This window comes from Haemaphysalis longicornis, unplaced genomic scaffold (genome assembly GCF_048455015.1).
Source record: "Haemaphysalis longicornis isolate Haplotype H1 unplaced genomic scaffold, Haemaphysalis longicornis Haplotype H1 scaffold_14, whole genome shotgun sequence".
Classification (NCBI taxonomy): Eukaryota; Metazoa; Arthropoda; class Arachnida; order Ixodida; family Ixodidae; genus Haemaphysalis; species Haemaphysalis longicornis.
In genome coordinates, this window is record NW_027526245.1 from 34562476 (window position 1) to 34706654 (window position 144179).

A 144179-nucleotide genomic window follows, 5' to 3' on the forward strand; every position below is an offset into this window, starting at 1 on the left:
ATTAAAAGCGCCCCTTTACCATTTAAAGGAGCCATGAAGAGAAAATACAACTCCGTTTAATTTGAAAGAACTAGGATTCAGTATCTCACTCAGATCCACTACAGCCACAAAAGATGTTTTTACGAAAAAAAGCAAGAAGTTTTTAAGAGCTTTCAAACTTTGCGCCACAGTGACGTGTTATGAGCAAGAATGAGGTCATATGAGCCAACAATAAAACATCATTTTCAGTGCGTTAACTGCACGTTAGCATTCAAGTGATGCAGTCAAATGGAACTATAGGCCTCATTACAGACGTCCAGTCATGTGTCGTCGCGACAGGTGAGTTAGGCGGCCGCCAATCGCACAAACAAGGTTCCGTGACGTCACAGAAAAGTTGCGCGAAATTGGCTAGGGGGTCGCGACTGCTTCACACGTTTTCTTCATATCTCCGTTATTTGTTCGAAGATTGCGATGATATTGGTATCATTGTTATCGGGACTAAGCAGTCTTTCTAATAAGCCCAACTTGTATTTTGTCTTCATGGCTCCTTTAGGTTACCATGTTACCAGTCCATGAGGTTACCAGTTCCCTCGCGATCGCAGTGCACGCCCCACCACTGTATGCTTCCATCTTTCCTGGGATGGGTGCGTATGCAGGCGCAATACAGTGAGAGCTAGGCCCGGGTGTGCAAACCTACATAGCTGGCCCTGCGTGAGAACCGGTGCTGAAGCGTACACGTTCACCTTTCTTCGCCGGGGAGCCACGGGCACCTGCAGGTGTGGACGAGTACTGGTCCTCCACTTCGCCGAGAACTGTCCGAAGCCGCTTCCGCGAAAGCCTGCCGCCCTGGTCACCTCCTGTCCGTTTGCCTGTGGAACTGCATGCCGCGTTAGATGCCTGGGCACGAGACACACACCGACGCTGGTTTTAACACGAAAGTGTTTGATTCCAGGATACACCAAGATTTCGCTGACGTCATATCCGTCACGGAAGTGACGCCTGTACAACTATATATAAGCAAGCGGCCTGTAAAGGGTGCACCCCTGCACACCGGGTCTTCCTGCGGGGAAGCAACCATTCGTACTAAAGAGTGCGTTATACATATGGTTGTCCGTTTTCAGGTTTTATATTTTAACACGACAGCGTTTTATGTCGTGGTACCACAAGATTTCGCTGTCGTCTATACCGTCACGGAAATGACGCCAATACAGCTTTTCCGAAGCGACCCGCCAGCAGGACGCCGCTCGCCAAGAATACCAAGACAGCCGCCGACCCGCAAATCATGCTCAGCTGCAGATTTCGCTGCACGTTTCACTTTCTTGTTTTACCGATTCCTATGCCAGAGGAATCAACCACAGTTTTTTGCCCCGTTTGAGCCCACCTTCGGTGTGGCACGCCCTTATACCAGGGTAACATAGACTGCATAGCTATGCACCTTCTATTTACGGTGCAGAGGCACGCACAATCGAGCGAGCACAACCGGTTACGATTAACAGCTCACACTCGCGGGTCACGCAGCAAGTTCTTCTGGGCTGCTGCAGGTCTTATTCCCGAGAACAATCACATCGGTATCACGGACTGCAACTAATCTAGAAATGAAAAATATTATCCAGAAATATTACCATTTTCGCCGAGGTCTGCAGCCGGTTAAAAGTGTTGGAGTCCTGGTTTCCCTGAGCGTGTTTACATGAAAGCGACAGTAGCGTATCGCATTGGTTCGTCAAGCCGGGCGATAATCGAGGCGTTTGCGTTTACATGCATGCGTACTGGAGACTAGCGCCGCCCTGTGTCATATCTGCGAGTTGTGGGGCGCTTTTCCGGCATTACCAGTTTCCTCCCTGTTCTGTGCCAGTTTCAGGTGGCCGGCAAGTTGCTTGTGTTCGTTTTGGCGTCTATCGCGGCTGAAGCAAAAGCTGCGGGCCTTTCCCCGGTCCACCCGAGCAACTACGACGATCGTTCAGCTAAATGTGTAAATCCCGCACGTCGTTCGCAAGAAATGTATACAGCAGGCAATCGTGAAGCGTTTACTTGCCCTGGGTAACGGTCCGTGCACACGCCGGCCGCGCCTGCCTGCACGGCCCACAAAGCGGCTGGAACCGGCGCAGACCACGGTACCAACAGCTTGTAGTCTCAATCAGCCTGATCGCGAAAAATACGTTCCACATGCGAGAAAGTAGATGCTAGTGTGGTGAAAAATTGTGCTAGGTGTTGTTATCAGCGCTGATTTTAAGAGCAGTGATCAGATATCTGCCGCGATGCTTAGCCTATGCTGAACGGCCGCGGAGGTTCGAGACCCGGCACCGCGGCGCATGGTGCGGCGAGCGGCCGAAAGCTGGCGCTACCTGCGCGGAAGAATCAAGACAGGCCCCGGCAGATGTCTTGGACACCGATCACTTAAACGGCAATTATCGCGGAAATAAAGTTCCACATACGCGAAGCGGGATGGTAATATGGCGAAAAGATGTGTTAAGGATCGCCATCCGCAGTTGTACAGACAGCGGCGATCAAATATCCGCCCCGATGCTAAGCCTAAAGTTCCCAACACCCGAGCCCAGCCGAGAAATGTGATGCGATGCGGTATGGTAATGCGACAAATCCAATACGATACGCTACTGTCGCATCTATATAAACACGCTTCATGTAAACGCGCTTCCTGATTGCAATTATTCCTTTCTCCAGACATTTTCAGATTTTGTGCGGCGAAGAAAGCATCCCATGCTGCGTACGACTTTCCCCTTTCTCCAAACCCAGTGTTCACATGAAAGTTATTAGTAAGCTTTAGAGATCGCACTCACGGAAAGGAAAAGTCTATTCCCATAAAAGTTGGAAGCAAAAGTTTACGGGCCACTGGGCCAGTGAATATTTTCTGTTACGGGCAGACCTCTGGTTGTGTTTGTGGTACCGGTTATTTCCTTCCCGAACAATATTAATAAATTGCGGAAGAGCCCCGGCCAGACACCTTTACACGGGCCCGCAAGCCACTGTGGCTGTATGCAATTATAGCTACCAATTTCATCAAGTACTATATAGGAAATCATTGATTTGATTGATTGTTGGGTTCAACGCACCGACCCAACGCAGGCGACGAGGAGCTCCGTATTAGGGAGCTGGCGGCATGTAGGCTCCCTACTCCGTAATGGAGGGCTCCGTATTACTTTTGACCACCTAGGGATCTTTAATGGGCGCCGAAATCTCGTACGCACGGGTCCTTGGTCTCAGCAGTACAGCCTTGGCCACTGAGCCACCGCGGTGGGTAACGGGAACCTCTTGTTTACTATGCGTACGCTATTTAGTGTACTGAGTGGTAATGATTATTTATAGCCATGACATTGGGCGTTGTTCGCTCAGGAACATAATTATTGCGCAAACGTGTCAGACGAAGAAGTGCGAATTTCTAGGCAACATCTAACAGCACCAAAAGGGTACGAAGACTTGGAAGACATGACAGGACCAGCGCTTGTCCTGTCTAGCTGTTTGTCTTCGAAGTTTTCGTCCAGCTTTGGCACTGTTATGGGTGTGTAGCTTCAAACACGGCCAACAAACATATACTTCTGTAACTACGAACTTGCTCATACACTTGTGTCGGCGTCTTTTTCACTTATTGCTTATCAAGACACATTCTGATTGCATCAGCTTTTTCTGGCCCTTATAACTGCCAATAAAAACCGCCTCTCTTCTGCTTTGAGGGCAAACTCCTTACAGCGATATTACGCATGTTAGCACAGTAGGGAAAAAACTAAGCGATAAGTTACACATGATCCCACAAGGCACTAATTATTTTTAAAAGAGTGCAAGTAGAAATCAACTTCGGGCTACGGCAGCCTTTCGGGGGAGGCAGTGGACGCGAAGATGAAGGCGCAGACGAAGACGTGTTCACATGGAGAAACAGTGCAGACGCCTCTCTGTTCGGGCGCCATCTCTTCGTGGGAACGCCTTCGTCTGCGCTTTCTACCTAATCGGAATTTTTTGCAAACCAAATTTCGAAGGAGGGCATCTTAGAAGCCAGGGTAGTTTGAACGGCGTACCCAAGATTTAGTGTGTGAGGGACCGGCCCCAAAGAAAAGGAGAAGGCGAACGCAGAAAGGGAAGACAAAGTTAAAAAACGAAAACACAACAAATATATTTAAAATTCCAAAAATATATGCAGAATGCACTGGGCGTACCGTAGTTGACTTTCAGATAGGGTCACACATTTTGTAAAGCAAGCTACAATGGCTGAGGTTGAGCAGTTTCGCATGGACCCTGAAGGGCCGTGCTACGCAAGCGCGAGGAGCATTGGATGGGATTGGATTCCATTGGATTAAATTGGATTTTATTTAATTGGATTCAATTGGAGTACGCGTGTGTAGAGAGTTGGGTCTGCACATTCGCCGGTCTGCGCATTCCAGAGGAGTGACGTCACAGCCGCGGCAGACGCACTGGCGCCGGCGCGTGCCCAGCTGTGCGCCTCCGTTGCGCAGTAGCGAAGTCTGACGCTGCGTCGAAGCCGCTTGATAGCCATTTCGCGTGGCTCCTGGAGAGCCGTGCTGCGGGTGCGCGAGGAGCAGTGGCTGGACTGGACTAGATTGGATTGGAAATCCGTCTAGCAGCAGTAAGTATGATAATCAGCTATCATAGACAACCCAACCAGGAATAACCAGCTGAACCTTATAGCTCACGCTACGTATATCAGCTGGCATAGCCGAGCTAAGCCCACGACAGCCGGTCGTGGCTAAGCCACTGCTAATTTTATTCCAACCGAATGTCGCATTCAGATCGTACCTGAGAGGTCGTGGCCGGGTCACGTGGCTCCGCTTGCGCGACCGCTGAAAATGAACAAGGCATTTGGTCGTAACAGAACGGAAACACTGGCCTTGTGGGCCCGGGGCTTTTCTTTTTTTAATTTAACGCTTTGCGGTTTAACGCGCGGAGCCTACACGTGGGCCACGAGGCGCACCGTATAGTGGAGGGCTCCGGATGAACTTTGAGCTCCAGGGGATGTCTGACGTGCGCCGAAATCTCTGCCCACTCGCGTTTTCGCTTTTACCTCCACTGAAAAGCAGCCACCGAGGCGGTAATCGAACAGGCGTCCTTGGGCTGCGCAGGTACGTGCTTTTATCGCCAGGAGCAATGTATTTTCAGTTGTGAAGCAACACAATAATCAGAAATGCTACTGATTTGATTGATTGTAGGGATTTACGCGCCAATGGAACGCAGGCGATGAGGCGCGCCTAGTGGAGGGCTCGGGATTAATTTTGACCATCTGGGGATCTCAAACGTGCGCCGAAATCTCGTACACACGGGAGTTCTTGCTTTTCGCCTCCATCAGAAAAGTGGCCGCCGCGGCCGGGGAATCGAACCGGCGACGTCGTGATTAGCAGCGCAATAGACCCTATGCGAAATTGCTTGGTGATCTAGCAACATTGATGTAAACGAGACCGTCGGCCATATTGGTACGGGGCGCCGATCGGGGAAGTCTCGTATTGTTTACTGTGGAAGAGGCAGGTGACGGTAACGCGGTATGGCTCAAACTGGACGGCGTTTTCTGGCTCCCGACCGCGGATTGTGGACGAAGGACTTGTCTGCGCTGCCGACTGTGTCCGAAGACTCATACAACTCGGGGTGCCGCGCCAAAGACCCATCCGAGCAGCAGCGGAGCAGGGCATGCCGCCTAGCCACCGAGGTGCATTGCTCGCCTTCATCGGTGCGGACAAACACGTGCGCCTCGCAGTAAGTAAATCCTTCTTTGTTTTTTACTTGACGCGAGTTAACCGGTATGAGCATTTGTATGGCACTTTGTTCACCGTTGTTTACCAGGCAAATGCGCAGCGGCGACCCTGTTGCAGTAACTCTGAAAGAGGAAAGCGACAATCGCCAGACCATACCGCTAGTGGGTGGATTAGGTATTTTCAAATGCTGTACATCGAATTTACGGGATGATTGTTGGCGAAGATGTTTATGGAAAGGTTGCGGCCGTTTTCCGTGACGGTCGTCCGCCCGCGCGTTTGCCGCAAAGCAATCGTGCTTTGCGGCGAAGTCAACTACAAAAGCGCAGATACGCCTTGAATTTTCTTTTTTTGTGTTTTCATTATTTATTGCGCATCTTCTGCGCAAAAATCTGTTTGTGTGTCTTTCTTCTCCTTTTTTGGCGGTGGGGGTGGTTGTGTTTGTTTCTAAAGCGCATGTTTTTGGTGTGCACGAATAGATAATACAGTAAAACCTCGTTAGCTCGAACTCACTGAACTAGAAGATTTTTTTTTTAATTCGATGGGTCATCGGTATAGCCCGAATGTTTATCTCGAAAGGTTCTGGAAGTGAGTTCCAGATACTCATATTATTGCTTGCTTAAGTTATGACGAAGACGATTATGCGGGTACTGGTATCATTACCCACGCTGAGGTTTTTAAATGTTAAACTTCCTTTTCTTGAAAAATGCATTAACAAAGCATGCAGAGATACTTGCACGCTCGAACTTGACAAACAATTTTGACATAATGCTGTTTCAGGTGTAGATTATTGCCCTTGCAACAGTGTTAAGGAAGACACAAAATGTGGTCATTTTGAGTCTGTTCCTTGCGGCCACTTCTTTCTGCTCTGTCCCTCTACCATAAACTGTAGCGGACTAGTCCTGTTCTTCACTGAGTGTTATTTACTGATACTCTCTCTGTTCTTGCAGGTTGGGCCTCATCCATGTGCTCGGCAGCTGCTTTCGCTCCCAGAAGAAAAGTGGCCGGCCCTAAGTTGTGTGCCTCACCTTTGAGACGAACAGTGGGGCGATTGGGGGAGGCATCGTGCGAGTGCCCGGCGGGTTGCAGTGGAGCATGGAGTCACATCCTGCTGTAGGGCGTGTTTCCGTCTCCAAAACGCCGTAACACCAAAACTTCCGGTGACGTCCACACAAAAATAAAAAACAAAAAACAAATACGCAGAAGCCGTTTAGGCATTAAGTAGTAATAAGGATACTTATAAAAAGTAAAAAATATTGCTGCGCGTGTAAGCATTTGCATCGAAACGTTTCACGCATTAACGAAAGTGGGGCGGATGCGCCACGAGCGCCTACTAGTGGCACTAGTGGTAGAAAGCACCCGTAAAAAAAAAAAAAAAAAAAAAAAAAACACAATGGCGTTTTCTGATGTGTGCTATTCGTCCCACGAAGTTTGTGTAGGAACTGTACGAATGTAGTACATCATAAGGCTCTAAAGTCGTCTGCGCCGTGTGTGTCTTGCCAAGTCGTCATTTGTGCGTGAGAAAGTCGTGGTGGGCTGTTTTTACTCGTATCGTCGTCACCTATCTCCTGCCGAGAACGTCCCTGGCTTTATTTGTTTCTGGTGTGATGTGTGTCTGTGTAAAATCTCCCTGATGGAATTTGAGTGGCTTTGTTCTACGACAGCAGTGGTGACAAGCTAACAAGGGTTCTTTTTCTGGCTGTGAACATGGGCTCACCCGACGTTAAACGTGAGGCCTACGTAGCTGGTGTTACAACTCACATTCTAGTTCACTCTAATGGACAACGGAAGGTATCCTTTACGGAGTGGTTTCGCAGGTTGCTCTGGGTGGTAGTACAATCGGAGCAACGATGCGTTTTTATCCTGTACACAATCGTCTGAGACTGCGTATCTTACAAACAAAGCACTATGAACGAGCGCGAATATTGTTCAGGTAATCAAATGCGCTGGCGTTATATAGAGTGTTTCATGACTGCTATGGACTATGGTTGTTCGTAAGCATAAGTAGTTATGTCGGCTGTACAGATGCACTGCACTGCACATCGTGTGTGTGTGCGTGCGTGTGTGTGTGTGTGTGTGTGTGTGTGTGTGTGTGTGTGTGTGTGTGTGTGTGTGTGTGTGTGTGTGTACGCATATTACATAGGTGGTGCACATGTTGGCATCTACGGATAATATGGTGGCACCTGGTGCTTCTGCGAGCCACTACATCTTTCCTCCCGGGGAACAAACAATCATTAGACTAGACAGTCCTGTCTGCACAAATCACCAATACGGTCACTGTTTGTGTGCAGAAATCACAATACAGTCACTGTCTGTATGAGCCCTGACAGCTGTCGAATCACTGCACGTAATCTTGGAAGTGCACTGGAGGTCTGCGATTTCTCCTGGGCCGGTCAGGTGGTGGCCCTGGCATTGAGTCCATTTCCTCTACCGGTACACTGCACTCCTCAGTGCCAGAGCCTGGAGCCAGACTTTGTGGCTGCGAACCTTGCGGCTGTGGTGGGCTCGGTGGCACATGTGATGGTACAGCGCGTGAAGACTCAAGTTGATCTGCGGATGAACTCGCAGATTGTGTTTGTGGCGGACCCCCAGGTGCAGTGATCCAAGTCTTCGATGGTGCAGCTGTACTTTGGTAGTCCGTCAACAGGGGCATGTTGTACGTGCAAGAGTTGTCCTTAGTTTCTTGCCCTGGGTGATGCCTCTTTTGGTACCGCTGATAGCTGTGAAGCGTTCCAAGTTAGACCGTCTTCCAGATAGAAGGACCAGCGGCCAATTTTTTTGAGGATTTTTAATAGTGGTCCATAACTTGGAGCCAGGAACTGGCCCAGGAACTGGTTTCTTCACTCGTATGTAGGTGCCAGCTAGGAACTTGGGGACTCTTGCAGCTCGCTGTTGCTCAGCGTATGCCTTACTTTTTCGTTCACACTCTGGGACTTTTTTTCCTAGCGGGCTCATCTCCCGTGAAGGATTTGTGCTGAAGTCAGCTGTCAGCTGACCAATGACGTCCAAAGAAGTTCTCATGTGTCGGCCATGTAGAAGAACGGCCGGGGAGAGACCGGTGGTGCTGCGAGGGGTGGCTCTGTATACTCCCAAGTACTCGGTCACAGTTTCCTTCACTGGACGCTGCTCGAGCAGAGCCAGTTGAATGTATGACTTCAGTATACGATCAAATCTCAACGAGACCACTTGCCTGTGGGTTGTACACCGCAGAAAAGATGTGGTTGATTCACGGTCTTCAAGGAAGGACTCAAATTCCCTTGATGTGAAGTCGACCATGAACAGACACTATTTCAGTAGGGTAACCCTCACGTACGAAGAGTGCTAGAAGCAACTTCGTCACCGTGTGAGTGGTAGCGTCAGTGCAAAAAGCCACTTCTGGCCATTTTGAAAAATAATCAACTACTTAAATGGCAAATCGGTAGTCCCCACGTGCACGCTGAAAAGGAGCAACAACGTCAATAGCTATCTTGTCCCAAGGTTTGTCAGGAAGAGGAATTGGCTGAAGTGGTGTGGGTGAGATCTTGGCACTTTTTTCCGCGTGCTGACAAACGGAACTGCAGATAGCTGTTTAATCATGTTTGACTAACCCTGGCCATCATACTTCTCTTGTAGGCATTGTTTGGTTTTCACGATACGAGGTTGGGATTTGTGAGCCAGCTGGACAAAAGTTGCTGTGAGCTTGACAGGAACTACGATGCGCTTAGTACGGAAGAGCATGCCATCAACTGCTGTCAACTCCTTTTGGACTTCATAGTATGGAGTCAGCTTAGGTGCCTGATTCTTGCGGGGCGGCCACGATGTCTGCACGTAACAGGAAACTTCTCGTAGAGTGTTATCCTCCACTGTCACTTGTCTCAGTTCATCTTGACGTACAGACGTCACCAGAGACACTATTTCTTCAGACTCGCATGGTTTCGTGGTGGGCGGTGACAACTTGTTTGAGTGCTGTGGATGCATTTCGGGGTGTAGCATTTTGGGGCCTTGTGTCAACGTTTTACTTGGTTTGTGTCAATGTTTGGCCACAGTAAGGCAGTGTAATTCTGTGCCCACAATCTGGAGGCCAAAAGCTTGTACGGCATCAATACCCAGAAGTGATGTTCCACTTGGGTAATGTGGAAAGTCACTACAGCTGTTTCCAATTTGTGCACAGTGAGGGCAGGGAACTGTCCACGCACAGGAATTTGTCGACGTGAAAAATCCAGTAATGTTAGTTGCGATTTCTTCAGCTCGGCATGGTCTCTGAACAGGTTTTGAAAGCTTTGTTCTCCCATTATCGATACAGCTGAGTCAGTGTCCACTAAAAATTTTATGATGTGCCGGGGTGATGCCAGAGAAACAGGTTGAACCCCGACATCAAAGTAGACACCCGTACGCTTAATTATCAGTGTGAACAGTAAGAATGTTCATGACACTCTCAGCGTCTTCCTCTGGAACAATTTCGGCGACTCTTCCACACCCGCGACGCAAACTTCGACAGTACTGTTGAAAGTGACCTCGAGGCGGCCACACGTGAAGCAGGTTCAACCGCGGGCTACGGAGGTTGACAGTTGTCAGTTTTGTGTGCTGCAATTTCCACACGCGGCTGTGTTTCTGGAGTACGGGATGACAGCGCCACTACATAGGACACTACAGTAGTATTCTTTACAAGTTATGAAAAAGGAACCAAAGACATTGCTGGATTTGGACCCCGTCATTGCAGAAAGCTGAAAGTATGTGGCCCCGCGGCATTACTTCACGTGTTTTTGATAAATTGATTTTAAAAATCCACTTACACGCAGTGTTTCATTATGCCTGCTACGCTGCTGGTTCGTTGTTCCCGTTGCTAATGAAAGTGGCATCAAAGGGGCCGACAAAGGGTGTACTGATCTCAAATTGCCGTTATTTTGTTGGCAGTGTTGGATTCTGTCTGAAGTGTCGTCAGCTATTAAAGTTATTTTGGAATTGTGCAGTGCATTTCTGAGAAATGAACCCAGCAGTTTATCTTTCCTTTATTTTTCTTCAGAGTTTGTAAAATGACCTTCGTGAGCAATAAAAATGTGCTTTTGAAATTGTGCTTCATAGTGATGGCTGGAGTTTCATGATTACATTTTGGTGCTTGTGCAGTTTAACACTAGAGTATAAATTTTTCCAAAGGAGTTTACAAAGTGTATTGGCAAACAGTCAGGTGTCCAGCGTCCCCTTACAACGATAGAGCCATTATTCTACCAAGTGGGACAATTTTTTCAGAGACTTCCTATAAATATTTAGTTTGTTTAGATTCAACACCTCTTCCATACACTTGGAAGTTATTATTGTTCTAGCAACTATGACGAGTTGGAGGGGCTTTAGAGTGATGTGTCACTGATTTTCAAGCATGCACAGTTGCATCTGATTATGCAGCTGCTGTAAGAATAGAAAATGATGCGGCATATCAGAATAGTTCAGGACCTTAGCGCTTCATGTTGCTGCATTTCAATAATATTCTGGCTGTACAGCTGCAGTAAGAATAGGAACCGGTTGCCCAGCAGGTTGCAATGGTTTGATGTCAGTCCTTCGAGGTGCTAATGTTGCTCCTTTGCAGAGGTGGGCTGTTGCTTCTGACTAAAAGGCTATGGCAAGAATTGCAGACTTATGTAGTACGCTGGAATGGATTCATGTGAGGCCCTCGGGCTGTAAAGCCGCTGCTTCTCAAGCACACCTCGTTTACAGCCATGAAGCCGCGGTGAGAGAACATGCCAGTGCTTGAGACTGTGAAGTTGGTGCTTCTCATGAACACAACAATGTAATTTTTGTATAGGACCCACACCTCCACCATCACCTTTGCGTGCACAGCCTGGACAGCTTTCATGGTGCGGAAAACACTACTCGAACACTGCGCCATGAAATAATTTTCTTTGTGTTGTGCGACGGCTTATGAAGATACAGCATCACTTTCACCTTGTTTTCATGGGGATTGTGCATTTTCGTTTTGCCTTTTAAACTTAATACAGAGGCAGTCTGCAACTGCCTTAAGCACTGGTGTCAGAAAACCCTCTGCAGAAAAGCCTATGAGTCTGGCGGTCAGTGTGTTCCTGGATTACGTGGACACAACTTTTCTGCAGTGCACTGCAGAAACGGAATGTGGCTATGCCTCATCAGCGATGGCTCAGAGGTACTGCACTTGCCTCATATGGGGGAAGTACTGGGTTCGAATCTGCGCACCGCCGGGCACCCACTGGTTTCTTTAATGGGTACAGGTGTCCCTGGTCGAGTGCGGACTTTTGAAAGGATAACTCACGCCTGGAAAGCTGCCTTTACCCTTGCGAGGGGCTTCCGACCTTTGTCAATCTGGTGGGGCCCCGGCCTTCTACAACACCGCATTGCCGAAGGGAGGGAGAGTCTGGCGGCATGTCCTACCACAGGCGGTTACTGAGTAGAGTGTGCAACGTTGCTGTGGAAGTCACCATGTGCATTCATGTGCCTTGGTGGTGCCGGGCACCTATTGAGAAAATAGGTACAAGCCTGGTGCTCGGCCCTTGTTACCACTAGAAGATGCTACTGGCGTGTGACTACACTTGAAAAGTTGACCCAGCTTGTACAGGAATCACCTCTATGCAATGAGGTGGCTGGAAAGTGCAATCTTTTTTTTTTTGGTTTGTGTCCCCACACGATTGATCAAATCAATATAAGAAAAAGGGACTGCTAGCACACATCTTCACCTCAAAAATTGCAATTAATGGGACAAAAAGTCTACGCAAATTGTAGCAAAAACTGGAAAGCGGCAATAAAGTACATAAGTAGTTTACTGAAACACTGGCACTGTCGCCAATTACTGCTGAGCTGGTGGTAGATAGCGGCATTGGAGTTGTAGAGAATAAGTGAAAAAAGTTTTGTCAGTGGCACCTGCATGATTTCGGTGACACAGGTTTTGGGAAATACATTCTCAGATGTAGGCTATAATTTATATTTTAAGCACCTGCAATGCAGCCTACTAGGGAATGGTGCTATGAGATGCCCCGTACCCTACACTGTACCAACAAAGTGACGTGACTCTGGTCTCTGAACCACTGTTAGATGGTACGGTCAATAAACAAAACCGTTCGCGAATGACAGTCAACAGGTGCAGTTTAATTTTAACGCTCTCTTTATCTGCTTTTGCTGCTAACCTTCCAATTTTGACACATACGCGTTCTGGGGAAATAGAAATTTCGAGAAATGTGAGCACGGCCCCTGCAAAAATGGTCCCAACTCAGCGATTATATCACCGTTTGTTAGCTGGCTGAGAAAGGAATCGTGCAATGTACTTTCCGCCCTTGCATTTCAGAAATAAATTACACAGAACTACAACTTTTTCGGAGGCTGTGTTTTTGTTCGTGAACTTGACTAAAAATAGTTACTACAGGTGCAGGATGCGCTCTTTATCAAGCGAAGATAAGGTGACGGGGATTTCGAGAAAGCCCTTGCTTATACCGTTCCGTCTACTCGGAACGCCAAGCAGCTTTCCCGGCTCACAACTCGCATAGAAGGCAGTCTGTGTGCATTTTTACCATACCGCTACCGCTCACTGTTAATTAGTAAATACCCTTAATAATTACATTGATAATTACAGGTTCGGCGACGGGCCTCGGGGCAAGAAACCGCACTGAAATGGTCCATGTGAAAAGCTTGGCATACTGCTGAACAACAATGCGATCACAGCCATCACAACCATTGTCACTCGAGAATGTAAACACAAGCAGCGCGCCATCGCCTCCTGTACGATGATCGCACTCGCCCGCTGTTTATTATTATATTATTATTTTTTTTTTATAACTGCTGCTACCACTAGTAGGCGCTCGTGGCGCATCCGCCCCACTTTCGTTAATGCGTGAAACGTTTTGATGCAAATGCTTACATATGCAGCAATATTTTTACTTTTTATGAGTATCCTTATTACTACTTAATGCATAAACGGCTTCTGCGTATTTGTTTTTTGTTTTTTATTTTTGTGTGACGTCACCGGAAGTTTTGGTGTTGCGGCGTTTTGGAGACGGAAACACGCGCTGTGCACCTACTCGCCCTCTTGCAAGCCGAAGGTTTTAAGAGGCGCCACCAAAGCTTGCGTGCACTGAGCTGCCACAACAGTGGGGACGTCCGAGACAGCAGGGCATCAAGCCAGCGAGTGTCCAAAACATTGACTGGAGAAGCCCGCGATAAAATGGCCCCTCCCTTCCCTCGCCAATGCGTCTGTTCGATGCACGTCGAGTACAGGAGCAATGCGAGCAGCAACAAAGTGCCGTGCAGGTGCTTGGGAGAAAACTTGGTAGCCTTGGGAATGAGTTTTTTGCCCCAGTTGTGCTGGCCTCCCGCTCCTCCCGCCCCCCCTCCCCCCCCCCCCCCCCCCGCCAGTGACAGAAACAAGGACTGGCTTGGCACCCGAAGGGTCACCTATGAGCTACCAGCAAGCATTCAGGAGCACGCAGAGCACGCAGAGGCTGGGCAACGTCGCGTTTACTGGACCGCGACATGCAGGGGTGCGCGAATGCTTCTTTTTGTTCCATTTATATCCACAGTTTGCTATACTGCACGCGCTATAAATCAGCGAAGTAGTTTAATTTACTGGGATTTTCACTGTGGATACAAAAAACGCAAAAGCTCTCAAGCTGATGCGCAGCAGCCTGATGCAACTGTGGCCGTTTTCTTTTTGAATAAAACTTGAAAATTGTCTCAGCTACCTACATCAATGGCCACTATCATTACGTCGGAGGCATGCATGCAGCGTGTGACAAACTAGAGGAGTGAGTGTGTATTTTAGTCGCAAAATATTCGACAGTAAATACATCGTTGCTGGAATGACAATGGGCACCAAGTTAACTTGACGTAACAACAAACCTTTCAGCCCGGAAAATCGGGAACCAAGTGCAAAAGCTCGAATTTTCCACCGTTAGATCATCATAAAACAGCGTTCGCCACTTCTGCAACGACACGCGGCTAAATGCAACGTAAAGAAACCAACAACACACTCCCATACCGTGCGCGCCCGCCACAGAGGAAATTTTCGACGGCGTAGTGCGGCAAGAAAAGTTTGTTTACAGCCCTAGGTAAGATAAAGGCCCGTGTAGGCGCGGTACCATTTAACAATGAAATGAAGCGGGCGGAGAGCCACAGGGACGAGTAAAGAAACAGCCTAATTTTGGCAACATGTGGTACTGTTTTCCCGGTCGAGCGCCGCTCTCAGTCGCGTGAATAGGCGGCGCACGCTGAGGCTTCATTTAGAATACAAAGGCTGGACAAGAGAACTCCAACGCAGCTGTATTTTTCATACGGACAGCGACTACGGAACCCCGCGCTTAGCGAACCAATGACAAATATTCGCTCCAAGCGCACCGCGCCCAGCGTGTCACAAAGGTTGCTCGCGCCGGCACAGTTCGCGTCACAAAGTTCGTTCAAAAGCGTGGAACTTCACGTACCTTTTCTCCATTTGAACCGGTAATTCTGCATTGCGTGCTCTGCGGCACGAAGCAATGCTCCGGCATTGTAGTCCATCACCAAGAGCGGTCAATGCCCGCCTTCTATGTTTTGCTAATTGGTTTCGGTTTCAAACGACCGTACCAAAATGGCGGACCTAGTTACCGGAGTCGACGTGAGATGGCGGGGCGCATTTTGCATAGGGTCTATTGGAGCGTAAACCTGGCGCCTTACTAATCATCTTGAAAGCATACTTGGGTTGGCTCAACGGGCCATGGAACGAACATCTTGGAAGAACTATTTCCAAGAAAACTATCGGTTTTGGTTTTGTTCTCAAATTGTCAGAAGGCTTTAAAGGGTATCCCCATCGGCAGAATCTCGTCGATGAACCAGACAAGAGAAATGCTTCTGCGTTCTCATCATCCTATTAAGAGCTATGTCTCGAAGTACATATTTAATATCATTTTTCTGTGCATGATTGCATGCTGATACGAATTTTTACGTACTCAGGAAGCGTCTACGGTTCCTGATTCAATTGATTGTCTTGATTACGCTTAGGGATGTTTAAAAACCTGCAAAACCGCTTTCTGCGTTTTCCCAACTAAAATTACGACATGTGACGAGGTCCCCCCGACAGTTCTCAATTTCAGGACTTCAAAGGCCTTTGATAACAGACCCACGTGTGTTCCAAAACTGGATGCTGGATAATACGACAAAGCCCTAATAATGAAAATTTTGTAAGCCCAGCAGTTGATTTACCGTTACTGTTTAGTCACAGACAACACTGGCATCGTTTAAGCGTGTCGAACATAATTATGGCAGTGCCACAAACAAAAATCGTCGTCCGAGCGTCTGTGACATATATTTAGGTGGTCACCCTGGCCGTCTGCACGCACCTGTTCTATACACACAGAATATAATAATCACAAGTATACATTTAAGTAACCTTGCGCAGAAACACGATTTGCGAGCTGCACGTACGACTTGGTACCGAGGCGGCTTACCATGCAGGTTGTCCGCCAGTTCATCCCGTTTTGCGTTTGCGTAGCGAAGTTTGTTGTAGCCTTGGGGCTTTCTGCAGTCTTCTTCACGGACATACGGACGTACTTTGTCAAAGTTGGTTTTCGATGTCATTTTCAATACGCAAGCTGTAGTTCAAGCGCAAGACAAGCTGAGTGTACGCCCAATGAAACCGACCGCCCGACCGTTTGAAAAGTGTCGTCTGCTCGTGTTGTTTAAAAACTTACGAGAACCCTTCCAATAAAATTAATCAAAACACATTTAGGGGCTTTTACTAATTATTAGAAAAGTTATTTTGTACTTTTGAGAATGAAAACTTTATTATTATATTATATTATAATTATTAAGAAACTTTAGCAGCGTTGAAGAGGAGATTATTTGAGTCTAGCAACAGCGAAGTACATTTTCTTGTTTGCAGTTTTTCTAACCTTCAAATAAAATAAATCAATTTAGCGGCTTTGTTTAGCTTATATAAATGTTATTTTACTGCTTTGATAATATTAATTTACGATATATTACATTACGATCAATATCTAGCGACTTTAGCGGAAGAGCTTTTGGTCTAGCAACGCTGACGAACACTTTTTTTGTTCTTTTTAGTTTTTTGTTGTTTTGTGCCGTTGTGCCTGCAAATGAAGTTTGCACTTGTTGCATAACGTGTGCCATAAAAGTTTGTGCACGCTGTTTGAACGTTGATATCGCGTACTAACCGTTTCAAGCAGTGGTGTTGCAGCAAGATATCTAATCCTGGAAAACTTTACAACGTCGCATTCGTCGGTCGCCCGCATGTTTTGTGCGACTGCAACGTGCATATCGCAGAGCTTTCTAGGCCAGGTGAGTGTTATCCACGCTTTATCACCGTTCGCTTTAGTGCGATACAGTGGCCACGAAGAGAACACCTGCGTTGTGTCGATCGCCTTTTGTGAGTGCGCAACAATCCAGTTTGTTCGAGGTCTGAGGTAACATGACCAGGCATGTCAAACTTCTGATGCGGGTATCAAATGCGCGGGATGTCAAGTGCGTTTGAGACAAATCGGTTTCTAAAAAGAGAATAGAATAAAAAAGATTTTTCAGAGAAACCCAAGGCTGTTTTTAAAGACGATATACTTTCTTGGGTTACTTAAAGGCAGAAATTTTAGTCTGTCTGTCACTCGATTCACACATCCGGCCGAAGTGAAACAGATGCTGCCCCTGCTACACCAGCGTCCGAATGTCATTCGAACCAAATGTCATTTGACTCAAATGCCAACTTGTGCTGCTACACTAGGTTTTGGAATGCCTTTCGGCTCTAATTACATTCGAGCCAAATGGGCACCGAGATAAGGTGACTAAATGGGGAGGTGCAGTGCTGTTAATTTTTTGGGGGGCAAAGTCGCCAGGACGCTTCCTAAAAGTCGCCAATTGAAGCGAAAAGTCGCTAATCGATGATGATGATTACTTTTTCTGGGATTTTTAGTTTTTGACTAGATAAAACACGTGAAGAGATTTTTTTAAACAATATTTTAAATTACTTTCTGTGGTGGCGAATAAAGTAAACGGTTGGAATACGAAAATACCTTCTAGCGCCGGACTGCGCTGGTCAGTGGCTCAGTTCTGGCCTGGACAAGCAACCCTGGGCGATCCAACAGGCCGAGGAAGCTGCCGCAGCAGCCGTGAGGCTAAGAGGAAGCCGAGCCCAGCAATCTGCCAGGAATCAACAAAGTTTTCTTATTCTTCGCGAAACAGAGGAACGCGTAGTGTGCGTTAACGGTCCGCATGCACGCCACGCTTTGTCCGTTCCATGAAGGTACCGCACTTCCAGCACTTCGTCAATATGCTTTCAGCAATAACCTACCGCGTACACAGCTGCTATTTGACGCTTTATGTAATATATGAACACAATGTTGGGGAACAATCAAAACTCAAATTTTATTTAACACATTTCACTCAAGTCGCTGAACACAAGACACATCTCAAGTCAAGACACATTTCACATTTTATCACTGTCGCGCGTTGTGGCACGTCTCGACCAGCTCAGAAGAATGGACACGGGAGAATCGTTGGCACGTTTACCACAGCACACATTTATTATGTACAACTACAACCCCTAAGCAAAATAAACACAAAGCAACCAAAGAACTCAACCAAATAAATTCCTAAATACTAATCCATAACAACAACCCAGAAAAGCCACCAAACCAAAAGTCACTATAATAAGTCCTTAATAACGCACCCAGTCCTAGTTCCTCTCTGTACAACGTCCATGTTAACGATCTTAACAACAAGGGTCATATAATACCCAAGTCCCTAGCTGACGGGCCTACCGCTGTCTCCGGCGCTGACGTGTCGTAGCCGTAGCCTGGCCGTGACACGCTGGTGGTCGTCGTTGTTCGCTGCAGCGGTGCCGGTGGTGGTGGTACCGACGCAGTTGTGCGCGGTAGTCACACGGTGGACCGCTTTTCAGCTACCCCTCATGGTAGCCCTCGTAGCAGGAAGCAACCCCTGGCCTCGGGGCCGTCGCCGTGGTAGCAGGTAGCACTGGGGAGCTCCGGGAACGTCGCCGCGTGGGGACCGCCAAGGCGTTAGCTGACGGTGCGTGCTCGCTGTACATAGGCGCCCGACCGTCGCCGCTTGGGCCACCTAAGCACAGGTTGGTGGTACGACGCGGAAGTAGGAGCCGATGCCACGTCGGTCCACTCCGGCCCAGGCTGACGTAGCTCTGGTCGATGGCGTGGCCTCGTACCCCCGGCTTGTTCCTCGGACTCGTGCCACCTGACCTTCCTGCTGTGGCGTTTTCTGATGTCTCTCCCTCTCGGCCTGTGCCCCGGGATTAAATAGCCTCTGCCCGGCCGTCGCGGCACTCTCGCATTCGCTGTGCCCGTGTCCGCCGCACGGGTCACCACCACATTGGTTAATTCTCCACATGCGTCCATCGCGTCACTTCGTCATTAGTCCTCCCTCTTCGCGGGAAATTTGCATTCTCTTCGTTTTCCTCTTCGTCGGCCTCTGGCTCTACTATGACACGTCATCTTTGCCCCCTCAATCATGACAATCACAAGTCGCTGAAGTCAACACGACACATCGAGCAGCAGTTCCATCTTACCACGCTTCCTCGTCTGCAGACTCCCCATTGCTTTGTGCACACGTACTGCTTCGTGGCGCCAACGCTGAGGAGTACGCTTCCATAGTACCAACCTTTCGTGTGACTGTGTCAGGCAGGTCATATGTGTAGCAGGACTTCCCAAGATGGCGAAGTCCACTACGAACGCTTAAAACCGCGTTTGTGCTGGCAGTGCTGAGACAATTTCTGAGCTTTGTTTTGATAACGCCTAGCTGACTAAAAGCTCTTTCCACCTCTGCGTTTGAGTGTGGCAAGGAGAGCACTTGAAGTGCGAGCTGCGCGAGCTCGTGAAACGGGTTCGAGCCAGCTGCATCACGGTACGCAAGAACCTGTGACCAAAATGCAATGGTGTCGGTCGTGTTAGCCCAGGCCACCAGGGTCAGATTTTTCCACTGCGTCTCCACTAAATCTATCTTGCTTGGGTGTACACCAAAATGTTCCGCCAACTCCGTGATGGGTTCCTTCAGCACTCGCAAACATGCCCCCACAGACAACCGTGCCATGCCCTGCAATATCTTGAAGCTCGATGGCAGACGTTGCCGGAGCTCACTTGAGAGCTTAACTGTGAACGCAACACACCGCTGGCGTACCAAGTTGACTTCAGGACCAGCTGGCAGTGTGTTCGCGAGTTTTTCGAACTCGTATCCCAAGTACGGCTTGGGGTCCAGGTGACCGTCGATGGGCTGGCACAGTGGATCGATCTTCGCCATTGGAATGAGCTCTTTGTTGCAAACAGTCTTTCTCAGGGGCGTGAGATCTTCCAGAAGTTTTGCAGGATCCGCGTCATTCCTCTCGTGGGCCTTGTTAGTACGCTGAACTTCTCGTAGAATAGGCCGAAGGTAGAGGAGGTAAAGCTTATGCAGCGGATCAGAGTACATCTGGTAAAGGAGTTCCGCAGTATAGCATCCCTCCTTTGATCTGACCTGTTCAAAATGTTCCAGCAGCATGTCCCATTGATCCAGGACTCTGACGACCGCCGGCTCCAACGATATCCACCTCGTATCGCACACCCTTGGAATTGCTAGTGGTTCTCCCCCATCGCAGAGGCTCTTGTAAAGCTCACTGTACGCGGCCTTGCGCTTTGAAGAATGGGAGAACCACGTATGCGTTTCGCGCACCAAGAAGTCCACGTTTCTGGGAAGCGTTCCCTGGACAGCGTGTAAAAGTGCCAGTTGCAATGAATGGCAAATACATCTTACCATTACCAAGTTCGGGAGTTGCCACTCACGCTTCATGGTCTCGAAAACATCGTTGTTGACGCCCGTACTCACCGAGGCGTTGTCAACGTCAATGCCGAGGAGACGCTTCGTGTCAAGTCCCATGCGCGCGAGGTTTTTCATCGCTTTGACGATTGCCACAGCCGTGCCGTCGTCCAACTCGATCAGCGCAAGGAACGTTGTAACCGTGCTCTTCTGAGTAGCACTGTAGTACCTCACCACTACACCCAGTAACTTGGTGGTGGAAACATCTGTGGCCTCTTCGATTATCAGGCTGTATTTCGAGTCCCCGATGTCATCCACCAAGAGCTGTACGAAGTGCGGAGATAAAACATTCACAATGATCTCCGTGCACTTGTTCCGGTGCATGCGCATGCCTGCTGCGCTTTTGCTGTCCACGAACTGTTTTTTGCAGAGTTCTGTCAGGTGGTCGGCGGTGAGGAATGCTGTTTGCTCACATACGAACAGGCAGAGTCCGGCTTCACTTTTGCCACAGGAAGACTCGGTTGCAGCTGAATACTGCAGTTTCTGCTGCCGAGAACTACAGTATGGTTCGGATGACTTCTTGGGCTTGGTGGTGGCGGCATGCTTCTTGATATCGGAAAGCTTCGCATAGAATTCACTCATGCAGTAAGCACATGATGCTTTCGTTCTATCGTTCTCCACAACACGTAGCCAGCCTTTAAACTCGGGCAGAGATTTCCAACTTTTTCGGTAATGCTGCTCATACTTAGGAGGCATAATAAAGCTAGAGCCAGCGAGTTCGCATACCACACCTAGTCCTAGAGCGTACTAGGACAACAGTGGCCTGGCTGACTGCTTGGAACGACTACTGACGGCGGCCGGCCACCTGCGGCCGTCATTGCACGCTAGAGATGGCAGCACCACAAAGGCTTGATCTGTTTTGGCGTCACTTTTCGAAGCTTTTACCGAGCACTACCATGTTTCACAATATTTTATGACATTCTAATTCAATTTCTCAAACTCTCGAAAAAAGTCGCTAAGACTCAAAAGCGATAGAATTGTCGCTAGCACGACTGAAAAGGCACTAAATTTAGCGACTTTCTCGCTAAGTTAACACCACTGGGGAGGTGTGAGCACCGGCGGCGGAAACGTGACTCCACAGCGCGCCGATGCCACGGGCGGCGCTGTTGTCCAAGGCGCAGTTAGATGAGAACTGGGCAGCCAGAGTGCAGAGGTACCTGTACCTTAAAAGTGTGGACACCCAATGGCGGAAGGGGACGCGAAAGCTGGCGACTAAATGAAACGTGACCGCGGCAAATAAACAATGGGCGGCAGTTAAAAAGCAAGTGAAGGAAACAGAGACACTCATGTGGAAAGAGAGGATTTAAAAGAAGGGATCATACAAAGCAAGCAAACAGGAGATCCAGAAAGAGAACTTTTATGACAACAATGAAGGTAGTGCGTTGCTCTTTGAGGCGCGGGCTGGCTGCTTGAGAACTCAAACTTACATGAGCAAATATTCGTCACAGGATGAGACGTGTGGGATGTGGCAGGGGTAAAGAAATAATTGACCACATAGTAATTGAATGCCAAAAGATTCAGCCGGATAGAATTGGGGGGAAAGTCCTACTTCTTGAGGCACTGGGCTTCGCAGTAGATGGAAGCATTAACTGGTCAGCAGTAGGTATTACTAAGCAGCAGCTAGAGTATTGGTGGAAAAAAAGCAGGGAAGTCGATAAAATGTCATCCCAGCCAGGGGTACCGGCGGGAAAGAATTAAAAAAAAATCCGAGTTGAGGGACTAAATTTAAATTCCAACTACTAAGATAGGCTAGATGGCGCACGCCGTCACCCCGATTCAAAGGGGAGGCCTTTAATCATCATCGGTTGGGCGCGGTAAGGCGCGCAGCTGGAATGAGCGCACCGCCGGCACCGCGTCGGCTGCATTTTTACCATCAAGGCGAAAATGTTTGTTGCGGTATCGTGCGCTTTCTGGAACAGTAAAAGAGCGTTTATTTAAAAATTTTATCGCCCATTTTATTACACCCGTGAAATGTAGTTTTATGGGCCCAGTTCACATCGCAGTTTCAAAAGCGTTTGCACATTATGGGAAGTGGCTCCGGGTTATATGAAAAAAAACACTTGGGGTTGACACCGCACGGTACATGGACTCCATGCGGTTTGGCTCCCACAAATTATGGCCGTTGTCCTAGAGATCGGCACTACCGTAGAGCCTGCTGTCATTAACTGGAGGCGTCTCGACATACACAGCGCTTTCTGCTACCTCTTACAAACCTGTAGCCAGTACGTAGTTTTCCCTCTCACATCAGAAATGATAGCAGACACTGAATCAATACATCTGGTCTGGTCATTAAATTGTTTATTTACAATTGAAAAAAAAAAAACAGTTTATTTACAGTGAAGAAGAAACAAATTTACACGTGAAAAAACAAAATAAAAGCATTTAAAGGTGAAAAGAAAACAAAAACTATTTAGAGGGGAAGAAATAAAAAGTATTTACAGGTTAAAAGAAACAAAAAATTATTTTCAGCCGAAGAAGAAAAGAAAAAGCATTCACAGGCAAAGAAAAAATTAGAAAAAATGTTTGCATTGAAGAAACAAAAAGAAGTGTGGACTAGAAAAAAAAAAAACTATTTGCAGGTGGAGAAAAACAAGATACTAACAAGTAATGAATCCACCAAAAGTATTTACAGGTGAAGAGACTCTGAATGAAGACTGAACAGGTGAAAAAGAAAAAAAGTACTAACAGCGGAATTGTTGCACAAGCCGTGATCACCGTTGCAGAAAAAATACCAAGAAAATGCCGAGCCCTTGTGAGCGTGTGCCTCGCGGCCACCGCTGAGCGCCGTTGGCACGTGCAGTAGCTTTAGTAAAAAAAAAAAAACTTCAGGGCTATTATAAGTCGAAAAGACACCCTGCTTGGAAGAGGTCACCGCAGCCGCATTCCCTAGAAGTCATTATGGATAATTGGAGAAATGGCTACCAGTGCGCCACTCCTTCCCGTGACGACTTGCAGATCCAGCCACCGCTGCCTCCAGTCAATGATAAGGAGCACGGTAGAAGTCTACAATGCTCAGGAAGACTTTGCATCCACCACTCGCCGCAACGAAGACGACGACCTCTTCGATGCATATGACGACTACTATGGCACCGCAACTATGCAAATAAGCAATGATACTGAAACTTAACTGTGTCCAGCAATGCTCACCTACAACCGCTTCGCCATTCGAGTATTGCGCCTGAATGCAAGCTTCCCGAATTTTTTTTACAGGTGAATGAGAAAAACAAACAAATTTGTGAAATTCAGTTTACATCACGCAAGGTTTCACTGTATTCAGTTTCTTCTCATTACCTTCTGGTAAACACCTTAAGTAGAAAGTGTATCCTCGTAAGGCAATGAAACCGTAGCGCAGTTGCCGTCAGGGCAGCAGAATGCTCTGGGCAGCCAATCTTTGGCACATCGCCCATTGACCAGCGAATTTCTGCCGCCGCTTTAGCACGCAAACGTGTTACGCTGAATCCGTGAGTTAGCTTGTTTGCTCCGTCGTCGTCTTTGCTGTTGACTGCATCGTGCCCAGAATGGGAGACAGTCCACAACGCAGGACGAAGCTGTCTGCGGCGAGGGCCGGGCAAGCGCGGGAAGGACGGCGCGGCCGGCTGCGGCTATCACGCCTCGACGGACAGCGCCACACTTTCCCTGGTGTCATCGGTGCACAAGGAAGTCACGCGTGGCCGAGGAAATGCGCCGCGGTACTCACACCTTCCCATTCTAGCCACCTTAACCGCGAGAGACATTTGGGATTTCAAATGCCATTTCTAGCACACTCGCACGCGGAGTCTTCGATCCGCAATAAAAAAATACAATACTTCGGTACCTAAAACAAACAAAAATATTTTTGTTTGTGGAACTTTGTTCAATGCTCATTTACTTAAAATATGAAATCAACATATTTAATTTTCATATTCTCAAAACCAGTGGGACAGTTGAAAAAAAAAAAAAGCTACGCAAGACAGTGGCCACATTAGACTCAAAACTGGTGTCTTCTAATTTGATATCATTTTACTGCCTTAGACTGCTCCTAAATTTGATCGTTGTATTGTACGAAAAGGGAACATGGTGACAACAGCGCCACTACAGCACGTCAAGCAATTGTGAAAGCTTTCAAATGCCATCTAAATTGTAGTGTGGCATGGCGAATTCTGAATGGCATTCGAAGCACCCCATGTGAGTCAAATGACATGCGGACCCTAGTGTAGCCGGGGTATTAGGAAATCTAAATGTCTATGTCTGGTGTAATGTTCATACTTGTCAACATTGTTGAACAAGAACCAGAGATTAAGCAAATATGAGGCAGAAAATCAATACATGAGTGATATTTGGAGTGTTCCTTTATTCAAAATATACAGATGCTTGCTTTTTGCAAAGCAAATAAAATACTGCATCAACTGCAGAAAACTGTTGCCTGCTGTTGCCAGCGCTACCTCCTGGTGTCATTTAAGGAATCAAACGGCAATGGCGACGAAAGGTTCCACTACATAGGATTCACGTTCTGCTTGGAACGCTCGTGCAGTAGGGTATCGTGGATCAATAAATGTAGTAGGGTGCCTCAATTCACGTGCGTCTCCGCTGTACGGCAGCGCTGGCATTGAGGTACCCAACTTGGAGCAGGGAAACGCAGTAAATTTAAATTGTCTTGAGCAAACTTCTGGCGTGTTATCTTGGAAGGAACGAGACGGGAGAGGAACAGCATGAGTGAACGGGAAAGGCAAGGGATGCATTCATTGCCAGGGGCGACAGTCGACTGTCGTCTTGCATTGACATTTGCAACGAAAGAAGCAGATATGGCGTTAATTTTTTGTTTTGTGCATACCATAATCGACATTTTATGGTGACATCACCTCACATTGGCTGCACTCATGTGTAAAGTTGCTTACTTACTCTTCCGGCGAAATCTGTTTGCCATAGTGGATTTTTTAGCTCAATGTATGTGAGCAAACAACAGGAAAGTGGTAAAAAAACTACGGAAATATCATTTTGAGGCTGGTAGAAAAAAACACATTTTCACTGTCAGCTGAAAAAGGCAGTGGACAGCGAGCGATTTAAGGACTAAAAATGGCTCAGATATTCATTGCCAAAAGCAGTTTATCTAGGCAACACAGGCATTTTAGGTAAGGGCTAGGGTGACCCCCTTGGGAGTTCACTAACTCCCAGGGACATCCCAAAAAGAAAAAAGATTTTCCTGGGGTGCCCTAAATTAACCGTTTAGGGAACACACTGGGACACACAAAATGGGACACAAACATGCAAAGTAGGACAAAAAAGGACTTGCTTGGGATGTCTCTGCAAAGAAACCATGTACAAAGAAAATTTTCTATTGACATTTCAAAATTGCGAAGTGTAAAATTTTGTCAAAATTTTCGGTTCAGTCGGTGAATTCCTCATCCACCTCACACTTTTGTTTTTTTTTTTCTTGTTTTCGCGAGCAGCCACTGCTCCACAAAGTACCGGCTGTGTAGCATGACGAAACGAGGACATCGCTGCCTTTTCTACAGCCTTCAATGTTACCTGCTCCTGGGCTGGTCCGTTCTCAGTCAGGCTGCCTGTATAAAAGATGCCACGGGAAAACAGCAATGAGGTAAGAAAAAAACGTCGCCAGCGTAAGTGGGTCCCTTAGTGTGCACGTGTGATTTTGCACATTTGCTGAGTAGAACGCTAAAATGCTGTGTCATGCAAGCAAGGTGATTAGGTTCTAGGCAGTAATTTTACTTTCTAATTAGCAAAACTAAGAGGAACTAGCTTTTACTTGGGTATAAAGAGGGAAGTGAAAGGTAGATATTAAACAGATTATGCTTTGTGTGCTGGCTCGTTGCGCAATGACTTACTTGTCTGGAAGAATTGAAAATGTCGAATGTGTGCTGTTCACAGTGCCAAATAATTGGCACCACCACCACAAGGCTTTGAACCGCGCGGCGGCGACAACGCCATATTTGAGGTTGCACTCCGCCGTGTTGGCAGCGTGTTTCCCGATTTCAAAACGTGGTTTGCAGCGTGGTGCTGGCAAGAACGTTCGTGTGGGAGGGTGTTCTTTCTGCGTGAATCGTGGGCTTGCAAATGCCTTGTCTTAACGAGTAGCTAGCATTGTTTTCGCTTCGGAATTCCGGACTGCGCTTGTCTCCTACAACCGCAGACCCGAAGCAGGCGGCACGACAAAATGAAGTGCGACGGGTATTCTTTTTTCTTTTTTTTTTGCTGTTTCGAAGCAACGGCTAGGGCAGTGCTTGAAGATGGTCTGTCTTCATTCGATGAATTCCCAAAGAAGTTATCGATGATATGGCTAATCAGTACCAAATCTGTTGGAGCCCGTTTCAGGTGGGCCTAGGGATGATAGGCGTTGGAACTTTCACCTCGCAGCTCATGACATGTTTGAAACATTATGCAGTTGCTTAAAATGTTCACATTAAGGTAGCCGGCGTACTTTATGGATGAGCCGAAGCTGAGCTGAGCTTATGGATGAGCTGAGCGCCATACTGGGCGCTCAGTCTCAACATGGGCTACTTCAAGTGTTGAGGTGAACGCGCACGTGCATATGATGTCGCTTCTCAGGCAATTGCAGGCATCCAATTCTCCTTTGTCGCCTTCAACTGTTCTCTAATGACCAAGCGTGTTATGTGATCAGATGCTAAAGCTTGACGCTGGGTACATAGTTTGGCTACTTCGAAAACAGTGCAAAGACTAGAGCTTGACTTTGGGCTAGTTGGGTACAAATGACACCTTAGGAAACGGTGCGAAAAACTTGGACAGAAAGGGCAAACAGACACGAGCGCTGACAAGCAACTGGTGACATTTTATTAGAATTGGCAATAAATAGAACGAAACAACGTAATCATACGCCAGTGCGAGAAAGAAAAGCGAAATAAGCAAAGCTTAAAAAAGTGGCATCGGCTATAAAAGGTGATAAAACCAGGGGTGAGACAGCTGTGCATATTGCGCAGATTTGATACAAATTTGTTTTCTTGTGCCAGGCTGCTCCAAAAGCTTGCAAATTGTAAAAATTGTGCCAAACTGCTCCAAAACAACCCGAGAGCCAAGGATTTTAACGCTCCGTCAGTTTCAGTGGGGAAAAATGCTTACTGACGGCATAATTTTCCAGCACCCCCAAGGTGATGCTGTTTGTAAAGGTTTGATTGATCATTAAATAAGAAACCTGCATAAAATTGTCCCTTAGGTAGTTCTTTCGAAAGTCACAACGTTGGGTGGCTAATGTTATATTCTGCGCGTTTTTAAAGTTTTTTCATCGAAAACCATTGCTAAGTCCGGTAGAAAAAATACTTATGTGTACTGAGGCATCAAACAACTTGTGCAGGTTGATGAAAAAATGGAAATTTTTGGAGCGCCGTATCTCCAGAACGACATTACTGGGCGCCGCCATCCTGGTGTGGTGAAGATGTGAAAACGTGGCCGCAGGGCGAAGCAGTTGCTTGTGGTTCAGGCAGAGTACTCTTCGCCGATTTCTACCTTGGTTGTAGTTATGGGGGTGGCTGGGTTTACATTTAGTCGTTTGATCTGTTGCGGAACTCGAAGGACAGGAGTTAATCAATAATGACATGGCGCCCGCGAATTCGCCGTGTTCCGGCATTGAGTGTGAGGCCGGTGCGTGCTTAAAGCGAAATTTCGGACTCATTGTGGTGTTATAAACGCTGAGTTACTGCTGCCTTTGACAGCGAATTTGCGAGCGACGGCAATGGGACGATCAACGCTGCAAAAGTAGTGGTGCAGGCTACATCGCCACAAAATGTTCAAGCAGTGTCCGATAGCGGGACGGGCTATTATTTCACGCTAGAAATAATGGTTCATTTATCCGAAGGGAAATTTAATGCCAAGAGGGAGGTGGCTAGACATACCAACGTTACTCAAATTACGATAGTAGTGAACGTGCACCTTGGGGATTGAAGTGGGAGGACTGGTGGGGTGCGACGACTGTCACTTGCTTAGTGCAACTTTTGCTGTAATTCTACACTTGCGCTTAAAGCCGAGTCTGGGATTGCAAAAATAGCAATTTCTGCACTCAGATGGTAATAAAAATGCATTACAATTGCTTAGTTTTTCAGTTCGATATTTTCTATGCATAGAGCCTAAGAATTTAAAAATGATTTACAAAAAGGAAGTGTAGTTCTTACCTTGTGATACTCTGGTAGAAAAAACTTTATTGGAGAACTGTTTCAGTGTTATGTACAGCATCCCAAATTTTTAATAACATAGCGGGAGCGACGCCCATGTCAGCGCCTTATCACGGTGTTCAGCAGCAACATAGGTGAGAGTGCACGCAAGCGCATAGATAGGACCATCTGCTGTATGAATGTCGTCTCCTACGCCGTTTTCTTGAGAGTGGTACACCCCCTGCGATTGCATCTGAATGACTTTGTGCCCCATGCTGCTTAGCTACCTTTGGCAGTAGGGAAACGGCCTTGCAAGATGAGAAAAACAGGGTGTGTTGCCCTGAGAAGAACAGCGGAGTAGACGACGCTCCCACAACAGACAGTTCTATGCGCGTGCACGTACCCTCGCCTATTCTGCCGGTGAACACCGTGATAAGGCGCTGGCATGCCGATCGGTCAGCTCTCGCTATATTATTAAAAATTTGGGAAGCTGTACGTTCAAAACATCATAAAGTGCACAACCCCCCCCCCTGAGGTGCCAAAAATTTGATTTTTTAGGCTCCAAAGGTGACATAAGGAATGTCGTTCTTCTGCTCCAAATCAAGTTTCTTCTGCTCCAAAATCGAGATATCACTGCTCCAAAAACTGCTCCCAAATCTGATTCAGCTGTCTCACCCCTGTAAAACACACAAACATTCTTTTCATCTGGCCAGATATGCAATCTCCCGCTCAAGGAGTGCTGCGGAAGGTGAACTCATGCATCCCTCCCCCTTAATGCTTATAACTGAAGCCTCAAAGATTTCGTGGGATCGGGCGTCACGGTACCGTTTTAAGATGCGGGTTTCGTTAAGCTTGGGGTAGCAGTCTTTGCAATTCTTGCAGTGTAAGACAAGATTGCTCCCTGTTCCTGTGTGCATGTTGTATGGGCGCTCATGAAGACGGTCGTTAACGCACCTGTCACTCTGGCCCACATAGACAGTACGAAAGTGGGATCTCGTGTACTAGACAGTCCACGCATTTAACATACTTTTTTTCGGGCTTTGTCGCACACTTAGCCCTGGGGTCCTTTCCATCATTGACCATGGTGCACAAGGTGGCTAGTTTGTTGGGCGCTGAAAAAACGGCACTCCTGCCTTGTTGCCTATCTTCTTCAGGGGGTGTGAAACACCGTGTACGTAAGGGATAGCGTTGAGGTTGCGCCTGGCATTCTCTTGAGACTTTTTTGTAGCCGAGTTTGAACTCGCCTATTTCAAAATGGACTCCACTGAGCTGCACAGCAATGGGGGGAGATACCTTGCCGAAGTGAGTTTGCTGACCTGGCTATCCAAGCTCTTCGTCATCGTGTGAAGGCAGGACCTAGTCGCTGCGTTTTGAATGGCTGCCACGGCAATCCCACGTTTCACCACCTTAGAGTGCGCCGAACTGAACAGCAGCAGTCCTTTTTGTGAACATGGAGAATATTGCCAACACACGTGACTGCCGAAGCTTTATTCCAGGTCTAGGAATCGCAGCTTCTCGTCTTCTGGCCTCTCGCTCGTCAATGTGAAGGAAAACTGATGAAAATGCCTCCAGAAGCTTGTATCCTTTGTTCAACGGGCTTTCACAGTCCTTGAATAGCCTTTCAAATACAACATAGCGAAACATTCGTACGGCTTCCAGGTCAGGAATTATGGGCTGCAGACGCCTTTCAAATACAGCAAGAAGAAGGTTGCTGAGCATGGGTGCTCAGGAGCGAGGAGCTTATGCACACTCCCTCTCGCTGAAGGAACAGCTTGTTGCTGTGCATTACAAAAGTGGACTGCAGGTAAAATGCTAGCCCTTCTAGGAAGGATTCCGTACCGATGCTGCACTCGTTTTGGAATTTTGTGTTGCCGAACACGTCGATGGCCTCTCTCACCACTTCCAAAACGAAGGCATGAGGAAGTAGTAGAACATGTCTTAAAGGTCCACCGATTAGCCACTCTGATGGTCAGAGGGCTGCGTCAGAGAGACGATAACGTATGCAGGGACAAACTAGAGCACTCTTTGTCACTTGTTTCTGCGCTGCTTTTGAAGTGGCCAAAGTGTGTTACATAATCTTGTTCAGCTTATAGTTTCCGCTTCGTTTTTACTGAAAGGAAAACACTTTAAAATCATCAGTGGGATCTTTGTTGTCGCCACCATACCTAATTTTATCACGTACTTACCTCGCGATGGTTTTCACCCAGACCTTGTGCGTAATTGTTCTGCTTCATTAGTAGCTTAAATGGACTACTTTCATGCGTTCAACACAGAACACTGTCGCCAGAGCACTTCACCATCTTTTATACTCCTCAAGAAGCATGCAACATGCCTGGGTGGCGCGGTAAAACCAGCTCTTCATCTCGCACGCCACCAACATATCAAATATCCTTGCAGGCTTGGGTGAAGAAATTTTCTCAACTCGAGCCACAGTTGTTTCTAGCAACGCAGGAAATAAGGAAATCAGTGCGCGGTGATGACGCCGAGATAGCTAGAAATCTCGGAAACAGACTGGGTTATGCACACCACTGGCTACGCCTGTCAAACCGTTGGACAGTTGCATTCATCGCAAGAAATCGTACCATTTTCAAGCACCGCCCTGGCCTTTGCTTCGAAACAGCAAAAGAAAAAAAATACCCAGCGCACTTGCTTTCAATGTTCGGCCTGCTTCGAGTCTGCAGTTGTAGGACACGTGCACAGCACATCTGGAATTTCGCAGCGAAAACAATGCTGACTAGTTACGACAAGGCATTCTCAAACCCAGGAATCACGCAGAAAAAACACCGTCCACGCGAACGTTTTTGCCAGCACCATGCCGCAAACCACGTTATGTGTCGGGGAAACACGCGGCCCGCGCAGCGGAGTGCAAATTCAAATATGGCATCGTCGCCGCCGCGCAGGTAGCGTCGCCACGCGGTCCAAAGCCCTGTGAATAGACCCTATAAGTTGTGTCTATGCCTCGTGTAATCCATACACATTTCTTGAAATAAGCAAGCGCAAGAATATTTAAGGTAACATAGCTAAGTGTTTAAATTTTTTGCTGAAGGTCTCGCAGTGCTAGTGGCAGCAGCACTCCATTCGTAAAATACTGTGCATTTCATTTTAGAGCGCACGCCCCCACTGACTTGGCGGTAATGCAAAAATTTATCTGTTGCCTGTTGCACATAAAATACATGGCAGAAAATGCCAGTAATAATGCTCAAGGCTGGTATCCGGAAGCAACGGTACGACACCTGCATCGCCTCTGGCGATTCGCCTCGGGCGAAACGACTTGGCAGAACTCCACCGCGGCGAGATCTCGGATTGTCGCCCCTGGCTGCGGAGCAGCCGAACGTCGACAGAGCCACAACCACCCTGGGCGGAGTGACCGAGCGACAGCATCACCAGGAAGCCTGGCGTGAACGTCGAACTCCGGAAACCTCGAGCAACCACAGGCCGCTAGCCACACTTGGCGCAGCTAAAGTGGGTGAGTCTCCTCATTTCTTTCCCCGCTGCCACTGTTGCGTCAGAGCTGTGTGTGGGCCAGAGATAGCTGATTAAAGGGCTAACATGTCTGGCGAGGAGGATTACGAGAGTGTAAGTGGCGGTAGCGACATACAAAGTGAGGTGCTTTCAGAGGGCCAGATGGAGTACAATTTGAAAATGGCAAGGGAGCGCCGAAAAACGCTAAAACTGGAACTCGCTCTTGCGAATAGGGCCTCTCGATCGCATGAGCCCAGCCCAGCTGGCAGTGCGTCTCCGCACGGTAGGAACAATGGTTTGCGGTACCATGCGAAAATGCTGGCAGGCGCATTTCCAAAATTCCCCACGGACGCGGAAGTACCGATATGGTTCGAATTGGTTGAAAGCAGACTCTTGGCATACGAAGTCCCTAAGGAGTTCTGGGTGTTTGTGTTTGAGACGGTCGGATTTTACTTCTTGCAGGCGCTTTGCGCTATCGGCTATGCCGAGTGCCCTTCTAAGATCCACCACTTGGGCCCATTCTCGTTTGTAGGTACTCTGTACCTTCGGCTATGCCGAGAGTTTTGACGAGTAACCCCATTTTATGTATGTATTGTAAATTTCTCTTGTAAATAGTACTGCCTATAAACTCCAAGTTATACGGTACCCAAGCCTTCGTCTCATGGCTACCGGAGACCAGCAACCACCGAACCCATCGACTCCTCGGTGGCTGCCTCCGGCGGCTTAACAGATCCACGGCCGCACCGGCGAACATCTCGTCTGGTCCTCATCGGCTGATGGCGGTACCAGCGGATCTACCTTTGGGGGAGGAGTGCGAAAGAAAACTTTACTGGCTTTACAGGAAGTTGAGCCCCAGTGCAGTACTACAGGTTAGCTTAGTTCACCTGGGCATCTTTAACATCTCATACACAGGCATCTGTGTTGTTGTGCATATACCAATGGCGTATGGTTTGACACATGGAGTCGCAGTTCTAATGCTACTCACTACACAGCGTATCTTTGATGGAGACATGCTGTGCCTCCTTGGGTGTTACCCAGCAGTGGTCTTTCAAGTGGCCATGGTGATGAATGGCCACGCCAGCATTGACCGCACAATTGAGCCAGCGGGAACGCAGCAAAGACGACAAAAAAGAGAGGCTTGCGCGTGAGTGATCGCGGAAGGTGAAATGACAACGGCTGGAACCCAAGCGGCGGAACAGGGTGCGGTTACGTGGAAACGGCTGCGTGGGATGCCTGGTCCGCAGGCCACCTTGAACAAGACCGTCGTTACCCCCCGCCAAGGCTCAAGATTGCGTCTAGGTGCCGTCATCGTGGCACTGGTGCGCCGACTACTGACGCTCCAGGCTGGCTGTTGTGTGCTGCCGTTCCTGCAGTCGGGGCCGCTAGAAGACATCGCAACGGAACGTGAGCCCACTTGCTTATCGGGCATTGCCCTCTGACTTTCCGAACTGCCAGACTGTATTGTGTACCTTCGAACTGTTGAATGTACTTCCGTGTAAACCAAAACTGTCCTGTCTATAACCTCCCGCCGTCTTGTGCACGTCCTCCATCCTGTTAATATAGCCGTCAGCGTGTTAACCAGCGTTCGTCTCTCTGCCTGCGTGGTACTTAGCCCATTCATAACAGCCATATTGAAATATTCAAATGTAATAAGTGTAGCAGAAGGGCAGTGAAGCATCTCAAGAAATGGTGCAGTGATGGTGGGCGAAACAATGATTCATTACTTTCAGCGCTGCCAAGCGAAGCAGACTACATTGAAGGGCAAAAGCCCTTCAGTGTACTGTGCTGCAGGGAAATGTGTTAGGCAGGTGCCCAACATGGATGATTAGTAAAGACAAACAGAAAAGTTGCCTCATAAAGTGAGCGTCCCGTCCCTTGACAGGTAATCAATTACGCGAGCAACAAGTAGGTCTCATATAGAACTTGTCTGATTATATTGTCATGTCTACTTTCCGATTCTGTCATCACATTTACTTAAAGCTTCCTGTATTGAAGATGCATTTGTTATCCTCTTCATCAATGGGCAAAGCAAAAACAATCGTTTCTTACCAATTTCTTTCTCCATTGGAGGGACTGAAGGGTTTGCTGAAGGGCCAGTTGGTACATTGTACTACGAAGAAAAACAGCGCAAAAGACGGGACGAAGTGAAGAACTACAAACCACAGGCGTAGACGAACAACTGAGTGCTTTATTGCAGCAGGAACATATATGTAAAGAACAAAAGCAGATATCGCAATGAAATACGATAGCCCGCGACAAAAACGTAATCCACCACGAGCATTTACGGCGTAAGATGTTCATAACAAGTAGAGTATTTCCTTCTCCAATTTCCTTTCCTTTGCCTTATTCAATGGTAATTCATAGTTTGAATGATCGCATGTGCTGTCCGTGTCATCACTCCCGTATTGAAGCAGGAGGGCACACCATTTTTTGGATTCCGACACCACAGCTCCTTGTCACTGTAAATGTCGAACTGGTGCTGCCAAACCGGCAGCTTCTTGAGGGCTTTTTCGCTGACATCCTGAAAGAACTTTTTCAGTGGAAACCTTTGATCTTGCCAGCCCAGCCCATCACCAGGCACCTGGCTTGTGCCTGTGGCGACAATGCCACTCTTTCAGTTGTCGCTCAGTGCCTCTTGGCTATATTTCTGATGTTTGGCCAGAATGTGTTATGCTGGTTTTCACTGAGCCATAGTTTATGTACTACAGCTAGACTGTTTTCCTTTTCGGAAATGCCACAGTGGCAAACCTGCCAGCTAAAAAGAAAGCAGTGCAAAGTATGGTGCCCGGAAACAGCTTCCATGCTGCTAAAGAGGCAATGGCATTTGAAGTAATTTGAAAGAAAACCGCCGTAAAATAGAACTTTCTCGTGCCGCGTTCGGAACGCAGCATATTTTTTAGCAAAGGAAAGCCAAGCGTATTTAACTGCAACCTCTAAAAGAAGCCAGAAGTGGAGGTTTGAAAGCTTTGACACCAGAAAAATGTGTATGGGTGAGAAATGGGAATGGCAGGGTGTACAGGTCCTCCAACGTGTAGAGGTCTTCCAACCTCATGTGCCTGCATCCAATAAGCACTGGCTGCTGGCTTGACAGGGTGTCTACCAACCTGGAAAACCAGGAATTTTCAGGGATCTTGAATAGTCTGGAAAAACTCAGGGAAAACTCGTGGAATTTGTGCTTCTATCAGGGAAAATTACTGTACTTTATAAAGGAAGAAAAATTCATGGTAATGTTGGCTCAAGTAACAGCATACCTGCCAACCTGGCGACTTGAAATGAGTAAAACCCGCAGGCCGGGGGGGGGGGGGGGGAAGGGTAGCGCATTTTTGTTAGAATTGTTTTTTTCATAGATTAACATTCCGCGACAAGCGTTCTCACAACCATAAGTTAAAAAAAAAGAACTCTTAGTCTTTCAGTCTTGAAGAGTAATGAGCAACAACAACACCGGGCAGGAGAGGAAACATTTATTGAGCACTGTACACTGGGCAACAATTTACTTTTGCAGTGACTTTGCCGTTGCTGACTTTGCTCGCTTGAGAAAGTTTTCCGTATAAGTTTGCTCAAAGCAAATTCTACTCTTGTGACCTTTCACCATCAGCGGGCTCTCAAGAGTTTTTTCACACACAGATGAGCGAAACTCCGAGTTTTGTTCACAGTAGTGCTGAATATTCTCTCGCATTCGGCATTGCTGTGGGGAATGGATAGGATGCCCAGCATAGCTAGCGAAATCCTGTGGAGCCTGAGCGATCCATCTACACCTCCAATGTTCCCCAGTTTTGCCCACTGCACGTCGCACCTGGGCTCATCCAGAATTTCTGGCGGAACTCTGTGTGCTTGTAGGCTGGCAAACTCCACTTCCAGTGCATCCATTGCCTCTTCTCTGGATTCGCCGCTCTGTTGGGGCAGGATAGCAGGGAATGCCGAAATAAAATGCCGCACACTGCTGAATGAAGCAGCAACCTCAGCCATCTTGAGGTTGACGTCTTCCTGTGGAAACTTGGGCCGAATGTAGCCACATGCTGCACTGAAGTATAGGCGAACGCAAGAAAAGAACTTCTCTTTTTCACTTGAGCTCAGGTTCTCAACTGCAGAGTAAGTTACGCTGCCAATGACTATGTCTTCATCAGCCTTCTGGTTTTCTGCCGCACTATATGCAGCGTCCACCAATGAATGGCATTCCTTCAGAACTGCAGGCCGCACAAATCTAGTGAGAAGATCCTCGAGAAGGCGATTTAAGAGGCCCCTCAGTACATGAATCTGAGGAGCCTGTTCCTGCAGAAGGCAGTTCGTCTTCTCAAAAAGCGGCACCACAGTCTGCAAGAAAAGGCAGCTTGCCCTGCTTAGCTCTGACGATAAGAAGAAAAAAATGCGCTCTTCCCGGGTCACATGGCTACTTTCGCTGGATCCTGCAGTCTCAAGTCTCAGCTTTTTCGCTTGGGGAGCAGAATTCCCACCTTTTCTTTTCAGCAGGAGTCCATCAGCGTTGGTGGTTTTTCTGAGGCCTGCAGCAGTGTTGGGAACGCTTGCAGCAGACTTTTTTGGGGTAGGTACAGGGTTTTGGGGAGTATGTTCAGAAGTTTTTGGAATGTGGTACGACTCCAAAAACAAGCTCTGATTATTTGACTTCTTTGTCTCTGCCAAAAAGAAGCTAAGGAGTGGCTTTCACTAGTCAAGCAGCCTCTTCAAACACTTCCTCACAGACAGCCAACGTGTCGGTGAATGCTTCAGCATCTTCCTCACCTCAATATCATGCATCTGTTGAAACTCCTTAAGTTGATCTTTTCGTTTCGAGCTTTTCTCCAGGTAAAAAAAAAGTCAACCAAAGCCTCATCAACCTTCACAGGAAGACATGAAGCTCCTTTTTGGGCGGCCAAGTTGGTGAGATTGCACGGGCAACCAACCCCAATCAAAGCTGGTTGAGCCTCTCTCAACACTGTAGCAATGCTGTTTTTTTTTGCCGACCATAACATTGGCATTGTCTGATGACATTGCCAACAGGTTTTCAAGGGGCAAATTCCGGGACTTCTCTCGTCCAGAATCACATTTCCGATCTTCTGACCAGTCGCTTCCCATTGTATAGTCCCGAGGCAAAGAAGGTTGCTCTCAACTTTACTGGTTTCTCTAACGAAATATGTCGCAACAATGGGGTAAAGCTGCGTATCCCTATTGTTGCTGCCATCCACAGCGATAGAAAATACCTGCTGTTTCAAGGCATTTAGTAGAGGAGTCGCCGCGTTGACAGCCATTTCCCGAATAATTGCCGTTGTCTTCGTTCGGGCACAGGCGTAGCGCTTGGCTTCTTCGCACTTTGGAAACATTTTCCGGAAGAGTGGTCCAGCGTGGTCGCTGACACTCGTGGGGATGTTGTGTTCAAGTGAAAACGCCGTGAAAAGGCATTCTGCCCGGATCACGCCGAAGTCACTATCGTTGCGCACAAAACCTGTCAGACTTGACTGGTTGTCCGCGGCTCGCACGTATCCCTGGTGCTTTTTCGGAGCGATGTGCACCTTGATGTCCGACTTGCCACCATGCGAAAGGTTCACATCACAGGCACACGTGGTGCAAAATCCAAACTTCTCTCCTTTCTTCGACGGCACGAAGCACGGAAATTCTGACGTGTACGACTTCAAAAACACTTGGTAGTACTGTCGCGGCTTCGAGGCCGCCATTGCACTGCGAAGCAACTAATCTAAAAACGTTCGAAGCAACTACCGCGGTCGTACCACAGGTCATACTGCATCGGACGCGGCAGTCATATACAAAGAGCGACGCAAACACGGTAGTCCTAACCGGCCCGACGGCCTGAGGCTTTGTCTGGTTATGGATTCGTAGCTGGCACTAAAAATACAACAGAAGTCGCAGCTTCTGCTGATGATGATAACAAGAACACGTATTGCCGTCTCGTGGCGGCGCAAGGTACCACAGTGTCGTTTTAATAGATGTTTCTGTTTTTTTTCGAAAATCCGTAAAATTTCAGGCAAGATTCGTAAAATCGTAAAACGGGTCGAAATTCATATTTTACGGAAAATTCGGAAGAGTTGGCAGGTATGAGTAACAGCAAGTCAAAAGTGGACAGCCCTCTGGAGCCATCAGTGGTGGCGCTGTCTGAAGTCACTGGTTCCAGTTAAAACTCGCTTCATACAGCTTGCAAGTCACCCCCCTCCTGACCTTCTGTGCGCTCCCCTTCTGTTCTGGCATGTTTCCCAGACTCCTAAAAAGCGGAAGGAAACAATGCACCCCGCGATATCTTGTGGCAGCATAAGGGAGTGTACAGGAGGACGGGGAGTAGTAGCTTTCATTCCTGCAGCCATCTACTGTGGTTTCTGGTTGACGCACGTTGCGAATCTTTGAGATGTGAATCTGGCGTAATAAAAAAGAAAAGCATTTATCCTAATTTTCAACTTTAAAAGTTCGCTGCTATGTTCAAAATGTACTCAATTTTAGCAGTTACTTCTAACTGCAAGCTGGCACTATATTCCGCTGCCTAGAAAGACAGCATGTTACAGCTCGGTAGCTTTCACTGCGTAGTGGAGTGTGGTTGAGGTGTTTTTGATTTCCAATGTGAATCCCAAATAAACTCTTTGCGCTCATCCTGCGCAGTGCTTTAATGCTAGAAGTGTAGCGGCGTTTCAGGGCACCTAACATGACGGTGTTCAAGATGCAGGTGCCCCTCATTCAAACAAAATAAACTCTTTGAAGCAGTGAAATACAGCACTGTGTCATTGAGCTGAGAACATGGCAGTACCATTTTACCATTTTTTTTACGATATTTCATTCACTGTAAATTTTACTGCCACTCTGTTATGTTTTCTTTTGGATGAGATAAAAATTACTGGATAGCATTCAAACTTTATTATGTCATACTTTATTTTATACAGTGCTTTTGAGAGGGTGACAGCAACTGGTGAAGTGGTGTCGGTCCATGTTGACATAAAACAGACTTTTGTCACTCAGGGAATTTGAAAATGTCAACTTGGTAGACACCCTGCTTGAGAACGAACTAAAATTTACAAATTTGACAAGGCTATTGTCTTTCAGCATCTATCTGCAGTCTCTATTGTTAGTTCTGATTGTGACGTAAACAAGGAACTTCCAACTCTTATACTGAGATCCCACACAACCAAGTGGCAGTAGCTCATTCTCGTGCCTCATTGCCGGTTTTCCAGGCTGCTGGTCAGCTGCTTGCACTAGCAGAAGTGTATTTAGCCAGGCCATGTTCTTTCATAACACAGTTGCAAAGCTGGGTTTTGTAGTTTTCGCACACACTTGTTTAGACTAGGCATAAAGTTTTCAAAAGGGAAGGCACTGTAGCCATGCAAGGATTCGTGAACTCGGTCACCATCTGCTGCTTGAACCAGGTAGTGAATGTTAAGGGAAACTGCATGCTCGCCGTGTGTGGCAGTGAATACTTTCACGAAATGAACCAACAGCTTCTGTGCATATTCCTAATTCTGGGCTGAAGTTGGGCTGCACAGCAGGCTCATGGTAGCATGCAAGTTCTCTACCAGGCGATTTGGTATTCTTGACTTCAGTACGGCAAGACCAGAATAAAGCAATACAGGGCAGAACTCGGAGGCCTTTTACATATCAATGTCAAAGTTCTTGGCTTTTGGTTCATTTCTGATCACACAGTGCTGAATCTTGGTGCTTGCACCTCACACAGTCTCTTGATTTTTTCGTATTCTGTAGCGCTTGTTGCCTTTTATCTGTAACAGCAGAATCTAACGTACTGCACCTAAGGTCTAAAGTACTAAGGTACTTTCTAAGGTACTAAGGTACCAAGTCTAAGGTACTTTCTGAATTAGGTCAATGGGTTGCTGTCTTAGAATAGTGTCAGTGTTGGGGTGCTCTTTCCGCTTTGCATTCCAAAAGCTAGCATCTGTTTCCAATGAAGCATTAATCTCAGGAAAGCACGCACAGTCAGTTCTTGCAATCCCTTTTGGTGGTACACTTAGGGCAGCTAAAGTATCTGCTGTGCCCCTTGATGCCCAAAACGTAAGACTTAGCAGGTGCATCACAGATTATTGCTGCAAGTTCTATGTGGGTCACTTGTTTCTGATAACAATACCTTGCTGCTAGGGGACTTTGAATTTCAAGACATCGGTGTGGAGCCTGAACGATGTTCATGTCTGTTATTATGGTACACTGAACCAATCTATGTAGGTGTCATTGGTTCAGTGCTGCCCAAGAACATCAGTGACTTATAGATTTAAAATAAAATTTGGAACACCTCTGCATTTGCGTGCAAATTGAATCAGTACAATGTTAGAGGTGCATCAAGAAACAGCAGCAGTTACTAATGATGTAATGAGCACAGAATCTAAAATATGCGTGGTGATTTTTATAAAACAGAATAATGTGCATACAGGGAGAGGGAACCATGTTTCACCATGTCTGAGCTGTTCAAAATGTGCTGTGGCTGTGGAGCGGGTGATGGTATTGGCCTTCTTGTCATGCTTGTTGTTCTTGGAAGGCAGATACCTTGTGTAATTTATTTCAGAGTTGATCTTTAGCTCACAAGCACAGGAGTGTAGCACTCTTTACTCTGCAACATCTTTACCGATTTTGGCTATGTTGTCAGTGATGGGATTGTTGGGTTAATGAGCCAAACTTCAGGATAACATTTATCCTATGTGCTCCTCTTTTTTTTTGGTAAGCTGCACCGAATTAATGCAAAACAAATGAACCTAACCCTTAGAGCTTATAGTTTCGCTATCACAACGGAAACAATGGTGGGTAAAAATCTCCCTTTTATTCGCATGTCCTGTTGTTTATTCCTTCTATCAACGTGCATCAGTGCTGACTCGCCACATTTCAGTTGATAAAAACACAGCAAGCTGATGTGTTTCGTCCGTGTGCTGAGAAGTCGCAGAGCATGGACTGCGAATGTCATGCTTAAGGGGGGACGAGGGTCTTAAAACTAACTTTTTTATTTATGGGTAGAAACTTATGAAAATTTGCACACAAATGTATTTTGCTCTGTAGATTTCAAATACGCAATTATATTTGAGCTGCTGCTGTTAAGTTTGAAAGTAATCATTCAAATCTAAACTGTAATTAAGTAATTTCTTATGCAGCTTTATGAACTTTCGCATTGCATTTTGTAGCGTTTTATTACATAAATTGATAGCCAGAGAGTTCTCATACCCGATGACATTCTTCGTTTTTCTCTAAAGTCATGGCATCCCCCAAAAATATGTCTAGTATAAAAGATGGCAGTATTCGATATTTTGACTCACAAAAATAACTGCAAGTTATTATTTATGCACGGCCTAAATAAAAAAACTAAGAATGTCATTGGGTACCTCAGGTTGCACTGAAAAAAACGGTACCAAGATTGACCTTCTAAATTATAGCAAAAAGAAGTTTCCAAAAAGCTGCGTAAGGCTGAGGTAAACGACCAAAAATATGAAACTGAGAAAACTGCATTTGAAGTTTGGCCATGTATTATGAAATAAACGGTCAGTAGTGTACCTGCAGTATTTCCCAGTAACAAAGACACGTTCTTCCCATTCCAAAATCTGTCTTTGGATTCCAAAAATGTCAACTACAACTGGAGATACCAGAGGCCATGTAACGTACACCATCAATAATTCAGCAAAATTTATCGACATCAAATCAGTTGACGCCTTGCTGGCGCTGTGAAATATGGTGTCGTCTCGCTGGCGTTGTGAAAACTGCAACAGTCCTTCATAAACTGGAATCATTCATTACAGTGCACTTTGGTATCCAGTAATAACACCGTTAGGTGGGCTAGTTGGTACTCAGAATTCATGCTGAATTTTTGCGCAGCGTAAGACTAGGACAGATAGAACAAAGGGACACGAAGACCAGCGCAGCTTCCAGGTATCCAGAATATTGGGTACAGCGGAGGAGGGAGGGGTGAAACTTGTGTGAAACTCCAATGTGTGACGACCATCCCCTGGTCATCCACATGCCATCAAACGTGACATCAATGTTGTTTGGCGGCTGAGCAAGGTCCCTGTACAAGCCCTTGACGACACACACACTATCTGCTTCAGAGGCTGCTGCAATGTCCTCGCAAACCTGGACCACTTTTTTCAAGTGCGCTTGGCACGTCTTGTGGTGTAGGCTATTCACACTTTATTTTCCGGTTTGACAGATCGTAGGTGTCGACCGAAGGTGGCGGTGGGCGAGGGCCTCAGTTGATGCTCCACGCACGAGGCGCCGAGGCAGTTGAGGGTACCCAGGTTGGGCACCCCCACAGATGAACGAAGATCTTGTTTTTCTCCAGGACTTGCCCGACCCACCATGGTGGTACTCCGCCTGTGGAAGAACTAGAAACACAGAATAGAAGAAAAAAAACATACAACCAAGCAGCTGTACATGCAAAAACAGTAGAACACAAGACAGGACAAAAAAAAAAAAAGGCGGAGTGGTGGCTTGGGGTTGGCCAGCAACGCACATGGTAAGCGACCTAGGCAAATCAGGCACCCTTGCTTCCCCAAACCTGGCCTCTCAGGGCCGGAAGGAGTTGTGGATCAACCACGGAGTAAAGTCTAGTCAGGAAATTTTAGGCACAAGAAAAAGCCATTCCCCCCCACAGACAATAAATAATGACGGGATTCATAAGATGGAGTTAGTGTGATATACTCATACACTCGTTATCCAAACACTCAGTACACATATTTATGTGTAGTGATTCATTCATACACCTTACTTATGCGCACATTCAGCGATCAACCGCACAGCACATTCAGACAATTAAAAAGGCCAAAAGGGGCCAGGCCACAAAAGTGGTCACGCTAAAATAGAGGTCAACCATACAACACATTCATACAAAAAAAAAGGGGGGGGGCCAAAAGGGGCTGAAAGAGATCCACCATACAGAACATTCATACAATCATTAAAAAAATAAAAAAAGGCCAAAAGGGGCCAGGCCACAAAAGTGGTCACGCTAAAAGAGAAGTCAACCACAGCACATTCAAACACGGAAATGACAGCTAGATGTACGAGCAACTGTGCCTTCGCGAGGTGTCTGCCAAGGAATCAACCCCCCACCTAAACGGTAATCAATTTGGCAAAACGGTTAAGGCAGATGAGACTGCCCACCATTGTACGGGCTGCAAGCCAGCCAATGTCCCCATCTGTTAAACCAATTTCCTTGGCAGCCTCCTCGTTCCAGCACACACGAGTCCGCGAGCGCCGAAAGTCAACCCCAAGACCGTGACGGGCTTAGGACCAAGTACAGGATTGAGTGAGGTGTACTTGGTTCGCTTACCGGCATTCACGTGCTCGAGGGAACCAGTGTTCGCGTCCCAGGCGACGGCTACATCCAAAACGTATACCCTTTCAGGGAGGTCAAGAACAATGTCAGGCGTGACACCATCCCTGTCCGTGATTAGCCGTTCACTTGAGACGATCGCACTGGGGTGACATTCCCGAAGCTTTGCGATGATCTGAGCTTCAATGTAATTGTGACGCGAGCAACGCGGGGCCTGGACAAAAGTACACTCCTGGAGTATGTGGGAGGCCGTCTCTTTCTTCTGGCCGCAGCGCCTGCAGAGACGAGCTCTGGGGTCGGCCGCATGCTTGTTGGAGAGGGTTCTCGTAAGGAACAGGCTGGTGTGCAGCCTGAGTGACTTAATCTTGTCACCATCACCCATGTGGCCCGCACCTGGCCAAAGCCACCTGTTACCCAGACGGTCCCCCGTGAAGGCAAAGAGACTGAAGTTTGAATACCTGGCCTTCCACTGTCTCCAATGTTCCTTCTGAGCGCCTTCGACAGCCGCAAAGAGCTCCTCCGCACCAGAGATACCGTGGGGTACCCCCAAGCTGCCGTTTAGGGCCCCACGGCAGTCCATCAGAGGCCCCTCGAGTACGGCGTCGACGGTGGAAGAATTTAGGCGCTAAAGCCTGGCGAAAGCCTTCAGTTGGCATTCCGCCGCAACACGTGCCAGCTCCAGCGCCCCCAGGCCACCTGCTCTGGAGGCGCTATGAGGAGGTGAATCGTGATGTCTGGAAAGCTGGCGGGCAGGTGTAACAACTTCTTAATAACCTGCCTCATCTCGAGGTCAATCTTTTGTCCTACTTGTTTAACTGCAAGAGAGCCGGAGGACGCGTATAGCAATTTTGGTATCAATAATTTGTTGATACAGTGCAGTTTTTGGAAGGGTTTCAGTTGGGAAGATCTGATAAGTTCTAATTCAGGCCGAATTAGATTAACTGAAACCGGGGTGGCTTGTTGATGAAAAAGTCGACTCCCAAATACCTGATGGGTACATTCCGGGCAACCGGAGCGACCACGGCACCATCGAGACGAAGCCCCGGGATGCCGTAGTCGAACCATTTTGCCCGGTGAGAGTTGTATGTCCACTCGAAGTACACGGTTTTCTTCTTATTCAAGGCTAAACCGAGTCTTTTAAAGTGCACTTGTGCGGTCCTCAGGGTCTCTTGCAGTTCCTCGAGAGTGGAGGCGACAAGGACAATGTCGTCCGCATAAGCTAGGGCAGACACAGTCGCACCATTGCAGTTGTACCCGAAACCGGACGAGTTTAGCTCGTGCATAAGAGGATCCAGACACAGATTAAACAAGAAGGGTGATAGCGGATCCCCTTGCTTTATTCCCCTCTGCACGTAAACTCGCCGGCCGTCCGTCTCCCCTCTATAGGAAAAAGTAGTTGTTTGGACGGAGTACAAGTCTCGGACTGCGGCCACGTAGTTCCCATGCGCCCCCCCTCCTCCAGAGAGGCCAGGAGAGCGCAATGGCTGACCGAGTCGAACGCTTTTCTGAGGTCAAGGGACGCTGCAAAGAATGGCCTATGGTTTTTTTTTGCGTCCTTCATGAGGCCCTGTAGAATGAGTAGGTTAGACTGTGCTGCCCGATCGTTTGAAAAGACACTTTGAAGGGGATGAAAAGAATGGTCCTCTTGGAGCGTCATCAAAAGCAGCCAGGAAAAGGTGCGCATGAGCAGAGACGAGATGGTGATTGGGCGTAGCTCGCCCGCCGTGGAGGCATCTGGGCTCTTGGGAATAAACACAGTTCTGGAGGCCCGGAGCTCCCCCGGCAGATGCCCAAAGGCCAGCCAATTATTGAAAATGTGGGCCAAGATTTCTGCCGGGATTTTCTTGAGCTCCGGGACTGAGAGCCCATCAAGTCCTGGTGCGCTGGACTTTTGTAAACAACGGAGCGCACCAGCCACCTCAGCCTCCACGAACAAGGGAGCATCGGCCCTCAAGGAACCCACTCGCACCCCCACGCGCCGCACTGCGGGGGGAGGGATCCACGAAAATGGGGTCGAATGTCTGGTGGATGTCCTCCACAGACACCGGCCCCAGTCCCCCGGATCCCGCAATGAGATCCTCCAGGAGCACCTTCGGCCCCATTGAATAGAGCCTCTGGTGCTCCATGAACAGACGGCGCTTGAAGGCACGAGAACTCACCCTGCCGTCACCGCACCCTCTCAACTTTCTTTCTGCCCTTACTTGGTCTGTTTAGCCTCACGTTAAAGTGGTCATAAATGGCAGTAATATCGAACATGTTGATGGGGACCTCGGCTAGGTTTCGGCCCAACCCAGGAGCAACGATCTTGTATTTGTCGAGAGATCTTTCGATATCAGCTAGTATAGGAACCGGATCAGTACAACCATCACTATCACTAGTCGAGTCTGAGTGCTCACTGGGATCCGGGGTAACCGGAGGGGAAGGGTCCTTGATGGCGCCGCGTTGTCTCTCCTGAGTAAGTATCTGTCGATACCTTTCCTGCCTCCTACAACTTTTAATGGCGTCAAAAGTGCTTGTGGGGTACAGAGGTACCAACGCCTGATTGATGTTTCGAATAGTCAGGGGTAGTTGGACCTCAGCCCTGGCCAGGAGACGGAGTTGTGCGTCGGTCCAACGGACATAAGAGGAGCTCGCTTCAATTGCTGGTCCGCGGGAACGTCCAGGAGCAATGGTGCTGCTGTACCGGTACAGCAACTCCGGAACCAGACCTTGTGTTGCGTCATTTTCATTCGTGACTGGTTGGTCATGGGTATTTGCGGGATTTGTACCCGAGGAGGAGCCGCCGAGAGGACTGTTGAGGGAGCCCAGCACACACGAGTGGACGCCAATGTTTCGAGCCAGCTCCCCCGGCACTGCAGCGCCACTGGGCTGTGACCCCGCAGCCAAGGAGGCAGCGGCTGCACCCTCCCCAGGATCGAAGGACCTGTCGGCGTGGGGGGTGGCCGCACCGACCAGAGGTTGGGCCCGGGGCGAAGGGACCGCTCCAGACGCGACCCTGGCCGCCAGGTGGTCCAGTGGAGCTGAAGGGACCCAGCCCCCTGAGCCGTCCTCGCAAGAGGTCACTGCCACCTCGGAAGGGACAGCTTGTGCCCCCTCCGCCACACTATCCTTCTCCTGACCGGAATCCTCTGAGCTGGCGAGGTTAATAATCAACCGGCCCTTTTGTAGTCTCTTTGCAGCTGGACTGCTCCGGATCTCTGGCTCATATACAATGTACCCCGGCGAGCTGCTGGTAACCGGAAGCTTGTGGTGGCTGTCTGCTGGGCCTGCGGAGGTGCAGGTGCCACCAAGTAGCGTGAGGGGCCTATCTGCAGGGCCCGTAGAGGAGGTGCATCTTCCAATCTGGGCTCGCTGACGCCCCATTACAGGGCCAGGGGCAAGATGCAGTCCTTTCATACCGTTCGAGCCGTCGCGTGCAAGGTGGCACCCCTCGTCCGTGGCAGCATAATGTGGATCCGGTAGTCTGGAGGGAGGGGATGGGTGGGTGCTGGGTGGAGGACAAGGCCGATGGTGAACGGGGACCGGAGCGTCTGCAGTGCCGGGGAAAGCGTCAGCTGCGGCCCCTCCAACTGTGCCTGGGCACCCCTCGCTGTCATGGTCATCGACATCAGCAGAAGTCTCCGCGGTTGTCGTTCCTTCACGAACTTCCTTAAGTACCTGTCTGTACCGAGCACTCTGCATGGCTTTGGAGATTGATGTGGTCTGACGGGACTTCATATGTATGCGTAGCTCTCTGGCCGGCACCCGCGGGCCCAATTTAATTCGAAGCCTGGCCAGGGCCACCAACTCGCTCCTGGTCCATTCCCCCGTCTGAATTTTTGTCGGAGGCGAGGACGGCACGGCAGACTGGGCCGAGGAGGCCGACTCTTGAACTGAGTGTTCCCCACTAGGGCATGGCTCTTCGTTTCCAGGAGCAGAGGAATTGGAGGCCGTCTTACCCTCATCCCTTCCAAAGGATCAGCTTCCTGCTCGCCGAGCACATCTCGTCACATGTGAAGATATTGCGGACAAAGACGTATACTCAAATTGGTTGCATCGACCACAACTCCATTCCACGATCAGGGCATTCTCTTCTTCGTAATGCTCGGCCAGGTTCACGCGAGAGGAAACTCTGGCGTCACAGCGAGAGCACTTCAAGTTTGGGGGGTACTTTAGCCTGATTGTTCTGGCCCTCCCACTGCTGCCTGTCTTAGGTTTCCCTTGAAAACTGGCGTCCCGCTGGGATTCGTTTTTATCATCACGGCACCTCGCGTAACGGCCAGCTATAACCCGTACTTGCTCGTCGGACTGCCCGCAGCGACGACATTTCTATTTGACATCGCATTCGTGAGCCTCCTGTGTATGCTCTACCAAGGCCGACCTGGAGCGGGCAACCATCTGGCAAAGGTCGCAGGCCAAATCGTTCGGAGGGTACGCGAGGTAAAAGATTCGGTCCGCCATAGTGACCAACAAAACCACCACTCCAACGGTAAACACGGTAAGCACAAGACAGGGAACCACAACACAGGAGTAGCGCGGAAGACAGGGAGAATACCAAGTTTGGCACACGACCTGGAGATTCGCTCAGCAAAATGCAGGAGAGGGACCCCCCCACCCCACCATTAGCAAAAAAAAAAAAAGGGGGGTGCCACAGGGATTTGAACCGCCGACCCTGCACAACGTCATGGAGTAGGGGTCTCGGCTGCTGCCCATTGATGGCCCTTCGGGGTAAATTAAAAAATATTGACCAGGCGGAAGAGAGAAATGCAACCGGGAACTGGCCCGGAAAAAGGAAGTTGAAAAAGGAACCCTCTGAAAGGAAGGCTGCACCACTTAGCCCACACGGAACGCTAAATTTGTAGCAGTGAATGAAGATGAACCCGTGCTTTGAACTGAGCCCTGTCCGCGGCCAGGAGGGCACCCCGCCCCACCTGGGGGGCCCCGCCGCCACCCGCCCGAGGTCTGAAAACCTCGAGAGGGCGGCGGCAACACCCCCCAGACCCAGGACAATGGAGCCCCCCAGGCCCCGGCCGAGGCCCAGCCCGAGGCCTTAAAAGCCAAAATTAGACTTTAACCGGATAACCCCGTGCCTGTGCGCGTGCAGACCTGGCCCCTGCACCTAAACCCCGCACGCCCAGTGGTCCCGAGGCGGACACCACCCCCCCCATCACCTCAAAACCTAAGAAAACGGTTAAAAAAATATGTGGCAAAAAATACAAAAAAACGAAATAAAAGCTGATTGGCCTGCCCTGAAAGTGCACGGGACGGGCCAGAAGTGTATGGAAATAAACGGGGAGTGATAAAAAACAGCCAATTAGTGAAATTAAAAAACAGTGGCTTAAAAAGCCCGCCACTGCAGTGCGCCTGTACAACCGGCACAGAGATGGCGCCACGTGACAAGAACTGTTTAAGCGGCCAAAACACGCAAAAACTGGGCGGAAAACGCACGGCGGCAGCGCAGGAAAAAGCGTAAACGACAAAAGAATTAATGCGAAGGAATTTAAGCAAAGTAAATGGCAGCTAAAGTTAAATTAACCCTAACACATGAAAAATTAACTCAGAGAGATGGGAAAGCAATGTCAGCCTCGAGCTCACGTTACTGGCGTCATCGGTGGGCGGGGGGGCCTCTGCGGCGCTCCTAGTGACTTTCCTCCAGTGGCATAGCGTCCAAAAGGGATAAGTTCCCTGTGGGGTAAGTTCACCCCAGCACAAAAATCCGACAGAGCAGACACCCCCTTTCCGATGCTTTGAATACTTTTCAAAGCCGTTATGTTTATCTCGAAAAGGGTGATGTTGCCAGATCCTTCGGCCCTTGGTGACGAAAAACGCTCCACATGATGTTCGTAAACCGAGCATGTCACCTGGAGCCTCACGGTGAGTCTGTACTGCCTGTCAGCAGTCTCAAATCCGGCGCCGCCAGCCCATACTTGCCCCACTCAACGTACGCAAAAAGGTCTTTTAGCATTGCCATATCCACTAAGACAAAATCTGTGCCGGATTCTACCTCCGAGTTCTGCTCGGTTGGTGATTTGGTCTCCATGCCGTGCTTGATCTCGTCGGAGATCAAGCTTGATCAGAGAGGCGCGCCTGTCTTCGCTGAAACCGCCAAGGCGTGGGTTGGCGGAGCGTCGGGAGACTGCAGCCGATGCGTCGTTGGCCCGCTCCCGCCCATGCTTGTGTGGCGACGTCGGTTCCTCGGGTCGCATCACGCTTGGCTTGGCTGTTCCGGAACCCGGTCTTCACGCTGCACCTGCCTCGATCTCCGCTCTTCTTTCTTCTCTTTGACCTACATCTCTGGGGTGTCATCTCGGGGATTGCCTTTGATTCATGATAGTACCCCCCCTCTCCAAGAGTTTTCTTCCAAAAAACTTCTCACCAACATCCCTGAGGAAGGCCAGTATGTCCAGAACCGCTGTTCACTCTTTGCACATTTATTGTTCGCCCTCACATTGTTCACTGTCACGCACTCATTGGTCACCACAGTCGTCAGCCTTTATTCACCATCACTTTCTTCATCACCATACACTTCACTGCTGACCGCGCACCATACCCGTTCTGTTCACACAGTGTTCACCATTTGCCCAACCATCACCGTTTCTAACGCCACGTTACTCATTGTCCGCTTACAGCTGATCCCCAAATCGAACACTTCTCTAACTATACTACAAATCACAACTGCACACCTCTAAATACATCTACGTGGTGGGGTTTTGCTGCGTACAATCACAATTCCGACTTAGCCTTTACGCACAGAAATTGTCCTCTTTCTATACGAGTTCTATTTATGACCATATCCAGCCTGTCCTTGCCATCAGGTCTTTAAGCCAATTACTTCTTTTTCACCTTCTTCCAACTAGCCCTTTTAATACCTTTTTCTAAGCAGCCGCTTTGGTTCCTGCAGACAATTCTCATTCTATCTTTTACGCCACTGGCACACAACCCTTCCACAACTCTTCCTTCAACTTGGGATACCGACACCTTCCTATCCAAAATGGTCACGTCAATTCATCAAGTGGACAGGACGCACAGAAAAGCATGTATGAATGCAGAGGGTATATAACAGCACAAGGCAAATAACTACATAGAGGAAGAAGTCTCGCGATTCAAGTTTCTGTAAAGGTATTTGAAGATGGTGTAGCCTCACGTTACGGTCGATGTCTTCTGATGCTTTGCTTGTATGGTTGAAGGCGGCCGTCGTGTCTCGGGGGGATTGCGGGTAATAAACCCAGCCGTCGCCGCCAAGAGCCAGGGGAGCGGTGCGTTTCTGTACTGGCGTGAGTGCGTAGCCCAAGGCTGTCAGCCCGTCAGCTTAGCTGGTTCTTGTTACGTAAAGTGGAGCCCGCAACGGAACGCTGCGGAGGGGTCTCCTTCCAGGATCACAGCCTGGAACTTGTGTTGGTAGGCCTGAGGCGTCGTCAGGCCCCGATGATGCTGGGCTCTGCTCCAGGAGCGTAGCCTGGTCTCCTCATCTTCCTCCTCCTCCCCCCGCTTGTCTTCTCGTCTCTATGTTCCTTTCAATGTTGGCACATTTCATACGCTTTGGCTTGGCACATACCCCTTTGGGAGGTTGCTCATGACACCCATGTAACTAGAATATAACTGACCAGGTTGAAGCACAGTGAACAAATGGCAACTGACTTGGCATTTACACCGGCCAAGCCTAATGGGTACGATTAGAAAAATTGCTAGTCTGGGAAGGGGCCCCAGTGTTGCTTAGTTGGTAAAGGGCAGCGATGCCAAGCTGCTCAAACTAGAGTGGCAGCCAGTTGCATGGGTGGAGGGGCTTGCTTGAAATTTTATGGTAAATGCAGTATATGGGTCTCCCTGCACATCCCAGCCTTGTCTTTTGGTGTTCCATGAAAATGGTCATGGTAAACTTGCCTTTTAATTGCTGTAGTATTGTGCAGATGTGTTGCAGTGGCAGGTTCAAATGAATAGAAATTTTGTGCCCATGAATCTTTAAATAGGGCTGCATACCCCCAACATAGGGTGGGATCTATCTCCCATGGTTCTGTTTTTTGTTCATGGGCTGTTAACATGTCATTTCTGATTTTTATGGCAGTGATTTAGGGCTTCATGCACGTAAAAAAAGGCTGATGTGCAGCAGGTTGCACAAGTCTACATATTGCCTCAAAATCGTAAATTATGGTACAGTTACTTTTTTTTTAAAATACTTTGTTATTTGCCTTACTGCACATGGATGCCGATCTGTCTATAGCATGCATCACTGGCAAAATTGTGCAATACACTGAGATTTTGACTATCACTGAGCACATGCAGAATTTTTTCGTTTTTATGAATACAAGAAAGTAGGTAAGTCCCCAACCAACCTTTCACATTTAAAGGGTCACAGGGGATTTGTAAGCAAGTATTCTCCCAATTTTCTTTTGCACTGAAGTTTTTTTGCAGGGCTGCAGCATCATGTGGTAAAGCGAAGATATAGGCTTGGGCCTTGTGGCGAAGCCAAAAGAAAATGCAAGTCTGGTGAAAAAGTCAACTTTCTTTATTTACTCGTAATTTTTCAAATATTTAATCATTAAATGGTTCTAACAGTAGAACTGTGCTTCCAGTTGAATTAAAGAAGAAATATTTGTGAAGTATTTGAAGGACTGCATATTCAGGAGCATCATTAATTTTCACGGGGTTTGAGGTAAATTAGAAGCAAAGCTCCTTATATTTCTTGGTTTTCCAAGCTTGGTATTATGGACTCTTCAGAGGCACCGTTTGCCACAAACCAGACGTCACACTTGTGCCTGATTTAACTGAAAATTTAACTGAGAAACATTTTAATTGTAAGAAACAACTTTTCCCTGATTTTTCTAGCACTTTTTAGCAGCCCATTAACGCAAGTAGTCGGTCACCCTTTAGCCACCACAGCTCCACTTGTGCGACTCTCCTGATTGGGGTACTGTTGGCGACGCACATGCTTCGTTCGTACGGAAACCATTGCCGGAGCGAAATCACCTACACGGGTTGAAGAAGACCCCGCACGCTGCACCTGTATGCATGTATTGCTTGCCAAAATGCATCAGACCCAGAAATGCGCCATAAGCAAAGCCGAAGTTTATTGACAGGAGAAATTTGTGATGCATGTCTGTTTAGGCAGAGCGGGCGCAATCACAGCACTCTCCAACTTGTCTAGCATGGACTTGTGGTCATTGCCAAACGACTTGCTATGTATGGTACCGCACAGCATAAAGTTTATTTAGACAAAATATCGGTTATGCGCACCTGTTTAGGGAGAGCGGACACTGTCATGGCACCGTCCAACTAGTCCACTGTGGACATGTGCCCTTTGCCGGGGGGCTTGCTGCCCACAAATTCTTTGAGTTGTCCATTGTGGCCCATTGCTGTGGCTGGGCTCACTATCACAGCCATGGGCTCGTTCTTGTCCGATTCCAGAATCTCACTTTTGACCCTCTCAATCTCGTCTCATCGTCACCATCTGCATGGACGAGGTCGTCCCATTCGATGTCATCGCTGGCAAACTGTGTTAACGATGAGGTCCCACAAATCTTGCTTGTTTGGAGTTTCTGGATCAACTCCACCCACATCTGCTTGGTCGGTGTCGATAAATCCGAACTTTTGGAATCAAATATGAATGCAATCAGCAATCTCCATTCACGATGCCCTAGCCATCTTCATACAAGATGCGAAGAGGATGGCGGTTGGCTGATCAATTGCAATGAACATGCAATGCACTATGCACCACTGGTAGTGCGCTTTCACTGGAGAAGTAATGCCCCTGTCACGTGGCTGCGTTTTGGATGAAGCGTTGTGTGGTAAGAAAAGAATGACAGCATTCAGAGCAGGCTGCACATGGTGCGCCGCACAGTTGTCCAGCAAGAGTAGAACTTTCCTTTTCTGGGTGCCATGTCATGTTCAAATTCCGTAAGCCAGTCATCCAATCCTTGGAATTGTGGTGTTAGCGGGCTGGCCTTTGGTGTCCAAAGCACTAAGCCTTCTGGTACTTCCCAATTACAAAGGGCAGCCGCGTACCGCTGGTGTTCAATCATATTGGTGCACAGAGACGTTTTCAGCCACATACCGTAGGTGGGGTTTGCTTTCACAGGGTAGGCAACCTCCTGCCTTTTGTTGGTCTTCAACATTTTCCTCTTGTACTTCGGTTCGCTCTCCTTGGTCACCGCTTGCAGATGGCCTGCGTTTTCATTCTGATGGAGGCCTGCAACCGGCGTTCTGAAAATCAAAATACATTTCAGCATCCTTTTTCCCCACTTCTTGCAATGCATGTAGGATGCTACAAACTAGTGGCAGGGTTGGCGCGAAAACGTTGGCACCGCTCAGCTGCCAACACCTTTGTCTCACGCCTGTTGGGCAGCTGCTGGCTCATCGGCAGAGGAATCTGGCTCCTGTCCTTCCTTGTGTTGGCCTCCTTGAAAGAAGGGCACTCGGAGCACACATGCAGCATTTCTGCCATGGGTACTTTCACGTACCCTGCATGACATAAAAATTTCTTGTCAAGTATTGTCCATTCATTTTTCAGCCACATACCGTAGGTGGGGTTTGCTTTCACAGGGTAGGCAACCTCCTGCCTTTTGTTGGTCTTCAACATTTTCCTCTTGTACTTCGGTTCGCTCTCCTTGGTCACCGCTTCCAGATGGCCTGCGTTTTCATTCTGATGGAGGCCTGCAACCGGCGTTCTGAAAATCAAAATACATTTCAGCATCCTTTTTCCCCACTTCTTGCAATGCATGTAGGATGCTACAAACTAGTGGCAGGGTTGGCGCGAAAACGTTGGCACCGCTCAGCTGCCAACACCTTTGTCTCACGCCTGTTGGGCAGCTGCTGGCTCATCGGCAGAGGAATCTGGCTCCTGTCCTTCCTTGTGTTGGCCTCCTTGAAAGAAGGGCACTCGGAGCACACATGCAGCATTTCTGCCATGGGTACTTTCACGTACCCTGCATGACATAAAAATTTCTTGTCAAGTATTGTCCATTCATTTTTCAGCCACATACCGTAGGTGGGGTTTGCTTTCACAGGGTAGGCAACCTCCTGCCTTTTGTTGGTCTTCAACATTTTCCTCTTGTACTTCGGTTCGCTCTCCTTGGTCACCGCTTCCAGATGGCCTGCGTTTTCATTCTGATGGAGGCCTGCAACCGGCGTTCTGAAAATCAAAATACATTTCAGCATCCTTTTTCCCCACTTCTTGCAATGCATGTAGGATGCTACAAACTAGTGGCAGGGTTGGCGCGAAAACGTTGGCACCGCTCAGCTGCCAACACCTTTGTCTCACGCCTGTTGGGCAGCTGCTGGCTCATCGGCAGAGGAATCTGGCTCCTGTCCTTCCTTGTGTTGGCCTCCTTGAAAGAAGGGCACTCGGAGCACACATGCAGCATTTCTGCCATGGGTACTTTCACGTACCCTGCATGACATAAAAATTTCTTGTCAAGTATTGTCCATTCACTTTTCAGCCACATACCGTAGGTGGGGTTTGCTTTCACAGGGTAGGCAACCTCCTGCCTTTTGTTGGTCTTCAACATTTTCCTCTTGTACTTCGGTTCGCTCTCCTTGGTCACCGCTTCCAGATGGCCTGCGTTTTCATTCTGATGGAGGCCTGCAACCGGCGTTCTGAAAATCAAAATACATTTCAGCATCCTTTTTCCCCACTTCTTGCAATGCATGTAGGATGCTACAAACTAGTGGCAGGGTTGGCGCGAAAACGTTGACACCGCTCAGCTGCCAACACCTTTGTCTCGCCTGTTGGGCAGCTGCTGGCTCATCGGCAGAGGAATCTGGCTCCTGTCCTTCCTTGTGTTGGCCTCCTTGAAAGAAGGGCACTCGGAGCACACATGCAGCATTTCTGCCATGGGTACTTTCACGTACCCTGCATGACATAAAAATTTCTTGTCAAGTATTGTCCATTCACTTTTCAGCCACATACCGTAGGTGGGGTTTGCTTTCACAGGGTAGGCAACCTCCTGCCTTTTGTTGGTCTTCAACATTTTCCTCTTGTACTTCGGTTCGCTCTCCTTGGTCACCGCTTCCAGATGGCCTGCGTTTTCATTCTGATGGAGGCCTGCAACCGGCGTTCTGAAAATCAAAATACATTTCAGCATCCTTTTTCCCCACTTCTTGCAATGCATGTAGGATGCTACAAACTAGTGGCAGGGTTGGCGCGAAAACGTTGGCACCGCTCAGCTGCCAACACCTTTGTCTCACGCCTGTTGGGCAGCTGCTGGCTCATCGGCAGAGGAATCTGGCTCCTGTCCTTCCTTCTGTTGGCCTCCTTGAAAGAAGGGCACTCGGAGCACACATGCAGCATTTCTGCCATGGGTACTTTCACGTACCCTGCATGACATAAAAATTTCTTGTCAATTATTGTCCATTCACTTTTCAGCCACATACCGTAGGTGGGGTTTGCTTTCACAGGGTAGGCAACCTCCTGCCTTTTGTTGGTCTTCAACATTTTCCTCTTGTACTTCGGTTCGCTCTCCTTGGTCACCGCTTCCAGATGGCCTGCGTTTTCATTCTGATGGAGGCCTGCAACCGGCGTTCTGAAAATCAAAATACATTTCAGCATCCTTTTTCCCCACTTCTTGCAATGCATGTAGGATGCTACAAACTAGTGGCAGGGTTGGCGCGAAAACGTTGGCACCGCTCAGCTGCCAACACCTTTGTCTCACGCCTGTTGGGCAGCTGCTGGCTCATCGGCAGAGGAATCTGGCTCCTGTCCTTCCTTGTGTTGGCCTCCTTGAAAGAAGGGCACTCGGAGCACACATGCAGCATTTCTGCCATGGGTACTTTCACGTACCCTGCATGACATAAAAATTTCTTGTCAATTATTGTCCATTCACTTTTCAGCCACATACCGTAGGTGGGGTTTGCTTTCACAGGGTAGGCAACCTCCTGCCTTTTGTTGGTCTTCAACATTTTCCTCTTGTACTTCGGTTCGCTCTCCTTGGTCACCGCTTCCAGATGGCCTGCGTTTTCATTCTGATGGAGGCCTGCAACCGGCGTTCTGAAAATCAAAATACATTTCAGCATCCTTTTTCCCCACTTCTTGCAATGCATGTAGGATGCTACGAACTAGTGGCAGGGTTGGCGCGAAAACGTTGGCACCGCTCAGCTGCCAACACCTTAGTCTCACGCCTGTTGGGCAGCTGCTGGCTCATCGGCAGAGGAATCTGGCTCCTGTCCTTCCTTGTGTTGGCCTCCTTGAAAGAAGGGCACTCGGAGCACACATGCAGCATTTCTGCCATGGGTACTTTCACGTACCCTGCATGACATAAAAATTTCTTGTCAAGTATTGTCCATTCACTTTTCAGCCACATACCGTAGGTGGGGTTTGCTTTCACAGGGTAGGCAACCTCCTGCCTTTTGTTGGTCTTCAACATTTTCCTCTTGTACTTCGGTTCGCTCTCCTTGGTCACCGCTTCCAGATGGCCTGCGTTTTCATTCTGATGGAGGCCTGCAACCGGCGTTCTGAAAATCAAAATACATTTCAGCATCCTTTTTCCCCACTTCTTGCAATGCATGTAGGATGCTACAAACTAGTGGCAGGGTTGGCGCGAAAACGTTGGCACCGCTCAGCTGCCAACACCTTTGTCTCACGCCTGTTGGGCAGCTGCTGGCTCATCGGCAGAGGAATCTGGCTCCTGTCCTTCCTTGTGTTGGCCTCCTTGAAAGAAGGGCACTCGGAGCACACATGCAGCATTTCTGCCATGGGTACTTTCACGTACCCTGCATGACATAAAAATTTCTTGTCAAGTATTGTCCATTCACTTTTCAGCCACATACCGTAGGTGGGGTTTGCTTTCACAGGGTAGGCAACCTCCTGCCTTTTGTTGGTCTTCAACATTTTCCTCTTGTACTTCGGTTCGCTCTCCTTGGTCACCGCTTCCAGATGGCCTGCGTTTTCATTCTGATGGAGGCCTGCAACCGGCGTTCTGAAAATCAAAATACATTTCAGCATCCTTTTTCCCCACTTCTTGCAATGCATGTAGGATGCTACAAACTAGTGGCAGGGTTGGCGCGAAAACGTTGGCACCGCTCAGCTGCCAACACCTTTGTCTCACGCCTGTTGGGCAGCTGCTGGCTCATCGGCAGAGGAATCTGGCTCCTGTCCTTCCTTGTGTTGGCCTCCTTGAAAGAAGGGCACTCGGAGCACACATGCAGCATTTCTGCCATGGGTACTTTCACGTACCCTGCATGACATAAAAATTTCTTGTCAATTATTGTCCATTCACTTTTCAGCCACATACCGTAGGTGGGGTTTGCTTTCACAGGGTAGGCAACCTCCTGCCTTTTGTTGGTCTTCAACATTTTCCTCTTGTACTTCGGTTCGCTCTCCTTGGTCACCGCTTCCAGATGGCCTGCGTTTTCATTCTGATGGAGGCCTGCAACCGGCGTTCTGAAAATCAAAATACATTTCAGCATCCTTTTTCCCCACTTCTTGCAATGCATGTAGGATGCTACAAACTAGTGGCAGGGTTGGCGCGAAAACGTTGGCACCGCTCAGCTGCCAACACCTTTGTCTCACGCCTGTTGGGCAGCTGCTGGCTCATCGGCAGAGGAATCTGGCTCCTGTCCTTCCTTGTGTTGGCCTCCTTGAAAGAAGGGCACTCGGAGCACACATGCAGCATTTCTGCCATGGGTACTTTCACGTACCCTGCATGACATAAAAATTTCTTGTCAAGTATTGTCCATTCACCTTTCAGCCACATACCGTAGGTGGGGTTTGCTTTCACAGGGTAGGCAACCTCCTGCCTTTTGTTGGTCTTCAACATTTTCCTCTTGTACTTCGGTTCGCTCTCCTTGGTCACCGCTTCCAGATGGCCTGCGTTTTCATTCTGATGGAGGCCTGGAACCGGCGTTCTGAAAATCAAAATACATTTCAGCATCCTTTTTCCCCACTTCTTGCAATGCATGTAGGATGCTACGAACTAGTGGCAGGGTTGGCGCGAAAACGTTGGCACCGCTCAGCTGCCAACACCTTTGTCTCACGCCTGTTGGGCAGCTGCTGGCTCATCGGCAGAGGAATCTGGCTCCTGTCCTTCCTTGTGTTGGCCTCCTTGAAAGAAGGGCACTCGGAGCACACATGCAGCATTTCTGCCATGGGTACTTTCACGTACCCTGCATGACATAAAAATTTCTTGTCAAGTATTGTCCATTCACTTTTCAGCCACATACCGTAGGTGGGGTTTGCTTTCACAGGGTAGGCAACCTCCTGCCTTTTGTTGGTCTTCAACATTTTCCTCTTGTACTTCGGTTCGCTCTCCTTGGTCACCGCTTGCAGATGGCCTGCGTTTTCATTCTGATGGAGGCCTGGAACCGGCGTTCTGAAAATCAAAATACATTTCAGCATCCTTTTTCCCCACTTCTTGCAATGCATGTAGGATGCTACAAACTAGTGGCAGGGTTGGCGCGAAAACGTTGGCACCGCTCAGCTGCCAACACCTTTGTCTCACGCCTGTTGGGCAGCTGCTGGCTCATCGGCAGAGGAATCTGGCTCCTGTCCTTCCTTGTGTTGGCCTCCTTGAAAGAAGGGCACTCGGAGCACACATGCAGCATTTCTGCCATGGGTACTTTCACGTACCCTGCATGACATAAAAATTTCTTGTCAATTATTGTCCATTCACTTTTCAGCCACATACCGTAGGTGGGGTTTGCTTTCACAGGGTAGGCAACCTCCTGCCTTTTGTTGGTCTTCAACATTTTCCTCTTGTACTTCGGTTCGCTCTTCTTGGTCACCGCTTGCAGATGGCCTGCGTTTTCATTCTGATGGAGGCCTGGAACCGGCGTTCTGAAAATCAAAATACATTTCAGCATCCTTTTTCCCCACTTCTTGCAATGCATGTAGGATGCTACAAACTAGTGGCAGGGTTGGCGCGAAAACGTTGGCACCGCTCAGCTGCCAACACCTTTGTCTCACGCCTGTTGGGCAGCTGCTGGCTCATCGGCAGAGGAATCTGGCTCCTGTCCTTCCTTGTGTTGGCCTCCTTGAAAGAAGGGCACTCGGAGCACACATGCAGCATTTCTGCCATGGGTACTTTCACGTACCCTGCATGACATAAAAATTTCTTGTCAAGTATTGTCCATTCACTTTTCAGCCACATACCGTAGGTGGGGTTTGCTTTCACAGGGTAGGCAACCTCCTGCCTTTTGTTGGTCTTCAACATTTTCCTCTTGTACTTCGGTTCGCTCTCCTTGGTCACCGCTTGCAGATGGCCTGCGTTTTCATTCTGATGGAGGCCTGGAACCGGCGTTCTGAAAATCAAAATACATTTCAGCATCCTTTTTCCCCACTTCTTGCAATGCATGTAGGATGCTACAAACTAGTGGCAGGGTTGGCGCGAAAACGTTGGCACCGCTCAGCTGCCAACACCTTTGTCTCACGCCTGTTGGGCAGCTGCTGGCTCATCGGCAGAGGAATCTGGCTCCTGTCCTTCCTTGTGTTGGCCTCCTTGAAAGAAGGGCACTCGGAGCACACATGCAGCATTTCTGCCATGGGTACTTTCACGTACCCTGCATGACATAAAAATTTCTTGTCAAGTATTGTCCATTCACTTTTCAGCCACATACCGTAGGTGGGGTTTGCTTTCACAGGGTAGGCAACCTCCTGCCTTTTGTTGGTCTTCAACATTTTCCTCTTGTACTTCGGTTCGCTCTCCTTGGTCACCGCTTGCAGATGGCCTGCGTTTTCATTCTGATGGAGGCCTGGAACCGGCGTTCTGAAAATCAAAATACATTTCAGCATCCTTTTTCCCCACTTCTTGCAATGCATGTAGGATGCTACAAACTAGTGGCAGGGTTGGCGCGAAAACGTTGGCACCGCTCAGCTGCCAACACCTTTGTCTCACGCCTGTTGGGCAGCTGCTGGCTCATCGGCAGAGGAATCTGGCTCCTGTCCTTCCTTGTGTTGGCCTCCTTGAAAGAAGGGCACTCGGAGCACACATGCAGCATTTCTGCCATGGGTACTTTCACGTACCCTGCATGACATAAAAATTTCTTGTCAATTATTGTCCATTCACTTTTCAGCCACATACCGTAGGTGGGGTTTGCTTTCACAGGGTAGGCAACCTCCTGCCTTTTGTTGGTCTTCAACATTTTCCTCTTGTACTTCGGTTCGCTCTCCTTGGTCACCGCTTGCAGATGGCCTGCGTTTTCATTCTGATGGAGGCCTGGAACCGGCGTTCTGAAAATCAAAATACATTTCAGCATCCTTTTTCCCCACTTCTCGCAATGCATGTAGGATGCTACAAACTAGTGGCAGGGTTGGCGCGAAAACGTTGGCACCGCTCAGCTGCCAACACCTTTGTCTCACGCCTGTTGGGCAGCTGCTGGCTCATCGGCAGAGGAATATGGCTCCTGTCCTTCCTTGTGTTGGCCTCCTTGAAAGAAGGGCACTCGGAGCACACATGCAGCATTTCTGCCATGGGTACTTTCACGTACCCTGCATGACATAAAAATTTCTTGTCAAGTATTGTCCATTCACTTTTCAGCCACATACTGTAGGTGGGCTTTGTTTTCACAGGGCAGGCAACCTCCTGCCGATTGTTGGTCCTCAACATTTTCCTTTTGTACCTCGGTTCGCCCTCTTTGGTCACTGCTTGCGGACGGCCTGCATTCTTATTTTGATGGAGAGCTGAAAGCTCCGTTCTGGAAATCAAAACACATTTTAAATGGTGGTTGCCTTCTGTAAAACTTCATTGCTCCCCTTGTATGACACGGGCAGACTGCAAACTGGTGATGTTAGGTTTTGCTTGGTACATACCGTGCACGTATGGCTTCAGGAGTGAATGCCACAGACTTGGGGGCAAACTTGGTAAGAAGGCTGTGGTATGACTCAAGGTCATATGTCTGGCCAAGTGACTACAGTTGCTCCATGCCCTCTAGAAAGGTTCACTCTGTGGCAATAGTGATCAGCCGTGCATAGGAAGGGGTGCATAGAGATTTTCCATTACATAGTTACCCTCCAATGCTTTTGGCATAGTCAATGTGCACGTTCCTGGTAGCAGCCACTTGCCACTTGGAATGTCGTCGTGGACACACCTGGGATAGGTTTCTCCATGGTCAGTGTGCACATTGACGTACTTCAACATTCCTGTGAAGATCGTCATCCATTATTAAAACCGTGCATTCGTAATGTGAAAACAGGAACAAGTTCATGTGCAAAAGAACGTAACCTTCATTATTAACAATGGGCAGGCACCACATTACTGGAGAAACAATAAGGATTAGCGTAACAGTCATCCAGCTTATCATATAGGTAGGCTAAAGACTGCAAATACAGTGAGGATTAGCGTAACAATCGTACAGCTTATCATATAGGTAGGCTAAAGACTGCAAATACATACTTCTGAGAATGAGCACAAGAAGTAAGTGGGTGGGACAAAAGCAGGAACGAACGGTGCAAAAATATATTTTGTGCGCACTTTCTTTTTGTTGATACAGCTATGGACCTATGGAGCTATGCAAAACAGCAATTAAGAACTGGAATGTCTTGTTTTCCAGCTGCCAATATTGGACTGGTAGTCGCTACCAATGCCATAATTGCAATGGTTACTCTTCTCTTGCTGTCGCTATGTTGGCAGCACCCTCTACCCACACGAGTGCACCCCTTCTTTGATGCCTTCCTCAGAATTAGGTGTAAAATCAACTTTCCTGTCAGCGCCTAATGTTTTTCGAAGGCAAGCAAGCTGGCTCAACCAAGGATACAATTTCTTCCGCCTCAGCAAGTTCTGCCTCAGATGTAGGAGCTGGCAGCCGAGAAAGAGCATTTTTGAGTGCGGCACCAGAGGGCTTCACTTAGTGCCTCACCCTCGGTTACAAAGTTTCCATTTGATTGTACCCAGTTTGAGAATAAAGGTACCAGCATGACACAAGAGCATGATCAGCAGGCTTCTCTGCGCTGTCCTCTCTGTTCTCTACAAAGCCCCTCCAGTTCGTATCTAGTGTGGTCCAGTCAAACAGCCTTTTGCACTTTCATTTCATCCAAGATGAAGGTGCCATAGCATTTGTAGCCATTTTTGTCCCGAAATTGCATTGCAATTTTTTCAGTGCGATTTCACTAAAGCCTGATTCACAGTGCATGCCTTTTAAAATTTCCCTTTGCTGGTTCAGTGACGGCAATTGAAGCAGATTTGTTTTAGATATCAATTTTTAGTCTTTTAGGCCGAAAATTCCCAACAGGAGACAGCTATCAGCCACTTTATACCGAATCCCTTTCCTAGAATGTTGTTGTGCTTGGTAAGCTGCAGGAAATGGCAGTTTCTGTGTTTCAGGGAGCATTCTCACAATGCTTTCGATAGCTTCTTTACCAGCTTTCGGAATGGCCGATTTCTGGGAACATTCCTTGGGTGCTGCTTTTCGCTTTGCTGCTTTTGCTTGAGCAAACTTTTGTAGGAGGGCCGTTCTTGCGAGTAAATGTCTAGGAAACTTGTGACTGCGTGACTTCTTTATACAGTAAAACCTCGTTAATTCGAATCTCAAGGAAGTGAAAAAAATGTCCGAAATATCCAAATGTGGAATTATCAAATTAATGACAAGAACGCACAATTTTCAATCTTTTTATTTTCTACCTTTACTCTGGGATCTCATCCGTGATGCTGGTTTGTTTTTTTGCGGACAGCTGAGCAGAAAGGACTAGTTTGCGAACATGCGACAGTCCCTCTAGTGCAAGCATATTGCCTGGAACATGTTAGCAAAGCTCCTCTAGAACGACGAGAGCATCCGTGGCTTATTTTGCCGCACCGGCGGAGCACATGGCACGGGTCTTCTTTGTCGGGCGCCTCATCCGGCACACAGAGGGCAGCGCTGATGATCTTCTAATCGGTCAACTGCAACTGTCCGTTGGTGACGCCACCGTCATCGTCATCATTTATTATCCCTTAAAGGCCCTGTCTTGGGCATTACATAAGGGGGGGGGGGGGGGGCAGAAACGAGGGCTTGCGATGGTCACAGGGGTGAGACAGCTGCGCATATTACGCAGTTTTGATACAAATTTGTTTTCCTGCGCCAGGCTGCTCCAAAAGCTTCAAAATTGCAAAAATTGTGCCAAACTGCTCCAAAACAGCCCGAGAGCCAAGGAGTTTACCGCTCGCGTCAATTTCAGTGGGGAAAATGCTTACTGATTGCATAATTTTCAAGCACCCCCAAGGTCATGCCGTTTGTAAAGGTTTAATTGATTGATCATTCAATAAAAAACGGCATAAAATTGTCGCCGAGACAGTTTTTTTTTTCAAAAATGTCAACGTCGAGTTGCACATGTTATATTATTCTGTGAATTTTTAGAGTTTTCCCATCGAAAACCATTGCAAATTCCTGCAGAAAAATTACTTTTGTGTACGGAGGCGATAAACTGCCTGTGCAAGTTGATGAAAAAACTGCAGTTTTCGGAGCGCCATATCTCCGGAACGACATTACTGGGCGCCGCCATCTTGGTGTGGTGAAGATTGGAAAACGTAGCCGCCAGGAGAAGCAGTTGCTCGGGGTTCAGGCAGAGTGCTCTTCGCTGATTTCTGCCGTGGTTTTGGTTATGGGAGTGGCTGGGTTTGCATTTAGTCTGAGTTGTTGCGGGAAGTTGTGCGACTCGAAAGACGGGAGTTCATCAAAAACAACGGGGTGCCCGCGAATTCGCCGAGTTTCGGCCTTGAGTGTGAGGAGCAGTGCGTGCTTGAAACGAAATTTTGGGCTCACTGCAGTGTTATAAAACGCTGAGTTATTGCTGCCTTTGACAGCCAGCTCGCGGGCCGGGGTAATGGGGCGATCGACACTGCCGAAGTGGCGGCGCAGGCTACATCGCCGCAAAATGTTCAAGCAGTGTCCGGTAGCGGGACGGGCTATTATTGCACGCTAGTACTAATGGTTCATCTATCTGAAGTGAAATTTAATGCCAAGAGAAAGGTGGCTTAACATCCCAACGTTTCTCAAATTATGATCGTGAGGAACGTGCACCTTTGGGATTGAAATGGGAGGGCTGGTGGGGTGCTACGACTGTCAGTGACCCTCGCTTGGCGCAACTTCTGCCGGGGCTCTCTACTCTTGTGCGTAAGGCTGAGTATGGGATTACAAAAATATTAATTTCAGCATTCACATGATAATAAAAATTCCTTACGATTGCTTAGTTTTTCAGTTCAATATCTTTGACGGCACTCCATGCTATCTATGCACAGAGCCTAAGAAGTAAAAAAATAGTTTTTAAAAGGTAGTGCAGTTCGTACCTTGTGATGCTCCGGTAGAAAATACTTTATTGAAAGGCTGTTTCAGTGGTATGCACGTTCGAAAGCGATTAAAAAGTGCAGTTCTCTTCTCCAGGTTGCCAAAAATGTGATTTTTTAGGCTCCTAAGGTGACCTAATTAATGTCGTTCTTCTGCTCCAAATCGTGGTTCTTCTGCTCCAAATTCGAAATTTCGTTGCTCCAAAAACTGCTCCCAAAACTGATTTAGCTGTCTCACCCCTGTGGTCATGATAACTAAGGGGAAAACACGACAGCAATAACGACTACGTAAACACGACAACAGCAAGAACAAGAAGGTTACGTCAACCTGACAAAAGCAATAATGAGAAGATTGCACAAGTCGGGAAAAGTGAAAAACATGACAGCGTATACGTGTTCAGAAAAACAAAAGAAAAACAAGGCGGGATGAGAAACAAATGGAACACTAAAGAGAAAAAAATCGGCCAACATGTAAAGCAGGTAAAGACGGTTTTGGGGAGCAACACGGAAGGACTCATCCCAGCAGCCGCTTGACCGCATGGAATAACAAAGGCTTTAGAAAACCGAAAGAGAAAATACATTAGATTTAACATCATCCATAAAAAGGTGAGCCATCACTGTGCGACGCACCGGGCGGAGCACATGGCACAGGTGTTCTTTGTCGGGTGCCTCATCCGGCACACAGAAGCCAGTGCTGATGATCTCGAAATCGGTCAACTGGCCGTCGACGACAACACCGTCATCAAAGGCAACGTAGTCGGTAAGCTGCACCGCGGAGGGAAGCAGGCCACAATGGCATATAGTTGTCCTCCTCTTCTTCTGGTGCTGCGGGTTCGGAGCTGCGTTCTGGGCTCTCTTAAGCCTCGGACCGCATAAATCCACTGTGATGAAAACGGTTCGCCACAGCTTCTGCTCCAAACACTCGGTTCAGTTTCGGCGACCTTGAATTGCCTCCAGTCCGAATTAACCGGTGCACTTGCAATTTTGCATCGAATTACGGAATGTTTGTTGCCATTGGGTTATGTATGTTTTTGAAGGGAGGGTGTGGGAATAATGAATTATCCGAAATAACGAGGGCCAAATTAGCGAGAATCTTCTGTATCCCTTTTTAATTGTGCACTGCAAGCACATTTTTCCATGGGTTGTACCTGTGCAGGTCTTCTGTACAAACTTTCGCAGTGTGAACATGCCCTGTTTTTTGCACTACTGCTTTTAGCGCCCCAGTACAAAGGTTTAGTTTGCCTAAGCCCCGCAACAAATCAACAACACTCTGCATTTCTCAGATATTACCAGAACACCGAGCCAATGATGTGGTACTCCTTCCAAAATTTATGAGAACAGGCCCACTACTTCGCACAATACCCGCTTTTGCAACTGCAACTACAGAGTTTTGGATGGAAAATCGGCAAAAAAAAAGGGCAACAAACAGTCCCTGTCTAAGTTTCTTTGTTTGCGCAAACAATGCAGTTCAGTGTCCTGTGCTACTTCGGGCGGCAGTCTAGTGAGCTTACTTTCAGCTGAGAGTGCCAAATTGTCTGGGTTGGTCGTTAACTGGACTTCTCAAGTGGGAGCACCGTGCACGGACAGCCCATCTTGCGCTGACCGCCGTGATTGGCACTTTGGGATTGTGTTTGGTTCGCCAAGGAAAATGCTAGCGTGTGTGCATCTAGCTTCAGGGCCCATATCTGTCGCGTTCCATTGTCACCGGCGTGCTGTCAATGTCGTAGGTCTAAGTCCTCTGTGTATCTTCTTCATGAAAGTGTTTTGAACACACCCTGGTGAGTTTGTTGAATACCCTGCTGTCTTTTAAAAGTCGCACTTCCCATTTCTGTCTTATCTTCAGCACCTTCGGTATTTGACGAGTACTAGCAAATCGTTATTTAAAAAAACACTAAGTGCATATCATCACTGTACCACAAAGAACTCTGAATGCTTTTGTATGATACAGGGCTCAATGTTTTGTGCAGTTTTCCGCATACTTTTCCTGAAAGTATTATATAATTTTCCGAATTACATTCAGAATAAAAGCGATAGCAGAGCCTATAAGCCTCAGTGGACATGTCATGTTGCCCGAGTGCTTTCAGGATGAACGCCCGAGCTAGAAGGTGGGATGGTCGCAGCGGTTTGCGACACGCTTTTCGGGCTTGGCCTTAGCAGCAGCGCCTCCCTCGCCGAACATGACAGTCGGCAGTTGCAGCGACCCGCTAGAGCGACAACAACAAAGAAAGTCGCGTCTCCATACGGAGACACGGTGACTGAAAGGGATCAAGCTGAAAGGGGGCAGACTGCCACTGCAAAAAATTGCCATTGCATAAATTAGATGCAAAAAGTTTGTCATGAGCTTTCGTCTAAGTTGAAAGGAAAATAAAGTTTGGTGTTTACGCACCAAAGAAATACCTCCCCATGAGATGCGCCGCAGTGATAGTTATGGGTTAATCAAGAGCACCTAGATTTTTTACGGAACATCCAGAACACCACCCCAACAGTGCTCCAGCAAAGTGGTAGAGATGGCTAAAGTGCCGTCCCAACGGCATTCATATTTTTATACTTCAGCTCACACTGTTATGATGTCCATAACATTAGAGTTCATATCTTCACTCAGAGGTACAAAAGGTGCAAGTCCATCTGGCACTGACCTTTTTGTCTAACTTGTTCTGGTTTTTTAGGTTAGTTTTTGGATACTTTACTTCACTTTTTGGTGGTTTGGTGTTAGGGCACGAAGTAGTGCCACACCTAGCATTACTCAAGAAAATGCAGCCAGACAGAACTTTACTGGAATGCCTGCAGTAGTCAAACAGCAATCTATGTTGTGTTATTTTTTTTAACGTGACCAAGAGTTTTGTAAACACTAGCCTTTGTACCCTTCACAAAAAAACTGCTTTACAGTCTGGCCCAATATACACAATTTTTGTTTCATAGTAACATAACAGCAGGCCTAGGTTCAACTTGCAGGGCAAACTGTAAATACTACATTTTAGTAAATAGCTTGTATTAATTTTTATTATACCTGGCAATATTTTGGTGGAAATTTTTCAATATTTTTTTATCCTTACAGCATATTTGCAGTGCATGCCTCAAAAAATGATTCGCTTACCACGTGCTACGACCAATGTTAACATGAATTAACTAAAGATCTTCCCAAAAGCAGACTCAAAAGTATGTCTGAAATTATGGTTATCAAAAATTTTGAAGGCAATGTACATTGGGAAATCAAGTAAAAATAAAGCGGGCTCAAAGCTAAACGTGCAAGGTATGCAGTCTCAGATGCTGGCAGTTTTCATTTAAAACTAAGTTCGAAACATTTAGTTTTATTTTAAGGCTCTATCAGTGCGCGCACCTAGACACTGGCGACAAGCACACAACAGCAGATGCATGCCGTTACAAACACAAAAAAGAGGCAGTGCACCTTCTCTCAGCCATTCCATCTCGGCAATGTCACCGTGGGAGCACACCGGAAACAACTCATTGTCTTGCTCATGGATGCCCCGGATGTGGTTCAGCAGGGACTGCCATTTTGGCACAATCAGCTTCGGCGCTGCCTTACTCGAAGCTGCTGCCCAGTACATGTGGTTGGAAATTGCCCGGGACCACACCGCAAGTTCCTTGCACTCAGCCAGTCTTGATGCTGTCTGAAGCTTCTTGGTAACGCCTGAAATGCACATTGAAGCCAGGAAAAATCAGCATTCATTTTTTGACATTAATACAGCGTACCTTTTGCCATGTGCCACACATCAAACTCATGGACAACCTCTGGCTTGTTGTTCTTGACGTAGCTCTTGATTTGGACATGGCTATCCGTGACAAGAAGTCCTACCCCAACTCCCTGGCGTTCCAAGTACTGCAGACCCTGCCACAACCCAGCAAGGTCCATGCAGCAGCTGCCACCAACCTCATTTACTGCAACATCAAATACACATTTTTAAAATAAATTTTATCATGCCAGCATGTAACAGGGGCTTTTCAGTAAATTGCTGTCATAACACACCTGCACAAGCTCATAATGCAGGATCTTGGTGTGCTCCACATCAAGCAAGGTGTACGTTCCATACTTTGCACTGTATCCTGGTGAGTCTGCTCGCCCGTCACCAGCAAGCTTGACTTGTCGTCCTGCAGCTTCTCCAAGCAGGACCCCTTGCTGAGCTTCATATACCTTAAAAAAACATGTTTGCACAACAAGCACTCCTTGTAAAAATGGACAACTGTAATCTGAACTTTGCTTGCTTACTCTGTCGATTGCAGGCCAGAGGTATTCACGCTGAAGTGAAAAAGTGCATACACAACAAACTTGTACACCCATGAACGTCAACATTCTCAGGGACACGGTGGGATTGTTCCCTGAAAATAAAACTGCAGCGCAAAGCCTCAAGTTGAGCATTGGCTGCTGCCTCTTCACGTCCTGGTTGCACCAGCTGAATGAATGGCCTGATTGGCACTGGCCTGCCACTTTCAACAAGGTGCCTTCACATTCAAACATGACTGCAAGAGGTGCAAAGCACTCGGTGCACACAACAAAAAGTTGCCGCAAATTTCTTTCTTCTACAAAAAAATCCTGCTGCTCTGCTCGGCTGTCAGGTTTTCTTGGGGTTCTTGCTGCCTGAAACAAATAGGGAGACTTTCTCAAATGTTTTGCATAGCACAGCAACGTGCCTAGTTGGGAAGCCAGGCATCACCCTTGATGAAACCCTGTCATTGGAACCATCTGTTAGCGTTTGCAGGACGTACTCTTCAAGGTCATCCCAAGGGCAGTAATCGGGGTCATCATGGTCCGGAGGAGGGTCGTCATCATCACTTATATCCTCCTCATGCTCCTCAATGTGCATGCTGACCTGCGTGCCGGCATCAGCCACCAGCCCTCCACCAACCTGTATACCTAAGAAAACAAAATGACACATTAGAAATGTAGCCACACTTGTGTATAACTTCCCACTTGTATTTGAACTATGTGAACTACTACTGTTTGCAGAAATCATGCGTGTGCATCCCTGTTCCCCATTGTGTTTCGGAAAGATTAAAACGTGCACAGCCAATGAAATTTCAAGACCCATACCTATTGAAACAGTTTGAGGCTTTGTTTGGGTGGAATGTGATGCTGTACTTGCACACCAATGAGTCGGCTTGCACACCAATGAGACATGTTGTTGGTCGCACAGTCACCTTCGTGCACTTATCCGCAGTCAGGTTGCTCTGAGCAGCTGTGTCAGGTTGTAGCTCCAGTGAGCAACCAGCTGGTCTGTCATTGTCCAATGCTGTAATTATACAGCCAGTGAAAAGACAAAATGACATTGGAAACAACTTTCCCAAGTGGCACAGCATATACAATTTTGCATAAAAAGTGAGCTGGTACTTGTAGGGCTACCAGGAGGACTTTCCACTGGTAAACTGGGAGCTGCACTTCCTTCCCCATCAGTGCTCTTTAGCAACTCGGAAAGAATCTGAAAATGCACAAGACATGTTCAGTCTTGGACCTAGCACAACACAGCTAAACCTTGGAGCAACGTAAAATGATCCACGTGTGAACAAGCACTTTTAAGCATAAGAAGGTATGTTCGAATATGGATGAGGCCATCTCAGGTGACAGCATTAACTCATTACCCCTCGTCTCCCCTATTTTTCAGCCCTGCAGTGCGAACACCATTTTACTACCATATGTAGCACGTCTGCTTGAACTGGTCCAAGCACAACTACAAAATGCTTTTATGCATGTAGACAGAGCCTGGCATAAGCATTACGTGGAAATGATGCTTACATAAGTGTGGTAGCTCAAGATGGGATTTGCATTTCGTATTATACTTTCATTGAAACAGGTCACCTGGTTTTCTCTTACTTTCACTGTTCTGGGTTTTATTGCCGCTACATTGCACGCCAAAGGGATGGGTTTAGGAAGCCTGTTCCTTGTATTAACTGGGGATGTTTTCTTGGTTGATTTTATCTAGAATAAAATTGAAGCTACTGTACTGCTGGCTACTTTGTATCACACTTGTAAGGGTATGCCCAAAAAACTACCCTTTTAATTCGCAATAAACAGAAGTCAACTCCAAGGTACACTCCAAACGGAAGACTGAGCAAGCATAGTATTGTGAAACCACTCATCACATAACGCTCAAAGTTTGTTTATTGGCTGTGTGTAGTGCTCTGTCCAGACGGAACAATAACTAGCACTAAAGTTCCGTCGAGGCGAAATGAAGTGCTGTGGGTAACCTTCTGTCCAGACGGAATCCAGATGGGACACCTTAGCGTCCCATCTAAACGAAACTATAATAAGTGCTACAATACCGTACGGGTGAAATTGAAATTGTAAGGTTAGCGTTCCATCCAGACAGAACGAAAAGCCGACGGGGCTGATTGAATGTTGTATCCACCAAGCCCTTTGGTGCAGGAATAACGGCTTCTATTTATCCTGCAGAAGTCCAGAATCGACCCCAGATATGGGTGTGGTCTTTTATTTTTTGGCTTAAGAGGGAACTATAATCAGCGGTAAAGTGCTGTCAACACGGAATTGAAATGAAGTGCACAGTACAAAGTCCGAACGTGCAATGCACTCCAATGCATGTGCATTGTATGTCAAGTGACACATGCGAACGCTTTTTACAAATCACCTTGTATTTCTGCCGCCTGTGATAAGCAGTACACCTGTGGCACATCAATAGTATAATTTGTGTGCTGAGCAGCTACATGACTGCTACCACAAAAGAAAAAAAAAACTTGATCATGAAAATTTTATTTCAAGCACCTGCAGATTGTAGAAGGTGAAGACATATGAGCAATTCGTTCTTGAATAGTAAGCGTGTGCTCCCATTTTTCACCACGACGGTTTCCAGGCTTTTTCTGGCAGACATTTGTCATTCAGGAATTATAAGTAGACAACCCAGCTCTGATTTAAACAATGAGAACATACACACAGTAAAAAAAAAGGACTAAGAGTGAAGGAAGCACAAACAAGCGCTGAGCTGTCATGAATCACCTAGTTACACGGATCCAAAAAGTGTGCTAAAAAAAAAAAAAAAAACCAACACCCATTACCTGGGTTCGAACTTGCGACTTTTGTATTGAGAATCGGAGGCGTTACACCTGCACCAAAGTGGCACTTTTTTTTTCTTTGCTGCATGGAAAACTGCCCTTAATACAGCCTGCAAAAGTTGAGTCATCCAAGAAGATGCACATCACTGCAGCTAAAATAAGCCGTCCGTTAAAACTCTGGCAACCAGACGCACGCGTCCAACAGATGCAGCCATTCTGGTGGGTCACTTTGCGCCGCATAAATGCCCCTGCACCAAAGTGGCACGGTGCATCCATCATTCAATCAGCCCTATTGGTTTCTGTTCCATGCTCGCATTTTAATTTTCGTGCGGTCGGCACTTCAGCATTCGATATAGTTCCGTCTGGAGGGTACGCTAGGCTCTCATGGCGCTTTGCTGGAGAACTTATCGCAGGTGTGGTATCTCTACTGGATGCTTCAAAACGTAAAAAAAAAAAAGAGAAAACCTATCCGGTATCGAAACCTGGGACTTCTGAATTGCGGCTCGTCGCTACCGCTGCACCAAAGTGGCACGATGTATCCATCATTCAATCAGCCTGGTTTCTGTTTCGTGCTCGCATTTCAATTCCGTCTGGTAGGCATTTTAGTGCTGGATGTAGTGCCGTCTGGAAAGAATGCTAAGCGCTCATTCGCATACCGTGTAGACGGAAGGTGACTCGCAGCAAGGTTTAGCACTTTTGTTTGTAACAGTAACTTTATTTACAGGAATATATACTGGGTCACATCAAGCCATTACAGAGGTTTCATAAAACGAAAGAGCCGCTTTACGCGCACAGAAAAATACACGCGTTTTGGCATTATGCAAGCCAAGAGTCAGCGCGTTTTGCCAGGAAGTATAAACCAGTCGAGTTGTAACAGTGGACGGACTGCTAGACACAGCCTTGTTTATACCGGGCTTACAATTGAATAGCTTGTTTTGCTCCACTCCAAGTGATTAAAGTTTCCAGGAGAAGCTGCCGCTATTCACGTAATAACTGTTGTGCACAATTCGAGCAGCAGTTGGCGGTCCATAGTAAATATTCCATCGACGCGATGCAGTGCTTAGAGCTAAGCACCGCTGTGCACACAGTACACTCAGCGAAAAACCTAACGCTGCAGGTCTTACCTCATTTTTTCTCCTTTTTGCGAAGGCCGGCCTTGGTGGCGGCGAGGCGCTGCGCTTGTGACAGAACATGGAGGGGACCGCGTCGCTCTTCAGTCGCGCCGACTTCGTAGGCGACAGCCCCAGCGACCGCATAAACGACGGACTTCGCACATAGTCGTTGTCACAGAAATGTCTGGAACACAACACACTTGCCTTTGTGGGCTTGAAATGTTCCCTTTTTACAGCAGCAACCGACTGAGCAGCGAGTTTTGGCTCCCGCGGGAAGCTGTGAAAGACCACTTTATCGCGGCCATAGGTGCTGTTGCAACCGAATGCCGAACGGAACCTCGGCATGGTTACTCCGCTTCCTCGGCACGATTGTAAAGCAGTACAACGGAGCACTGAAAAATTTTCCACTACTAGTTTCTAAATAAAAACAAAACACACCACTTGTCCCAGAAAAGCTAACGTTGGCGGACGGCACGCTGAGAAAGGCAAAGGCAGGGGCCGAGCATCTCAGCGGCTCCCGATCGCTCCTCATGACGACGTCACCACGACCCCTTTCACTCTTGTGCCGTCCTCCTCCCCTGCGCCCGGCGCGTCGCGGGGGCATGGCGATGGCGCTTGTTTATTCGCTTATTGCGCCACTATTTCAACAACAAAAAAATAAAAACACCTCGTAGGTAAGGTATTTCAGGTCAACGCTTCCAAATTTCTGTGTATTCAGCAGATTGAGAACTGCTTCAGTTTCCCTTTAGTGCCGCACCCTCGGTTACAACGCTTCCATTTGGTTGTACCCAGTTTGAGAATAAAGGTACCAGCATGACACAAGAGCATGATAAGCAGGCTTCTCTGCACTGTCCTCTCTGTTCTCTACAAAGCCCCTCCAGTTTGTATCTACTGTGGTCCAGTCAAACAGCCTTTTGCACTTTCATTTCATCCACGATGAAGGTGCCATAGCATTTGTAGCCATTTTCTTCTTGAAATTGCATTGCAATGTTTTTCAGCGCAATTTTACTAAAGCCTGATTCACAGTGCATGCCTTTTAAAATTTCCCTCCGCCGGTTCAGTGACGGCAATTGAAGCAGGTTCGTCCTAGATATCAATTTGTAGGCTTTTAGTCCGAAAATTCCCAGCAGGAGACAGCTATCAACCACTTTATACCAAATCCCTTTCCTAGAATGTTGTGGTGCTTGGTAAGCTCCATGAAATGGCATTTTCTGTGTTTCAGGGAGCATTCTCACAATGCTTTCAATGGCTTCTCTACCAGCTTTCGGAATGGCCGATTTCTGGGAACATTCCTTGGGTGCTGCTTTTCGCTTTGCTGCTTTTGCTTGGGCAAACTTTTGTAGGAGGGCCGTTCTTGCGAGTAAATGTCTAGGAAACTTGTGACTGTGTGACTTCTTTATACAGTAAAACCTTGTTACTTCGGATCTCTAGGTACTGAAAAAAAATGTCCAGAATATCCAAATGTTGAATTATCAAATGAATGACAAAAACGCACAATTTTTGATCTGTTTATTTTCTAACTTTACTCTGAGAAGTCATCCCGGATGCTGGTTTGTTTTTTTGCGGATAGCAGAGCTGAAAGGACTAGTTTGCGGGCATGTTACAATCCCTCTAGTGCAAGCGTATTGCCTGGAGCATGTTGGCAAAGCTTCTCTAGAACGACGGGAGCATTTGTGGCCTATTTTGCGGTTCAACGCACCAGGCGGAGCACATCGCACGGGTCTTCTTTGTCGGGCGCCTTATCCGCCACACCTAGGGCAGCTCTGATGATCTTGTAATTGCTCAACTGCAACTGGCCGTCGGTGACAACACCGTCATCGTCATCATTTATTAACCCTTAAAGGCCCTGTCTTGGACATTACATAAGGGGGGGGGCAGAAACGAGGGCTTGCGATGGTCATGATAACTAAGGGGAAACACGACAGCAATAATGACTACGTAAACACGACAACAGCAAGAACAAGAAGATTACATCAACCTGACAAAAGCAGTCATAAGAAGATTGCACATGTGGGGAAAAGTGAAAAACATGACAGCGTATACTTGTTCAGAGAAACAAAAGAAAAACAAGGCGGGATGAGAAACAAATGGAACACTAAAGAGAAAAAAATCGGCCAACATGTAAAGCAGGTAAAGATGGTTTTGGGGAGCAACACGGAAGGACTTATTCCAGCAGCCGTTTGACCGCATGGGGTAACAAGAAAACCGAAGGAGAAAATACAAGACATTTAACATCATCCATAAAAAGGTGAGCCATCACTATGGAGGGTACACAAGCAAAGTTGACGCAACACAGGGTTGTAGTGATCCTTGCAACAGTTAGAGCGCATGTAAGCATGAGAGAAAATGAGGAAACATCACGTGGGGCGCCAATACAAGGAGGATGTGTCAACAAGAATCAGATTAGCGCATGGGGTAACAGCAAATAAAAATAGCTATTAGAACAAGAGATAACATACATGGAAACTATACGTCTCGATTTGGTAGTACTACATGCTGTTCGGTCATGGGGTGTAGCTCTATATGTGTACTGCTAATGAGATCTTGAATATATTAGGGTCACGTTCAGTTGCTATAGATTCAGGCAGGTTTTTGTATTCAATGGCAATAGGGAGAAAAGATTTGTTGAATGCATTTTTGGAGCCATGCAGACGCTGCTTGCTCATTGAGTTATGTAGGCGGCGTCAGGTGCACAATGGGTGTAACAATAATGAGGTGTGCATTTCGAGAAATGTATAATATAGTTTATGAAAAAGACAGGATTGTAACTTTCCGCCTACAAACAAGTGTGGGGGAGACTGAGGGACGACTTTATACCTGAGATGCTCGAAGGAAAGCCATATGTCGAAGAAACAAATCGGGCTGCGCGATTTCGAATAGACTCGAGAGAATTTATCAAATATGTTTGATGGAGGTTCCAAATTGCTGAAGCGTAATCAAGCTTAGTGCGTACAAAGGTGGTGCATGCCATTTGGCGGACTCTAGCAGGTGAGCATGATAATGATCCTCGGATGTACCTGAGGACTTTACAGGTGCCAACTGCAAATGTTTGGATGTGGTCAGACCAGGTTAATTTGCTGTTTATAAGCACACTGAGGTACCAGTAGGTCTCCACCCGTGATAAGTCGGTTGAGGTTACCGAGTATGTAAAGCTAACGGGAGAGTGTTTCCGGGTGACGTGTATAAATTTACATTTCGAAATGTTTAGTTTCATCATCCATAGCGAAGACCAATTATCTAAGTGGGTTAGGTCATTTTGGAGAAGGAGCTGATCATTTTCACTAGAAGTTTTTCTGTACAGAACACAGTCGTCTGCGAAAAGCTGAATGGAGGAGGAGATGCCTGACGGTAAATCATTAATATAGATTAAAAATAAAAGAGGGCCGAGAACTGAGCCTTGCGGTACCCGGGACATCACCTTGTCTGTTTTACTGAAGTCCGGCGGCGAGGCCAGGTGGTAAACTGGGAGCGATCTGTTAAATAGCATCTAATCCACGATATCAGCGGGTGCAGTCAAAGGCACGACAGTTTACTAATGAGTCTTTGGTGAGGGACACGGTCGAAAGCTTTGGAAAAGTCAATAACGATGACATCTGTTGGAAAAGAAGAATCTGGATTAAGGTTAGGGTCTGTAGTGAGCTGGAAAAGCTGGGTTTCACATCAAAAACCTCGGCAGAACCCGTGCTGGTTGCGAAAGAAGAAATTGTTATTATCCAGGTGAGCAACGGTATGGGAATAAATTATGTGCTCTAGTAGCTCGCACGCGATGCAGGTTAGCGCGATCGGGCGATCGTTGGAAGGGTCAGATTAATGCCCGGATTTGAAGACTATAGCATTTTTGCTCAGTTTCCAATCATTTGGAATGGTACCTTCAGAAATAGACTGGGTGAAAATAATTTGGAAGAAGCAGCTCGATACTGTGTTGGTAACCTTTAATATCTTTGCTGGAATATTGTCTGGAAGGGAGCACTGGAGGACTGCAGGTGGTTGAGTTTTAGGATACCATCTGTAATTACTTCAATTGGAAGCATCTCCCTTATAGTCCAAGCGTTGTAAAGTGGGAGTATCGTGGCTAGGTTCACAAGTGAATACAGATGAGAAATAGGAGTTAAGGAGGACACTGATGCAGTGGGGTCGGCGAGTCGTCCGAGTCAACAAGAGCGATGCTGTTGGAGTGAGTGTTTTCGTGCTAAGTAATCTCCAAAACTTCGATTTTGTGCATAGGATATCCTAGAGGTCATTGTGGAAGTATTTCTTTTTGGAGCGCCTGTGCATTTCAGTGTATTCGTGTAAGCCGGTAAGATATTTTTCCCATTTTAAGGGAGAGAGTTTTTTTGCTGCCCGGAAGAGGCGTTTTTTTGTGATAATTTTCTTATGGTATTAGAATACCAGGGCCTATCCGCCGCGAATACAAAATTAACATTGCGATCCTATTAAACTTTTATAGTGTTCTTATAGTCTAAAGTAACTCATTAGAAAGTCATGGCAGACTCATGACCTAACGAGTCATCTCTAAGATTTCTATAAAATTTAAGAAAGACCTCCCTATAAAAACTCACCCTACTCATCTCTATGAGATCTCTATTGAATTTCAAGATACCTCCCTATAAAACTCACTCTCTTCATCCCTATAAGATTTCTATAGAATTTCAAGAGATTGCCCTATAAAAACTCACTCTACTCAAATCTACAAAATCTATATAGAAGTTCAAAAGACCTCCCTATAAAAACTTACTCTACTCATATTTACAAAATCTCTACAGAATTTCAAAAGAGACCTCTCTATAAAAACTCACTCTACTGATCCTCGATATTCTATACACATTCGAGATTGCACCAGAGCTGCCGCCTCTTGCTTACGTGCTAGAAATTCTGCTCACGCACCCGCTCTGGCTTCATGGTTCGTGTGCTTGCTCAGCTGCCAGTGTAGGTGGCTGGCTTCATGCCGGCGCTTAATGGCTACTGCCACTTCGGCCGTCCACCATGCCTTTACCCGATGCCGGCCTTTCTTCTGTGTAGAGCACCGTGCCAGTGCTCCATGGAGTGCAGCTATCATCTGTTCATATGTTGCCATTTCATCCACCCTGTCTTCCAGAACAGATGCCATCCTTTCAAGGTCACATTCACTCGGTCGTCGCGGTCCACTTTGAGCAGGCTGTGGAACACTGCTGATGCTGGCCAGAGACGAAAACGATTGTGGTCGCTGGCCAGATTGCCTTCCCCGTCCTCGTCTCTGATCATCTTGTCTAATGACTCATATAAGGTCTCAGACATGAGGCAGTAGTCAATGCATGATGTCCAATCATGCACCGTCCACGTGACTGCCCCTTGGCATATGTCCGTCAGATTAACCATGACTAGGTTCTCTCTCCTCGCCATGTCCAGCAGCAGTCTTCCATTCGCGTCCATGTGGCCATCTAGCTCTTCGATGTGGGCATTGAAATCCCCCACTATCATAACTTCATACTGGCTGCGGAGCTCCTGCATGTCTCTGCTGAGGCAGGCGCTAATTTCCTCGTTCTTCTCTCGCCCCGCCCCCGTCCACCAGTACACTGTGGCCAAGGCCACTGGTTTGTCGGCTACCCTGCACACTAGCCACATATGTTCCTGGAAGGTAGGCCTCGCTCTTGTCCATTGATGGGGACTCGCACACAGACATCCTATCCCACCTCCTCGCCTTTCATTAGCCTGCCGGTTGCACCCCTCCCTATGCATGTCAGGATCTACTGGGGGGACTTCCTCATCTCGAAGGTGTGTTTCAACGGCTGCACACACCGCTAGCCGATGGGTCCGCATTTCCTTCGTAAGCTCGGCCCATTTTGACTCTTTCCTTGCTCCCTGTATGTTGAGGAAACCTAGCTGCAGACCTCGGCCTTGTTGCTTTCGCCGTAGGCCTCTGCGTTTGCGCCGTCGGCTGACAAAATCTCGTGGCAGCATTTTTTCTACGGGGTCGGTCCACAAATCCTCCAGATAAAATATTTGAAGTGCAGCTTTTAGCATGTTCAGGTTTCATTTCTGCATAGCGTGCACTGTGGGGATCAATTGTCTTCGCAAGCGGTACCTTATAATTGCCGCACAGGCTCGCGACTCCATTGGTAGGTATGGAACTTACTACGTGCACACAACGTTCATCAAATGAGACCTAGAGCCAAGCTTCTTATGTGCCCGGTAAGGCGGAACGTTCAATGCGAATTCTCGAAAAACTTGCAACTTTCGGTGGCTTGTCGTGTTCACCACGTGTATTGTTCGACGGAACGGCTCTTCATTTAAAAAAGACTTTCTTTTCACTGGCGTGAATGATTATAAAGCCTTTCTGCTTGGGTTTTCGTGTGGTAATTTCTGCGCTGTTATTATTTCTTTCTGAGATGTACTAAAGTGTACTACAGACTGAGCCCAACGTTCCTTTAAAATTTCAGCTTTGATATCCAGAGTTTCCGTTGGGTTTTTGGCTGTGGCAAGCACTGCACGATAAGGCATGATGTGTATTTCGAAGATTTCCACTGCCTCACTGCGCATAATTTCCCCGTACACTAAAGGAATGTTGTTTGACCAACTAGTGTCCTATAGAAACCCATGTATTTTTGTTGTTTGTTTCCCCTCTATAGAAATTTGACCGTGGCACCCCTAACTTAAGCGGCACCATTTATAGGACGATATCCTGGCCAATAGATTGAACAATAAATCTCAACAAAGAACATTCAGCCTCAAGAACAAGTTCATCCCACAGAGTGATTGATCACCACATTATTATTAATCACCACATTATGATTAATCACCACACACCTAGTCACAGATGTGGCTGCCACAGTCACAAATCGACCTGTTCTTTTAGCCTGCACAAATGCAGTGCCACTACTGTTGTATTTGCCTTTTATAATGCTGTGCACTTAACTAAATACTTCAATGAAGACTGATATGCGTCACAAGACAACTGCACCTTCCCCTTGCTTGCCCACAGGTGCAGGTTTCACAATCATTTCCGTGTAGCTTGAATTGGGATACATGCCTCCAGCCCTTTGGAAGAGCATAAAAAATGTTAAACTTGTCAACAATCTGCACTTCTGCATACCGCATGTCAGACACAAATTTCCCTAACATGCCATTCATAGATTCCAGTGGGTATAAAGAATAACCTTGCAAATAACCCCAGTCACTTACATAGTCAGTGAGGTGAATGAGAAGATGTGCATTGTATGTCATGCTTTCTTCACCATACAAGCCTTTGTCCTCCTCCAAAAATTTCCTCATGCCAGTTTTCAGCACTCCTAAGAACCTCCACTGATATTGTAAACACGCGCAATTTCGGCAGAAACAAGAGATTAATTATAAAGTAGCCAGTGACATGAAAGCGGCGAAGTTCCAACGGTAGGCCAGCATGCAGTGCATCATTTCAACGAACTTCATCCAGTTGTAGTTAGGTGCAAGAATGTAACCACAAAGGATTACTGGGGAATAAAACAACCAATTCCTCCATTCTGACGACTTCCAGTGAACACGCATTGCATGTGGGCAACCAAGCCGGGACTGTTCCCAGATACGTGTCATTCGTAGCAACAAATCATTCACCTCAAGATTCTTGTGAATCCTGAATCTTTGCACCTTTCAGATTCCAGCCAAACCGACACTGTGGACTTGACAAAACCTGAACACACAGCATGCATGTAGTCTACTACGAATCCAGAAGTAAACCTGAAGTAACTAAGCAAGGTTAGGACACTGAGGGCCGTATTCTGAGTCCCTCCTCCACTCCATTCGCTCCCTCCATTCGGATGAGAAGAGGATTCCGGCAATGCTTATGCATGGGGAAATCGAATTCAAGGCTTTCCTCCACTGGAGGCTCGAGTGGAGGAAGGACTCGGAATACCAGGGTGAGGCCTTTGATGCCACAGCTGGACTTTTTCTTTTTAGTCCGGGCTTTGTTGGCGTGCTTCACAAAAGTCATTGGTCCGTCTCTTTTGGACAGGTACTTTGGCACTGTATGCATGACAGTGCTGTTTGCCCTTTGTAACAATCTCACCACGCTGCTCACACCATGCACAGCCATGCTCGCCATTAAACTGCGGATGGCCATTACATCTCGCCTTGGAATTGTGTCGACAGTGCATGGGCCAGGAAAAACCCTAGGTGTTGTCTCTGCCCCAAACCTGTCTTTCCTGCGGACCCCTTCTGTCGAAAGCAAGTTCATTTCTTGCACAAAATGCAGGAGAAAGCAGTTCATTATCGTTTTTTTAGGGGCCAAACCAGAGGCCAGCCAGCCAGAGAGGCCAGCCTTTGTGTACATTTTTTGTAGACTAGCTCATTTACCCGAAGAAGTAACAGCCATATTCCAGAATCTGAACTTTTGTACAGCGGCACACCATCTGTATTAAATGTGACTGTAAGGTCCCCTGGCTGTACTGGCAAATTGTGATAAGCTGCACTCTGTCTGATGTCACTGACATCATATGAAGAAGCAAATTTGTTTGGCACAGTGCCGCATTCCTCTAGAACGGTATGGATCTGCTCCTCCAGGTCAAGCATATAAAAATAAAATGAGTTTTTTTCCAAATAATTCACTTCGACTAGCTTTTTGCAGCCGGAACAAGTAATCAAATGACTGGCGTCATCAAGTTCACCAATGTATGCATTACACTGACAATACAAATGGCGTGTCTTCTTAGTGCATGCAAAGAAACTTATAAAAAGAATACTTTGATGAAGGAAAGTCTGCCCCATCCGGAAGGTGTACTAAAGCTCCACGAGCTTTAGTACACTTTTGCCTCCTTAGACATGGCATGCCTAAGGCTGTGTCCCACTGTCAAAGGAGCACACTTAGCTCTAGTAATCTTTAAGCCTGGAAACAGTGGCTGATCCTGCACAGAGAAACAGAAAAGCTTACTAGAGAAATTACCACAACAGATACTTTGCACTGTTAGCAACACCATGAACCTTTATATCACGCATAAAACTTGCTAAATAAGGTATTCTTGCACTCGCATGCAGCCAGTTGGAGCTGGGGAGAGGGAGGTTTGTTCCTAATAAGAGTGCGGGACCACAGAAGTGTTGGAAGCGCATGAGCTTCGATTGACGAGAAAAAAAGCCCACCAATCACTCTGCAGGCTACAAGGAGAAACTGCTCTCTTTGTGGTGATGAACCAGTAACAACTGCCATTCACTCTCATTCTTGAACAATATGTAAACCAACTTTTAAGCCATCAGTTTTCATAACATGGTAACGTATGTACTGGTGACATTTTGCAGGTGTGCGTTGTTTTCGGAACAGTGAAGGCCTTCGTGAGCTCCCAGTCTCTTTCACCGCAGAGTGCAACTGGCCTACCTCAATACCTACTACCAGTCAATTGGACTTCTGCTGTTCTTACTCAACCTCGCTTCGAAGCAGCGAGTGCTGCTATGTTCCTGAATGAACACCTGACCCAGAAAAATAACTGATTCCTAGGGGCGGCTATCGCAAAAAAGAAATCAGTTGCCTGGAAGTATGTCTGGACCAGCAATGAAAAAGTCTTGGCACGGCGAGCCGAGTTGACGCCCATTCTGCACATTTCCACGATGTCTTATGTCAAACGCATGAGTGCGCAATCACCTGCGGCATCTTTATCAGAATGATAGCGCCGAGCACGTCAACCTCTCATGCGTTCAGTTCAACTGTTCGCCCTGAAACTTTATTATTTTTTTTCGAACAGTTTGAAGCGAGTTGATGAGTAGTACCAGGTTTGATTTCGATAGCTTTAATGAATTCATAGCTAACAACGAATGGTCACGCAAGTCTGTGTCGTTATTTCACCTAAATGCTAGAAGCTTCCGTAACAAAGGTGAACAACGTGATGTTTATTTCGAGCAACTCTCTCTAAAATTTGATTTTTTGTGCTTTACGGAAACCTGGTACGCAGATGCGGGCGATGTGTATTTATTTGATGGCTATTCCCATGTCGGGTTGTTTAGAGCTGAAAAGCGAGGTGGTGGTGTTTCCGTTTATGCCAAAGCTGGGTTAAAATGTGACCTAATGGACGAGTATTCTGCCATCACTAGTGATTTTAAAGTGATCACGGTACGTTGCTGTAGCATTTGTATAGTGCTCATGTAGAGGTGCACAGTCATTTGTATAGTGCTCATGTACAGGTCTGGCAAAGTAGAACGCTTTCTAGACTATTTGGACAAAACATTAGCCCATGTATCTTGAAACCTATGTGCGATACTTGTAGGTGATGTAAATATTGATCTATTAACACGCAGTAATGCCCTATGTGATTTTTTTCGACTATATACTGTTATGATTTTCTAAATCTTGTGAATTGTGCTACTAGTCACTGCAACTTCCGAAACTTTACTTGATGTTTGTTTTACTAAATATCGTACTGGAAGGTGATCTAGTGGGCTTTGTGCGGACGTGAGTGACCACTTGGCTGTGTTTTGTGCTCTAGAAATTCATGTTGGTAGAACGAAAGCACCTGCTTACAAAACAAGAACAATAAATGATATTACTGTAAAAATGTTTGTGTAACTTGTTTGACAGGCATATTGGTCTATTGAACGAGGAGAGTTCGAGCGTATGCTTCACGATGTTCTATAGTAAAACTAAAGACATATACTATAAGGCTTTCTGGAGTATTCCTTGCGGAAACACAAAAAAGCGAGAAATCCTTTGATATGTGCCACACGTTATAACAAAATTCAAGAAATCATTTATTTCAGCTTTGCCTGAAGCTCAGAGATGATACTAAATTTAAGGAATTCTGAGCCCTTCGTAATAAAATAACTGCCGAAATGAAAAGAGCGGGGCATATGTACTACTGACGTAAGTTTGAAAAAGGTGTGTGCGATATTTCGGCGCACGTTAAGATCAAAACGTCAAAATTAATCCGGAGCCCTCCAATAGGCCTCCTGCGCTGCCCAGGGGGCGCTGCGCAAACGGCTTCCGGGCAGTACTTCCGGGTACTACAAAGCTGCGCGGGTCCCATAGGATCCCGTGTTAACAGAAGCAAAATGAGCTCGACGCTCCCGATTATTTTGGGACGTGGTCACCAGCTCATCCCCGACGCGTCCGATCTATTTCAGCGGTAAAATTGGCATTAGGGGAAAAAGCTTTGCAGCGCTAAACACGTTTAAAGCGCCGACGAAAGTGCCGGGACCGTGACGGCGTCTGCTACTCGCAGGTTCACCGATCGATGGTCGTACGAAGTGAAATTTTAAGTGAAATTTCTAGTTTAAACTAATACTCTAGGTGACAAAGACTTCTCAAAAACAGCGGATCAAAAAAGAAGACTGACGCAATCGGCGATGATCGCGCTTTAAAAAGCCAGCGAGTCCGGCGAACCGCAGGCTCGCCTGCTGGCTGCGCCGCTCTTTTGCGTACCTGCACACTATTCGTGCATTTTCATTAAACAGTACTCGTTTGCGTCGCCGTTACGAATGCATGGTGCAGCGTTAGCTTGCCGTTTTGTTGCGTGTCTCAGTGACAAAATGTCGCGACCGTCAGAAGCGTGAAATCTGTTTTGCGATTCCGAAATTAGTGGCCGTAAAGCAAAGTGGTCGGGCGAACTATGAGGCCGCACGCTTTCCTTGTTTGCTCTCACTTTACTCAAAAGAGCATACATTCCCAGTTTGCACTTAATGGGCTAGAATGAGGGTCGGCAACGTTTCGAAGTGTAGGGCCGAGTTCCATGCAGCCGACACGGCGGAGGGCTGGACGGCAAATCGCGTTGGAGGAGAAGGGGGGCTTTGAATGCAAGGAGAAAAAAATTCAGGGAATTTGTAATAATACCCCGCACGGGGCACCTTGAGCAATCTTGGTGACGGTACTGGCGATACCGCGGACCCCGAGCCCCCAAACATACGCTGGATCCAACCGTGGCAATGTGTTTATAGGTGGAGGGTTAGAAACCACGAACGGTGGCCGTCGGAGCCCAGGTCAAGCTCCGGCGGATGGGCTCCCCGTCTGTCTACCAGGCAGGGAGCTCCGGGACCTCTTTGGCTACCAGGGTAAGGTCAAAGAAGAAAGTACCCCAGTCTCCCTGCTTTTCAATGTATCATATGGCATTTTCGAAACCCCCCCCAGACGTGATCGGCCCCCGAAAAGGGGCCGCACCGAAGTTTCCTTTCCACCCCTACCAACTATCAACGTTCCAAAACATGACAACTATCCCCGTTTTTTGGTCCTCGAATCAATAGACAAATCCAAACCCGTCTCTTCCCAATCTGTATTCCTCGTCTCCAAGTTCCTTGAAGGAATCATTGGCAAATATTTCGAAGCGAAAAAACTACGAACAGGCGAAGTGTTGGTTGAAGTCAAGACGCAGCAGCAAGCCACAAATCTCCTGACCCAAACCCGCATGGCAGATCTGGACATCACTGTCACACCCCACCGCAGCCTCAACAGCTCGCAGGGGGTGATATCTCAGCCAGATCTGCTAAGTGAAACAGAGGCCGACCTTCTGGAAGGCCTGAAGGATCAGGGCGTAACAGCTGTCAGGAGAATCACCATCCGTCGCGACAATGTAGAAATACCAACAAAGCACGTAGTCTTAACATTCAGCAGTTCAAAACTTCCTGAGCACATCAATGCTGGTTTCATTAGGTGTGGTGTACGTCCGTACATACCTAACCCGCGCCGCTGCTACAAGTGCCAGCGGTTCGGGCACGCTACGACTTCTTGCCGCGGCAAACAGACCTGCGCAAAATGCGCCGCACACGACCACCCCACTGAAAATTGTGACTCCACCACCTTCACCTGCGCAAACTGTCAGGGGCCGCACGCGGCATGGTCCCGCAGCTGTGAGAAGTTTCACCAGGAGAAGAAGATAATTCACGTAAAAGTAACCGAGAACATCTCCTTCCCCGAGGCGCGAAAGAGGTTCGCCTCTTTCCCCCTGGGGAGGTACGCCGACGCAGCTCGCCGGGGGGCGGAGCGGCGTCTTGTTTCGGCGGGGACCCAGTACCGCGAGTCGGACTTGGTCCCGCCCCCGCCCCCCCCTGGGTTGCCTCTGGCAGCCCAACCCGCCACCGCACCGCCTGCTAAGTCAGCAGCGGCTGTGGTGGCATCCACGTCCGTTGGGGATGCTGCTGCACCCTCTGTTTCCTCCTCTCCACCGGCCCGAAGCTCATGCGAGGGCCCGGAGGAGATGGAGCTGGAGGAAACCGCAGCAGTTCCCACCTCCGCCGCACCGCCTGTGCCACCCGGGGCGCTCCTGACGCCCTCGGCGGTCGCGGCCAAAACGAAGGGCAGCGCAAAGGGTGCCAGGTCCGGGGGGTCCGGTACGCCGGGTACCCCTTCCAAATCAGATGATGACTTGGATGTGGGACCCTTCCTGTCTGCTTCGCAGCTGAAGGAACGGGTCCCCCCATCTAAACCTCCAGAGGAGGTAAAGAAACCTCGTCCAAGAGTCCAAGCCCCGAAAGACCCTACATAAATAGTCACACTCCAGTTGCTCTAATACATAATAATGGGAAGAGAAACTATCGTTCAATGGAACTGCAGAGGCCTTCTAAATAATCTTGACGACGTCTATGAGATTCTGCATGCTAATCAGCCAAGTGTAATGTGTGTTCAGGAAACACACCTGAATTCCAAGAACACAAATTTCTTGAATAGTTACCTGGTATACAGAAAGGACAGGGTTGGCTGCACACACTCTTCTGGCGGTGTGGCCATAATCGCCCGCAAATCCTTAGCATGCCACCCTGTCACATTGAACACTATCCTGGAGGCTGTGGCAATTCGAACGATAATATTTAATAGGTTGATAACGGTATGCTCCATATACATTCCTCCTGATGTTTCACTTTTAAGCTCTGACTTCGAGGCGCTGGTTGACCAGCTGCCCGAACCATACATTCTGACAGGCGACCTTAATGCTCACAACACTCTTTGGGGCTCTTCTCGTACGGATGCCCGAGGTCGCCTCATAGAGAAATTCCTTACATCTTCAGGAGCATGCCTTTTCAACAGTAAACAGCCTACATACCATAACATAGGACACAACACATACTCATGTCTTGACTTGGCAATTGGCTCCGCAGTTCTCTTTCCTCTTCTCGAGTGGGGTGTGGGAACTGACCCATATGGCAGTGACCACTTCCCCACCTCACTTACATATATAGATAAAGGCCCAAGCAGTTCATCTTCCCATAATAGGTTCAATGAAGCACGAGCTAACTGGAATACATTTACAGAGACATCCAAACTACACCACACATCCATAGGACACCTACACGTTGAAGAAGCTACCCAGCTCCTCACGGCGCACATCCTCGACGCCGCCGAAAAGTCCATTCCCCACGCCTCTGGAGCCCCGCGCAACCAGCGGAGGCCGTGGTGGAATGAGGACTGTAGGCGGGCGCGAGAGGCCCAAAACAAGGCGTGGGGTATCCTTCGTCGGTACCCCACGTCGGGAAACCTCCTCTTGTTCAAACGGGCCAAGGCATTAGGAAAACGTGTGCGCCGTGAGGCAAAACGAGAGAGTTGGCGCTCATTCATAACATCTATAAACTCATACACAGACACACGCAAGGTATGGACACGTATACGCAAACTCAAAGGACAACATACACACAGCCTGCCCCTGGTCAGTACAACAGGGGACACACTGGAAGACCAGGCTAACACACTCGCACAACACTTCCAACACGTGTCCAGTTCAGCACACTACACACTTTCATGAAACACAAACAAACGGCCGAAAAGAAGCCTATACTAGATAACAATAGGTCAACATCTTATAACTCAGAGTTTTCACTGTATGAGCTGAGGGCTGCTCTGAGCACGTGTAAACCTTCAGCTCCAGGCCCAGACAACATCACATATACAATGATACAATACCTGCATGCAGACACTCTTCTAACACTCTTAACCCTATATAACAAGATATGGCTTTCGGGGCACATTCCTCGCTCTTGGAGGGAGGCCATAGTAGTGGCTATCCTAAAAGAAGGGAAGGACCCTTCCTCTCCATCCAGTTACCGGCCCATTGCTTTGACAAGCTGCCTGTGCAAGCTCCTCGAGAAGATGATAAACCGGAGGCTCGTGTACTTTTTGGAGTATAACGGCCTTCTCGAGAGCTGCCAGGCAGGCTTCAGGGCGGGGCGATCCACGAATGATCAACTTGTGGCACTAGAGTCGTATATTAAGGATGCCTTCGTGCATAAACAGTTCTGTTTAACTGTCTTCTTAGACCTTGAAAAGGCATACGACACCGCTTGGCGTTATGGGATCCTTAGGGACCTCAAGTCATTCGGTCTATCGGGTAACATGTTAAACACTCTTGTTAGTTACTTGTCAGACAGAACGTTTCGAGTAAGAGTTGGATGTGCACTCTCAAACGTTTACGTGCAAGAAAATGGCGTGCCACAGGGTGGCGTGTTGAGCTGCACTCTCTTCATAGTAAAAATGAACTCTCTTGGTAAGGCACTGCCACCTACAATCTCTTATTCCATGTATGTAGATGACGTGCAGATATCCTATAAATCATGCAATATGTCAATCTGCGAACGTCAAGTCCAGCTTGGTGTAAAGAAACTTGCCGGCTGGGCAGACAAGAATGGTTTTAAATTAAATCCTGTAAAAAGCTCCTGCGTTGTGTTCTCCAGGAAGCGCGGGGTCCATATGGACCCAGACATTACTCTTAATGGCGTGTCGCTTCCTGTGAACAAGGAGCACAAGTTCTTAGGTGTTGTGTTTGACCATAAACTCACATTCATTCCACACATCAAGGAACTTAAACATAAATGTCTTAAAACAATGAATATACTTAAGGTTCTCTCCCATCAATCTTATGGTTCCGACAAAGAACTCCTACTACCGCTCTATACTGCTTTGGTTGGGTCTCGTTTAGACTATGGCAGTGTGGTATATGGGTCGACGACTAAAACAGCGTTGCGAATGCTTGACCCAGTGCTACACTTGGGGCTTCGTCTCGCCTCGGGTGCTTTTCGCACTAGTCCTGTCGAGAGTCTGTATGTCGAGTGTGATAAGTGGAGCCTTGAGAACCAACGAACGTACATGGACTTGCTATATGCTTTTAAAATTTCATCACTGAATAATCATCCTTTTTATCCTGTCTTTAACGATACATCAACATCTCTGCTCTTTGCAAATCGCCCATCCGTTCCTCTGCCCTTTTCACTTAGAGTGAGAGAGCGAGCCTCGGATCTCAGTGCTTCGTTTTTAGATGTGTACAGGTCATCCTTTTCTAACAGTTTACCGCCTTGGCAAGTTCGCCCTGTGTCGTGCGACCTTTCTTTTATGAGACTTGACAAAAATCGTGTACCACGAGCTGCAATACTGCAGCACTTTCTGTCTTTGCAGTTTAAATACACATGTCCAGAATTTTATAGTGACGCTTCTAAAACCTCCAGTATGGTGTCGTGCGCTGCTCATGGTCCTAATTTCAATGCAGCCAGAACCATGAGCATGCACACATCAATTTTTTCAGCAGAAGCGTATGGAATTTTACTGATTGTACGACACATCCTTGAAAATCACATTCCCAATTCCATCATATATACAGATTCTTTGAGTGTTGTTCGCGCACTGTCATCCCATACACCCCCCAGAAACCACATAGTTAATCTTGTATTCTGCACTATCATGTCCGTGTATGCACAAAAGCATGAGCTGGTCCTCTGCTGGGTCCCAGGACACGCAGGGATCTCTGGGAACGAGTTGGCAGACGAGAGGGCCGGTGCGGCTGCACTCAGGAACACTGTGGACATTACAACGGTACCCTACACAGACCTCAAGCCACACATAAGACAACACCTGCGCAGAACATGGCAAACACACTGGGACGAACAGACAGACAACAAACTACATGTAATAAAGCCACACTTGGGACGGTACACAACTGACTCACACAACAGACACACGGAAGTCGCCTTGGGTAGGATGCGGATAGGGCACACCCATGCGACGCACTCGTATCTGCTGACGGGATCATCTAGACCCCAGTGCAGCAGGTGCGGAGAGGCCCTATCCGTGATGCACATTCTCATACAATGTAAGGCACTCGACACTACACGACGCAAACACTTCCCTCAACTACACACACGACATATTCCACCACACCCGTCATACTTCTTAGGATACGATGCCATGTTTTCTGTTCAACGCACCTTTCAGTTCCTATCAGAAGTTCACTTTTTACAGCTCATCTCATACCACCCATAGCTTTTACCCCCTGGTCCTATACACCGGCCACCTTATTTATTCTTAACCACTCTTGTTCTTCACCCTGGCCATTTACACCAGCCGTGCTCATAGCTTTTAACTGATTTTATTTGTTGTTCTCTCCTCATCAAATCACTTTGTGTTTGGCGCTCTTTGCCCATGTCGGCCTTGCGCCAATAAAATCAAACCATCATCAATTTGTAATAATATTTGACAATAATCTGGCGAAGTGTGAAGAGGGGGGAGGGAATTCAACTGGAGGGCGCCAATTCTCTGTTCTTGTCTCGCTGTCTAACTCCATTTGAAGTCAAAACTGGCGTGTCGGCGTGCAGATTCGACGACCCTTGCACTAGAAAACCAACACAGTCATTAATGATCGTATGTAAATATTCGGGGCCCCGCGCCGTGTATGCGGCTGTGTTATGTGATGTTATAGAAGTACACATCTCTGCAGGCTGCGGGTGTGTGATTTGGTGCATGTTTTGCGTCCTTTAATAGCGCTTAATTGGTTTCTTTGGCGCTATTGCCCCACCTACTCGCTGCCTGTACCCTGCCGTTCGTAAATCGTGCGGCGTAAAACGTTACGCAAGACTCATTTATAAAAGTTTGCGAAAATACGAAACAAAATTTCCACTCATTTCAAAGGCGGTGCCACGCCAGCAGTGTCAGCTGAGTCGGCTGCGCAATTCTTGCGTTCGCTTGCATGCTCCCGCTGAAGCAACCTTTTGCAGTTACCTCAGAATATAGGATTAGGAGCGCGCCGTGTTTATGCTACTCGTGAACTTTCCTTTGTCGACCGCACGCAAGAAGAAAAAACTAACTGTCGTCAAACAGTCAAACCACCCGACCTGGCGATACTGAAGTAACACCGAAAGCTGGGCGAGTTGGTAAATCACCTTGAAAGAAACACGCAGCGCGCAAAAAAAAGAGAAAAAAAAACAGGACGAAAACGGAGGGATGTACAACACAAGCGCTGTAAACTGAAGTAACACCGAAAATTGGGCGAGTTGGTAAATCATCTTGAAAGAAGCACACACAGCGCGCAAAAAAAAAACAGGACGAAGAACAGTGGGATGTACAACACAAGCGCTTGTGTTGTACATCCCTCCGTTCTTCGTCCTGTTTTTCTGCGCGCTGTGTGTGTTTCTTTCTGTCGATACTGTCCCACGCCGCGACCACCGCGACAGCTCGCTTAAAAGAAAGCCGATAAATCGGCTTCTTTTAGCGGATAATCTTTTGTTTAGCCTCTGCAACTACTTTAAGGGCTATTTCATACAGTATGCAGTCATTTAAACGCGCTACAAAGCGCCACAACCAGCTTTCACTCTGGCTTGTAACTAAAAACACATGGAGGGCGGCGAGGGTCGTCTGCTTTTGTACTACCCAGAGGCGTCGGCCGGTAGGGGTGCTGTATGTCGCCAAAACTCGAGCGCAGGAGGCCTATACGGCGCGCCTCATCGTCTAAGTTGCGTCGGCGCGTTAAACCCTACAATCATCAAGTTTGAACAAGTCAATCAGCCACATGAATTTTGGAGAGTCTTCAATGAGTAAGGCAAAAAACCCAGTCACGTTTTTCCAGGTTTTTCAGATATAAATGGTGAGCCTGTCTCCGGAACAGAACTTTGTGTGAGCGCTTGAATTAGCATTTCGTCTCTTGTGTTAGAAGTCCGAAAAAATCTTGCCTGGTAGCTCCTGATTCAATCAAATATCTAAAAACTGGTTTGTTAGGTACAATTTTCATTTCCCCAACTGATGAGCCTGAAATCATGAATACTATCATTTTATTGAAAACTAGCAGTGCTGCTGGTCCAGATGGCATAAAAGCGTGGCCAATCAAGTTAGTCGCCCCCTTTATAGCAGTACCTTTGGCTCACGTATGCAATGGTGTGTTTCACGGCGGTATATATCCCAGTGAGCTTAAAATTGGTCGGGTAACCGTAGTGCACAAGAGTGGGGTAAAAAAGTATTTCAACGGTTACCGGCGAATTTTTTTCAAAGCTTTTCAAATTTAAGGATTTTTCCAAAGCTTTTAGAATCATTAATTCTTAAAAAAAGATTCAGCGATTATGTAAAACGCTTGAAAATGATTACACCAAAACAATTAGGCTTTGTAAAGGGAAAGTCTACAGAACTGGCCCTACTTACAATCAAGGAATAGCTTATTGAAAACATCGAGAAAAAAGCTTTCCACAAATGAAATATTCCTGGATATAAAAAAAGGCATTTGATTCCGTAAATCATTGTATATTATTGAAAAAGTTAGACAGTTATGGAATAAGGGGAAATGCGGAGAGCCTTATTGAAAGTTATCTCAGTAATTGTAAACAGTATATAATGCTCGGTGAATATGCATCGCAATATCAAAATATTACGAAAGGTGTCCCACAAGGTTCCATTTTAGGACCTCTGCTTTTTTTGCTATATATAAATGAGATATGCAATATACCACAGACGCAAGATATTATACTAAATGCAGATGACACTAACGTGTTTTTTCTGGGGATAACATGGGAGATCTTGAAATAGTAGCGAACGATTGACTTAAGGAACTCTCCGCTTGGCTATTGACAAATCATCTGTAGCTAAATACAAAAAAAAACCAAGTACATAATTTTCCGAGCTAGAAACACTCCTTAGATAATAATATCAAATTTCTCGGGGTATATTTTGATGAATGTCTTACGTGGAACGAGCATACTAATCAACTATTACTAAAGCTATATAAGGTTACTGGGGCACTATGGAAACTCCGTGATAAAATTCCCAAGAGTTTAAGACTAACTTGTATTTCACAATGTTTCAATCACAATTAGATTACTGCCTTTTAGTCTGGGGCTTAACAAATCGTTCTAATATTTTAAAGCTAACTATTACACAGAAAACTATTTGGGCTCTAGAAAATCTAGGTTCCAGACACAGTACCAGACAGTTCAGAGAAGCAGATGAAATACTGAATATACAACAGCTGCAATGTACAACTTAACACTATATGTCTACAAGGAACTGAGCACAAATCGTCATGGATTTCAACAAACATAGCTCTCAATGAATGATAGTTTTCAATTCAGAAAAATAAACTACAGGTTACCCCATATAAAGAACAAACTACGTGTTCAAGACCATGCGTTATCTCATTTCTAAATTCCTAAATGACAATGCAGATATCGGTGAGATTATCGAAACATGTCCCCCAAATTCTGTTAAACGAATATTACGAGAATACGGCTATGCAAGATCTCTATTTTGACTTATTGACTATTTTTTGCGCTATAGGCATCCTGTGTTGTATATGTATCTTTCTTTTTTGGATAAATAATTCCCTCTGAATTTCGGTTCTTTGTAAGTTTACATATATGTTGCTGTGTGATGATATGCTGTGTTGTGCTCACACTGTTACGCGAGGTGATGCGAGTGCTCATGAAAATTTGCTCGGTTACCACTTGTACTGAATTTTTCTTTTCTTGTCTCTTAACTTTGTGCTGCTGCTGATGTCTCAGAGGGAGCAGGGACCTAGTCAGGTACTTATGTGTACCTTTTGCCCCCGTACCCTTAGTCTTTCTTTGTGAAAATAAAGATTTTTTGTGAAAGAAATAAAACTGACGGCCTCCGTGTTCAATTTGAAAGGACATAATTTGCCTCGGTCCGCCGGAGATGGCCCTGTTGACAGTGAGCCTTCTGGTACTGACAAGCTCATAAAGATGCAACCAAGAAGCCTAAGAAAACACTGACAAGTAGGAGTAGGAAGGACTTTACAGCATATGCCCCCAGGTTTTTTCTGCGCGAGGAGGAAGCAGCAGGTCCCCGTAACACCATCCAGAGTGGTTTGGGTCAACTCAGCATAGTGCTTGTGGTCTCTTTACCTGACGATGTGCACAACCCTGGCATCACACAAGACATTCACTCATGCATACTTCCAGGAACCACCATGGGTGTGAGCAGGTTGAGCACACTCACGTGACTGAAACGCCGTCGTGACAACTCAGCACCGCCTGTATTCGGCAGGTTGAGTAAGGGGCGACAAGGAATATGCCGAGGGTATGGAGGGAAGACGTTCGTTGACGCCAACGTCCCATTTACATGGTTTTCTTGCACGTACTGCCCTTTAGGTGAAAGGAGCGATGGGGTGCCACGCGTAAGTGTGCGCGTCTCTGGCGCGCAGAGCCTGTAGGTTCTTCGGGGTCAGTGCGCTGTTGTGTGTGCGTATCGCCGTGCTGTCCAGATCAGCTCGCAGCAGCAAGGGAAACGCGGTCCGTTCACTCACAGGCGCGTACCACACGGCAAGATCATCGAGTTTAGGCACGACCGACATGTAAGCGCGGGGACAATAGGAGCAGCCTAAGGCACGAGCCGGCAGGCGGAGGTGCTGGCGCGCTTTCGCCGGCACAACAGAGTTATAACCGGATGGTAAAGAAAGCGTCAAACACCTTCGGCCAACGCCGTCGGCGTCCCCGAACGGACCCCCGCACCAGGCGCGTGTTCGAGTCTTTGCGAGAGGGGGTTCGAGAATCGTTCGAACTGGCCAATGAGGTGAGCTTGGCCCTAGTAACAGGGCGGAGCGCCCGCTGCGTGACATTGCTTTGTTGCCCCAACGGTCGCTACAGCCTTCACCCCAGGCAAGAGTTTGCGAAGTCGGCTCGGCTCTGCACAGTGGCGCCAAGATGGGCCGGCAGTTGGGAGAGAGAGGGGAAAAGCGCCTTGCAACGGCACAAACCTAGGGCAAGAGGACTGTGATTTGGGCGAGTTGGTGAATGTTCAATCATGAACAAACCTAGGGATTGCACAATGGTTTGGGCGCCAGGACCCTCACATGCTTCACCTCTTCAGTTATTCCCGAAAGTTAATTACGCCACTTATCAAGAGGTATGGCGGGCGGAGCCCAGACGGCTGCACTGTCATAGGTTGCCCCTCAAAAAAACACAAGAGTGGTGACCACCGGTTTGAAATTCACAAATAACAGAATCCCCTTCAATGTCTTAATGACCAGTATGATAAGCCTCCCGGCAGTATCATGCCCGGAAAAATGGCCAACCAAGAAGACAAAGAAAACATTACAATGTCGAGGACTTCACAGCAGACGCCTCCCTGTTTCCTGGCAGAAAGGTGCCAGCACCCGGACCCCAGCACTTCACGTAATCCAGAGTGCTTTGGGCTAGCTCAAAATAGTCCTTCAACCTCTAAAATATCGCCAAAAGTTTTTCGGATCACCAATCATCAAGGAGGCAAAAGGCGGCAGATCGTGTCTGGCAGGTTGTCTCTAAAACGCTGACGGCCTCTGGTTTGAATTTAAAATTACAGAATGTGCCTCGATCCGCATAAGATTTCCTCCGTTCAGGATTTTCTTACACCACAATAAGCGGAAGACCTCCAAAGCTCTTTATAATGGGCGCATATGTTCGCCGATTCATTTGAAATTTCGCTAAGGTTCCTTCTCGTCTACCTGGCCTGCTTCACAAGAACATTCCCTACTTTTGGACCCCCGACTGCTTACATTTTTTATAATGAGCAAAGTTTTTACTTACCTCCTGTTCTAACCTGCGACACCTCGACCCATTGGCACCTATCTAGAAATACACTGATGACAGTGGCCTGGAACTAAGTTCAGTGCTCATGCAGATGCACAAAAGAGCCGAACATAGTACTGCATACAGCAGCTCCACACTGATTATGAGGTAAAGCACCCATGCCACGATGACCAAGGCAGAGTCCAACTTTACCGTTTTTGAGATCAGTGTCTTGATATGGTGCTCTCATCTTGAGATTTGGCCATAGTCATATTGGTGCGTTTTACAATAATTGCAGACAGCCATTCACAATGTTGGCTGGTTTGTCATCACAACCTTCCTAGGCGATTAGCTCAATAGGCTCCCCATTACAATAAATACCATTTTCCATTTCCTACAAAACACGAAGGGCACTTAAGGAATTGTACAGTGGAAAAAAAGGACGAAGGAAGGATAGATAATGACGAAGTGCTTCGTCCTAGTGCATTCTATCTGTATTTTGTCATTTTTTTCGCTGTGCATCCCCTTAAGTATAATCGACCAACTTGCCCAACAACGTAGCTTATTAGAAAGAGATAAGTATGCTGACTGCTTATCACACTACCGAATACACCATGTGAAGAATGTTTCAATGCCCCCGCAGGGGGCATCTGCTAAAGGAGATGTTTGCGTGTACTGTGCGACACCACGGACCCCAAGAACCCACGTTTAGCCGTGCGTGGCAGCGCCGTGACCGGGTAAAAGAAGGTCCTGGTGGTTGAGCCGACGCCGAGTCTTTGGACCTTTAAGGCCCCTTGCCGAAGGCAACACACCACTTTGGCCTCCGACTCTCGGAGACGGCACCTCCGGTCTGACCCGCGCGGGGGGAATCGGTTGTCGCCTTTTCCTGTCCTCCCCTTCACCTTTCTTTTTCCTGCCCTTTTTCAAACAACTTTCCTCTCGTCTCGTTCCTCCTCAGTGTCCTTTTTTCGTGGCCACTAGGGTTAACCTTGCGTGGCGGACGACCCTGAGTTCAGCCATATTAGGTTATAGCCGTAGTGCACAGCTGGCGTGGGCAGGACTTGCTTGCGCCCCTTGTTGGGCTCCATGGTGGGCGGCTGGCACCATGGCCGAATATAATTTTTATTTTATGGCTTCTTTTTTTCGCGCAACTGATCCCGCTTGTAAAAGAGGGGGCACCGACGCAACCACTAAGTTTTTCAGGAAGAACGTTACCAACTTCCCACGCTTCCACGTAATACACAGCAGTGACGAAGAGAAAACTGCCCAACTTGTCTCGCCATTTCTAGTCGCAAAGACCCTATCTGCCACCATTGGTGAAGGCTATAAGATCAAGAAGCTGGCAAACGGAGACCTCCTTCTCGAAGTACTTTACAAACATCTCCTCGACAAGCTCTCAGCGGTAACATCGTTCGAAGAAATCCCTGTAACTGTCAGCGAGCACCGATAACTAAATACAGTCCGTGGAGTCATCTCAGATGACCGACCTAAAGTTTGTGTCTGAGGAGGAGCTTCTAGAAGATGTGAAGGAACAAAATGATACAAATGTCTATCGTATAAAAATCAAAAGAGAAAACAAAAATCCAGACAAGGCACATCGTCCTCACCTTTGCATCAAGTAACCTTCCAGAATCTGTGGAGGTAGGCTATACAAAGATGAAACTTAGACCCTACATACCCAACCCACTCCTATGCTACAAATGCTAACGCTACGGCCTGAACTGATGAACTGATGCTTAGCTAATTTAACCCTTGCTCCTTCCAGTTTTACTGAGAAGAGCAGTGTATATACGCATCCTCAATTATTGTACACATTTTGCCTGATGATGTTTCGCTTGTCCCCTTGTATATTAAAACGATACTAATTTCTACAATGTAATGTTGCGTATTGATTTACTATTTTTTGGTCACCAGTAGAGGCTTCCTGGCTGTCGTGTGCATGCAAATAATCATAAGTACTACTATTTTTTAATAATATGTTTATAATATCCTCCACGTTTATCCATTATCATCACCCCTGCAAATATCCTCTGTACCCCCCCGTCCACATTCACAAATCTGCCCCTGACTAAATGCACCATTCAAGATTTTGCATGACCTCGCTTTGAACAAACTTTTTAAAAGGAACATTCAGTCACTCCCCGTGAATTTTCATGCACCGTAGAACTCATTTCATAAAGTCAAAGCTTAGTTTGTAGGGATCGAGTATTTATTTTCTTTGAAAAATGACAGAGAACTTTCCACAAGAGCTGATTCGCACTCAAAATGTCTGTTTCGTTAGTTACCGTGGAATATTAGGGCTAAAACATTTCTTTCGTTTAACAGAGCGAATGAATCACCTCAAAAGCAGGTGACCATTCGCACATTGAGCATACGCTACACCTGCAATATCCATGTGTGAGGAGGAATACAAGTGAATTCATTTGAACCATTATGTACTCTTGTAGTCTATGTACCACTTATTCGAGCCTTAAGTGGATTGTGGCAGTACACCAGTAGCCGCAATTCTGTCCACATAGTTGATCACGGCTTGATACGTCGCTGCTTAGCAGGAGATGAATACTGAAAATACGTCCATTTCGTTGTGGACCATCTCATTCCTGTGTACAATCGTGCTCGGTGCTGGCCTGCCTACGGCAAGTGGATAAAGCAGGAGGGCTTGGATCCTGTTTTGAGTTACGTGTTGAGCTGCCTGGAGGAATTGAATAAACTCCGTATGGTCAGGGTGTCAGCTTGAAATCCTGGAGTGGAGTCCATTGTGGCAGCCTTCTACCATGTTCGTCGTTCTGGGACCTCGGTTCCCGAATTGGCCGCAAATATCCTTGAAAAGAGAGAGAGAGAATAAACTTCTTTATTAGCAAAAAAAATGTGGAGTGGTGTCCTCATTTCAGGACCCCATTCGTGGTGCCAGCTGCGACAGCCCTTTCAACAAACCGAAGCTGGTCTTCCGGACTGGAACTGGACAACACGCTCTCCCACTGCTCATAAGACGGACTAGGAATTCTGTCCAACTTGGGGTTTTTCTGACAACTCCACACCATATGGTAGAGCATGCTAGGTTCGCCACAAAACTGGCACAGAGCGGAGTACTGGGTCGGGTACATTAGGCGCAATTTCGTCAAGTGGGGAAACGTATTCGTTTGAAGCAGCCTAAGTATTCTTTCCTGGGCTTTCGTGAAGGATTCGTGGGCCGGGGGGTAAATACTGCGCTCGAGCCTGTAATGCTGACTGATATCGTGGTAGGTGAGCAATGGGCTCGCAGCCTCTATCCCTCGTGGTGCCCGGCGGGATAGCTCTAGGGAAGTATTATGGGCGGTGCTGTTGCCCTGGAGGATTGATTGGGTTGGAGTCCAGAGTATTTTGACTCGTCGGTGAAGCGGACGTTGAAGAAGAATATTTAAGGCACAATTGGATATTCTTCCATGCAGGTAATTTCGGCATGCCTGTTGGGAATCTGTTACAACTGTATCTGCGGTCGTCTGAGATATGGCCAGGGCAATGGCAGCCTCTTCTGCTTGGTCAGTGGTTGTGCAGGGCAGGGTAATGCTGGTAATATGCGACGTTGCGGTTCTCACAACAGCAGTCATCGATCCCCTTCTAGCGATGTCATCCACATCAGTATAGACCGTGCGGGCCCTGTTGTCATTGACCCTTCCGATTGCACGAGCTCTTGCCTCTCTTCTGACTGCATGGTGTACTGGATGCATGTTGCGCGGTATTGGCGCTACTGCAATCTTCTCTCGCAGTTCGATTGGCATATCCGATACTGTACCTCTTCAGGGGACGTCATTCCTAGTCTGCCTAGGAGGCTTCTCTCAGTAATACTTGACCCCAATCTGTGTCGCTGGTTTGATACATGAGCCTCGATGTTTTCAGCCACTGTGTTATGAATACCCAGTTTTAAAAGTTTTTCATTCGAGGTGCTTACTGGGAGCCCCAGGGCCTGCTTATACGCCTTTCCGATTAATGCGTCCAATTTAGCTGTTTAAGTCTTATTGAGTATGGCATATGGAAGGGTGCAAGCCAGTCGGGCCATTGCAAAGGCCTTAACGAGACGAAGTGTGTCCGCCTCTTTCATGCCTGTAGACTTTGTCGTTATTCTTCGGAGCATATGTGTCACTTGTTCGGTAGTGCGCTTGAGCCGACTGATAAGAACTGTGTTCCTGCTGTCCGCCTGGAAGAACATTCCCAAGATCTTTATCTGACAGGAAGGCCTGATGGTATGGCCATCCAAGACGATCTCGATCCTTGGGGCTTGCCGCCTTCCCCTGTGCACCATGAGGAGCTGTGATTTTTGCGGTGAGCAAGAGAGGCCACAGCTCTTCGCGTATTCATTGACTACGTCGACGAAAGTTGTAAGCGGTCCTGCATTTTTCCCACCGAGCCCTTTCCAGTCCACACCGTTATATCGTCGGCGTACAAGCCATGGTGCAGGTCTGGTTTTAGCGGGGAGGCCAATAAGGGCGATATTGAACAGTAGGGGTGACAGAACCGCTCCTTGTGGCGTACCCCTCCCACCGAGGTCGATGGGGTCCGACGCAATGTCTGCGATAGTGATTGATTGATCGTAGGGATAACGCGCCGACGCAACGCAGGCGATGAGGCGCGCCGTAGTGAAGGGCTACGGATAAATTTTGACCACCTGGGGATCTTTAACGTGCACCTAAATCTCGTACACACGGGCGTTTTTTCTTTTCGCCTCCATCAGAAAAGCGGCCGCCGTGGCCGCGAATCGAACCCGCGCCCTCGTGCTCAGCAGCGCAATGCCTTAGCCACTGAGCCACCGCGGCGGGTCTTGATAAGAGTGTGAGACAGCCAAAACATCCTGAAGTACGCAATGAACTGGTCAAGGCGGGCAGCGTGCATAGGTGGCAGGTCGGGTTTTTGCTACCAGAAGTTCACTAGCAAACACCAGGCGAAACTCATCCGGCACGAAAGGAAGATGTCTGACTCGCTTAAACTATTCAGTGACCACTGGGTCCTTCTGACTTAAAGTGCGCAGGCCCCGTTCGTTCCGTTTCTTGTTAACTGCCTTTGCGAAGTGGAACGCGCAGCCGCGGATCTGAAAAGATAAAGAAAGATTTGAAATTGCTGTGAGAAATTCCGCGTTTGGAACTGAGGTCATGGTCGTGGTGCTGAGGCGCTTACCGTAGCCTGACCTATTTGATAGCAGTGAAACATGAACAAAAATAAAAACACAAAAGGCTGTCTCAAGGGCGTTGTTATATGCGTTCTGGTGCTGCTTTGAAATAACATGCAATGCCCATCATAACAAACCTACACGCATCATTTTTGCAGCCTAAACCCGATCATTACTTTGTATAACATAAACAAATTTAATTCTGACAATTTATGCCTAAAACTTAGTATTTGTTAAACATAATTATATCTGGCGTAATCATTATTTCTTGGTTTTGCCTCTCAGTAGACCTCTACTGAACTGTCACAACGTTAAATATAAGTAAAGAACCAAGGAATTCAGGTATCTTAAAAACTATTACACAAGCCTCATTTTTGCAAGCAAGTGCTACAAACGCTGTAATATTTTTTGCTTAAAGGGGGCAATGAAGACAAAATGCAAGTTTGATTCATTCAAAAGATTGCCTCGTTGGAATCATTCTGACACCATAATAAGCTCTATAATTATGAAGAGATGGAATGGCCATACGACCCACTAGCTCATTTCCCGCAACAGAACCTATGACGTCATACCAACCAGCCCTGCGATTGGCGGAGGTCGAAAAAAAGCAAACGCAAATTAGGCAAAACTTATATCCTTGCCGAACGAGCTGTTTGCACTTAAATTTAGGGCACGTTCTTTTTATATCAGTAAGAATGGTGGGACAAACAGCGGAAGTTACGAAAGCAGATGTAAACATAGAAGTGCCGATGCGTTCTGCTGTTGGTACTGCGCGCACTTTGCTTCGTTTGGATGCACAGCACTGCGGGGCTTTGAGGGTGTCTCAGACGACACTGGCCGATTGATGCGAGCGACGGTGCCTTACGTGACCATATTTGTCGAGCGAGCACCATGTTTCACGAAACGATAATTTTTTCCACGAACAAAAACAAGCCCGGTTTAAATACGGTCACAAACATATCAAAGGCCGAAAAGCTTGCCGCGGTGTGGTGGCGCCATCTAGGTTGACTAACAGCAAACAAGTCTCCGCTGCATTCGAAGTTTAGCTCAGATACCTGCCCTTATGGGGGATGAACAGCCAGCTGCGGTGATGAGGTGAAAGGGCAACTTGCATTGTTGTTTTTAAGTTTCCCTCAGCAGAGTAAACTCACCATTAAACATGCATCATATTGCTTATCCTGTGACATGTAGCAATATATTCACATGGATGGGGCACCCGCCGCGGTGGCTCAGTGGCTAAGGCGTTGCGATGCTGAGCACGAGGTCGCGGGTTCGATTCCCGGCCGCGGCGGCCGCTTTTCTGATGCAGGCGAAAAGCAAAAACGCCCGTGTGTACGAGATTTCGGCGCACGTTAAAGATCCCCAGGTGGTCAAAATTAATCCGGAGCCCTCCACTACGGCGCGCCTCATCGCCTGCGTTGCGTCGGCGCGTTAAACCCTACAATCAATCAATCACATGGATGGGGCAGTGAATTGCAAGTAAGCTAGCATTGATGCACTCTGGGTGGGGTATTGTCTGGTGCAGCAATACATTGAAAGTGTTTAGGCTTATCATGGGCTGTCATCAAACCTGGGATGAAAAAATTTAGCCTCATCAGCAAGTGATGTCGTCAAAAGCAACATTCAAGCATGTCAGCCCATAAACAGACACCGTCGTCAAAAGAGGAATAAAACCTGTTCGGCAGCTGCTGTCGTCAAAGGAGGAGTGAAAACATTTAGCCTCATTAGCAGGTGATGTCGTCAAAAACAAAACTCAGACATGTCAGCCCATCAGCACACCACGTCGTCAAAAGAGGAATAAAACCATTTGGTCTGTTCAGCAGCTGCTGTCGTCAAAGGAGGAGTGAAAATATTTAGCCTCATCAGCAGGTGATGTCGTCAAAAACAAAATTCAGACATGTCAGCCCATCAGCACGCCGTTGTCAAAAGAGGAATAAAACCATTTAGGCTGTTCAGCAGCTGCTGTCGTCAAAGGAGCAGTGAAAACATTTAGCCTCATCAGCAGGTGATGTCGTAAAAAAACGAAATTCAAACATGTCAGCCCATCAGCACACGCCGTCGTCAACAGAGGAGCAAAACCATTTCGGCTGTTCAGCAGCTGCTGTCGTCAAAGGAGGAGTGAAAACATTTATCCTCATCAGCAGGTGATGTCGTCAAAAAACAAAATTCAAACATGTCATCCCAGCAGCAGACGCCGTTGTCAAAAGAGGAATAAAACATTTAGACTGTTCAGCAGCTGCTGGCGTCAAAGGAGGAGTGAAAACATGTAACCTCATCAGCAGGTGATGTCGTCAAAAGAAAATTCAAACATGTCACCCCATCAGCAGACGCCGTTGTCAAAAGAGGAATAAAACCTGCTCAGCAGCTGCTGTCGTCAAAGGAGGAGGGAAAACATTTAGCCTCATAAGCAGGTGATGTCGTCAAAATCAAACTTAAAGCAAGGAGGCTCCTTAGCACACGCTGTCGTCAAATGAAGAAAAAACAGTTACGTTCATAAGCTTATGCTGTAGTCGAAAAACCATCGGAGAATACGGAAGAATACTTAGCATGCCTTACAGGCTTAGCGCAACTGCGTCCCGCAAGGCAGTTGCTGGGGCAGATGTGTCGTGCTCCTGCCAGGGATCTAGGTGACACATCTTCGTAATCGTTGAGCTGGTCGGAAGCCCTCTGCGCAATGTTGTGCATGACACAGGCTCCCAACACGGTATTGACAGCTTGTGGTATTGTTAGGACGTCAATGTGCAGAAGGCGTCGGAAACGGGCCTTCAGTAATCCAAAGGTGCCCTCGATTACCACTCGCTGCCGATTGTGGGCACTGTTGAAGGCCTGCATGTGTGGCTGCCATCTTCCTGTAGCCTGCTTGTAGGGGGTCAGCAGCCAAGGTTGCAGCGGGTAGGCAGAGTCCCCAAGGAGGTACCCACCTGCAAATGTGTATGTGGGAAGCTTGCTATAGAGAAGAAAACAATACAGACAAGGACAATATTTTTATGAGGAGTGTGTAGAGGAAGAAAATGAACATGTTCATTATAAAGTTTATCTGTACACAAATCTTCCCGAAGAAACCTTTGCTGCCACAAGTGGAACTGCATTTTTGGCAAATTATTACACATTGCAAATTTGCTTGCGCTCCCATCCAGAATTCAATCAAACTTATGGAAGTGCTGCGTACTGTAGTACATACTTTAATGGGTAAATATGTACATACCTCACTACCATTTCTCCATCATTACCTTTCCCCGAGCTTTTGTACCTCAAAAGGGATTAAGCTCGGCATGTGTGGCAGAACATCTGGCCCAACGAAATGTGCACATTATCGCCGATATGGCATCGTCCCGAAACAGGGAGATGGCTTACATGGAATTGTTAATCAGCACAATTTACCTACGTATGCCTCTTGTTGCGACTGGCCACCCGAGCGCAGTCACCGGTGTAGCGATGTTGCCTTGCTCCGTCCGCTATCGACGCGGCGCAGAGCAGAGCGACGAAGTCCTCGAGCCGACGAAGAGTGGAAGTAACATTTATATACAGTATTTACAAGGTAAGCAAAAGTTACATCATTCGCACAAAGGCGACAGCACCCTTTCACTCGGTGCTTCCGAAGAGACTGGTGCCGGAGCGAAGCCGCCGAGGAAAGCCGACGATGAGAGCCTCCGGGCTTCTTTTATAGCCTGGGAGTTCGTTGTGGCCCCAAGAAGTTCGAAATGCTCCAATCAGGGCTCTCGCTGCCTGAAGTTTGAATTCCGACGAATGGTAGCGAAGCGGTGAGTCAGCTGCGCCGCCAATGGGGAAAGGGAGAGCGATGCCGCCGCCGTCTCCTTGACCTCGCCTCCGGGCGTAGCGACATGCCCTTGTTTGGGTCGTTCTCCGCTGAGGGATTCAGCCGCGCCGCAGCGTTTCGAGATGCAGGAGTCGGCCGCGCCGCAGCGACAAAGGGAGATGCGTGACTCAGCCTCGCTGTCGGCGCGTCGCCTCGTGCAACGCCTTTGGGCCAGGCGCTCTGGCACAACAGCACCCCCGCCGCCAGACAATGCGCCGTGAAGACGAGCTGCCTCCACGTGGCTCGGATGCTGGGCGCGCTCGTTCGCCAGGCTCATCCAGGTACACCTCCAGTGCCCCAGGAAAAGGGTGGCTCCACCAAGTTCCTCTCCTTGAACAGGTACCACCTGCCAGGTCCGGATCACAGGTACCTCGCCGTGCTGCCCAGGTGTCTCGACCAGCTTCGTCCGGCTCTTCCGGTCTGTCCTCAGCACCGGTTGCTCATCGTTCTGGAGCTTGCAAAGAACCGACCGACAACAGGCAACACCCAGCGCAAGCAAGCACCCTCTGTCCTCTGTCAGAACACCAGACTCAAAACTTGACTAACTCTCCTAGCTAAGTGTCTATCCCAAATTTGGACCCTCTACACCAAGAGACCCATGCGGGACGTAAAACTCTTAAAGGAAGAACTCACACTAAGTGTCAAACGTAACACACGACATTAAATGATAACTAAGGTTGATTGCTTGAAATCACGCGGTGCGGAAATAATCAACTGAGGCAGCAAATGAGGGCAATAATTTTGCTCCCATCTACCTGCTAAGATAAAAGCTGCTCACGAAGAGGCGAAATGAAAGACACGGGGAGGATGAACGCAGCTTTACTTAGAACGCACGGCTTAGTGCGTCTGCGTTAGCGTTCAACTTTCCTTTCTTGTAGCGAACGACAAGATTGTGCTGCTGGAGTATCATACTCCACCTTAGCAAACGACCGCTTTTAGAGGACATGTTATTTAGCCAGGTTAGCGGGCAATGATCAGTTTCCACAACAAACTGGGAACCGGCTACATAGCACGCCAGCTTCTGTACTGCCCACACGACGCAGCCACATTCCTTTTCGGATGTGCTGTACGCCTCTTCCCTGCAAGTTAGCTTGCGGCTTAAGTACAAAACTGGTCGTTCCCGGCCATTCGCATCCTCTTGGCATAGTACAGCTCCCATGCCACGCTCGCTCGCATCGCACTGAATCACGAAACCCTTCGAAAAGTCGGGGGCCATTAGGACTGGCTCCTCGCTCAGTGCTCGTTTGAGTGTTTGAAACGCGTCCTCCTTCTTGGTGTCCCATACCACCTTTACTGGCTCAGTCTTTCTGAGAGCGTCAGTTAAAGGACTAGGCAGTGTGGAGTAATCTCTCACATAATGCTGGTAATATCCAGCCAAACCCAAAAAAGCCCTTATCTCGGACTTAGTCGTTGGTCGGCGATAGTTTAGAACCGCGGCTACTTTGATTTCCGACGGTTTGCGTCGGCCGCGCCCCACTACATGTCCTAGGTACGTCACTTCGGCGCAACCTAGGTGACATTTCGACGGTTTGACTGTTAGGCCGGCTTCTTTGAGCCTGCTCAGCACGACTCGTAAGTGCTCTACATGCTCCTCCCATGTGTTCGAAAAGATGGCGACATCATCGAGGTAAGGGAGCGCGTACTCTGACAGGCCGCGAAGTACATGATCCATTAGTTTCGAAAAGCAATACGGCGCGTTCTTGAGACCGAAGCTCAACATGACGGGACGGAATGTTCCGAACGGGGAAACGAACGCAGCGTATCTGCTGGCACGCTCAGAGAGGGGCACTTGCCAATAGCCTCGTACGAGGTCTAGTGTGGAAATGTAATTCGCCTTGGATACGGTCTCCACCCGCTCCTCGAGGTTCGGAATCGGATACGTCTGGTCTCGGGTTATCGCGTTGAGGCGCCGGTAATCGACGCACGGCCTGGGGTCCTTTCCAGGTACTTGAACTAGTATTAGAGGGGAGGTGCAATCGCTCTCACTCGGGACAATGACCCCAAGGTCACACATGCGCTTGATCTCGTCCGCCATAATCTGTTTCTGTACGGGAGAACATCGGTACGGCTTGCTACGAACCGGCTCGTCCCGCGTTAACTCAATGTCATGCTCGATTATCGTAGTCTTTCCGGGCCGATCAGAGAAAACATCCTCAAACTCGAAAATTATCTTCTCCAAGTCCTTCTTTTGCGCTTCGCTTAGAGAGGGTTCTAACCTCACTTGCTCCCGCAGGAGATCCGAAGTGCCTTCCTTCAGGTCCGCAGAGGTCAGAATATCTGCGCCTTCCTCATCCTCGGCATTCAAAGCTATGTTCACCACAGCATGACGCTGAATGTAGGGTTTCATCAAATTGCTGTGGTAGATTTTGTTCTGCCGTTTGCCTAGCTTCACTTCGTAGTTTGTGTCAGATAGCTTCGACACTACTTTTGCTGGCCCCTCCCAATGAACTTCTAGCTTATTTTTCTTCGAAGGGCGCAGCAGCATCACTAGGTTACCCACTTCGAACGTACGCTTCCTAGCCGACTTGTCGTAGTACGCCTTCGACAATGCTTGTGCCGCCTTCATGTGGCTCTCAACAAGGTATTTACTTTTCCCGAGCCTTTGCAGTAGATTAAGAACGTACTCCACCACGTTTGGATCCTCACTGTAGCCTTCCCAAGACTCGCGCAGCATTCGCAGCGGGGTTCTGAGACTCCGGCCGTACACCAGCTCCGCAGGGCTAAACCCCGTACTTTCGTGTGGAGCAGACCTCAAAGCGAACATAGCGGCAGGTACGCATGCTTCCCAATCGCGTTTTCGCTCAAAGCAGAGGGCTCGCAGTATTCGCTTTAACACTGAGTGCATTCGCTCCACTGGGTTGGATTGCGGGTGATAGATAGAGCTATGCACCACTTTGATCCCGCACCTTTCAAAAAAAGTCGAGGTTAGGCAGCTAGTGAAGACGCTACCGTTGTCGCACTGAATTTCAGCAGGAAATCCGACACGAGCGAATATAGAAAGGAGCGCGTCAACCACTTGAGGAGAATTGAGCTCTCTGAGTGGCACTGCTTCCGGGAACTTTGTCGCGACACAAAGGGCCGTTAGAATGTACCTACAACCGTTCTCGGACTCGGGCAGAGGCCCAACAATGTCGATCACCAGCCGACGGAATGGTTCAGTTATGACTGGTACCAACTTCATAGGCGCCTTCCACTTATCCGTACTCTTGCCGACCCTTTGGCATGTGTCGCAAGAGCGCACAAAGCCTTCGATGTCTTTCCAGCATTTAGGCCTGTAGTACTCTAGCGCAAGTCGAGCTTTTGTCTTTTTCAGACCGAGGTGCCCTGCCCACGCGTTTTCGTGCGCGAGTTCCAGTAGCTGACGGCGATACTTTTCCGGGATCAAAAGCTGCTCGTACTTCTGACCCTTTGCATCCGTGTAACTGCGGTACCACAAGCCGGACTTCTCATGAAATGAAACGTTCTTTTTCTTTGCGCCCCGTTTCACGTTCTCCAGCAAGGCTTTTATCGAGCTATCATTTTGCTGTTCTCGAATGAACGTTGCTCGATCCACCTTGATTAACTCCTGCCAGCTGTCGGAGACTGGGGACAACGTGTCGTTCGCCTCACACGGCGCCGCCGCTTCGGTTTCTCCGCCGAAAGGGGTGACGCAATCCGCTTCGGCCGCTGGCGGTTCAACCAACCTATCGCGAGAGTGTGCGGTCGGCTCGCAGCTCGGGCTACATTTCTCCCCCGCCTTTACCGTTTCGCTCGCTGGGGTAGTGTCAAGTTCCTGGGAGAGCTTCCGCGCCTGCGATCTCGTGAGTGCCATGCACGCCAAACTGGTAAAGAACGATTTTCCCTGTTCTTTGAGCAGTTGCTCCGAGCTATTAGAGAAGAGATAAGGAAAATGCTCAGGGAGCGCTGCGGACACGGCCGCCTCGGTGTTAAGCTTACCAAAACCGCCTTCAATGACGACCCTCGCAATCGGCAAGCAAACGCTCTGCTCCTCGGCAACTTGCCTTATCCACGCGCATTCTCCTGTGCAGTCGTTTGGAGAAACTAGTGACGGGTGGACTACGTCCATAGTTGCAGCGGAGTCTCGGAGTGCTCTGCACTTCTTGCCGTTCACGTTTATCTCCTGCATGTAGGGCTCGAGCAACCGCATGTTCTTTTCGGTTTCTCGGATCGTAGCGAATGCAACCTTCTGTTTACAGTTTGCCGCGATGTGCCCTTCCTTTTTGCAGTTGTAGCAGATTATCTGCTTCCGCGACTCAAATGCCCGGACGGCGTCCGCGCGCTGCTTAGCATCGCTGTTCGATTTTCGAGACTCCTCTATGCCTTCCCCAACAGTTTCTTTCGTAGGAGGTGAGTCTTTTCGAAAACTGCGACGCGTTAGTTGCTTCCCTTCCTCAGGCTTCTTCGCGCTCCCGGCGCTCTTTCTTTTCGGCCTCCTCGCGCTCACGGCGCTCTTTGATATCATCCCTGGCCTCATTGACTTCCTCAGCCGTTACGTTCTCCTTCCGCATGATCTCAAGGATCGCATGCTTCCGTTTCGCACGGCCTAAGTCAAGGCCCAGCTCCTCGCAAATTTCGATGAGTTCCTTCACTTTAAGGTCCTCCATCGTTTGCACTGGCCTCTTGCTGCTTACCCGCTTTAGAATTCCCTTGCCGTTCCTATACTACCAAGCTACTAGTAAGGCACGCGCAAGTAATTCTCTACGCTCCTTTGTTTACCTCTCGGCACTAGCTTTGGTTTCAAAACACTCTCTAGGCTTGAAACACTCAAAGCTGTAGACAGTGCTTCACCCAGCCCTTCTCTAAACTACCATAACCTGTGCTAGAGAAGTCTGGTGAACTGAGAGAAAACGTTGAGCGCTTACCGCATCAGGTAGTAGCCGTTGCCGGTCGATCCCGCAGCTGCCATCCACTGTTGCGACTGGCCACCCGAGCGCAGTCACCGGTGTAGCGATGTTGCCTTGCTCCGTCCGCTATCGACGCGGCGCAGAGCAGAGCGACGAAGTCCTCGAGCCGACGAAGAGTTGAAGTAACATTTATATACAGTATTTACAGGGTAAGCAAAAGTTACATCATTCGCACAAAGGCGACAGCACCCTTTCACTCGGTGCTTCCGAAGAGACTGGTGCCGGAGCGAAGCCGCCGAGGAAAGCCGACGATGAGAGCCTCCGGGCTTCTTTTATAGCCTGGGAGTTCGTTGTGGCCCCAAGAAGTTCGAAATGCTCCAATCAGGGCTCTCGCTGCCTGAAGTTTGAATTCCGACGAATGGTAGCGAAGCGGTGAGTCAGCTGCGCCGCCAATGGGGAAAGGGAGAGCGATGCCGCCGCCGTCTCCGTGACCTCGCCTCCGGGCGTAGCGACATGCCCTTGTTTGGGTCGTTCTCCGCTGAGGGATTCAGCCGCGCCGCAGCGTTTCGAGATGCAGGAGTCGGCCGCGCCGCAGCGACAAAGGGAGATGCGTGACTCAGCCTCGCTGTCGGCGCGTCGCCTCGTGCAACGCCTTTGGGCCAGGCGCTCTGGCACAACACTCTGTATTTGCGGCAGATAGATTGCAGTTATTAGGTCTCCAGTCCTTACCTTCGCACTTGGACACCCCTTTCTCGAAGAAGAAGCTTTCCCGCAACACAGGGGCGTCGTGGGCACTCCCCGGAAACCCGGCGAACACATCGGTGAACAACATATCCGCATCACAGATGCCCTGCAGGACGATCGAGTGGAACTTCTTCCTGTTATAGTAGCTTTCCTCCGACTCGGATGGTCTGGAAATGCCGATGTGGCATCCATCGACGGTCCCAATGACGTCCCGCAGGGCACCACGACGCCCGAGTGAGAAAAACGTCCGCTTCATCCTTCCGCGCTCGTCGGCGTCCGGCCACCGGATCTCTCGGGCGCTGATGGAATAGAGGAATGCCAACACCCAGTTGATGGCAAGGTGCACGCTGGATTCGGTGACGTCGAACTTGTCCGCAATCCGGTACATCGCACTCTGCGTACCGATATACGTGAGGACGATGAGCAGGGTCTTCTCGGAGCTCATTTTTCTTCGTCCACGGTGCCCAGCAGGGTAGAATTCAGAAGTCTCAAATTCCGCACCAAGCTGAGCTACCGTGGACCGTGAGAGCCTGAACATTTTGCGAAATTCAAACTCAAAGTACGTGGAGACGGCCCGCTCAACGTACAGGGGCACTCGGTGGCGCTCCTCCCTCACCAGCTTCGTTAAAATCAGCAGCGCAACGTAGATGTCGGCGGAACATTCGTCGTCGCTGTCGCAGTCACTTCCATCGGAATGTGCACTCTCAGATTCCAGTAATTCAAGCACAGCACCAAGAGCGCGAACATCTTCCGCCGACATCTTCGAGAGCAGACGATGCAGCAGACGATTTTTTCCGCCTCTCGTTTTTTGCCGGCCGGCGCATGGAAGAGAGCGCAGAACTTCGCCGCAAAAACTGCCAGCATACGTCACTGTGACGTCACTTCCTGTTCAAAGAGGAAGTGTTCGGACTCACCGCGGACTATCCGAGACTGGTAAATCGAAGAGGCCCACTATCTCTCACGCTCTTTTGAATCGCTGCACTTTAGTTTAAGTACGCTTTGTTTCATGGCCCGGTGCTGTGGCTCTTTAGGTAACTACTTTTTGCTGCGTTGTGGCCTGTTCACCCGCTCTAACCGTCGCCGTCACGAGATCGGCAAGCTCAAGGCCAAAATGCGCTGTTATCCCTCAGCTGAAGCTCGGCTTCCGATGAGCCTTCCGTATGACGTTACTTCCGGTCGCCGTTTGCTTGGCGCTCGCTCAATCTTTCAGCCGAGTTACCGATGAGTGGCCGATAGCTCAGAAGCCAATGGGGACCCAAGGGGTTTCCAATCATTGGCAATCGGCCTCGGCTGCTTGGGGTGACGTCACATTCCGCCGTAAGTCGGTCCCACCTCACCCCCCCCCCAAAAAAAAAAAGAAATGGTGCGATTGGTTCAATCGTTTCTTTTCATTGATTTTGCACAGTACCTTGAGCTGCCAAAACCATTTTGTACATATTACACACACACGCACAACACACACAAAGGCACAACGGAGCCGAAATTGGTTTATGTCAACAGTATGAGCCCGGTTCCTTTCGAGTTGCATCCTTCCGCGCAACTGTGAAGTGGCACATTGCCTGGATATTCGAGCGTGCCCATAGCGGAATGTTCGAAGAAGTTGCATGTTACATCGTAGAATAGAACTGAGATTTAAGTATTCAAATATTTCAGTCGCATAAAGTTGCATGCAAAGCGACTCTATTATTAAACTCCAAATTAAGCTGGTGATATTAGGTCTTAGCTGCAGTTGCACCATAAGAATGCACATGCTGCAAAAAACTAAGGTCATTGTAGTAGAAAGGAAAGTGGTAGAATTTTTTATGTTTGCCATCTTTAAAAAGTCTCGAAGAAGCGTACCCTAACTGCTTCGACATTTTTTCAGTTGCTAAGAGACGTTAAAACTGGGAAAGGAAAGGCAAATTGGACGGCGTCGCTGACGTCGCTTTGCGGGCGAGTGCGACGGGCGGCCAATGGGTGGCGTTGCTATCTCGGGGACAATAAGGTCCTCCTCGATACACCAGTCCCAGATCGTCCGCATACTGCCCGGGACACGATCCGGCCGATCCGGCGTCCGGTTTTCCTGTGTATTTCTACGGGACTTCAGGTCCGAATCGTCCTTGGGCTGTCCACGGACTACCCAGGACTGGTAAATCAAGGAGGGCCCAGATCAGCTGTGCTAGGAACCAAAGGAGCAAGCGTGACGCAAGCCGGTGCATGCGCGCATACTCGTGACCCGTGAGAGGATCACTGGACGAATGTTTACAGATACTTTTTCCGTTCCGTATCTCCTCGCTGCGACCGTGGAGAGAAGGTCGCCTGCCGCGGCTATCGGCGCCGGGGCGCTAAGTTTGCAGTTGCGCTAGGAGAGCGAGCGTCCTGTGCTAGCAGTGGCTAAAATATCAAGAACGGCAGCGTTTCTTAGCAGTGGCTGTCAAGTGTACACACGAATTGCGCATTCGCTTGCAATGCCAGCCACGCAAATATTGCAGCACGAATGATATTTCCTCATAGCCATGCGCAACAACTGCATGCTTTCTTTATGATGGACATCCACGCATCCTTTAGAGTATCCTTTAAAAAATAAAATTTTTCTTCCGGTTGAAGCTAACCCAAAATCCTGGATAAAATAGGATTTATTCTATCCAGATTTCATTTGTATGTTTTCTGGTTATGTTGTGTTAGCATAACAAAGTTTAGGGTTTTTTGTTCATTTGCCTGTTTTGTTTAATTAATAGTTTTTTAGCAAGAGGAGATGCCCTCCTCCTCCGTGCAGTTGCACATTTTGCAAAGGGTATAAGCATCTGTCCCATGCACGATGCATGTTCCCAGCCTTATCACAACCATCACTGCTTAAGTGGGCTGGAGAATCTCCTACAACCGACTGCGAAGCAGGTCGGCTTTGCGCCAAGCCCACCACATGAAAGAAAACAGCGTGTTGACGGAGTCACAAAATGCTTTCGCCCGCGCAGCCGCACTGTTCAATATCACCGCAAACCGAATGCACTGAAAATACAAGGTTCTCGAACAACGGTAACGACAAACGCAAGCGAAAAGGAAAAAAAATTGGTAGCGTATCTGCTCCTCTCGTGGCTCCTCTCGTGACCAGCTCTGACTGGAACCACCTCCCCACCTGCATTGCTTCAATAATTAATCCAGTCAATTTCAAGGTGGCTATTAGTGGCCATATTATTTGAATTATCTTTCTTTCTCATGCTGTTTTTCCGTGAATTCCGCGATTTTGTGTAAATCCTGCTATGTTGTTCCCAAGTGTGGAGAAGGTTTTATCAACCTTCTGATTTTTCCTTTTCTGTTATTGTTTGTATTACTAGTTGATGTGTATATTTCAAATATGTAAATATGTTTCTTATGTGTAACCAATCTCCTACTGCATTGCCTGTAGAGTGTTTGACCCCCCACTCCTCTCTGTAATGCCCATGTGCCTTGAGAATAAATAAATAAATAAAAATAAATAAATAAATGTCGTCAAAAGACGATAGTCTTTGTAGAAATTTGCCAAGGAAATGCCCCCTTCGCTTTCCCGCTCACCTCTCGTGCTGTTCCTTTTCCGTCGCGCTCATCCCAAGGTAAACACACTAAAGGTTTGCTCAAGTCGATTTGAATTTACCGCGTTCCACTGCTACAGGCGGGTTTCCTTGAGTTCCTCTATATAGCTCCCACAGGGAGCTAAGATACAGTGAACTAGAATACTTTGTAGTGGCAAAAGCGCCCCCCTGCTCGTGAGGCTCAGGAAGCTGCCGGCCGCGGGCGGCGCTGGCGTAGTTATCGCGAGGTGCTGCAGCGGGGATTTGGGCATCTTTCGAACAGCTGCGCAAGCTTCTTCCCTTCCTTTCTCCGTTGCATCGCACTTTAAAAAAATGGGCAGCTACAATCGACTAACCTGGCGAACGGTTTTGCGTGCTGAGATTATGTACTGAACGCTTTGCGAGCCTGTGCTTCACTGTGAAGAGCAGCATCATGTGCAGCTCCCGTCGACTTCGCAGCGTAGCGTCGGACGGGCTTTTTTTTTTTTGTAATAAGCCTCGTGTTTTTTCAGAGCACCTCAGCTTCAAATCACGGATATCTGATATGAATTCTTTGTCATTATCGTGCCACGACTGGTGACGCCCTTGACAAGAGTAGCAATTTAGTGGCTCGAACCGCAATGTTTGTCTCGATTATCGGCCTTCTGGTGTATTATGGACTGCATTCCATTTCGAATGTGTGCCGTAAGCGGTACTCGTTTTTCAGTAGAGCAGGACTTCTTGCTGTTGGTTCACATGCGGACAACTTTTGCACGACTACACTAGTTTGTAGACCGAACAGATAGCCCTGTCAGCACCGCTTTCAGCACTTGGAGTCCCACAGTATTTTAGCCAGGAGAATAGTTATTATAAAGAAGAGGCTGTGTGACAAAATGGCAAATGAAAGAAATATTTCGGCAACACTTGATACAACATTTATTTAGGTTGTAACTACATGCCAAATGAACTAATCAAGTGAGATGTCAAACAAAAATAACCAGCTAGAAAGCAAAAACTGATCACAAGTACAGTACAATGCATGACACAGGCAGTCTACTTTTCACACAACAAAAAAAAGACAGGAACATACACATATACTTAAAATATTTCAAAGGAAATCTGAAAGACAATGGTGCGGCTATGAACAAATCAGGTGCAAAATTAAAACGGCTTGCCAGGTTGCACGAATTGCCATTACGACTGCAATAAATGAAACGGGCAGTCTACTTTTCACTTATCACAGTAAACATACTAGGAACGTTTTAACAATTACGGGGGTGCATATAGAACTTTCCAAAAATGTGACGGTGAAAGTTTAGTTGAAAGTTCTGTTAATGTGTTCTTGAACTTTCTGTTGAACTTTGCGAAAGTTCCCATCACCACTTGAATAGCACAATAGACAGCATCCTCCAAAGCTTGTTATCCTGGCTCACCAACACCAGAAGCCTCCTGTTCACACCCGTCAAAACCTTCAGCTCTAAAGGCAGCTCATATTGCACGTGGCAGCGACCTCCCCTCTTGCACTGCTATTTAGCTTTCTAGCCCTCCTCCAACCCTTCTGCTGCAGTGCTCCCTTCCCGGCTAGCACTCCAATGTTCTGTACAATTTTGTGGACCTTACAATGATGTTGAGTACCTCATGTATTCCATGAAACAGAGATCTAAGGCTTTCACATTAAAAACATTTTAACATAAAGCTATACTTTAAAAATTTATACAATGACAAACAACGATGTGACTATGAAAAAATAAAATATCGAACAGAAATAGCTCACTAGATAACAAAAAAAAACAATTCTCAGAAGTTCAATACATCAAACAAGCACTCTACCTTACACGTAGTGAAGTAAAAATACCAGAAATACATTAAGAGGGTCTTGATGACAAATAAAACTGTTAAATTGCAAAGAACTAGGCGTTTGTAACAGACACACTTCAAATGAATTCTGCAAAAGCACAGAATTATTGCACAGTAAGTTATGACAACAGTACGCATAAAAATACAAGAATGGCACAGAGAAAATGGATAAACAAACACGGTTCCCCTGCAGACATATGAATGCCGAAATGGGGGCAAGAACAGTCTATGTACAGCGGCTAAGTTTCAGGTATTTTGCCGTTTCCCGCTTCTGCATCCTGGCTCGGTTGAGTGATTTTACGAAAAAGTGCAGCCGAGTGGTAATGAAAAATGCCACCATCTTAGCAGTAAGCATTTCAGCGTGGTCAGTACATCCAACACGGTCCTGTGGTCGGGATTTGATTAGCCAAATTACATCCATGATGCTTTCGTGATGAAGCTCTTGTGCACTGAAGCAACCCGTGAAAAGGTTCTCCAGGTTTTTTAGGAACCTAAATAGGAAACCCGACGGGTACAGCAGGCCGCCATTATCCTTTAGCTGTGTTAGCTGAGCAGCTTGAAGGTTTTTGATGTCGTTTTTGTCTGCAAGCAGAACGTTTTTACAAGCATCACAGCTGGTTTTGGCCAAGAACTTCCGTGCTACATATCCAGCAACGTAAAAAATTAGCCGCTCATCACTTTTGGCAGACACACAAGCAACATGATCTGGTGCAGCTTTCTCAATGCTGTTCAATGCCAGTTCAGCACTGCAAAGATCCCCATCAGCAATCAGCTGGTCCAGCAGAAACTGTTTGGTACGGTCATCCCCACCGGCAGCATCAGCCCCAAGCAGTGCAGTCAAAATGCCTGGCTCTGCATTCCCGTGTGACACAGATTTGGCAAGGCTGTAAAAACTCAAGCAAGAAACTGTAATCAAAAACCGCTGGGGTGTGGGGTGAGTATTACAGCCTGACGACTGCCGTGCAATGCCAAAAAAGTTCTCAGCTGGGTCCTGGCTCAGCCTTGATGTCATGATGAACTTGTACGCGAGTTGTTGGCTCAGGTAGTCCAGCAGCGACAGGACACTTGCAATGGTGACCCTCAATCCAACTGCGGTAGACTCGGACAAAAAGCGGCTTCGCTTTTCGTCTCGGCCTTCGTTTTTCGCTTGACGCAAGTTTTCTGCTACATAAACCTCCCATTCAACAAGGTAAGCTAGAAATGACAGCAGCTTATCCACGGCAGCTGAGTCCGGACGAAGAGCCTCGGCGGGGAATCGAGATGACATTATCTCGATAAGGTCTCTCAGCATGCTGAAATGCATAGAGCACACAATAAGATTTTAAAACAGTTAGCCAAGAGGTTGGAAGGTTCATTTGCAGCGAAAGGTAAATAAAAACAAAAAAGTGAAATATAAGTATGCTCCTAACAGCTTGTATACATGTGGAGCAGTACTTGAGGCAATAAACTTACCCGAAAAAGGTCAAGACAGGCTGGATGCTCCCGCATTTGGCCTCAACATCATTTTTGTAGAGACGAAGGCCATTTAGAACCGTGTCACTGAAGAGTTGGAAAGCGTAGGTAACCCTCATTTTCTCAAAGTTGTTGGGCTGAGTGTGGCGGGTTGTGATACCGGGCATGGCTTGAAGAGTCACGTTCGAGCCATCAAGTTTCAAAGCCTCTTTTACAGGACGAAGCGATACCTGCATGGAAGAACAAAATGCTTCATAAGACACTGCATTGCTGTGTTTTTATGTTTCCTGGGGATAAAAACATTCTCATATTGATAAAGGCATAAATTTTTGTACTTACTGGTCCTGTTGGAGTGGTGAAGTCTGCTTGGAGTAGCCCATTCCTGATGCATTTGACAAGATGTGGGAAGTCAGAAATGAAATGAAGTGACCGCTTGTTGTCCACTGGGTGTTGCACTTTGCATTTTGTGCTAGATGCAGTCGCGTAAATGCCCATCGTGGACCACATGTTTCGATTCCAGGTCGCACCGTCGGATGTTATGAAATCAACAAATAGCCCAGCCTTTTCCGCTAGAATCACTGCCTCCAGCATCACTTTCGAGAGCAAATTTCCTTTCATGTTGCCCTGCGTGGCAAAAGAAGCAAGTATTTGGGTCCACTTGCCAGTGAACGGCACAAACATTATGACCATCCCATGGTCAGCCACTTTATGCTTGTCACTGCTGGGGGTGAACTGGCCCATGTCCACGAAGCCTTGTATGTGCCCTGACGATGAGACTGACAGATTCTCGGACAGTTTCATTTCGTCAACGATGAGCCCTCCGTGCCTTTTGAAGGCATCCATGGAAGACGCTTTCTGCTTGAGCATGCTCATCACTTTGGCATTAAAGCCAAATCCCGTCCTGTACGACCTGAGATACTTCTGAAGAGTAACCTTGCTCGGCAAAACAAGAACTTTCTGCCTCCGCATATCCTCGTAAAGCTTTGGCCCTTTCATGCGCATGATGAGGCATTCCAAAATCCACTCCTTCGAGTACCTCATCCCTCTAACACTCTTCCTCTTCGCAGCCTTGAACATGTGTAAAGCTGCCTCTTGCTGCTTTGGGGGGAGTTCTTTAATTCGGCCAAGGAAAGTCTCGTCACTTAGCCTGGAGTTTTCTTCTTTCATGGCTCGTACTTGGCCTGCCAGGGTACACAAGCGTGAAGCAATTCGCTTTGTCTTCTGATTGGCCACTCGCAGCTTGTGAGACAAGTTATGCGTGACACGTTTCTTCTTCAACTTGGACTTCCGTGCCAGCAGCGACTTTCGCAAATAGCGACAATGAACACAGATGGTTCCTGAAAAACGTAAAACATAAAATAAGCCACTTCCTTACTTCGAACTATTTGCAAGACATGGAAACAAGGGCTAACAGATAATTGGAGGGAAAATAAACTCCAGAGCTATTACAAAGTGGGTAATAGCTAACAGGTCTTGACTAGTGTTATTTCCCTTTAATGCAGGTTGCTTTAAATACAAAGGATATGCATTAGGTTATGAAAAAAAAAGTAGCAGGCTATGTTAGCTAGAACAGAAAGTACATCGTTTCTTATTAAAAATATTAACACACACCTTTGACTGTCACCATTCCAAGACAGTTCTTGCTGAACACGCCGTCACTCGCGGGGGTAAGGGTGCGCTTCATCTTCTCGGTCAGGTTCTGAGCAAGGCCGTCATAAGCGTCTTTGCTCATAGCGCTTGCACAAAGCAATGCAGTGTCAACTTCTTGAAATATGTTCGTTGCTTCAAGAAGGGAGGTGATTTTGCCGTACTTCTTTTCTCTCCCACCGAGATAACAGCTTGCCACAACGTCACTGTTGCTATCTAAGCTGAAACAGATCACTTTCTCGTGGGAGACACTGAAAGGCTGTTTTGTTGTGCGTGTAGTGGCATACACAAGGAGATCAAGGTCTGGAGTGGTCAGTTTCGTCCACAGCCTTGGAACACTTAAGCAGGTGGCAAGGTCCCTTAAGTCACCTGATTTGAGCGGGTTCGCTTGCATGTTTTCGGCAGGGCTCGTGTTCGGGTCGGAATTCTCTTCGCCGAGCAAGCTCGCTTCGTGCTCATCGCGACGAGAGAGACGAACTTTCTTCGCCGATCCAGACGTAGAAACTAAGCAGCGCTTTCGCTCGGGCCTTGGTTTTTTCACAGATGTGGAAAGGTATGCGGGCAGGTCAGGTAAAAACGTTGGCACTGCATTTGCAGTAAGACCAGGCTTTCCTCGAGCGATTCGTACCTCCTTGCCGCCGATGATGTGGACATAATCACGAACGACAAAATGGTCTGCAAAGTGTTTTTCACAAACCGCGGATGTGTCCGTTAGAGGTTTGTCTTTCCTCTTGAGGTTCCGCTCCCAAACCTTTCGTCGGTCTTCGTCCTTTGGTGCCGAAAAGAGCGAAATCTTCCGCCCGTTTTCAACGCGATGGCCGGGGTAGCCTGACCGGCAACCCGGGGCGAAACAGTGCGTATCCGTCTTCTTTTTCTTGTTCATGGTGGTACCGAGAACATTTTCTTCCAGCACAGAAAAAAGATACAAGAAGAATCGAAAGCCACAGCAGCAAAGCGCCCTGACAGCAGTCAACTCGCCGGTCGAGCCTGCCTGGCTGGCCTCGCGAATCTGACAGCAGCGCCACGCGCGGCCGACAGCTTTTTTCGTCACAGCGCCTCCCATAGACGCCCGCTTCGCTCTTGCCACTACAAAACCTTCTAGTTCACTGTAGCTAAGAGTTGCGCGACCGCCCGCCATCTTGTTATCCGGAATACTGCGGGAAAGCCGCCCGTCGCGAGTGTAGGAGCCTCGCCACCACGCTTCCGACGGCGGCCGACGCGCGGCGCGGGCGCTTCGGTCGGCGGCGCCTTACGGCGGCTGCGCTCAACGTTACTAGATAGTAACGTTGGGCTACGCTGGATTCCTCCGATGTCGCTCACGCTGGTGCTGCTGCTGTTCCTGGGCGGGGCGTGGGGCTCCCGGCGTCGGTGGCTGCGGCGCAGCCGTAGTGGGGGCTTCTCTGCTTGGTATGGATAACCGAGTGACGTCATCACGGTGGCGCGTGGAAAAGGGTCGCGCAACTCTTAGCTCCCTGCGGGAGCTATATACAGGAACTCTAGGGGTTCCTGGATGCCAGCGCTGCAGTACGGCGGAGACGCGCGTGAACCGAGGCGGCCGACTTCAAGGTTTATAGAACCGCGTTGCCCTGCTCCACGTGCGTTCCAAGTAGAAAGTGAAACCTAGCTAGTGGAACCTTTCTTTGCTGTTGCCGCGTGATTTCTCATATGCTGCCAGGAGGTGCGCGGGCAGCAGCGGGCAGTACGCGGTGTTCTGCAGTAGATGTAGAATATCATTTGCTATGAAAAAACCAAGCATCCACGAATTTTCGAATAAAGAAACACTGTAAATATCCCTTGTGTACTTATTTCCTGTCATATTTGCGTAATGTGTTGTTCTTGTTCAACAAAGTTGACAAGTATGAACATATAAACCGGGCTTAGACGTTTACATTTGGCTGTGAGTATATATGACTATTGCGCAGTGAGCAATGTTAAGACGATAGTCTTTCTTGGGCTACTTAAACCCAGAAATTTTGGTCTGTCTGTCTGTCTGTCAGTCCGTCTGTCTGACTGTAACTCGATTCAGCCACCCGGCCAAAGTAAAATTCATATTGCGCAATAGTCTTATATACTCACAGCCAAATTTAAACGTCTAAGCCCGGTTTAAATGTTCATACTTGTCAATTTTGTTGAACACGCAAATGTAAGACAGGAAACGTGTACACAAGGGATATTTACAGTGTTCCTTTATTTAAAAATTCATGGATGCTTCGTTTTTCGATAACAAACGACATTCTAAATCTACTGCAGCAAACCGCCGCCTCCTGGCGGCATATGAAAAATCACGCGGCAAAAAGAACGAAAGGTTCCACTAGCTAGGTTCCACGTTCTGTTTGGAACGCACGAGGAGCACGGCCACGCGGTTCTATAAACCTTGCAGTCGGCCGCCTCCATTCACGCGCGTCTCCGCCGTACTGCAGCGCTGGGATCGAGGAACTCGGCCTGTAGCAGTGGAACGTGGTAAATTCAAATCGCCTTGCGCGAACCTTTAGTGTGTTTACCTTGGGATGAGCGCGACGGTACGAGAACAGCATGAGAGGTGAGCGGGAAAGCAAAGGGGGGACTATCGTCTTTTGACGACATTTGTAACGAAAGGAGCAGATACGCGGCCAATTTTACTTTGGCCGGGTGGCTGAATCGAGTTACAGACAGACGGACAGACAGACATACTGACAGACTAAAATTTCTGGGTTTAAGTAGCCCAAGACTATCGTCTTAAAAAAAAAAAAAACTTGCAGAGCAACACGCAACTACACCGCGGTCGCAACTTTGAGCACAGCGGACCAGCGCACGCTGTTGTAGCGCCAACTGCTCCCACATTCTCCGCTGCCCTCCTCTTTTTTCTTTACCCCCACCCGCGGCGGCGCGGTCGGCCATTTTTACTGGTTGCTTCAGAGCAGACGCCCTCGCAACGCTTCGGGCCACTCGCTGCAGCGTGCAGTTTGCTCTTGTTTTCGCGCCGCAATCGCGCTTTGGTAGCGATTATAGGATTTCTACAGCCCCGTTTTACCAACACGCACTGAGTGAGGGTGTTTTGTTCTATATTTTTGTCTACAAGGGGATATTTGCGGGATGAATGCCGCTGGCGCATACGCAGAGCGCGGTTTTTGTTTACGCGTGCGGCATGCTGTGACATCTCAGGATAGCTCGTGAATGCGAAAGGATCGAGCGTGGACATTTCAAACTGCTCTTTTACGGTAGTTCCGTTCTTGCATTCGCGTGACTGTGGTCGTGCAATCACTGCACAGAGGGTTTGAGCACGGTTCGCGGCAGTATAGAGCGCTTCATTCGCAAATGCCGTCGTTCGAGCGCTGCGCTGGAGTCCTTGCTTTTGCCTTTCTTGAGGTGGTTGTGAATCGTTAGCGGCATTCACTCTGCGCTCGCTTTTACTAACAACCTACATCCTGCCTTAATTCCGCGCAGTATATTCACCTTCACGTCGTTATAGGCAGCTGTGAACAGATTAAAAAAATATAGACATGCTGTTGTGCGTGTGTGCACGTACATCGACGTGAAAAGTACCTGCTTCCTCGACTTCGCAGCCGGATACACTAAACTGCACTTGCGGCCGTACGTTTATGTGCGAAACAAGTGAAAAACGCAGCACGGCCTCCGCGATCGGCTGCCGGCGGCGTGCCGTTGCTCCGGCCGTCCCATTCGGCGCGTCCCCCAGCAAAAAACATGTAATTTGGCTAACTCCGCAACGCGCCGCGAGGTGGTGGTGTTAGCCGATGGTTCGGCAGCTTGCGCCGACTCCCCCGGCCGGCTTTGTGGGGCCTGAGTTGCTGCGTGTTTTCACGGTCGGAATTCGCGTAACTGTGTTGCAGCTTTATTTTTGTTGAACTGACAAACCGAACTACAGGGTCGTGAAGTCCGCTTGTCTCAGAAGCTTCGAGGAACAGCGCTGAAAAGTTAATCGCGCTGTGATTGCTGCGCTTGATCGGTGCAGGACATTTCCGTGCGGACATTCAGGTGCGCGGATATATGGGTGCGAAAACTTCTCGGATACAGAATTATCGGGTGCTTGCTTGTTGGAAAAGCAGTTATATTTTTATTTCCGCATAGGGTGGGTTATGGACAACAATCGAGCGCACTGGTTGCATTCTTATATTGGCGCCGTGTTTGATTTTGCCAGCTATTTTTAGAAGTTGAACATTTGTACACTTTTGCTTTATACCTCGTCCAAGGAACACCTGTTATGCAGCCTATTGATTATATTCTTACACACATGCCTTTTTTTTAATTTACAAGATTTCAATTACATTCGCTTTTTGCGGCGTGCAACTCAGCTAACAATTAGCCGCCGTTTATGATGGTGTTATTCCTTCTTTATGCAGTTTTCTGTAAACGAAAGACACACTCACTATCTAAAGATAGCAGCATTACAAGCATTCGGTTGCCCCCCAAAACGCAGAAAACCTTACGAGGAGTTTTATGCAGGTTGTGCGCTGTCACACTAAAATAATTTTGCAAACACTGTTGCCGCCACCTTTTTATTGTCATACGGACAAGTCTCGCATATTTTCGTGTGGAAGCCTCCGAAAACAGCTGCAGTGTGTACATGTCCAAAGCAAACATGAAACCTGTCATCATTGCTTTACACATTGATGGGCTTCGAAATCAGTAATTGAAAATTTAAATGTCTTTAGTCTTGGGTCCAAAATGGGGAAAATTGGGCTTGCCTGTGGTCACCGAAATACGTTTAAGAATAGAATGAAATCGGGGTGCATCTGACTTCAAGTTGTTTTATTTGTTGCGACTGAAATTGAAACTGTAACTTGCTTAACGCACATGCGTAGAACAGATTGTCATATCTTTGAGGCTATCGCTCAGCGTAATACTCTTTAAAGTGTTAATCCCAAAAATATGACGGGTGCTTCCACCCAACAGGCATTAATTCGAAGGCCAGATAAGAGCGCAGCCATCCGTCGTGCGTATGACGCGGTCGCGCCCCGCGCTCTACTGAACTGCATTGACCATGCAGATTATATAAAGTACGTAAACCTGGATAAGAAATGGCTGAAAAATAATCACCTTTTAGCGAACCGAACGTTATTTAAGCACCAGAAATTTTCCATTGGTAGTAGGGAATATTGTCCGTGTGTCGAAGGCGTCATGCGGCACATGTTAAAGAAGTCGCATAGCTGCAATCGTAGGTAAAATAACTTCATTATTATCAGGTTCTATGAGTCGCTTTGCATCCACAACATCAGCTATGCTTTCTTTTTATTGCGATACGAAGCGCGAATGTTGACGAAACGCCATTTCGAGAAGCGTCGCAGCATACCCGGCTTTCGTTTCAACCATCGGCTTCGCGCGCCGCGGTGCGGCGGAAAACGGCGAAACGGCCTCTTCGGAATTACGCTCTCTCCGGGCGATTGGGACGGCCGGAGCAACGGCGCGCCGCCGGCAGCCGATCGCGGAGGCCGTGAACGCAGGCTTGTAATTCTGGGAATAGGCGCCAGAGGACACTGCGATCAATCGACCGGGTAAACTGCAATTGCAGATTTGTGACCTCTTATTTCTCATACGAACCAGCGACCGAGTCCCTCTAGGTACAAATTATGTAACTAATTACTACAGTTAATTATCACGAATACGTTTTTTTTATCGGCCGCGGCCGTAATGGAGGCGCCTGGACAGAATTGTTTTGTGCTGGGACATATTCTGGCATATTTGTACATTGCACTAACACAGGAATACACCCAAAAGAAATTCGAAAGAGAACCACAGTCACGATGATTCACAAGAGAAAACAATAAGGTATATCACAAAAATGAATTGCTGCCACCAAATAGATATTTTATCGGAAAAAACGTCCGTAATGACGTCGTGCAGGTGGCTTGTGCTGCTGACGTGGCTTCATGTGAGAGAAAATGCTGGGAGTGGCATTTCGGTTTAGTTTTTTAACGCCAAGCTTCTCCAATATCCGTTGCTCAAATTGATCCGTGAAATAATCCTATTGAGAAGGGAACAACGTCACCACCGAGTTTGAGATGCGCCACAAACACTCCGCAAATATAAGCAATAATGCATTGCAGAAGACAGTTAGTGACCGTTCTACCGTAGCATGGTCAAATTCGTGTCCGCGCATCTGCTCAGTGCTGCGTCCACGCTGAACTCGCTTACACTAATCCCGTTTAACAAGCGCTTTCCTGGAAAAAAATAGGTCTGCTGAAAAAAATATGGTCGCCCAGTGTGTTTTGGTTCAAATCGCACTGACTGGATACGCCGCGCCATTGACTACTAAGATGAAGTAAGCGCGCACACTGCAAATGTACGGCATCACGTGTAATGCAAACGTAAGATGTAATTAACGGTCCTCTGCGCATACACGGAAGAAAGGGCGGACAGCCGTTGCGGTGCGAATATGCATTCCAAGTGCCCATTCAAACGTGGCGAATTTGACAAAGCGATATTGCGAATCAAACGTACGTCAACGGCGCGGTCACTAGATTAGCTGGCCTGAAATTGTTCTACCTAGCCGCAATTTTTTTCTCGTAACAGCCTCAATTTGCACTTCACCAACCAAGCACATTACGCAGCAAATCACTCCAATGACATAACGGGATTATATTACCACCCGGATCGTTAACACACAAAACATAACTTCACGCCACAAAGAGCTTACTCGCACTGGGGACGCACACGCTACATGGTCAGACGCAAGCTGCCGTCGGCCAAAACAAGCGCGAATTCAGGTGAACAATTCTCGCGTCACAAAAACCTTACAACAACCGAGTGAACATGCTACGCCGATGATAATTATGCTGGAAGTTAAGCTCGCACATGACAAATACACGGCCTCTTATCCAAAGCAAAGCTTACGACGGGACGAACTCGCCGCGGCGCGCAATGCCTTCTCTGGACAAACGGTGGACGACGGTGGCGGAGGGAATGCGCATTTCTTCGTAAGTGACCGCTCAAGCTTGCGCAGAATTTAACCGAGCAAGAACAAGCATTCAGAAACTTACCTCGCTAAAGAGTGATGACAGCGTCGGCCTGAAGTATACCCGTTCAAATCTATGCAACCAAACTTTTCTCCTTTCTGCGTCGCATTTCCCGGACGGAAGAACGAAGTCTTTTGCCCTCCCTGACGATATCCGCGCTGCTTAAGGCACAACACATCGGCAGCGAGAAGCAACATAAAGCGACATCGATGCGACATTTGTTCCGAACGAGCAGCGAATTCTTAATTTGCTATTAGTTGGCGCCTACGAGAAAGCCGGCACTGAAGCTCCGTGGCTTGGCAGCCAGAAATGGCGGCACAGCGGCGGCGTTGCGCAATGTCCCAGCCGGCGAGGCGACCCGGCGGCAGAGGCAGAAGAAAAATACCACGTGACTTTTCTGTTGGCCAATGACGGGCGGCGCTGGCTCAAGAAAAAGAAAATAGCAAAACACGGAGGAGGAAAGGAGCCTAATTGGAACGGAAAGCGCAAATTAGACACCTACAAAGAAAGGAGATAACAGAACGAACGCTCGTCCTGCTGTATCCTTTCTTTGTCTGTGTCTAATTTGCGCTTTCAGTTCCCATTATGCATCACGAACAGGCCCAAACCGTGACCCTTTTGAGGAATAGAGCGCGGGTGAGGGCGAAAGGCGGCGATAGCATAGAATGGCGCTACCTTAGTAATTTTAGGGGCCTTACGCAACTCTTGTGGCCCTCTCAGCGCCTCGGGTAATGTTGCCCCCGCTTTGGAAGGCGCAGTTCCGAAACGGAAAAACTATCTATAAACGTTGCACTGAATGGAGGGCGCTTGCAGCGGACGCCCAGGTGTATTCATGCACCGATTGCGGCCATATAATTAAAGCAGTTATAACACCGAATACGATTCGTCCGAGTTCTTTTCGTACGTGTCTATATGTGCCTAGAGAAATGCACGAATTTCTGCTAGATTACGCAAGCTTGATTCGACTTTAAATTCTGCGGCGCCTTGCGTGTGTCGCTTGTTTACAAGCAAGCCGCCATATTCACCTAATTAAAGTGACCGATTTGTTTCATTGTAAGATTGACCCTGAATGACACCGGCGTCGACACGGGCGCTACAAAAAGCCAGGGAAGGGCAGATGATTAATGATTATCAAAGTTGTTCAGTTCTGATTGCACAAACAACAAAAGTCTGACTAGAAAATCCACATACCTTTTTTGGGCAGCCAAGTTTAGGTGAAAGCGTTTGCGAATGAAGCTTAAAGAAAAAAAAACATTTTGTCACTTGGCGGCACGCACAAACGATTGACACCGTCTAAAACACTATTCTTGTGTTCCCGTAATTAGGGCTGGTCATAAGCGGGCACCGGGAACAGATTATCAGTTCAAGAGTTCGTCATAGCCTTCCTTGAAAGGCTAAAGATATGCTAAAAAGTGACAAATTTGTGTAGCAAGAAAGAATGCTATGATTCGTGACTTTTCTGGGTATTTACCAACTCATCACATTGAAAAATGTAGAAATTGCTCATATTGTCTTTTGAATAGTGCATTCATAATTTAAAATCATTTAATGCTCCATAGGTTCTAACTCATCCGGCTTCAACGAAATCGAAACCTAAAGGAGCACTGACACGAAATTTTTACCTTTTTTCTATGCTGTGGGTTTCTACCAGCCCACTAATCATAGAATGGTACATTAGACGGTCGACTACCGTGTAACTAAATATATACAGCCTCGTTTATTTGTGTCACTTTTGATTGCGACAAAACAAGCACCGCGACAGTCGCCATGACAGGACGGCACTCGTGACGTTACTGTTCTTGTCGCACCACTTCCGGTGTGGACGCGCGCCCGTGCATCATGACGTCAGTTCCAAAACCTGGACGTGATTCACACCGCGGAGCAGCACCTCCCAACCGCAGCCAGCACGTCAGCCACGTCACGGGAGACCTGTCGTTGGCAGTTCGGGGCCAGGATGAGATGGCGTCATGCTGATGCCGCTGTTGAAAGGGTATCCATTCTGAGCTTTCTCGTGCACGCAAAGGTTAAAATGAATTGGAAATAGTGTGGTATGGTTAACCCGTACCAGAGCATACACAAAGCTTATGCCGCATTGTCATGGTCGCCAGGAGAGGGTGTGTTCTGTAAGACCAACCATGACTGCCAACGCCCAGCCGTGAAGATGACTACGGGCGATCTTCGTGAGGGCGTGCTTGCAGAGCCGGGAATCCATGGTTCTCCAGTTGAAAGAGCAAGGAACAAGTTCTAATTAAAAGCCTTTTTCAGTTCTGGTGAAGAGCAGTTGCCTAGTGGCAATATCTTATAATGAATGGTTACTCTTGAATCGTGGTGGGACACAACTTCATATACAAAGGAAGCATTTTAGATAGTTACCTCAGCTTTAAAATTTCGTGTGAATACTCCAGTTTTGCGCGTAACACAAATAGCCCGGACTTGCGGTTCTTTTGTGGTTGTTATAGAAAGAGTACTACGTACAAAAATGTAATAATGCCCTAAGACTCCTCTCCCCAGAGTATTTATCAACTGGAATGCTAAACTGCTGACCATGCGGGCGCGCAATATTTTGGATGTGTTGTTGGAGTTCCGGAGGCTGTGAGCGTGCGTCAGAAAAGCAGTTCATTGCTTTCTGGATGGCTTACTCTGCCTACTAGCTGTTCTTATTGGCAGCCACAATATGGTAAGTATACAACAATAGGCAAACAATAAAGCAATAAAAGGAAGTCGAACTGCGACACTGACCTAGAGGCGTCATTGTTCAGCTAGTCCAATGAAGCATGATATATATCAGACAAGACCAAGACCGAAGACAGAGCTAGCAGCAATTTAGGCTTATCTTGTGCATGTGCTGCGCTTCTTTGAATTCTTTCTTGTTGAGTTTATCAGGGTTAATATTTCTGGCGATTAGTTCAAACGCAAACATTCATTACTTCTGCGTGATACTGATTTCTAGTAAAACTAGGCACGTTCTTTTTCTCACATTATTGGGTGTGCAACAAAACTCAACAAGTAAAATCGCACCACAAGTTTCGATATGGCTCCCTTTCTCACCAAGGCGCACTTACGGTGTCTCAGTAATGTGTCTCATTAATTTTGGTTCATTGCACATGTTGATGCCTACCCTGTTTCACTACCAACCCCTTTTAATTGAGTCAACTTAAAGTAGAGTGTTCGCATGATAATAACTTTTAATAGAATACTTAAACAAAACATATAAAAGACTTAAGATATACTTTAAGGCTCCCATGGGCCTAAAAATGCTTTATGGTGTACACCAACAATCTGCGTTTCTTTCCAAAAGTTTTGCACTATAGCTTAACCTAATACATTTATCTGAAAAATGCGATGACCAGCGTTAGCCGTAAAATACACGCTAGAAAACGGGAATAAAACGCACAGCTACAACAGATATTTTCATTTAGTCTCAATTTGTTCTGACTTGAGACTTGAAGCTAAAAAGGCAAATAGTTTGACCATATAGGCTCAGAGCTTCTTCAAGCCTTCGATAAAAGTGTACTTGGTGTTCATGATTGTGCATAATGCACGTGTTGCACTAATGCCGGTAAATACTTTTTTGCAGTATGATTCCACCTATTTACACGTCTGCGTAATCGAGAGTATGAGCTTTAGAACATAGAAAAAATCGTCGTTAAAGCTTACTCGCCAAATTGAGCACTTACGCATCAGAAAGCGGGATTTTCAAAAGGCAGGTACGTTTAGCGTGTGTTCAGTCGAGCAGCATAACAACGAATCTAGTAGAAGATTGTGCGCGAAGTCGAAACACCAAGAGGAAATAGCAAACTGTGCGCACACATACTCGAAGTTTCAGTGAAACCCCTGCTGCCATGTCTTCACAATAATCTTTCATTTTTTTTTGTTCAGGTCTTTATCTGTCTCGTTTTTTAAGGGGGCTTAGAACGACAAATGCCGCAGTATAATTCGATAGAACCAGCTTTTTGTCACCCACTCAACTCCATACCAGCCCTGAAAGACGTTTGTTAACCGACAAACAATACCAACAAATAAAAAACATTGACGTTTTACGCCACACGACGACAGCAGTGACATGATAGAGAAATACTCGGTCTCTTCGACTGAAGAGCAGCACAGTGCTTCATTGTGCACATTTTCACAATGTGTTTAATTTAATGAGCACATCTCCCCTTAATGTTAAATTTACCGCAATGCACCGGCAGCTCAGTTTGCAAAGTACTGACTGCGCTACTGAGCACAAACTAGCGGTTGTTGGTGACTACGCAGGGTAACGTAGGAGACGAAAAGCATCAGTGTGTCTACATTTGAGCGCACGTTATAGATCATCAGGCGTCATCAATTAATCAGTAGCCCTCCACCATGTATAGCAGTCCGCAAAATACTGGCTGTATATTTTGTTCCGAAGTCCCTGTTTTAACGCATGTTTAATATTTTCGTAATGGATATCGGGATAATGGATACCGCTGTCGGATACCGCTCTCGGATCGCTCTCGGATCGAGTAACATGCAATTATTGAGTGATGGACAACTCTACTTCAAACGAAGGAGCGAACAAGAGCGCGAGCCGCCGATGCTGCTTCAATGCAATTATTTATTCTCAAAGCGGTGCAGATAATTTTGTGGGCACGTTAAACTCGAGAAGATCACATACGTTGCTAAAAAATCAATTGAGCAGAATTTCATTTTTCTAGCTTAAGAGTAATTGGCGAAATTCTGTGAATCCCCGGCCAGTCTCACGCGCCATTATTCATACGACGGTACTGTGTGCCGCCAACAAACAGATTAGTCATAGATTTCCATGCTCAAAATCGCACTTTCTTGTTTGTTTTGTGGTGGAACTATTTTAAGGAGGTTGATGAAAGCCATCAGGTACGGCACGTTCATATGCAATGCTTTATATTGACGCAGAAGTGAGGCCTGCACACGACTACCTGCACTGTCACAACGCTGATTTTAATAACGTAGTGTAATAATTGACACAACACACTTGAACCTATCGCTATTGGCTTAATCTTCAAAAAAATGCGTGTCTTGAATGAAACAGTGGGGCCTTAGTATTGTTGGACCCTTCGTCTCACTGGACCTTTCTTTCATCTCGTTGGACATTTAGGCTCGATTGGACCTTTCGTCTCGTTGGATCTTTTGTCTCGTTGGACATTCAGGCTCAATTGAAGCTTTCCTCTCGTTGGACATTCAGGCCACAAGCGCATTACATAAGGGGGCTCCTGGCCGCGATATAGAGTCTATGAACAAACAAGGGTAAAAAAGGCAGGCAAAAATAATTACAAGATGGCAGAGGTAAAGCACAACTTGCAGTAGGGAACAGCATTACACATGTTTTAAACAGTTTAATCACACAGGTACTGGTAGCGTAGCAATTTGACGGTTTAGCTTGTCGCGAAATGTTTTCTTGTTAATACGTGAGGCGATATCATCCGGCAATGTATTCCACATCGCCATAGCATGACGAAAAAAAGGAGAGTTCATTGATGACGAATAGCAGTTGATTCGGGCAATGGGATGACTGTGATTCAAACGGGATGACGTTCCTGGCAGTGGTATCAATAAAGGGTGTCTTGTTTCAGGAGGGTAATAGAAAGCGTGAAGAAGGCACAGGCGAGAGATAATGCGACGAGATGCAAGCTTGGGAATACCGAGGGTCTGTTTGAGCGATGTGACACTTTGTTCGAGTACGGTGACGTGATAAAATGAGTTGCGCGGTTTTGAATTGATTCCAAATCGTTAAAAGATTGACTGCGAAGGATTTCAAATAGATGATGCGTATTCCAGCTTAGGGCGAACGAATGTTAGGTACGGCAGCTTTCTAATATCGCATGGTGGGGACTGAATATTTTGGCGCAGGGATCCAAGTGTGCGTGAAGCGTCAGAGGAGATCAATTCAATCTGTGGAACCCAGGATAGAGATGACGTAAGGTGCGCACCGAGGTATTTGAACTTTGCAGTCTTATCAACCGGGGTTGATTTGATGCTATATGGATGCTCGGTTATGTTGTGCTTACGAGAAAATGACATGACTTTACATTTAGCAAGGTTAAGAGGCATCAGCGCGCTATCGCACCATGAAGAAATTGTGTCGAGATCGTGCCGGAGGGTTCTGTTAGTGATGGAGCTCTGGGTAGGGTTATATATGACGCAGTCATCGGCAAATAATCTTAATTTTGTTTTAATATTAGTAGATAAATCGTTTATGTAAATTAGAAACAGCAGAGGAGACAGACATGCGCCCTGCGGTACTTCAGATGTGACGCTAGAGAGTGGTGAGTGTTTGTTATTAGCAATAGTTGTATGTGGTCAGTTAGGAAGTGTTCCAACCAGTGCAGTAAGTTCGAGGGAATACCTAGGGTAGATAATTTAGGGAAGAGGTGATTGTGCGGGACGCGATCAAATGCCTTTAAAAAATCTAAGAATATGGCGTCGACTTGTATTTAGCATCCATGAGTCAGTTGAGTATCACGTAATAATGGTTTGCGGAAACCATGTTGGTAAAGTAAAAGAAGTAATTGATTCAAAGTACTGCATAAGGTTTGATGCTATAATGTGTTCGAGTAACTTGCAAGCGACACAAGTAAGGGAAATAGGGCGGTAGTTAGGTGGTAGTGCAGGATTGCCAGATTTAAAGAGTGGAACGACTTGGGCTATTTTCCATTCGGCAGGAACGATGCTGGCGTCTAACAATTGTGTGAATATTAAACAAAGTATCTGTCTGGAAAGGACTATGGTGTTTATTAGTAGTTTGCTGTTGATTTGATCAACACCGGCTGACACTTGTTCGCTTACGCATTCTTTCCACCATTACTGCTAAGAGGAAAATACTGCTAATGAACACGCATCAATCCTCAGGAGCAGCTGGATTTGCCGAAGACTACTTCTGGGCAGCTGCACGCTCCGTAGCATGACGGAACCATGACATGGCAGCCTTTTCAATGTCCTTCAGGGTGGCTGGAGCAGTTGAGGATTTCCCCTGTTCAGTGAGGCTGCCTATAGAAGAAGAAATAAAAATAATGGGCAAGCTTTTTAGTAAATTTCCAAGTATGCAATTGTGCCTACCATTACACAGACAGTCACTAACGCGGGAGCATGGGCTAGTTGGAGAAACATCACGGAAATAAGCCGCACGGCAGGTAAAGACTGGAAAGGAAACACCCCATTGATGATGACCAGGTTTAATGTGCCGACGCTACACACGCAATGAACCGTGCCGTAATGGAAGCCTGTAGAGTAATTTTGACCGCCTGGTGATTTTTCACGTGCTCCGAAACCTAGAATAGAGGTTTTCGCCTCCATCTGAATAAAACATCACAGTGCTGACTTCAAAGTGAAGTTTATTTTCTCAACTGCAGCAGATAACAGCCGCAAGCAGAAAGAAAACATTCAGAACAAAAGCGCCATGGACAATGTAGTACATCCACCCTTCCCATTAGGAACACCACTTTTTCACCGATGACAGTAGGGCGATGCACTGACACATCTGTGTTTCAGCTCAGCAATCGCATGTACATCAATTTCTCTTCATCGGCTGTTGGCAGCACTTGGTGTCAGCACTGCGGTGTTACCTCTTTTGTGGTGGTGGTGAGTTTATTGGATCAGGTGGTGTTAGCCTGGCAAGATGTGTCGGCAATTGCTGCGACCAGTTTATCCCCGCAAACTCATTGATCTCATCTGCCCATCTACTCATCTGTCACACGGCAAATTTAATGTCATTCCCATCGAATGTCATTCCTTCGACTTAATGCCATTTTCTTGACGCGCTGCTACACGGCCAAGATTAATTCCATTTGCCAATGATGGCAGTTGCGAGAGGGGAAATACTTGCCTAGAGGAAATATTTTAGTAAGCGCTTCCATTATTCCAAACACCTTTACTGCACTCTGCAGCAACTTATTGAACACGAATAAGCACTGCCGTCGCACCAGCATAAAGCATATAAACAAACACGACCGCTGGCGCCCACCACACCGGATGACGCTGGCCCAGTAGCGTGACTAGCAGTTTTCATTCGTACAACACTATTCGGCTTGTTTCATATAAATATATAAATGACTAAAATTATACGCATGTTAACTTATTAGAATGCGTAGTCACGCTTTAGTAATCTGTTTTGGGAGGGCATTCCAACCGAATCTCTTGTCGAGATAATACATTTGCTGGAAGAACGCAATCGAATGGGTTTCCCGAACTCATGAAGGTGCCTGATGTCGTTTTGATTGAATGTTATTACAGTTTCGTGTGTGGCAACAAACAAATGTTATTTTGAACGAATGACAGTCAAAGGGAATGACATTAAATTTGCCGTGTGGACATAAATTTGCCTTGTGGCAGGGTTATAACTTTCTGTCGCGCCCTGCCGCGCTTGCCTTCTCCAGGGATTCACTGTGTTATCCTTAATGACCAACGGTTATCTTGCCTTCGCATTACATGCCCTGCCCACGTCCGTTTCTTCTTCTTAATTTCTACTAATAAGTTCTTAGCAAACGTTTTTTTCCCTGACCCACTCCCTCTCTTGTCCCTTAATGTTACACCCTTCATTTGCCGTTCCATGGCTCGCTGGGTCGTCTTCAATGCAAGTTGAACCCTCTTAGTGAACGTTTATGTTTCTGGCCTGTAGGTGAGTACCGGTAAGATGCAGCTGCCTGCACTTTCGTCTTCAGGGACAGCGCCACCTATTGAGTCAATATTCTGGTGACTTCACCATGAGTCTGCCAGTTCCGTCTCCCGAAAGAGGCTAAGAAGGCGCGACACCTTCCTGCGCAGCGTCCAATATCCCTTTGGGAAGACAATGAGGTCCAGAGTGTCGTGTGGGCTTTCCAGCTTGCGCATTGCTTAGAGCATTGCCGCCCGCTTCACAGCATGCTCTGGTCAACATATTACTTAAAGGTGCACATAACCCAGCACTGCACACGAGAAACGCAGAAGCGATCGCACGAGTCATAGTTTGAAAAGCCATGTTGTGGTCTTCGCAGATCCAATTTGGCTTGGTAGGACTTGATTGCTGGCTAGTTGGTTCATGATGTACGAAAGAATAAGTTTGCGCAGAAGACGAGGACGAAGAGACGAGACGACAGGACGAGCGCAACTCGTACTCCAATTCGGCTACTTATCTACCGCACTTTTTTCCATGAAAAAGTCAACTAAGTGAGTATTATTTTTTAAAACGGGTACTTTTACATATTCAAGATGAAATTGCTACTTCAGTACAACTAGGTAATAGAGATCCTGTTTGACATTTTAGGTTATTGCATATTTTAAGGCTGTGTCCAAAGTGAAGTTCCTAGTATTTTAAGGTACTGCACAATATGCATGGCTTCCATTCCTGAATTAGTTTTCAAGCGCACCGTGAATTTACCGAGCCGACTAGACACAAATTAGTTACTGCATAAGAGCTTGCAGATGTTGAGGTCAGAGAACTTTTCCCCATCGGCGCCATAGCAGCTGTAATCGTCGCCACGTCCCACCACAGAATACTTCTCAAGATGCGGAATGTTTGTCGTTGCGTAGAGTCTCCTCCTTGAACAAGCATGTGCTTTCGCTGACAGAAGGAGAAATTGGGAAGTACAGTTAGTAATCTAACATTGCCCATTCCACAGGAAGAGTTAAAAATGCGCTTATTAAGAATTTCATACGTTTGCTATTGCCTAGTGAAAAAAAGGCCCTGGCCTGTTGCTTTGTGTGCTTTTATGAAATAAATGCTAAGAGGGCTAGTGATGCACAAAGTTGACATGATTCAAACCTTTGCTTTTGCATTTGACTCAAGTTCTTCATATTTTAAGAGATCTGCAGTTGTCATGAGTGGCAGTGCAGGCAAACTTCCCTCGTCCACACAATCATCGGTGGCCTGCTTTATGAGGATTGCAAAGAACTCAGAATGAGCTTGCTGCCTCAATTTTATTGCATTAACAGCGCGTCCTCAAAACTTCCTGGGCCCATCTTCGTCTCCGTCGTGGGGAAGAAATACGCTACGCGTGCAGAGATCAAAGCTGTGGTATGTCCCTCGGGCAAATTTTTATTTTTTCCTTTTCCTTAGCAAGGGAACTGACCCCGCCGCTTAGAAATTCCAACTTCGAAGCATCCAGACCCGCGCTAATCCCCCGCCGAGCAGTTAAAAGCCAGCTAATAAAGCAGAACTAACCATTCGTGTCCTCATACCTTCCTGGGCCCATCTTCGTCTCCGTCGCGGGGAAGAAATACACTACGCGTGCAGAGATCAACGCTGTGGTATGTCCCTCGGGCAACTTTTTATTTTTTCCTTTTCCTTAGCAAGGGAACTGACCCCGCCGCTTAGAAATTCCAACTTCGAAGCATCCAGACCCTCGCTAATCCCCCGCCGAGCAGTTAAAAGCCAGCTAAGAAAGCAGAACTAACAATTCGTGTCCTCATACCTTCCTGGGCCCATCTTCGTCTCCGTCGAGGGGAAGAAATACGCTACGCGTGCAGAGATCAACGCTGTGGTATGTCCCTCAATTCGCGTTCGCACAGGGGCCCAGGACCCAGCTCATGCAATCTCCTCCGCGTGCAGATAATACGCTGCGTGTTCAGAGAACAAGGTTACGATATTGTTACGAGGATATAAGAGGGAAGGAACACAATGTATTTACGCTATTCCAGTATTTACTGTAGACAGCACAGCAAGCCGGAATCTGACGTGATCCTCGTCTTCCTTCACGAGCCCAAAAATGTCCCTCGTCGTCGTCGTCGTCATTCACTTCACCGACGGGTAACATAACCCCCCGGGACGAGGCGCCGTCCCGGCGCACTTTACAGAGCTGTTTGGTTGGGGGGGCAAACATATGGCTTGAGCCGGACAACATGCACAATGTCTGTTGGAGGATGGGCAGGCGAGGACTGGAGTGGGGATATCTCGTAAGTCACATCAGTGACTTGGCGCACGACTCGATAGGGGCCTGAGTAGCGAGGAAAGAGTTTAGCGGAGAGGCCCACACGACGCGTAGGTGTCCACAGAAGCACTAGGGTACCTGGATGAAATTTGGCTGTGGAACGGTGCTTATCGTAGCGAAGCTTGCTGGAGGCCTGGGATGTCGTAAGACGGGTGCGTGCAATTTGACGAGCCGCGTCGGCCTTGGCGATGACGTCGCGGGCATATTCAGTGGGGCTTGCCGCCGAGGGAATCAAAGTGTCCAATGGCACGTTGGGGTGTCGCCCGTAGAGTAGGTAAAATGGGGAATACCCCGCAGTGTGGTGGCAAGAGGAATTGTACGCGAAGGTCACGTATGGCAGAGCACCGTCCCAATCACGGTGGTCGGGGGAGACGTACATAGATAGCATGTTGGTCAAGGTTTGATTGAGTGGCTCCGTTAAGCCATTCGTTTGAGGATGGTAAGCGGTTGCCAATTTATGTTTAGTTGAGCACGAGCGGAGAATGTCAGCGATCACTTTGGAGAGGAAGTAGCGGCCACGATCAGTAAGCAGCTGCTTAGGGGCTCCGTGGAAGAGAATGACGTCGTTGAGCAGAAAGTCTGCGACGTCGGTGGCGCAGCTGGTAGGAAGAGCACGGGTGATGGCATACCGGGTCGCATAATCAGTGGCCACCGCAACCCACTTGTTACCTGCGGTCGACGTAGGGAATGGCCCCAAGAGGTCGAGACCTACTCGGAAGAATGGTTCGGACGGCACGTCCAATGGTTGAAGTGGCCCAGCTGGGAGAGAAGTTGGTGTTTTGCGGCGTTGGCAGGTGTCGCAGGCGTTAACGTAACGTTTCACAGCATGGTATAAACCCGGCCAAAAGAAACGACGCTTGATACGGTCATAGGTGCGAGCTACGCCAAGATGTCCAGCTGTGGGATGATCGTGGAACTGTTGAAGTATGTCTAGGCGAAGTTGTTTTGGTACGACCGGTAACAGCTCAGGTCCATCGCAGGAGAGATTTCGTCGGTATAGAGTACCGTCTTGGGGGTGATAAAACGGCACGACGGTTCCGAGAGGTTAGAGGAAAGAGTGTCGATTAGGGACCGTAAGGAGTCGTCGCGGCGTTGTTCATCGGCCAAATGGTGCAAATCGGAGATGGCGAAAACGACGGCGTCGGTGTCATGGCAGCTGATGTCGGGCTGATCGACGGGATAACGGGACGAACAGTCTGCATCTTGTTGTAATTTTCCAGATTTGTGCACAACAGAGAACGTGTACTCCTGGAGACGCAGAACCCAACGTCCGAGGCGGCCAGTAGGATCTCGTAACGACGAAAGCCAGCAAAGTGCATGGTGGTCAGTGACCACAGAAAAATCTCGGCCGTATAAGTACGGGCGGAATTTAGCTACGGCCCACACAAGAGCCAGGCATTCGCGTTCAGTTATTGAATAGTTGCGCTCCGAGACAGAGAGAAGGCGGCTGGCATAGGAAATCACTCGGGTGTGACCGTCCTGTTGTTGAGCGAGGACAGCTCCGATACCGTAGCCGCTTGCATCTGTGCGGAGCTCCGTAGGGACAGAAGGGTCAAAATGTGCCAAGATGGGAGGTGTGGTTAGCAGGGTGATAAGAGTAGAGAAAGCGTCTGCTTGCAGAGGTCCCCAAGAAAAGGGAACGTTCTGTTTCAGTAGGTCCGTTAGGGGTCGGGCAACATCGGCGAAGTTCTTAATGAAGCGCCGAAAGTAAGAACACAGCCCGACGAAGCTGCGGACATCTGTCGCAGACATAGGTTGGGGAAAGTCTTTGACGGCACGGATTTTAGCAGGGTCGGGCTGAATGCCAGTGGCATCAACGAGATGACCAAGGATGGTAAGCTGTCGCCGTCCGAAATGGCACTTTGATGCGTTAAGTTGAAGGCCGGCGGTACGAAATATCTCGAGAACTGCGGAGAGGCGCTGAAGATGGCTTTCGAAGGTTGGTGAAAAAACAATAACATCATCTAGATAGCACAGGCACGTATGCCACTTAAGGCCATGAAGGAGCGAGTCCATCATGCGCTCGAAGGTTGCTGGCGCATTGCATAACCCAAAATGCATGACTTTAAACTGGTAAAGTCCGTCTGGCGTGATAAAAGCGGTTTTCTCTCGGTCCAATTCGTCCTCAGTAATTTGCCAATACCCTGAACGCAGGTCGATCGATGAGAAATATTGAGCACCATGAAGGGAATCGAGGGCATCATCGATGCGGGGCAACGGGTATACGTCTTTTTTGGTTATCTTATTCAGGTGCCGATAATCCACACAGAATCTCCAGGTGTTGTCTTTTTTCTTCACTAAGACGACGGGCGACGCCCATGGACTAAACGAGGGCTCGATAATGTCCTTAGCGAGCATTTTGTCAACTTCCTGTTGAATAACTCGGCGTTCGCTTACAGACACACGGTATGGGCGTCGACGGATAGGGGTTGCGTCGCCGGTGTTAATGCGGTGCCTCACTAGAGTGGTCTGGCCTAAGGGTCGGTTGCCGAGATCGAAAATGTCACGATAACGGGTCAACACGCGGTGAAGGTCCTCCGCTTGTGCAGACGGGAGATCTGCGGCGATCATCTGGTCAAAAGGGTCGTCAGAAGACACAGAAGGGTGTGGAGCATGTGAAGATGACGGGCATGCGGACGCAGACAAACTGAAGATATCTGAGCGTGTCAATGGAGAAAGAGTTGCAAGAGACATTCCAATTGGGAGGATTTGGGGAATGTGGCCGAAATTGAGAACAGGGATGCAGATTTGGTTGTTTTGAACTGTCACAACGGTATGAGGGAGGGCCACGTCACGTGAGAGCAAAATGTCCGTGATAGGCGAGATGATGTAATCCCCATCTTCAACTGGGGGGCAAGGCGACAAAGGGACGCATGTGGCAGCTTGTGGCGATAACCTAACGAATTTCGTGGAGCGGAGGCGGGAGGGCATGTCGTCGACTGTTGTAGCTGCTTGCGGAAGTTCAAGGCGCACGAAACCCGAGGCACAGTCAATGAGGGCAGAGTGTTCCCCCAAAAAGTCCAGGCCCAGTATGAGGTCATGGGGACATTGCGGCAGCACATGGAACAAAACGGAAATGGGACGGTCGTCTATTGTTACGCGTGCAGTGCACATTCGGAGTATAGTAGGGACTCGTCCATCGGCGACACGCACCATGCGAGGTGGAGCAGGCGTCATAACTTTTTTAAGTTCATTTCGAAGTCTTGCACTCATGACAGATATGTGCGCGCCTGTGTCAACTAATGCTTGAACCGGGACGTCATCGACTTGTACATTGATAAGATTGGGCCGGGCAGGTTCAGTGGACAGAGGATTTAAGGGCGGGGTCGTCCATGCAGCGCTACCTCTCGGCGCTGCACCATTTAGTTTTCCGACGATGGGGGGCTGTTATAGGCGGTAGAAGGCGAGCGGCGAGCTTGCGGCGAAGGCGACTGGCGGCGGCGAGCGGAAGGGGAGCGGCTAGTTCGGGACGTGGAGGCATCGGCGGGGAAGTTGTCTTGCGCCTGGTAGGACGGAGGTCGATGAGAGGGAGTTCCCAAAGGGCGATAAGTCGGAAAACCAGTGCGTGGAGGTGAGGACCAGCGGTTGCGACAGTAGCGGGAGACATGTCCGACGCCGCGGCAGCGGAAGCAGATTGGTCGGACGTCAGGTGTGCGCCATTCTGCGGGGTTGCGAGCACGCGGAAACGAATACTGACGCCTAACTGGTTGGGCGGGGCAAGGATTGCAGTTGCCGGCATGATGAAAAGCGCAAATAGACCGGGCTCCCAAGTTGTCGATTTCTTGACGGACGACCGTCTGAATGAGGGAGACAGTAGCGGCGTCAGGTCCAGCGAGATACGGTGACAAAGTAGCAGGGGACATGGCTTCGACCTCCCGGCGGATAAGTCGTGTTAATGCCGGAGAAGGGGGCGCTTCGGGATGTCGTAGGGGCTGGTCCTCACACGTTGATCTCGCGGCAGTATTCGGCAGCCGGGCGAAGTGCTGACCGATCCGGCGGCTTTTTGCCTCCTCGAAGCGTCGGCATTCAGCAATCATTGCATCCACAGTTGTGAAGTTCTTGAAGACAAGCAAATTGAAAGCGTCGTCGGCAATGCCCTTAAGCACGTGGCCGACTTTTTCTGACTCGGGCATGTTGCGGTCAACCTTCTGACATAAAGCCAGAACGTCTAGTATGTAGGAAACGTAGGGTTCCGTCGCAGACTGGGCTCGGGTAGTAAGTTCGTTTTTGGCAGCAATCTGGCAAGCCGTGGACTGGCCGAACAATTTCCTGAGCTCCTCTTTGAACTGGTGCCAGCTTGTGATGGTCTACTCGTTGGTCTCGTACCAGACAAGTGCGGGCTCTTTTAAGTAACAATTCACATTGGCTAACATGATCGTTTGGTCCCACCTGTTGTGGAGGCTGGCGCGTTCATACATCTTCAGCCAGTCGTCAACGTCGATGTTACCGCTGCCGGAGAACTTCCCGGGGTCCCGCGGCTGGGAGATGACGATGGGAGGAAGAGCCATGGGCGGGGATGTTTGAGTGGCTTGCTGCATGGTTGTTGCAGAATATGTGCGCCCACTGCGTAGCTCCGTAATGGTTGGTAGAGCTTGGAACCCCAACTGGACCCTTGGGTCCAAGGAGAGACGTTGCAGAGAAGGGGCGCCGGAGGGGAACGAGTCCGCACACTCCACCAAAAGATGTTACGAGGATATAAGAGGGAAGGAACACAATGTATTTACGCTATTCCAGTATTTACTGTAGACAGCACAGCAAGCCGGAATCTGACATGATCCTCGTCTTCCTTCACTAGCCCAAAAATGTCCCTCGTCGTCGTCGTCGTCATTCACTTCACCGACGGGTAACAATATGTGCCCCTGGGCAGCGTTTTATTTTTCTCTCTCTTAGTAGGCCACTTGCCCCTCAGCGAAGGAATTCTAATCCCGAAATTTCTCGAGCGTGCTAATCCCCTGACGTGTGTTTAAAAGCCAACTCAGCAGGCACGTGAGCATTCGCGCTCGCACAGACTCCCGGGACCTAGCTCAGTCTCCGACGAAGAAAAAATTAAGCTGCGTGTTTTGTTACGATATGTCCCCCGGGCAATTTTTGATTTCTTGCCTCGCGTGTAGAAAGACTGTGGTTCGAATCCCAGTGCTGGACAATACCCCCTTCCGCCCACCCCCCCCAAAAAAACCTTTGCAATTCTGGAATTGCAGTTGGGGCTTGGGTTGCGGCCTGCCCCGGGCGCGACCATCGCCAGTACCGCACTCCCTCACCAGAGCAGGATTGGCCACCCTGGTGTAGTAACAGCCACAACCTCCAATGAATACGCCAATAAACCCACCCCTATCAGTCTCCACTGGCTGTGAAGCAACTGACCATGGCGGCAGTCAGACCTGTGACACAGCAGGGGGTGCTAAGAATCCCTGGACCCGGACAGGCCGCCATTGGAATCTGAACCTGGCAACGTTTAACAAGAGAACCTTATCTAGTGAAGCGAGTCTAGAGGTGTTGTTCGATGAATTTAAGGGCATCAAATGGGATGTCATAGGGCTTAGTGAGGTTAGGAGAACAGGCGAAACCTTTACGGCGCTGAAAAATGGACACGTTCTATGTTACCGCGGTCTAGAGGACAGAAGAAAACTGGGCGTAGGATTTCTAGTCAATAAAAGCTTAGCTGGGAGCATAGAATAATACTATATAGTATTAACGAAAAGCCAGCAGGTCTTGTAGTTAGGCTCAATAAGAGGTACACGCTCAAGGTGGTACAGGGCTATGCCCCCACATCCAGCAATGACGAGCAAGTAGTGGAACGCTTCTATGAAGATGTGAAATTGGCAATGGCTAAAGTAAAAACACAGTATAACGTAGTTATGGGAGATTTCAATGCTAAAGTAGGCAAGCATCAGGCTGGAGACAAGGCAGTTAGGAACTATGGACATACTAGTTCAGTTTGCAGAACGGAATAACCTGCGCATAATGAATACCTTCTTCTGTAAACGGGAGAGCCGGAAGTGCACGTGGAGGAGCCTGAATGAGGACCATAAAAATGAAATACACTTCATATTATGCGATAACCCTCGCGTTGTGAAGGATGTGGAAGTGCTCGGAAGGGTAAGGTGTAGTGACCATCGTATGGTAAGATCTCGAATTCGGCTAGATTTGAGGAGGGACCGTAACAAGCCAGTACGAAAGAAGCCGACTAATGAGCTAACAGTAAGGCATAAAGTAGAAGAATTCAGGATCGTGCTGCAGAACCGATACTCAGCTCTTACCGAGGAAGCCGAGCTTACGACGCAGGAAGCCAGCGACAACCTTACATGCATTATCACGGAGTGTGCAGTAGACGTCGGGTGCACAATGGCTAGACAAGATACTGGTAAACTTTCCCAGGAGGCGAAAGATCTAATTAGGAAACAGCAAACCATTACAATCTCCAACCCAGCTGACAGAATACAACTAACGGAGCTTTCTAAGTTAATCAATAAGCTGACATACGGAGGTATAATATCGAGAGGATCGAATACGCTGTACAGAACGGAGGTAGCCTGAAAGCAGTAAAGAGGCGTCTTGCCATGGGGAAAGACAGATTTATGCACTTACAGACAAGCAAGGCAATGTCATCACAAATAGGGATAACATAGTCACAGTGGCCGAGGAGTTCTATAGGGATCTGTACAGTAGCCAGGACATCCAGGATAATGCCGAACGAGAGAGTAGTTCGGAGGAGATAAACATCCCACCAGTAACGACCGAAGAAGTAATGAAGGCTTTGAAAGAAATGAAAGGGGGCAAAGCACCTGGGGAGGATGAGATAACAGCAGACCTCTTGAAGGATGGAGGAGAAATTGTACTTGAAAAACTGGCAAACCTGTATACGCAATGCCTAATTACCACAAGCGTACCGGAATCTTGGAAGAACGCGAACATCATCCTAATCCATTAGAAAGGAGACATAAAGGACCTGAAAAATTACAGGCCGATCAGCTTACTGTCAGTCGTCTACAAGGTACTTACCAAGGTAATCGCTCACAGAATTTCTGCCAGCTTAGATTTCGTCAACCTAAAGAACAAGCAGGGTTCCGTAAAGGTTATTCAACATTAGACCATATTCACACGATCAATCAGGTGATAGAGAAGTGCGCTGAGTATTCTGAACACCTATATATAGCCTTCATACATTATGAGAAAGCATTCGACTCGGTCGAAACCCTAGCAGTTATTCAGGCATTACGGAACCAAGGGGTAGATGAGCATTATGTAAACATACCTGAGAATATCTACAATGGGTCCACAGCTACCATCATCCTCCATAAGGAGAGCAGTAAAATACCTATAAGGAAGTGCATCAGACAAGGAGACACAATCTCTCCAATGTTATTCACAGCATGTTTACAAGAAGTATTCAGAACGTTGGATTGGGAACAGGTGGGAGCAAGGGTTAATAGAGAATACCTCAGTATGCTCAGATTTGCTAATGACGTTTTCTTGCTAAGTAACTCGGGGGACGCATTGCAAAGCATGCTTTCCACACTGGGCGAACAGAGTAGAACCGTGGGCCTGAAAATTAATATGCAGAAAACTAAAGTAATGATAAATAACTTCGGGACTGCACAGCGGTTTAAGATAGCTGGCGAGGCCGTGGAAGTGGTAAGCGAATATATATACTTAGGCCAAGTTATGACCCTGGATCCCAACCATGAGGCAGAGATAATTAGAAGGATCACAATGGGGTGGAGTGCATACGGCAGACATTCTCAGATAATGAATAGCAGCCTACCATTTTTTCTGAAGAAGGAAGTGTATAACAGCTGCGTCTTACCGGTACTCACCTACGGGGCAGAAACATGGAGGCTTACTAAGAGGGTTCAACTTAAATTGAGAACCACTCAGAGAGCAATGGAGCGGAAAATGATAGGTGTAACATTAAAGGACAGGAAAAGAGTGGAGTGGGTCAGGGAACAAACGCGTGTTAAGGACATACTGGTGGAAATTAAGAAGAAGAAATGGACGTGGGCAGGGCATTTAATGCGAAGGCAAGATAACGCTTGGTCATTAAGGGTAACAGAGTGGATCCCTAGAGAAGGCGAGCGCAGCAGCGGGCGGCAGAAAGATAGATGGG

At 47.8% G+C, this 144179-nt stretch overlaps 3 protein-coding genes and 1 long non-coding RNA gene across 5 annotated transcripts; 1 reads left to right on the forward strand and 3 right to left on the reverse strand.

The window, feature by feature from the left end:
• Positions 1–722: 722 nt before the first annotated feature.
• On the reverse strand, positions 723–16280 carry LOC144165038 (uncharacterized; the record flags this gene model as incomplete). Its single annotated transcript, XM_077695198.1, is given in 3 exon segments — positions 723–876; positions 4741–4784; positions 16094–16280. Coding segments are annotated over 3 exon segments (328 nt in total), but the record flags the coding sequence as incomplete, so codon positions are not given.
• A 417-nt stretch (positions 16281–16697) lies between these two features.
• LOC144165246 (uncharacterized) lies at positions 16698–84309 on the forward strand. 2 transcript variants are annotated; one of them, XR_013321420.1, is made up of 4 exons: positions 16698–16943; positions 25898–26046; positions 31846–32033; positions 81799–84309. It is a non-coding gene; the product is annotated as an uncharacterized LOC144165246 (long non-coding RNA). The 2 variants fall into 2 exon arrangements; XR_013321421.1 differs by lacking the exon at positions 81799–84309 and adding an exon at positions 68203–68751.
• Positions 84310–105472: 21163 nt separating this feature from the next.
• On the reverse strand, positions 105473–108321 carry LOC144165327 (uncharacterized). The gene is made up of 3 exons (XM_077695442.1): positions 107635–108321; positions 105529–106734; positions 105473–105481 (listed from the first exon to the last, which is right to left on the reverse strand). The coding sequence occupies exons 1-3, from the start codon at positions 108319–108321 to the stop codon at positions 105473–105475; spliced, it is 1902 nt and encodes a 633-aa protein (XP_077551568.1).
• A 1536-nt stretch (positions 108322–109857) lies between these two features.
• On the reverse strand, positions 109858–110522 carry LOC144164844 (uncharacterized). The gene is made up of 2 exons (XM_077695098.1): positions 109940–110522; positions 109858–109868 (listed from the first exon to the last, which is right to left on the reverse strand). Exons 1-2 carry the CDS (start codon positions 110520–110522, stop codon positions 109858–109860), a joined length of 594 nt encoding a protein of 197 aa, XP_077551224.1.
• Between the last annotated feature and the right edge of the window lie 33657 nt (positions 110523–144179).

Excerpts from the sequence above, each read along its gene's own strand:
- LOC144165327 (XM_077695442.1), bottom strand. The coding sequence starts at position 108,321 with ATGCGGTTGCTCGAGCCCTACATGCAGGAGATAAACGTGAACGGCAAG. Across the intron at positions 106,735-107,634 it reads GGGGCGCAAAGAAAAAGAAC|GCGGCACAAGCATTGTCGAA; the intron begins GTTTCATTTCAT and ends AGCCACATGAAG.
- LOC144164844 (XM_077695098.1), bottom strand. The coding sequence starts at position 110,522 with ATGTCGGCGGAAGATGTTCGCGCTCTTGGTGCTGTGCTTGAATTACTG.